At 38.6% G+C, this 144179-nt stretch overlaps 1 protein-coding gene across 1 annotated transcript; it reads left to right on the top strand.

Moving 5' to 3' along the window:
• Positions 1–64436: 64436 nt before the first annotated feature.
• LOC120515492 (voltage-dependent anion-selective channel protein 2-like) lies at positions 64437–123092 on the top strand. Its single transcript, XM_039736553.1, has 2 exons — positions 64437–64878; positions 122932–123092. Exons 1-2 carry the CDS (start codon positions 64437–64439, stop codon positions 123090–123092), a joined length of 603 nt encoding a protein of 200 aa, XP_039592487.1.
• The last annotated feature ends 21087 nt before the right edge of the window (positions 123093–144179 follow it).

Here is a 144179-nt window from a genome sequence, read left to right as displayed (position 1 = left end):
GAATGCTAGGTTGCATCTGCCGGAGATGCGTCACAGGGCAGCAGTCAATCAGCAGCAAGGAGAAATGAATAACGCACTTGGACTGGCTACTTTCACCTTCCCAAGCCGCGTTTTCCTCTACGGTTGCTTTTAGTTCTCTCTACAGTACAGTATTGCCATGAAAAAAGCCATTAAAAATTGTGGAGGATATTTGCGGTTTCCACTAACAATTATTAGTTAGGTTCTAAGGAAAAATCTGCAAACGACTGAGGCCTTAAACTATGAACCGCGACTTTGTGGCGGTCTACTGTATACCATGGAACTTGGGGTTCCCAATCAGAGTTTTTACAACAGTAAAGAACATATACAATAGCAAGGAAAGGGGTTCCAGATAGATGGAAAACGTGGTAAAAATTTGTTGGAAAGTGGATTGAAAAAATAGCCCAAAATATTGTGTTGCTTTAAAAAAAGTAGCCCAAAAACCACAACCTATGAAAGCCAATTTTTTTCCTCGCGGAAAAAAATATATGATGATCATATACTGTATATGATCATATATAGCTTCATTAAGCAAGAAAGCCACAGACCTGGCAACACTGGTGCCTGTACTACTCCTGCTGTTATTCCCTAGGGAAATGCCATAAGAAAGACCATAAAACATCCAGCACAAATAGGACTCTGTTAAACTTGACTGCTCCTCAGTCTCTTTCTAATGTACATGTATGTTGCTAACTAATTCTGTTTGAATCTCTTGCCTACCAGGATTCACCTTAACAGTTCAATAAGATATGCTAAATGGAAACACAAAAGTAAACAGGTGCTTCAGTTTGCAGCAAACAGTGGCTCATCTGTATGGAGGAGCCTTTAATCTGTTACTAGTTATACAGAGATATCTCCCAGTGCTTACTCTGATCCTACACTCCATAAGAAGCTTAACAAGCTTTATAGCACATTTGAACAACAATAAATAAAATATTAGCAGTCTCTTTCCTCCTGCCTTCCTGATGTAGTTTGGACACATCATTTCTTCGCTAAAGCCTCACTCCTCTTCTTTTCTTTATGTCAAGGAATACACTGTCTGGAAGCCGCTTGTAAGACACAACTGCAAAAATTCTGCTGGTCCCCATTGAGGCTCACCCACAGCAATTAAACACTGTCTAAGCCAGCTTACTACTTTCTTCACTGACAAGTTTAACAATTTTCTTGCATAGTGTACTGTTCAGGATTGTTTTAAATCCTCTGTTCCAATTTCCAAAAAAGAAAAATTAAGTTGCCTCAATGATTACAAGCCCATCAATCTTATATAAGTTCTAATGAAAATATTTGAACGGCTAGTTCTTACTCATTTTAAGTCTATTACTGCTCCTCATCTTGAATCACTTCATTTTGCATATAAGGCAGTGAACGATGCCATAAACATATAAAGAAACATACACCAGAATACTGATTTTAGACATCAGTTCAGCATTTAACACTATTGACCCTGAACTGCTGTTGTCTAAACTTCTACATACTGAACTCAGTTCTACTATATGACATTATATATGTCATAAACAGGATACAGTATGTTCAGAAGGGCTCCCACCTCTCAGACTGTCTCTGTATCAGCACAGGCACCTCTCAAGGCTGTGTACTTTCTGTCCCACTCTATTACCTGTACACCAATGATTGTCCACTGACTCTTTTCAGTAAAAATCAAAAACGTTTGCTAATGACACCACCATCATTGGACTAATTATTAATGAAAATTAGTCTGCATATAGAAAGGAGGTGACTCATTGGTGCATTACAAATTACCTGGTTCTCAATAACTCCTAGAGAGTGAAAATGACTTTCACATATGGCAGTTACAACCCCTTCCTCTAGAATTTAGTGATTCTGCAGTCAATTTTGGTGGAATCTTTTAAACTGGACTCAACTACCACAAACACTTACAGCTGGGACATTAACACCACTTCTATCACTAAGAAAGCTCAACAGCAAATGTATTTTTTACGCAAATTGAAGAAGAAAATACTAGTACAATTCTACTAAGCCATAACTGAAAGTGTGATCACATTCTCCATTATTGTCTGGTTTGGTTCAGCAATGGTTCTCTCCAAAAACAAATTACAGTGTGTTGTGAGTTCTGATGAGAAAATAATTGGTTGTGCTCTTCTATCTGTTGCAGACCTGAATGCATTTTGTGACAAAAACCATGTCAAAAGGGTCAGCATTAACTCATCTTGCACTGTTCCAAGAACTCCCCTCTGGTAAACGCTTTAGGCCATTTAATACTAATATATAACTAAACAGTTTATTTGCTATAGCCATTGTACTCAGAAATCAGTAATTTAGCCTGTCTTCCATGCTTATTCGAGTGTTCTCTCATATACTGTAATAATTTGTGAGTGTTAAGTGTGTGTATATGTACAGTATATAGTATGTACATGTATGTGTGTGCATTTGCATACGCACTGTACACAAATATTCTTTCACTTGCACATAATCTGCACATCCCCTTTATATTATATTTGTACTATGCAACTGTTTATAATGTATGTTCTTTAACTTATGTTATTTATGCTATCTGTATGTTGTGTTATGTTATAAGCAGCTCCAAAGCTACCAAGCTGATTCTGACATTTCAAAGTCCCAGGATTTAGCCCATAATAAAGAATTTAAAATGGTGTTATGGTACACACAGACTTTGAAAGTGTATTACATCAGAAGCAATGTGCATCAGTGTCCCACATATAATTAAGGGGATTGCTGTTGCCAGGGGTGGTGCTACAGGTGGACTTCAAGGTAGTTTTAAATAACAGTCCCACTTAGGTGAAGAAGTTAAGTTGGATGGTGGACAGACTGTAGGTTGGAAGGAACATCAAAAACGAGAAGGAAGCAATCACAACAACCATAAAGGATCAGAGAGGAAAAGAGTAATGTAGAGGTAAAAGATGTTATTGTTGGCAAGAAAGCCAGAGTACTCTATAGTTGGTGTCTTAGAGGCATTTAATGTGGCCTTATCAGCAAGAAAATTCTTTGAAGAAACATGACTAGGTCAGCACCTGGACCATCTGACACATGGACCAAACCACTGCTGTAGAAGCTGACCTGTGCAAAAATCATATAAGGTAAGTGAATTTTCCTGATAGAGGAATCACATCTCTTGAATATGTCATATGAACTGCAGAGAATGTTTAAACTATTATAAAACCAGGTCATGTTCCTTCAAAAATGGATAAAGTAAATCTATGAAGAGTCCTTATATTTGCATTGAGATGATGATATAGTTTGTCAGCCTTCCTCATAACTAATGCTAGATTTAAAGAAAGACCTGATTATGAATATTGTGTACACACTTGTCTTTACCTTATTTTCCAAGGAACAGGATGCATGAGGTACAGTTCACTATACAAACTGTTTCATAAAGGCTAGGACCTAACTTAAAGAAGACCCAGAAGAGGAAGAAACTGAAAAGACAACCTCTGGGAAGGCTAAGGGCAAAAGAATAACTGATTTAGGTGAGAAGGTTTTCTGTCTTCATTAAAAGGTAAACCAGTACACAAATGTCATTTGTGAAATCAAAGTGAGGGTAAGCTAAGTACAAAAACTGTCTAAGATAAAGCTAGATAAAAATAAAAGACAAACAAAGGAAACAGAAGTGATTATAAAAGTTAAAATAGTTCTAGAAGATTGTGTGCTAATAAGTTGTTAGGATTGAGTACACTCAAAACAGCAAATGGGTGTGAGGCCTGCAAAATGCCCACAAAACTGGGCCAGATTTTACTTGGCTCCCTAAAGACAGACCTCATCCCAGGCAGCCTGACCCCACATTTTACTGTTAGGTTTTGGTTTGTTCAGAAGGCAAAAAGGCTTAAAAAGTTCAAAATACTTTAAAAGTTCCCAGTTGTACCAAAATGTCTTTCAAAAGAAAGGAAAATTATCAAACCTTTGGCTTGAGAAACAAGTCCACAAATAATCTTTATAATAATAAATGTATTTGAATAAAAACAGCTAAAATGACAAAGGTTCAGAAGACCAAAAGATATTTTTAAAAATGCAACTTACAACAAACAAATCCTAATCTGAAATGCACTGATCTTAAAGACATAAGCAAAAATTCAAAATCCAGAAAGGGACAGTACTCATAAAGAAATGCATTTCTGTAATTTCACACAAACTAAAGACAGCAATTCAATCGACGTGTGAAATAGACTATAGTTATTTTATGTGATGCCAAGTAGTCACAAGAGAATTGTAATTTAAGATAGTATTGTTGTAGCATGTAAAAATGGAAATATTTACTTATAGGCTACTGTATGAAGTCACTCTCCAAGTTCAATGATATATTGGTAAAGCTTTACACAGTTTCACTGATATGCAAATTGCCTTGTTGTGGTGTCATGTTTATAGTCTGTGGTGTTTAATTGTGTAGCTGATGGCTTGTAAAGGGGGGAGGCACTGGTAATTAGTCAGGTATATTTGTACTGTTGCTGTCATATTTAAAGAAATGCACCACAGAAATTACAATAATTTAAATATGCATAGCCTTGCTAATAATTAACTTTATGCTCTTCATAAAATTTTAAATACCAAAGGGATTAAAGTATATTAATATATCATTAAGATATATTGCAAGTTATACTCATTTATAGTAAAATAAATTTTTGTAATGTATAAAATGATGGCACTTATCTTGGAAAATGAGCTTTTGGCCATAATTAATATAAATTAATTAAAAACAAAACACACATGGTGCTTTTAAATGCACAAGGGAGTGTGAGAACAGACCACTAAGCCATACTATTAGGCATAAGCAGTATACTAAAGCAGGAATCTGCCTTACTTTGAGAAGGTTGCAGTAAAAGCTTGTAGGCCTTGCTGACTCCGATACTGCATTAAAGTACTGCTGCTAAATTATAGGCAATTAATTACAATTATAATACAACATGAAGTAAACTGGTTCTTGAAGTATGCTACCCTGTGAGTTCAGAGATCCATTCTTTTTCATTTGAGTATTCCAGAACAACAATTTAATTTAGAAACTCAAGGGTAACATCACACTGTAGACTTTAAATGAGGCAAAAATGAACATGTGTTGAAGAAGCACCTGACATACTTCCATCTATTCAAAGGACTCCTTCCAGATATTCTGCATGATATATTTGAAGATATTGTACAAGGTGTGTTGTCACTCTACTTGAATGAGTTGACTATTTAATTTGACAGACAGAACATACATATTAAATGTTTTATATTAAAGTTCTAACAGCATAAAGGCACAGACAGTTTATAAGTCAAGCTTTTAGTTGGGCATAATAGGCGGCAAAGGCCATGAAAGCTACATTTTGTTAAGGTTGTAGACAGCCTTACTACATTGTTGGAAATCAAATTATAGCAGCCACGAATGTTTCAAAGAACACAACATTTTATCTGAACAATTTTCTTCTCCACAAGTTATGCAGTCAGAAGTTTGCAGCCAAAACAGTAATTAAAGAATATTATCCATGCTTGATTCACTTTGGACTACTGGTGTAATTATGGACTAGGCAAAGCATAGCTTAAAAAAAGAGAAAGTTAGCCTGTGATATTCACAATTTCATGAATATCTTCTCAATGTTGTAATTAAACACTAGTTTATTACAACATTGCAGCTTGACTGCTCTAACCATTTCAAATCGCACTTGTATGTAGAAAAGGAAAATATTATCCAAAACACCTGTTTAGATAAAAAGAATTATTCTCCATTGAAGTGGTATGTGGTAATTCTAGGTAAATGATCAAAATCCTGCATCTGTATGTTTTTTATAAGGCCTTTTTCCTTGCATTTTGTCCGTTTTAAGTTGTTTATAAACAGAATTACATCACACCAGTCTTAGCTTCTCTTCACTGGCTTCCCGTTTAATACAGGATTGAGTTTAACTTTTTGCTGTTTGTTTTTAACTGAGGTCCTCTGACCAAAAGTTACTGGTCATGCAGAGGTCTAGACTTACTGTAAGCTCGGAGGGGACTGTGCCTTTGCAGTAGTTGCCCCTATGTTTTGGAACAGTCTACCCTTTTATATTAGGCCAGCACTAACTTTGGTCCCTTTTAAATCCAGCACTTCTGTTGTTTTATATGTTCTCTACAAATGAAACTGACTTTACTTGACAGTTTCAAATGCACTTCTCCATTTCCAATGCTGTCCTCAAGTAAGCAATTTACATTTAGTGGAAGGAAGTCAGATGGATCATCTTTGCCGATGCCTTTGAGAGTTTTTGAAGGCCTAGTTTAGGTCCCTTAAAATGCTTTCTCTGCTCAAGACTAAAGCCATTTATTAACCAGAGCCTTTCAGAATAATACATGCCCATTAATACTGGGATACACTGGGTAGCTCTCATGTGCACATCTTCTAGTGCTGCTGTGTATTTTTTGTGTTGTGGTGGCCTGAAGTGCACATAGCTTTGCAGATGTAGACCCTGAATTGAGATTTGAGCCATAAGTATACAGCAAAGACAATCAGATCTGAAATCGATTTTTCTGATATGACTAAGTCTCAAATAACTGTGTACTCCCATTGGTGCTTCAAACCCAGACGTAAAAAATGTGTGTTGTTACCAACTGAGTTTTTCAAATTGCCATTGTAGAGTACTGGTCATTATTGAGTTTTGTTATATCATAAAATTCTTTCTCTCCATTCTACATGAAAACATGAGACTAAAAATTATTCTCAGCCACCATTACAAAGTACATGGAGTAAGTAACATATAAAATATTTTTTTTTATGTCAGCATTATGTCAATGCTTACTCAATGATGAAGAAAACATTTAAAGTGGAGCAGACCTTATTTCACGAAAAAAAAAAGTCGAACTGCTAAGCTTAAATGCTGTGTTTTCTTACAAATGCATAACTATGACTTAACTTTTATGTTGATGTAATTCAGACTTTTTTTACATTTTTATTTACCCTAAATATTTAAAATGGATAGACCATTTATGTACAGCTGCCAATCCAATGCAAGGCTACAGCAGCTGACTATATCAGAAGAATAAATACACATAATATTATGTCTAAGAATAAGTTCATATACATCAAGTCAGTTTTTGAAAGTCCCAAAAGTCCTACTGTCTACCACACTATTTGATAGCTTATTCTATGTGTATATGGTTCTTTGTGTGAAGAAAAACTTCCTTATGTTTGAGTGAAACATAAAGTTTCACAAGTTTCCCCGTGTTCTTGATGAACTCATTTTAAAATAACAGTCTCAATCCACTGCACTAATTCCATTCATAATTTTAAACACTTCACTTATCAATCTTCTTTTGCTTAAAAAGAAAAAAAGGCTGAAAAGGCTCAGCTCTTTTAATCTTTCCTCATAACTCATCCCCTGTAGCCCTGGAATCTACCTAGATGTTCTTCTCTGGACATTTCTTAGTGCTGCTATGTCCTTTTCTTATCCTGGAGACCAAAGCTGTACGCAGTACTCAAGATGAGGCCCCACCAGTGTGTTATGAAACTTGAGGTTGAGGCTTGGACTTGTACTCTACACATCATCCTATATAATGTAACCTTCTGTTAGCCTTCTTAATGTCTTCTGAACACTGCCTGACAGTTTGTAACGGCCGACCCCTTATTCCCAGCCGGCAGCTACACCTCCAAGACCTGTGGCCTGGATAATTGACTGAGAAACCTTTTCCTGTCAAGCCGTACTCCTACACAGATTAACTTTCCCCACAATCGACGGTTTGAAAAGCAAAGACAATAAGCAGAATGTAAAAGGAAACAAGAATAAATGTATTAAATGGGACAAGACACGCCACAAGACAAATGTACACTCAAATATTCCTCCACCCCAACAATCCCACAGCAAACCCGACAATATATATATATATAAATCCCCTCCCTTGTCCACGTTACATATGACACACACCACACAAACGACAAATGGCTGGCAAACGGAATGATCATGAACTTGAGTCCGGTACGTGAAATAAATGTCCTGAATACGGGTACTGATTAATGGCGATAGTAATGTTCGTATTTCCGGCGTTTGGAATAACCTCACCGTGATTCCTCGGCGGCGGCGAATGATGATTCGACCCCGGGTCTTCAGCGGTAAGCAGGTTGAAAGGCAGTCCGGATGAATGAAATACAAACTGGATGATAGCGCAATGGAATGAAACGGCAGGCAGGTTGTAATCGTGAATGCGTTATTGGTTGTTCTCCTTCTCTCTCCTCGTGCTGGTCTCTCTTTCGTCTCCTCCTCTTCTCCTTAAATAATCCGTGACGGCAGTAATTGATTAATTGATATACAGGTGTTTTCCAGGTAAGTGATTGTGAACTCCTCCCATCATCCGTCCTCCTTACGGGACAACATTAACTGATACACACAACGCAGTCAATGGGACAATGAAACGAGACACACACAGCACTGACATTTAAACACTATGTGGCACCGCTACATTCCCCCAACCTTGGACAAGGGAGGGCAAGCACGGCTTGAGGTTGGCCACATGGATGGTGTCTAACTTGGAGGCAGCGCCGATACCCCTTTGGATCTGGAAATTGACTGGACCTGTTTGTTGAATGATTTTAGCTGGACCTAACCATTTAGGCGCTAGCTTGGCGGAGAATTTTCTGCTGGCATCTGAGAGATGGTGAGCTCTAATCCAGACCAAATCACCCGGCTGGAAGTGCGCTTCCCTCCGCGGGCATTATACAGTTTGGCGTGTCTGGATGTCGAACTCACCAACCTCCCTTGGATTCTCCGCCGTAAACCCTCTACCTTAACCAAATTATTGTAACTGGTGGATTCTGGACTAGGGGTGCTGGGAAGGAGTCGGTCGAGTGGGCCCTTAAGCTGTCTGCCCAGCGCAACCAAAGCAGGCGTCTCACCTGTGGCTTCATGCACCGCGGTGTTCAGGGCAAACCGGAGCTCGGGAGCCATTTATCCCAGTCCTGATGGCGTTCACCCACATAGGAGGCGATCATGTTCTTCAGGGTCCGTTCACTCGCTCCGTCATGTTGGCCTGGGGATGGTAAGCGGTGGTGAGGTTTTTCTTCACTCCCCAGGCTGCATAAAGTTCATCCAATATGGAGCTTGTGAACTGCGGACCCGATCCGAGATGATGTTTCTTGGCACCCCCCAGCGGGTGAAGATTTCATTCTTCAGGATGGAGCATATTTTGTTAGCCCTTGCATCGGCTAACGCAAACAGCTCCACCCACTTCGAAAAATAGTCTACTACTACCATCAGGACGGTCTTCCTCGAGCTGGTGATAGGAAATGGCCCCATTAGGTCGACTCCCAAAGTCTCTCCTGGTCCATCTGCGATCGTCGATTGAAGTAATCCCGCCGGTTTACCAGGTGGGTTTTTTAGTTGTTGGCAGGTGGCACACGTCTTCACGTGGTGGCACACGTCTTTCGGACAGACGGCCACCACGCAACCCCAGAATCTTTAATAAAGTTTTTGTCCTTCCAAGGTGACCACCTAAAGGACTGTCATGGTAGTGCTTCAGAAAGTCGGGGACGAGCTCTTCCGGGACCACCAGTTGATGTTGCAGACCCCCAAGGGTGGATGGAATAGTCCTGTACAAGACCCCTTGGAGGTCCACAAAGTGTACCCGGTCAGTTCGCTGTTGCTCCAGCCCTTCCCTGATGTTCTGGCAGAATGGACTGGTAGCTTGTGCTTGGGCTAGGTCTTCAAGGCTCCCTGGCAGAGGGAGGATCATCTTTTCACCTCTGCCAAACACACCATCCCGGCGGCTCCGATACCCTAGATAGTGCATCCGCACGATGTTACCACAGCCCTTCCGGTAAGTCACCCTGAGCGTAAAATTCTGGAGGCGGAGGACCCACCTGGTCAGGCGGGAGGAGGTCTTGGTGATTGAACACCCAGGTCAGAGCGTGATGGTCGGTGTACACTTCAATTCAACCCCCTCCAAATAATGTCTCCATTTCTCCACAGCCCACACGACAGCCAAACACTCCTTCTCAGCTGTCGAGTAGTTCAGCTCAGCGCCGCGCAAAACTCGTGAGGCGCACGCGATGACATGTTCAGCCTGGTTAATTCTTTGAGTGAGCACGGCGCGAGCCCCAGGTTGCTGGCATCTGTCTGTACCTGGAAGGTGAGCTGTGGATCGGTTGGGCCAGAACGGGTGGCTCTTGTAGGTGGCTCTTTAGTCGCCGACCGCGTCCTGGCATTCTGTCGTCCACTCCCACGGGACATCTTTTTCCTAAGCTGGTTCAAGGGAGCCGCTATATCTGCCATCCGGGGAATAAACTTATGGTACCACCCCACTAACCCAAGAAAACGTTGCAACGACTTCAAATCTGTGGGCGTGGGGTACTCCCGGATGGCCAAGGTCTTTTCGGGGTCTACAGCGACCCCCCCGATGAAAGAATGTGCCCGAGGAAGCGTATGTGGGTTGAATGAAGGTACACTTCTTCGTGTTCAGCGTAAGGTGCGCTTGATGAAATCGCTGGAAAATGGTGTCTAAATCCGGAGATGTTGATTTATAGAAGGGAGTAAACAATGGCGTCATCGATGTACACGAAGCAGATCTTGCCTATCAACCCCTCAGAACCTGCTCCATGAGCCGCTGGAAAGTGGCCCCAGCATTTTTAAGCCCAAAAGGCATGACATTGAACTGGAACAGGCCTTCAGGGGTGATGACTGCCGTCTTCTTTTACTCCCTCGTCCATCGGCACCTGCCAATAGCCACTGCGGAGATCTAAGGTGCTAAATACTGCAGCTCCATGCAGTGACTCCAGGATTTCATGAACCAGGGGCATGGGATATGCGTCCAGGCTCGTCTTCTCGTTAACCCCTGTAGTCCACACAGAAACGATAGGAATTATCCGACTTCTTCACGAGGACCACAGGGGCGCAGGAGGAGGAAGATGGTTCTATTATTCCCTCGGCGAGCATCCGATCGAGGTGTTCTTTAATGACGCCTCTTCAGTGGAGAAACCCGGTAAGCTCGGTGCCTTATAGGGACTTCGTCCAAGGTGTGGACCATGTGGGTCACCCCACGGGCAACTCCTAACTTCTCCGTCCACACCTCGGCCCACTTCTTCAGCACCGGCCTCACCTCTTCAGGTTGTCCCTCCACTGGGGCTGCCGCCGAGGTGCTTGCGCGCTCCTCTCTGCTGCGTAAAACCCGATAAATTCGAGCCCAGATCTTCTTTGGATTTGTAAATGAATTCGCATATCCCTTCCCCCGGTACCGTATACCCCCTGGGACTGAGATGGATGGTCATCCTCATGGTGGCTAGAGAATCCAGCCCAAGGAGTAACGGAACTGACAGGTGCTGGTCCTCCAGGACATACGTATTCATATCCCAGGTGGTGGCGAGTACACTGTACCTCAAGGGGACTCTGCCCAGGGCCTTGTGTTCACTCCCATCCGCCAATACAAATCGGACGGACGGGCAGATGTTAATTTGTCTGTCGGTCGGCTAATCTTCTCCCACTGGCTTGAGCGGATTAAAGTATGGTGGCTCCCGGGATCCACCACCGCATCCATCTGCCACCCCGCAGCATCACTGGGACGATCAGAAGGGGCGTGCTCGCTTGCATAATGGCGAGATCGGCTTCCGACCGGCAAGGTTTGGCTCGTTGTGGTTTTAGGGGCTGGGTTTCTCGTGTACTGGCCTGAACTTTGTGCCAGTACGTCTTGAGTTTCCCCAGTCCCGTTCCACTTGGGAGCCTACCCTCACCAAGTCCTCCACCGATCCCACCACCCCCCTGAGACTCCCAGCTAACCGCGGGTTACAGGCATTAAGGACGCGGCGGACCACCTCTTCTTCAGCCATAGCCGGCCGCCACTTCAAACACAAAGCCCGGTATTCATAGGCGAAGTCCCGGATGGTTTGTGAAGGTAGTTGCACCATGGACCGCAGCTTGTCCTCCAGTTCGGTCTCGTAGTCTTCCGGAAGAAAAGCGCGAGGAAAGATCGACGAAAGGATCCCCAGTCGAAAATGGTCTTCTTGGCCGTCAGCCACCAGCTCCGCACCGGTCCCGAGAGGGATGTCCCTATCACCCCAATTAGCTCTTCCGGGGTTAGAGGGTTAACGGCCAGGTACGCCTCCCAGTCCTCCACAAAGTTCAGGACATCATCGACATTATATGGAGCCCCTAACTTGGGAAAAGACAGGCGCACCCAGGAACAAATGGCCGATTGAGGCATGCGCTCCCCTCCCGAGATACGTACGGCGTTGAATGGCGGGGCGACGGTCTTATCTTCTGGAGACACCTTTGGACTTCCCCCTGAAGAGAATCTTGCCAGCGTCGATCCGCCTCTGGAGGCACAACACGATTTCCGCCCAGGAGTTGAACTTGCTCGTTGATGTATTCTTTCATTTCCTCCTGGGAGCTGCTGATGCGAGCCCGCAAGGCTGCTTCGCTCCAGCGTACTTCGCAACCTCGCGGATCTTCTCCTCCAGCCGGGTTATTTGTTGCGCCAGATCCTCCCACAGAGGCGAGACGTCCTCCAGGCCTTCCTCTTCAGGTCCACGGTGATCTTCGAGGTACAGCGACTGCAAAGAATCCACCACCTCTCGCACCGCTGAACACGCTCTGACCGTGGCGTGCGCGCCCGCTACTCCATCATCACACCGGCGAAGCAATGGTGTCGTCCTGCTCGGCACGCCCTAAAGACATGATATTTTTGGGGAAAATTTAAAGGCAGACAGTGATCGAATTAAATAAAGATTCCTCAGAGAGGGCACCACTTATGTAACGGCCGACCCCTTATTCCCAGCCGGCAGCTACACCTCCAAGACCTGTGGCCTGGATAATTGACTGAGAAACCTTTTCCTGTCAAGCCGTACTCCTACACAGATTAACTTTCCCCACAATCGACGGTTTGAAAAGCAAAGACAATAAGCAGAATGTAAAAGGAAACAAGAATAAATGTATTAAATGGGACAAGACACGCCACAAGACAAATGTACACTCAAATATTCCTCCACCCCAACAATCCCACAGCAAACCCGACAATATATATATATATAAATCCCCTCCCTTGTCCACGTTACATATGACACACACCACACAAACGACAAATGGCTGGCAAACGGAATGATCATGAACTTGAGTCCGGCACGTGAAATAAATGTCCTGAATACGGGTACTGATTAATGGCGATAGTAATGTTCGTATTTCCGGCGTTTGGAATAACCTCACCGTGATTCCTCGGCGCGCGGCGAATGATGATTCGACCCCGGGGTCTTCAGCGGTAAGCAGGTTGAAAGGCAGTCCGGATGAATGAAATACAAACTGGATGATAGCGCAATGGAATGAAACGGCAGGCAGGTTGTAATCGTGAATGCGTTATTGGTTGTTCTCCTTCTCTCTCCTCGTGCTGGTCTCTCTTTCGTCTCCTCCTCTTCTCCTTAAATAATCCGTGACGGCAGTAATTGATTAATTGATATACAGGTGTTTTCCAGGTAAGTGATTGTGAACTCCTCCCATCATCCGTCCTCCTTTACGGGGACAACATTAACTGATACACACAACGCAGTCAATGGGACAATGAAAACGAGACACACACAGCACTGACATTTAAACACTATGTGGCACCGCTACAAGTTAATAGTGATGACTCTACTACTACTCTACTACTATGCCTCCTAAATCCTTTTCATAGGGTGTTCTTTCAATTTTCAGACCTCCCATTTTGTATTCAACTGTAGCATTCTTACTTCCTTCATGGAATACTTTACATTTACTTACATTATATCTTCACAGTAAATAATCATTTCCAATATTCATTTTTTCAAGTCATTGTACATTCTTTGATATCTTCATTGGCTTGTTAGTCCTTTATGACTAATGAATCAAGGTACTGCCTGTCAGGATTATTTGTCAAGCAGTTCCATATTTGTGTTCTTTCAAATTCATCAACCACCTCTGATGTAACACACATTGGGAGTACTCATGCTTCACAACTATATAAATATTTTATTTTGAATTGCCTACATGACTACTGTGTCTTCCTCCTGTTAGATGTGCTGGAAAAACAAGTCCGATCCATAGAGACCCCAACTCGCAGACACCTTTAGAGGTCTATGCCCCGACGGGCAGCATGAGCTGGAATTACAAAATATTAGGCAGGTAATTTTAATTTTGTAGCTGATAGTTTATACAATCTATACTACTGTACATGTTAAAGTGCTTCAACTGTATACTGGTATGGCATGTTTGGCATTTACAGTAAGACAGTAAAGCTAATTTACCTTACTTGTTCATGTATACTGTGCAGTCTCATTCCTGGTGTGTGGTAATGCTAGACCATTGTTTGGCATATTCACTGTTTCCATTGTACTGAAATCTGCTTCTCTTGTGGTTCTTCATTATCAACAGGAAAAAGATCTCATTTTACAGAAGCTCTTTACACCTCCTTTTTAACGTGGTATCATTGCACACAGTTTAGCATCGATAAATACACTACAGAGTATTTTTGTCATGAACATTGCTGCAAATACTTTGTACCTCATATTGACTCCGACTGTACCATCTTAATTGTGAAAATTAACCAGATATACCTGGAGGCAGTGCACCATTCATTTATTCTATACTTCAAAGTAAAAAAAGACTTAAAAACATACCTAACTATCCTGTTTCAATAACCTGTTCTCTCAAATAGTGTTCATGTTTTAGACTCTTTGATTAATGATGTTTTATATATTCATGAGAGGAGAGAAGTTTCATTTCATTCAGTACATATTCACTTTCAGCATTTTAACTACATTTTGGAAGGAAACAAGTTTTACTTTAATTACTGATGAAGAAATGTTTCTTCTAATTAATATAGGCATGCTATCAATTATATAGTTTTACATCTGTGTTATAGATATATAAAGAGGAGGAACTGGATCCAAACATGCATCAATCCATTTTTGAGTAGCGCAAAATCCTTCTTAAACAGTTTAATTCATATTGAATAATCTTAAATGACATAAAAATGCAATTGGTAGAATCTGGGAAAATCGTATTGCTTCCACAGATGCTTTTGCACAAGTGAGACAATATAGAATATGCAAAAGCACTGAATATTTCTTAACGTATCACTTCTTAAAGAAAAATGAATGTCTTTTAGAAATATAGTTTTTAACATGACCAATTATATATTTATTTTAGTAGCACAGAAAATGCAATACCTTTTACAAATGCAGTTTACATTTAAGTATAAATGAAAAAGAATGAGAAGAGGAGAGGAGTGAGAAAAGTCTGGGCAGAAATACATTTTACATATAACTGTTAAGTAGTGTTGTATCATGCTATGCACATACACCAAGCATGTAAAATAAGGAACATCTGAGAAAATGCACATCAGGTATTAGTCCACTATAAAAAGTATAGCTGTACATGCTGGAGAATCACGGAAAGCCTGTCAAAAGCTATGTGCTCTTACAATAGATGTAATAAGAGTCTTGACAGAGTCTATTCATGCCATTTCATACCTCATCTCATTTCTGGCTGACATTATAATTTACTTCTTGAATTAAAAAACCTGTTTTAAAGTGATATTTTAAAAAGAAAAAAAATATATAGCAGCGTGTACAAATATATTATTAAGCTCTTCATGGATATTTAGTAGCAGCTTTTAATATATTGGAAATTGTTCAGTATCTTGATAATTTCATTGTTTTGGTAGTACTGCTTTTCATTTTTTTTTACAATGTATATGTAATTCATTGTTTGTAAGTTAGCCATACATAGTATATCAATTTAATTAATCTTCTGTAGTCAAATAACAAACTGCATCACTCTTATTCTCTTGCATAATAAATTTAAACATACATTAATTGGATTAATCACTAATCCTGTGAGTAACATGCACAAAACCAACAGAAAAACACATATAAAACAGGACAGTGAAGATACCACTCACTCCATCACCATAACCTTTGATGGTGGGGTGTAAGATTTTAGACCCTTAGAGGAAATTCACACAAGCACTGGAATAAAACATGAAGGCATCCTCATCCTAATGCTGTAATGCCATTCTACAGTAAACACAATCCATATCAACTTTCTTTTTAAAATTCTATAAACCACTCCATTACATTCAGTAATTCATCTTTTGTACCCACTTCCCTAGTTTGAGGTCACAGGAGAAATTAGGCCGTCATCAACAACAGCAAGGCTAAAAGTAAATATACAAAAACTCTGATTCAGTTCTCTCAAAAATGATTTACTTTACTCAATAGTTTAGATGTATGTTACAAAAGACACAAAATTGTAAAAATTAAAATTTTGACAGTAGTATATTGTCGGTTCAAATGCAGCAACAAATACTCTGTTGGATTCTTTCCATGCTCCAAGCTATTCATTCTGTTCTGTCATTCATCCCATTATGTTTTTCTCCTTGTCTGAACACTCCACCAACAAACATAACTAGTGATCTCTGCCAGAGGTATGGTAAAGCAACCTTTTATGTTTTATTTATCATAATTAAGTTACTAATAGAAACAATCAAAACTAAGTAAGTATCAAAGTGTTGTTAAACAAAAGAGACCTATATGATGCAAATTTCTTTGTATTCTAGTATCTTCTGAGGAATTCTTTTTCAAGGTGCTTAAAATTAACAAATAATTGAAAAATCTATGTTTATTATCGTATTTTAACTGAGGTGTTCACAAGGTCAGATTTCCCAGTCAGAACACCAGAATAAGTAATTATTTTAACCTCAATGTGGCCATTTTCAGGTAGCATTAACCAACATTAACATTAAAAATATAAAAACAAATGTGGCAATTTATTTGTTAATTTGTATAACAACATAACAACTTTGACAAATATGAGGAGACCATTCAGTCAATGAAGTTAATAGCTACTAAGCTGCCCTAGTATCTCATCCTCATCAAATTAAGAAAAATCTTTCAGAAAAAAGTTTTCTGTCTTGAATAATGTCCCACAACTCTTTGTGTGAAGTGCTTCCAGGAATTTCCACTGGTGTCCTTGAGTATATGATTCACCCTTAACCTGCAAAAATGTTGTTGGATCTACTTTATCAATGCCTTTAAGAGTTTTAAATATCTGGATTAGGTCCCCACACAGTCTCTTCTGCTCAAAACTAAACAGGTTTAATGCTGTAAGTCTGTCAGAGTAGGACATGTCCTCATTTTCTGAGATGAGCTCGGTTGCTCTCATCTGCACAGCTTCAAGTGCTACTATGTCTTTCTTATACTGAGGTGACATGAATTGCACATAGTACTCTAGATGCAGTCTTACTAGAGCATTGAGCATAATGTCCCTTGGCTTAAATTCAACAATTTTTATGACATAACCTAACATTTAATTTGCCTTTAAAACTGCTTTAGTATATTGCTTAGCCGATGAAAATGTTGTGTCAGCATATACCGCTAAATCCTTTTCAAAGTTTGCTTCCTGTATGAGAGTGTCTTCCATCTTGCATTTGTAATTGATGTTCCTTTGGCCCGTATGTAGCACTTCTCACTTTTCTGCATTAAACTGCATGTTCTAGGTGTTTGCTCAGTTCTGAAGGTTGTCCAGGGGAATCATGTATAAACAGTGCGTATGCGCAAAACTGTTGCGTACTCCCATTTCCACGCTCAAATCGCGAAGTATAAAACCTAAAATTGGCATAAAGCCACGCACATTTTCATGCTAGCTAAAACCCTGGCCTACACAAGTTCTCCACTCAGTTTTGAAAACTGGTGGCACCCAGCGTTAAAGCAGTGCTACTGTTCCAGTGTGGTTTCCCTTTCTTTTTTAGATCCACATCCCTGACGCGGATTTATAAATACACTGAAATAAACCGCATATTGTATATTAGTTCAATGCATCTGATTGTAATTAACCTGTAATAATATAATGGTTTACAGAATAGTCAAACTATTCTAAATACCATAGCTGCTTTAGCGTTGTTACTCTCACTGCACTTTCTTGTTCTTCTTTCAGCTGCTCTTGTTAGGGGTTGCCACAGCGGATCATCTTTTTCCACATTACTCTCACGGCACCACTCGGAGTATTTATATCATTGTATCTGAGTGGGGAATCATAGCTCTACAGCAGCTGATTGGAAAGAGAATTATTGGTATACAGCATCAAGCATTTGCTGCCTCAGCCATGCTGTCTATTGAACTGCTCTTATATGACAAACACTTCAGAGCCTTTCCTCGCAGTTCAGAAACAGTTTCATCCCAAGAACTATAAACGTACTCAATCAGTCCATCAAGTGCTCCTTGTAGAGCACTTTGGTCTTATTAGTACAATTACCTCACTGCAAACTTGCGATATAGTTGTAATATTGCACAACCTGAGCCACTTTATAAAGTGCGTATTTACATATGATGACGATATCATTTTTAAGATGAAATGCAGCAAAATATGTTAATTATATTATACAGATAAATCTTTAACTTCATTTAAATAATATATATGGTTAATAATTAAACATGAGGACACGGTGCCGCAGCGCTAGCGAGGAGCTGGCGCTCCGTTCACGGATTGTTCTTGCCTCGCGCTGTATTCTTGCTGGGGCTGACGCGACACTGGAAGGACAGATGGACAGAATAATTAAACATGTACTAAGAAGATATTTCAGTGTTCCTTAAAAGTTTTGAAGAATCAACGTTCTAAGTTTACAGATGACTTAACGTTTATTACAGAGCTGATTGTGTGGCGATTGGGTATTTGGAAAAAGAAAAGGAAGGACAGGAATTGGGGGTTAGTATGTTTGAAAGAGACAGTACTGCTGCAATACATTATTTTATCGAAGTTCGCGCATGGCGCAGCAAGCATCTTACGTGTGGCATGAACAATCACTGTGCCATTGTGATCCCATGTTTAATAACATGCTTTAACTCCTATCATCATGAAAATTATTTTAAGTATACATCTCAGTATTTTAATTATTCAGAGACCTGTAATATCATGAATGTAATGGATTCTGTGTACAGTCAGAGGAATAGAAAGCCAGTTTAAGAAGCACATAGTGATTCACACACATGGAGCACATAGAAGTTTAAATACAAAACAAAGCATTTAACGTGCTACTTTAGTTACGATGGGATTTGAGAAACTAGTAAATTAAACGATTTTAAGATGAAGTTTATGATGTTCTATTTTATTGACAAAATAAACTACGTGATTAAAGTGGAAATTTCGAGATTAAATTTGACATTTCATGAATTTTTCCCACTGCGTGCCTTTTTTTTTTCTCTGTACCCTAATAAGCTTTGATATGACACTCAGACAGTGGGCTATGCCTCGCCTTTTCACAGCGACTTTGATATGTGACATCTTCTTTGTTATTTCGGGCACTGTGCGACTTTGTGAACTTGAGCTTTCGAGTTTCTCCAACACACTATGTCATTCAATCAACTTCCTTTTGTTTTTTATACTACTGTTTAAACTAACAAATAGTACGATTTTCTGTGCCTCCACTTGGTATTTGCTGAAATTCTTCTATTTCACAACCCGTGCTTTAGCCATTGCCTTTTCACAGAACGCTGAGCTTAAGGGCTTTTTAGATTGATTTGCATATTCAAAGATGCGTAATTCTGGGAGGAGTTTGGGGAGTGGTAGCAGGCGCGTGCACGTGCGTTACTTTTCACACTGACCAGTAGTTTTGGAGCAGAAGAACGTAGAAGTTGGCAAACGCACAGATTTATGCATCTGGATTTTTTTGTGAGTATGAACATTTCCACTTTTGTCCTTAAGCCATGTTTTAGAGTGAATTCTACGAACGGTGTTATGCATGAGGCCCCAGGTCTTTTTGAATTCATTTTGCTGCCTCCTTAATCTCTGTCATCCCTGCATTTTTCTATGAATTTCACAAGTTTATTAACTATATCAGAATCATTGTCTTTGATATAGAAAAAGTATACAGAAAAAGTAATGGTCCAAGGAAAGACCCCTGAGGGACCCCACTGAAGAGCTTACTCCATGTGGAGCATTCTTCCCTGCCAGTTAGCCAACTAGAGATCCAGTTTTTTGGATTACCTCCAATGTCTACAGCTTCTAGTTTCAGAATTAATTTTTGGTGTGGGACTGTATCAAAGGCTTTTTGAATGTCTAGGTAAGTCATATGCTTTGTTTTTGTCAATTATTCTGGTTGTTTTGATTTGTTTGACAGGACATTCCTCTCATAAACCCATGCTGGCTGCTATTTTCTCATTTACTTCTTATTATAGTTTCCAACATTTTACATGGCACAGAAGTATGACTTATTGGATTGTAATTATCAGGATCCATTTTCTCTCCCTCCTTTAAGTTTTGATTCACATCTGCAACTTTCCAATCCTCTGCTACTTCTCCTTTCTGAAGTGACTGATGAGATATGTCTAATAAGGGTTTACAGATGACGTCTTTCATTTCTTTCAATACAATTGGTACAATCCTATCAGGTCTAGCGGTTTTATTAGTCTTCAACATATTGAGGGCTTGAGGAACATCTGACTCTTCTATTTTAAAATCTATGAACTCAGCGTTTGTTTTTACTTCTGCATTATGCAGTCCATTTGTTTGTTTATTTACAAATACTTGGATGAAATATTTGTTCAGTTCATTCGCTATTGCCTTCTCATTTTCAATGATTTCTCCATTTGTGTTCCTAAGGTTCCTTAAATTCCCTTTTATCATCTTTTTACTGGAGTAGTATTGAAAAAAATGCTTGCTATTTGTCTTGGCTTCACTAGCAATTTTTATTTCAGTTTCTCTTTTGACGTTTCAAAATGCTATTTTGACCTCTTGTTTGAGTATCCCATATTTCTATATGTCAGGATTATTTGTCATTTCTTAATTTTCTTGAACAGTGATCTTTTCAGTTTTACTCTTTTAATAATGCTCCTATTTATCCAATTCAGCTGTCTTTTTCTTTTATTGCTTTCCTGAATAAACTTATTTTGAGCTTGATATGCATTGTTCCTGGTCGGAAAATACATTTGCAATATTTAAATTACTAAATATACTCATATAATATAAATCACTTTCCTTAATATTAGAGTGTGCTATATAAAGGGATTAAAATCTCTCTGCAACCAGTTTTGATAAGAAATGGTTGATTGCTCTTAACTGTGTTGAATAGTTTACAGAGTGTTGGCACTAAAAGTATTTAGCGTGAATTATGAAAGCAGAAAAATCAAACTACAGTGATCAATTTAATTTATGTATATTAAGATCAAAATTTTAAAAGCCTGATTACAGCTATAGGCATTTTACATAAATATTACTTCTTGTGGCCGACTCAGCTATCCAAATTATAAAACATTTAATGGTCAATTAATTAACCTGGAATCAAATTTGATCAATTAAAGTGTATGTAAGGTTAAAGAGGACTTTAAAAAATAAAGGAGAAATATCGCTGCATATCACACTGAATGTTTATACAGTATCTGTGCTCTTTTTCAACTTCCTTAGCCTGTTTTGTTTGAGCAATGTTTTACGTCACACTTTAGATTTTCAATATGCAGAATCTGAAAGGTTTAAATGTAAATTGGAATTAGGGAGCTAAAGTGGTTGACAGTAATAAAAAGTTATTTACTTCAATATTCAAATAAAAACAGCATTGTTTTTTATTCATTTTTTTATATACTGAAAAGCAATACGTAAAATTCTAAGAAGTGCTGTAATTGAGTTATGTTGGGAATTTAACAGGGATGTGAATAGTACAAAACAATTGGATTACCATAAACTGAACACAGAAAATGTCGAGAAAGATGCCCAAGAGACTAATGTGAGGTTACCTGTGACTATCCATGTACTGTAAGTGAGGAGACTGTTCTCTTACCTGGCTTCTCCTCATACACACCCTTATCCTGAGGCATAACTTCTGCATGAACAAATAGCCACCCAACTTTATGAAATACTGTGTTTTGGCCTTTGTACTTTGTACTATATAATCCACTCCCTCAATTGATGACCACATCCAATTTAAACTCCCAGTTGAAATTATTAATCAACAGTTACCCTCGGCAGCCATTTAGTAGGCAAAAGTTAGAAATGTTATGAATTAAGTGGACTGTGAAAAAGGCCGACTGTAATATTGACATATTTTAGTGAAACCTGTGCAAGCCATAATTCCACAAACAAAAGGGGAAATGCTGAGTCTAGTCAGCATCTGTTAATATAACAATATTGATAGCACTGGCTCATCAATTCTAACCATCCATTTTTCCAACTCTTGAGCCTGAGATAATCCTGGAGGCAAGATTCAGTTTTGGATAGATCACCACAGCACACTCCTGAACATGAGAGTCGCCGTTTCACATGAAATTCAAAAGCGAAAAGATTTGACAAAATTTGTTTTTTCCTTCCAGCTAATAAATGTATTTTCTACTTCTCATAGTGTCTATTCAGTAATTAGCAGATTAGGACATAACCTGAATGACATTAGAAAGGCCTGTCCAAATGGTTTCCTCTGGCCAATATTTTATTCTCCGTTTAAAGACAGGAAGCAATTAAAAAGCATTTTTAAAAGAGTTAAATTAAGATAACTTGAAAATTATCTCAGATGGGTTAAAATCTAAACTGCATTTTAATATGTCAGCTATCCATTTCCAACTATCTAGAAATGATTTACAGTTGTATCTAAATGTTAATATTCCATTCTGTTACAATTATATTTTAACATAATTACAGATTAATGATACTGAATTTCCAAGATAAAAATTAAGGTAATTGATACTACAGTTGAGGTATAAGCACATTATAACAAACGAATGTGTTCTACTGGCCAAAAATGCTAATTATAACATTTTCAAATCTGATGTGGTTGTTTCTGAAAGGTTGATTGAAAAATTTGTCACTTTAACGTTCTAGTGTATGGCCAGGTTATTATTTTTTGAAGCACCCCCTCCTACACAGAGATAAAACAATGAATACTTTTTATTTGTGCTACATGCAGTACTGAAAGTAACATTATTTTTCTTTTGTGTTTTGTAATATTCCTTTTTTTGACAGACAAAAAACATCTTAAAACAACTTCATTACTTTTCATGATTTTTAATTTCAGGCATGATGTCACCTTGGCCACCTTACAATGATATGTTTCTAAATTGATTTTAGCATTTTTTCAGGTTGAGATGTAAGTTGAGTTTATCTTATAATAGTTCTTTTATTCCAAACAGAGGTCTATTTTATAAATTATTGCCAATTTCAACAGAATAACAATAGGACAATTTAGTGAATTACTATAATTGAGATCTAAACTTAATAAAATTTTCTTTGGTGTATTAAATAGAAAATGTGATCATAAGCTTTTGTTTAAATATCCTATTTAGGTAACATTTTAGTATAACTACTGCAAAAATCCATTTATTACTCATTTACTCTTAAGCAAAAAGACCTTAACAAAGATTTCTTTAAGTGTTAATGATACTTAGAAAACACCAGTAAAGCGGTTATTCATCTGTGCAATGTGGCCTACTAAAATAACTTAATTTCAGAATGGTCAACGGTGGCTTACGTGAGACATATGTCTCTTGATGTAGCATACCTCGGTATAAGATGTATATGTATTCAATGCCACACTACACTGAGGTAAACAACACTGTAAATAATGTCAGTAAGTTTAATGGTAAAAATACTGTAAATGATGAAAGTAAAAAACCTTTTCTGAAAAAAGGAAAGTTACCTTATGTTCTACTGAAAATTACCTTCATATCTTAAACAATACATTTCCTTATTTTTCACAGCCAAGTTCTGTAAAATCAATATTTTTCTACCTTCAAAATATGCTACATACCATTTACTGATAAATCACAGTTACTCTGAAGAAATTGCTGCTAATTTTACACTGCAAATCTGTTAAATAGCGAAGGTACACAACTGGAAAATGTAAAACGGTCAAGCTTTGTTTCAGTAACAGGAAAGTTACGATATTTTACCATATTGTTTCTGGTGAACCGCATAGCTTTGAAGAGTAGGGAAAAAAAGCAGACTTTTGTTTCCCTGCGTGCTGAAGGTTTTTTGAGATTATGAAAGCTGATTTATGTTGGGTTGTATTCGATAAGCTGGCACACCTGTAGGACACCATACACCACAAAAACAAACTTTACTTCTCCACCAGAGACTGTGCCATAACTTCCTTAAACATTGAATTCTTTTCAATGTATTTAATTAAATGATGTATGTTTGCTGTTGGTTGTTGTTACTTTACGGATACAAACTGTGTATTGGTGTTTGATCATGACAATATTTTCTAATGGTTTATTGATTGGCATATTTATAACAATGCATGGATTTCGGGTTATGGTTAAACATTCACTTCTATCAGAAAGTGTTGTAAAGAAAAACAGTTATTTAATACAAAGTTATACCGTAGACCTAAAAATATTGCCACCTTCTTTTTTATGGTAAACCACAGCTGCCAGTACTTTACCGTAAATTCAAAATAATTTTTTTTACAGTTAACCTATTTACTGATGGTTTATTACCGTAATTAAGAATAAAATAAGACTTTGTTAAGGTCTATTTATGCATTTTTTGCAGCACCTTAACTAAAGTGTTACTTTTATTTGGTTCAACTAATTTTTTTGAATTGCTTTTATTTTGTGTTATGACCCTGTATTGAAATAAAAAGGATTTATTTAATCATGTAATCATATACTACACAGTTTTTGGTCAAACTTGTTTTTAAGTATTGAGAGTTCAAATGGCTTTTTTTCTACTGTGCATTTTCTTTTGTATAATACCTGTGAAAACTCTTCAAAATCAAAAAGCCCAAAACAGTGTTATAGCTCCATGTTTTACATTCAAGAAATGAAGACGTAAGTTAAATAAAATTGATTATTAACTTACAGCTACTGCAAACAATTCTTCCCATGGTAGCTGCATTAATAAATCCCTAATAACCCAAATAAACAAACAAGCCTGTCTTTTATCTTCTGAGCCTTTATATTTATGGCATTTTAATATTTACTAGTTTATCCTAATATCCACCCTCTTTCTTCCTAACAAGATTATCCAAAATGAAAAGGCAGCTGGAACCAATCCCAGCAATCATAAGGTGCAAGGTATTATGTCGTGCTTTTAATTAGTTTTGGACAGTAGGTGGCACTGTACAAAATGATATATAAAGAACTAGGAGAGGGATGGGAGGAGAGATCCAAGGTGGAGGGTGTGAGAAGAAGATTTTGCTGTAATAAAGAAGGTATTTGGAAATTCTAACATGTACTGATCGATAAAACAAAATTGGCAACAAGAACATCATGGACCCCATGATTATCAGAGGTGACTGTGTGCAGAAGGTGCAGACCTATAAATACCTGGATAGATACCTATCTATCTATCATTTCCAAGCAAGGATGGATGCCTCTAATGTTCCATTACCAGTTGCTTTTCTTCCCTGTCCAGTGAGCCCACGCTTCTGTTTAATATGTAGGTGAGCATATTTGAAAATTATTTGCTTGTTATTGGTGTAGATGGAGACAACTGGACAGAAGCTAGGAAACGAGTGTTGCTTCTGCACTATTTGGGCACTGAAGGACACAGACTTTTCTATACATTGCCAAATACCAGTAATACATATGCAGAGGCCGTAGCGTTGTTGAAGGTGTATTTTCTGCCCAAGTACAATGTGATTTTTGAATGCAGTAAATTTCGTAGTAGAGTCCAATGACATGATGAAACTGTGGCTCAGTATATTTCTGCATTACGAGATATTGCATCTACCTGCAACTTTAAAGATAAAACTTATGAAATGTTATGAGACCAGTTGATATAAAAGGTAGCCTGCCTACGTGTCCACAAGAAGTTATTATTTGAGCAAGATATCACTCTTGAAAAAGCCATGGTGCTTGTTTTTGTAAATTGAAGCAGCTAAAAACCAACCAGGGATCCTGGCAGCCTCTTCTCCAGCTTTGGTTGATGCAGTTCAAATCACAATGTTATCTACATGATGCCACGATGGCTAGGTCCATGTACAGCCTGGTTCTGACACTTCTTTTACCTCCAATAAGAACTGGTCGTGTTTCCGCTGTAGATCCTGGCTGCGTCAGCCATGTTCAGAAGCTGCAGGAACCTGGACATTTTTCTTGTGTATGTCACTCTTCTCATCAAGGCAGAGTTCAGGGTATTGAGATTCCAGAAACAAACCGACCTTGAAAAATTTCATGCACTGTTACAATTCAAGCAAATAATTCCAAACCGTATTCAGTGTGTCTCCTTGTAGAAACGGGCTCAACTATGTCTATTTTACCCAGTGAGTTATGTAACAGGAATTTTGGTACTTGTAATTTATCGGCACCTCCCGTACACCTGCTCTGTTTTTCCAAAACTGAACTACCTGTCTAGGATCCCTCCAAGCCTGAGTTTCATATGCAGTTGTCACGGTACTAGCTACTTTCTTCATCGTGCAAACTGGTGCTCATTTACTAGGCATGGACTTAGTTACATCTTTGAAACTGTGTATCAAAGGTAATACAGTACTTACCCCACCAGTCCCAGTGCTACAGTTATCTTCCACTCAGAGGCACAGGATGTGCAAAAGGGTTTGTGCATGACAGAAGAATCCGGCCAAAAGATCCGCCGGTGCAACAGAAATTATGTATATCTGTACAGACTGCTGTTTCTGCTGAACTGTGCTACTTGCTTGATGCAGGAATTACTGAGTCCATGGATGCTTCTCCGTGGGTATCACCGATAGTAGTCACACAAAAGAAATCTGGTGGCATATGCTTAAGGTTGTTATTGATTTTTTTCCACTGCCACATATTGAGGAACTGCTACCATCAAGTTCTCTTGCGCGAGGAGAGCAGGGACCTGACTGTATTCATAACACACTTTGACTTGTTCAGTTTTTGCGTGTCCCCTATGGGTTGGCATCAACTCCAGCCGCATTTCAAAATGTACTGTCAACACTTCTCCATCATCTTCCATCAGTTGTCCAGAATTACCTTAATGATATTAATATCTATGGATCCATGGTTAGTGAACATGATCATCACCTCTCAGCTGTTTTAGAATGCTTGGAGAAGGCAGTGCGACAATTAAACAAGGACAAGTGTCATTTCAAGCAGTAGTTCCTTTGTATGCCTTTTTTGGGGCATGTAATTTCTGTGGAGGGTATTTCGCCTGACACAGAACATGTAGGTGCCTTCCTTAATGCAACCCTTCCCACTGATGCTTCTGCTCTGCGTTCATTTTTAGGGCTAATGTCATGGTATGCAAAGTTTATAACACATTACACCACAATAGTATAACCTATGTGTTCTTGTTTATGTGCACAATCCAACTTTGACTTCACAGAGGAAGTACAGTGTAGCTTCCATAGGGTCAAGATATTAATTTTAACCAGTCCTGCGCTGGCAATTTTTAATCCTTCTTTGCCTTCATCTATAGCAGCTGATGCTTCAGACTACAGGCTGGGTGCAGTATTTACACAAATGAATGCAGATGGAACAGAGCACTTTGTTGCCTTTGCTTCTCGTACACTTTCTCAGGCTAAGAGGAAGTACTCTGTAGTGGAAAAGGAGACCTTAGTGTGTACTTGGGAAGGTGAAAAGTGGCGTACGTGTTAGTGGTGAGAAAAAATATTTAGAATTAAGATGCTTCAGCCTTTCCAAAATAACAAAAGTATTGTACTAGTAGAACTATAAGAAGTGTGTCACTTATGCAGAAAGTAAGGATGTGTTAAGCTAACCAAACAAATTGTAACCCAATACAGACACTAAGCTGTAAGAGTGTATTCTTGTAAGACAAATGTACTAAACTAACTTTTAAGGTAGCTTTTGATATTGTATAATCAATTATGTGCTGTGCATTAACCAACAGTATAACATTAATCCTTTTATAAGCTGAAAAAAGATTCTTAAATTGTAACTGCCAAATAGCCGTTGAAGTGTTGTAACCCTTATGGTGCAAAAGAATAGGGAAGCACATGTTTTGCTGAGGGTTGTCTCTGTAAAACTAGTTATAGCCTAAGTTGAATAGGGAACCTGGAATTTTGGAAATGCAGACAGCTCTTCTTGTCTAAAGTCTACCGTGTACTTCTCCTGTATTGATCTAATGTGTCATCTTAAGCTACTTGCAAAACTCTATGTGACCTCAAAATGAACTGCCATGTTTCTTTATTACTTCTTGTCATCGAACTTGAGTATAAAGGAAGATAGGCTTCCTGCTAGCAGGCTAGGCTGCCTGTGACAAACTGAGCTGTGAGGTGCTGCAGCCTCTGCCACCAAGAATAAAGAAATTGCTTTTTATTTTTAATTGGTGTCAGCCTTCTGTTGTTCTCGACTTCAGCGTCCACAGTTTGGACACTGGTTCACTTTGAAAACAGATCACCAGGTATGGCGTTATTTCAGTGCCACTATTCTGAGCGCACGTAAAAAATATTGCAAGTGCAAGTGTTGCATTTTGAGGAGAAATTTATTTTGAGCGTACAAAAGCTGAATTTGAGTGAACAAAATTCATTGCTGCGTGCAAAAAATGTATTTCAGTGTTTGCACTTATCCATATACACACACAATAGCACACCCCTCTCGCTCAGTTTTTTCATTTGCGCTTGCTCGCAATGTGTTGCTAGCGCTCACAACATTCTCTGCTGCGAGCGCTCAACTCTCTGTACACCGTTATAAGTGTGCCACAAAACCAACCAATCACAGACTTGGTTTCAAAAATTCTGATTGGCTCTTACGGTCTCCAATCAGCTCGCTAGCTACTGCATTCGGAAACAGTCCGAAATGTAGCTAAATCCAACTAAACTCAATTAAACCCCAATTTTAATGTAGCTAAATCAGCTAAACTCAATTAAACCCCAATTTATGGATAATATCTTTAATTATTTTATTTTAAAATTGGGGTTTAATTGAGTTTAGTTGATTTAGCTACATTTCGACTGTTTCCGAATGCAGCAGCTAGCAGCTGATTGGAGACCGTAAGAGCCAATCAGAATTTTGAAACCAAGTCTGTGATTGGTTGGTTTTGTGGCACACTTATAACGTGTACAGAGAGTTGAGCGCGCAGCAGAGAATGTTGTGAGCTAGCTAGCAACACATTGCGAGCAAGCGCAAATGAAAAAACTGAGCGAGAGGGGGTGCTATTGTGTGTGTGTATATGGATAAGCGCAAACACTGAAATACATTTTTTGCACGCAGCAATGAATTTTGTTCACTCAAATTCAGCTTTTGTACGCTCAAAATAAATTTCTCTTCAAAATGCAACACTTGCACTTGCAATCTTTTTACGTGCGCTCAATATTTTTTTACGTGTGCTCAGAATAGTGGCACTGAAATAACGCCATAACCAGGCCATTACATTTCTTACTACGAAAGGTATGGGAAGAGCTGGTTTGCATATTGCCCATTGGTCGGCACGTCATCTTTGCTTTAATTATGATGTGTTTTACTGCTCGGGAATGCAAAATTCAACTTGCCTATCTCGATTCCCTGTATCTGCACCTAATGTGCACTTTGAATTAGAGCTGGAGTATGTTGCCCTTCTGTCCTCAGCCATGAAGGCAGTAAGCTGTGCAGAATTTGAAGCTGCTTCTGCATCATGCCCAGAACAGAGTGCCATACGGGATCACATTCATTCCAGTTGGCCTGCAAATATTTTACTTGTACCTAATGAGCATGTACTGTGCTTTCACATACAGCACAAACTGTCTGTTAAAGATGATTTTGTGTTCAGAGGATTGGATCGGTTAGTTGTGCTGGTTAAATTGCGACAGGCAATTGTGGATCTGGCACATGAGGGTCATCAAGGAATTGTCCGTACAAAACAGAGTACTGGTGGCTGAAAATGGATGATCTTCTCACAACAACAATCTAGTCCTGTCAGCTTTGCCAATCAAATGATAAGTCTGCAAAGGTGTGTGCCGCACCATTACAACTGCCATGGCACTTTTGGCCAGAAGGGCCATGGCAGAAAGGTGCCATTGATGTGATAGGGTCCTTTAAAATAGCACCTGCAGATTTTCGCTTTGCCTTCACACTCATAGACTATTATTCAAAAAGGCCGGAAGTTGGTTTTACATCCCAAATAACTGCTTCAGCTGTAGTTGCTTTTTTAGTATCTATTTGTAGTCGCCATGGTAACCCTCAATGCTTGGTATCTGATAATGGTCCTCAGTTCACATCCTTTATGCTGTCCACATTCCTACAAGAGAGGGACATCCAGCACACTAGATCTGCTAATTATCACCCTCTGGCTAATGGGGAAATTGAAAGATTTATTCGATTGCTCAAGGAAACAGTACAAACACGTCATTTACAGCACAAGCCTTGGAAATCATCCATTATGGAATTCCTTCATATCTTTAGAGCTACACTGCATGCAACAATGGGTATTTCACTTTTTGAACTGCTTCATGTGCACAAAATGTATACTAAACTGAACGTATTGTCTTTGTCAACATTTGTTGGACTAGACAATGCAAGCATAAGACAACAAGTTGCTGCTAAATAGGATAAGATGAAGAAACACATAGTTGATAGAAGAGGAGCTTGTGTCCCATCACTGGCAAAGGGGGACACAGTGCAAGTAAAAATGCCTACCCTTGTGTCTAAAGGGTTGCCACATTACAGTAATCCCATGCCTGTACATGTCAAAATTGGAGAAAGTTGCTACGTGCTTGGCGACTGTAAAGTATGGAATGCAGCATGTTTGTCCCCGTGCACACTAGGTGTAGATTCGGCAAATGACACATTCCTCCTGCTGCTCCAATTTCAACAGTGAACCCACCTGCTTTGTTAGTCCCTGAAGGAAATGGGAAGTCCACCTTGAATGGTCGTGTATGCTGCCGTCATTTGTGGTTAATAGACTATGAGACGGGACCGTAATGCATGTCAAACAGGTCAGTCTGTTGTTTTCTTTTGTTGTTATTTTACCTTATGCCAGTAAGCTTTAAACAGGGAGCTAGATAATTAAGAAAGGGGAAGATGTTATGTTGTGTTATTTATGCTATTAATTTTGGACAGTACAACAACAATAACAACATTTATTTATATAGCACATTTTCATACAAAAAGTAGCTCTAAGTGCTTTACATAATGAAGAATAGAAAAATTAAAGACACAGTAAGAAAATAAAATGTCAACATTAATTAACATAGAATAAGAGTAAGGTCCAATGGCCAGGGTGGACAGAAAAAACAAAAAAAAACTCCAGGCGGCTGGAGAAAAAAATAAAATCTGTAGGGATTCCAGACCATTAGACTGCCCATTCCCCATCTGTACAGTAGATGGCACTGTACAAAAATGATATATAAAGAACTGGGAGAGGGATGGGAGGAGAGTTCCTAGAGGGAGAGTGTGAGATGGAGATTTTGCTGTAATAAATTTGGAAATTACAACCTGGAGATTTCTTTATGCACAGATTGACAAAATAAAAGGCAAGAACTACAGCTGAAAAAGGTGCCACTACATTGCTGGACGAGCAGAAATAGCATAAGTAAATTATAAGAAGATGGTTTGTACAGTTTCCTCTTTGTACTCCAGTTTCCTCCCACAGTCCAAAGACATGTAGGTTAGGTGCATTGGCGATCCTAAATTGTCCCTACTGTGTGCTTGGTGTTTGTGTGTGTGTGCCCTGTGGTGGGCTGGCGCCCTGCCTGGGGTTTGTTTCCTGCCTTGTGCCCTGTGTTGGCTGGGATTGGCTCCAGCAGACCCCTGTGACCCTATACTTAGGATATGGCAGGTTGGATAATGGATGGATGGTTTGTACAGTTTCTTTAAAAGCATTGATGCTATCTTCACTTTGAAAAGAAACCATTGACTGATTTTGATTACCAGTAATCATTATAAAGTATATATATTAAATACAGTAAATAAAGTTTTATTTACTGACAGTGCTATCTTTTTAAGAGTAGCTCAGGCATTGCCTGTATGGAGTTTGCATATTTGTGTGTATAAGAGTTGTTTTTTTATAGATAACTGGGCCAAGAGTGGGCTGTTATTTTATTTATAAACACTAAACTGATCTTGTATTACCTTGCACGTGTGTACATCCCATACTGGCTGATTGCTGCCTTGTGCCTAATGATACAAAGGGAGGCTCAATCTTAGGACAGATGTGTACTGATAGAAGCAAGATAAAAGAAAGAGCAGAACTTAAGTAAAACAATATAGAATTAAACAGAATTGCTGGAAAAGTATTATATACATTAGTTTTATATCAGTATATTCATAATTTTCATTATTGACATTTAAATGAGAACCAATGGAAACTATCCACATGTTAAGAATCCATGTAATTGTTTAAATTATACTACTTTAGATTCACTGGAGATATGCTTTTTTAATCAATTACAAAGTGGTTTTTCCAAGTTACATATATATATATATATATATATATATATATATATATATATATATATATATATATATATATATATATATATATACATGTACACATACACGAATATATGGTAATATATTGTAAAGATACTAACCATAGAAAATTAATATTGGTGCAATTTCTAAGCAGTGCTATCTATTGTTCTGCTTCCACCAAAACAGATTTTATTATGTTTGAATCTACATATTTTAGAAATCTTCACCACATATTTCCATTTTCTTACTACAGTTGTCTTTCCCAATGATGGCTTTTTTTCTTTTTTCTAAACCATTACGCTTAATTCCTGCACCTTCAAGCATGCATTGCTTCAGGCAGTCTCTTTTAAATATGCATGGACAGCAGATGCCAGATGAGCCAGTACCTAACATTAATCACACCTTCCCTTGAAACCGTAAAAGGCATGTCTTCAGATGATTAGCAGCATTAGTACCAGAAAACAGCATGTTTTTCTTATTCCAAATCTAGTCACAGTTTATTCTGAATTAGCATTTATTTACTCCTTTGCATCCTGTTCATCTAATAATCTGTTTACTTCACCCAGTGGCTAACCAGTCTTTATTTAAAAAGTCATGTAGATTGACTACGATTGTACTAGTGTGCAGTAGCTATTACAAAAAAAACACATTTGTTGAAATGGGATTGGTTTGGCAATAAATATGGTGAGTTTGCCCATTGAGCTGACTTCCTCAATGGTTTTGCCATGCACCTAGGGATGAAACTGGCAGCACAGTAGGTGTAAGTACTGTAATTACCTGGATTAAGGCTCTGCCAACAATTCCCATTACACAGATCTCATTAAAAGTTGGCATGTGAAACAAATATTTAATTTGTTACATAATATAAGTAAATGTATAATTGTTGCCCAGCATCATATTAAAATGGGTATTTGAAACAAGAGAGTGAATGACTTAAAAACACTACGCATGACAAAGTATTAAAAATGACCCAAATAACTTGGGAAAAATGCACCATATTTTGTTAAACAAAATGCCTAGAATTAATTAATTGATTAAAAGTATTTTTACAATATAACAAAAAGATGTATAATTTAGGTTGTTGAATATGGCAATATACTATAATAGATTCAAAGTATGGCCAAACAGTTTTAAAAAATGCATGAGTTACCCAATTTTTTCCACTCTGCTTAGAATAGAGCTATCACTGATGCCTGTTATCTTGCAGCCCTCAGGTATAAAATGGTAATGATACCACTTAACATCAGCACACATATGGAGGAAAAATGGAAATGCCAAAAGCACCTTAACTATAAAGAAAATCTAATTGAAATATTAATTTGCTGATTAATATAACATTATGTGAGGCCATTCTCTTTGTTGTTCAACAACAAAGGATTGCAAAATAAGCAACTGCCTAAGAGGTAAGAGGTTTAAAAGATTCCCATGGAGGTGTTCAGCTCTCTTTTAAATATCATTATAGTTTGTAATGTATGCATTTGCCAAGTGCTGAGATTTGACATCAATGTTTACTAATTTATCTTAGCATCAATGTTTGCTGTTAATGCGCTCTTTGATGAAAGGCATTTTGTAAATTAATCCCCAAAAAAAAAAAAAAACAAAACTATTTTTCAGATTTTTCCAACAACTAAAAAGTACCAGGTGCTGGACTTGCACTTTTTCAGTTCAAAGAAACTGAAGTGTTCCCTGTTACATTTCCTAATTATTGGTATACTAGAGGCTGTACATTAACCTTACACATCTATTTCCTATTCAGAAGCAAAATGAAGAGGCATCCTAAGATACTTTCAGAGCTACAGAAATACATAACCTTCGAATAAACAAACCAACACTGATACAGTAAAAATAATAAGAATTTCTTGCGTTTTTCAGAAATGTATTGATATCTTTTGAAATGGCTATTTTGGAACCCCTCCTCAAGGCAACGCGGCCATATCGTACATTTGTTAAACTTCAACCAACAACAAGTTGCAATTAGTTGAAGAAGGACTACTAATGGTGCAGTTCAACAATATTATGTAAATGGATGAGTCACTCAAGTATGAGCTGGGCGCCTATATAAGTGGTAAGCCTGCAAAGTCACATGTTTTTCCAACTAGTGTTGCATAAGGCAAAGAAGCCACCTCAAAGAGCTATGGAAAGAGCAGGAAATCCAGCTATTGCAGTTATCTGTGCCAACGCTTAATATACAGGGAGATTTACTCAAAAGAGGCCCAGAATATTCTGTAATAAATCGCTAGGGCAAAGCAATATGAACGAAACAAGAGGCAATGTGCTCCTCAGTATATGGAGTTTTGAAAAATCCAGCATGCCTCTGCATTGGAACGAAGTTTATTTAACCTCCATTTGCAACTTTTGGGTGCATATCGCCCATACCCCTTCACTCCGTCACTCGATTTCTCATTAGGATGGTGGTGTACAGTATTGAGCAGCATGTCTTCATGGTGCGAACCTATTGGGTCACCATTTCATTTTAGCAATGTCAGAATCAACTTAATGACCGTGAGTTAACGGAAAGTTACTTCCAGCAAGATGGAGCCACGTGTCACACATTGGCAAGGAGCATTGCAGAAATTGAGTCCTTCTTTGGCAACAGGGTAATTTCAAAGGGGCTTTGGCCACCACGGTCACTGGATCTGACACCAGCAGACTTCTTCCTTTGGGGTATGCTCGAAGGAAAAGTCTATCGGAACAAGCCTCGCATTGTGGAAGATTTGCAGGAAAACATGCAACGTAAAAATGTTGCTATTCCCCCCCGAGACACTTGCCGATACGTTCAGGAACATGGAGCGAATGTGTCTGGCAGAAAACGGAACCCTCTTCCAGCATCACATGTAATGCAATCGATTACACATACGTCAAGGTATATAGTGTATTTTTTTGGTTCAGATTGCTTCATCCTAACAGGAGATGCAACAGAATATTCAGAGCCTCTTTCGAGAGAATCTCCCTGTACAAGAGATGGGATAAAATTATATCACAAAAAATCAATTGTGATTAGTAAATCACATTACTTACACACTGACACTCTCTTGCACAGCTGGAAAAATCCTAATCCATCATGTAGCTCAATGGGCAATTGATGTGTTACACTATTCGTAAACTAGAAAAAATTCCTTTTGTTTAAATGTTTTGTGAAAGTTGTGAGTATCTATAGAGGATCTGCTGGACTGCAGCATAAACAGTCCAACTGCTGTTTTAGTTGCAGCCAACCTGGAGCTGAATTACCTGCTGGTAAATAAGAAATACAAGCAGCCACAGGAATGGTGTTAAACAAACCAGGAGTCCGTATCCAAAACTGTCAACAATCGAATAGGTAAACCGTAAGTTTTGTTGAAACAAGAATTGCTCAGTAACGTCATTAATTAGAAAACCATAGACAAAGTTGAGAAGTAGAATGCATTGAGTCATGAACCAGAACACGTAAAATACTAAAAGCACAAACACTGAAGTTATCTGAGGGATGAATCTGTAATGTCAGACGTTGCACTGAATGCCGTGCTGGATTTTTCGTGTTCTAGTAAAATATTTATAAAATACGGAAGCTACAAAATGGCTAGATGATTCCCTTGAAATTTAATTCTAAAAATATTTATAGTAGTTTACAACTAGGGTGTTGTCCCATGTTAGCCATTATGGATGTAGTGAGAAGTCAAGCAAAATAACACCTTTTATTGGCTACCTAAAAAGATTACAATATTCAAGATTTCGAGGCAACTCAGGCCCCTTCTTCAGACAAGATGTATCCATCCATCCATCCATTTTCTAACCCGCTGAATCCAAATACAGGGTCACGGGGGTCTGCTGGAGCCAATCCCAGCCAACACAGGGCACAAGGCAGGAACCAATCCTGGGCAGGGTGCCAACCCACCGCAGGACACACACAAACACACCCACACACCAAGGCCAATTTAGAATCACCAAAGGCAAGATGTAATCAACTAAATTACTAACACAGAGCACACATGTATTGACATAACTTTGAAATAAACCTTCCAAAGACCCATAACAGAGTAATGGGAAAAATGAATTTAAAACAAGGAAAAAATTGAACAGCATATCCCAATTTGGAACATTGTGGTTCCCTAAACTGTAGGTGTGGACTGTTGATTATTACGTTTTGTAGTTTCCAATATTAATGTTTACAAATATTCACATGAAATGTTATCCTTAGATTGAAGTACTTTTATAGTTATTGCAGTATGATATTTAAATCTAATATAGAAAAATAAATGAGTGTATAAGATGGCATCCATTTTAGGGTGCAAATTCAAAATCTAAAAACAAAAAAAATAATAATAACATAGAGGCTAGCTATAAGAACATAAGAAATCTGACAAATGACACCAGACCATTCAGTCTATCAGGCTTGTCTGTTCAGCTAATAACTAAACTGTCTCAATATCTCTTCCAGATTCTTTTTAAAGGTTGTCAAGGTTTCTGCTTCAACTACATGGCTTGGTAGTTTACTCTTTGTGAAACGAAGTGCTTTTTGGCTTCAGTCCTAAATTTGCTTCCCCTTAATTTCCACTGAAGTCCTTGAGTATGTGATTCATCCTTACATTAAAAGAATTGAGTTGTCTCTTGTGCAGTACAGCCCACAAAGCAATATGCATCCAGTTGCATCTCAAAACAAAGGTAGAGTGCTGCGGCCACATATCCAGTTAAACTAGAAGTCAGACTAACCACATTTCATTGTATAACTCATTTTGTTGGAGTCTAACGCTGTATCCTCTACAATCCACTGAAACTCAGAGTGGACACTCTTGCACCAGACTTCACAGGGTTAGTATGCAACTCTGGGGTTTGGACTTTAGTAGCTCAACCCTTTGGCACAGATTTCTAATTGAGTTTAAGCATTAAATACTTCATTAAATGATAAATCTTTGTAATATGACCAGACATAAATCAATTTATAAGCCCACCGCTGGAATCATCTGTGTGTCTACTTGTAAGACATCTGCTTTAAGAAGATGTTCAGTATAAAAGTGAATGGAACAAAAAAAATGTCATGGTTTATTTGTTCAATTGAGTATTAGCAGATACTTTCAAGATGGCATGACCTCTGCCTGCCTTACTAAAACTTGTACCACAGAAAGCGTATTCATTTTCTTCATAAAATTGTAGTTTAGTGTTTTGCTGCCGGTCAGTACAGCTCCTGTTATATACTGTACTTGACATAATAAGATTTCTTTTTAATTACCTCTTTTCATTTTTACCAGATAAAAAATGAAGTAAACAGTTATTTCTTAGACACTTGCTGGCATACAGTAAACAAAGTAATTTATCATCAAAACTGTTTGTCTTTATCACTAAACAATATTTTTGCTGAGGCAATAGATTCAACCACATGTTATCTGGAATTATTTATTTTCTGGGTACACACTCTTGTTGCCACTCACTGCAGCATCACAGCTAAATACTTCTGGATCTGAATCTGGCACTGGTGGACACTACCTCTGAGAAGGTTATATGTTCTCTAGTTATTTTCCTCCAATATCCCAAAGACATGTAATTTATGTTAATTCATGATTAAATCGGACCATTATGAGAGATTACGAGTATATGGGTGCCTCGAAATTGTCTGGGATCTGATTCAGTGTCAGTTCCTGCCTTGAAATAAATGCAGCTAGGATTGCTACTGGCTTCTCATGATATATGGATATGTATGACAGAAGATTTGTTTTATTTTCTCTCAATTTGTAGTTGTGTGATGAAAGAATTCTACTATGAGTAGCTTGATAGCAGTTAAGTTGGGAAAAAGTAATCAATAATAATAGGTTTTATTTATGTAGCGCCTTTCATACACTCAAGGACACTTTACAATTCAATACAAGACAGTAGAAATTACATACATGAAGAAGAATAATACTCATTGAAAAGATGTGTTTTTAACAGATGTTTGAAATTAATAATAGACTTTTCCATGTGAAGGCTGAGAGGGAGAGATTTTCAAGTTTTAGGGGCTATCACTCTGAAAGCTCTGCCACCCATAGTTATTAACCTGTATTTAGGTACACTGAGTAACTTAACGTCCGATGATCGTAATGCATGAGCAGGAGTGTAAGGAAGCAGGCAGCTCACACAGATAATGAGGGGCTAAACCATGAAGGGCTTTAAAAGTGAGAAGGATAATTTTATATTTAATCCTTGAAGAAACCAGTAACCATTGTAACTCATAGAGGGCAGGAGTGATGTGAACAGATTTTTTAGTGTGTGTAAGTAAACAAGCAGCAGAATTCTGAACATATTGTAATCTGTTGATATATTTAGTCGGGAGGCCATAAAACAAAGCATTGCAATAGTTCAGATGGGTAGTGATGAAAGTGTGAATGAGTGACTCACACTGATGTTGTGAAGATGAAAAAAGGCTGTCTGTACTATTGAGCTGATGTGTGATTGAAAAGTAAGAAGCTGATCAAAGATGACACCCAAATTACAGACTGATGCTGAGGGTTGAACCAGGATCCCATCAATGTCAATTTTTAGGCCACAAAGGATAGAGAGGACAGATTTGGTGCCAACTAATAAGATTTCTGTTTTATCAGGATTGAGTTGTAAAAAATTATCTGTCATCCAATGATTGATTTCCCGAATGCAGTCAGTGCAACAGATGAAGATGTTGCAGTTCCATCCACGCTTACATAAAGTTCTGTGTCATCTGCATAGCAGTGGAAGCTCAGACCATACCGACGGATAATCTCCTCTAATGGGAGCATATAGATGTTGAAGAATATTGGACTGAGAACAGACCCTTGAGGGATACCTTGTGTGAACGAAGCAGTGGCAGATTTGGATTCCCTAATGAAGACGTACTACTGGCGATAACTGAGGTATGATGTGAACCAAGAAAGAACAGGACCAGAGATACCAATAGCTGAAAGTCGGGACAGTAAAATGTTATGGTTAACTATATCAAACGCTGTGCTCAAGTCAAGAAGAACTAGAATAATGGTAATCCCAGAATCTGCGGTTATCAGTAAGTCATTGGCTACCTTAAGTAAAGCAGTTTCAGTGCTATGTAGGGTTCTGAATCCAGATTGAAAAGGTTCAAGCAGATTTTGTAAATTTAAATAATAATTGAGTTGAGCAGCAACAACCTTTTCTAAGATCTTAGTCATGAATGGAAGATTAGAAATTGAGTGGTAAAATTTTAGCTGTAAGGGATCTGAGCCAGGTTTTTTTAAAACTGGGATTACAGCAGCAGTTTTTAAATCACTTGGAACAACACAGGTGCGGAAACTACAGTTCATAAAGTGAGAAATGGGGGCAGAAAGTTTGTCAGTGCAAGCCTTAATCAATAAAGTAGGTGCAGGATCGAGGTGGCAGGTAGATTGATTTAATTTAGATATTACTTCACCAATATAAGTTGGTGTAGTGGGGTTAAATTTAGATAAATAAACTGTAGATTTAGAAGTATGATCAGTAGACAGAGATGTTGAATGATTAGTAAGGAAACTTTGATATATGGTCATAATGTTTGACTGAAAATAGTCTAAAAATAGGTTACAGTGCTCAAGAGAGAAATACAGATTTTTACCAGCAGGTTGATAAAGTCTGTTAACTGTATTAAAAAGAGATCTAAGGTGACAAGTATCAAAGTCAATAAGAGAGGAATAGAACTTTGAACGTGCAGTGGATAAGGCACATCTGTATTCCTTCAGGTGTTTGGTGTAAGCCAGGGCGTGAAAAGCCAGACAAGTCTTCTTCCAGCGCCTTTCCAAGCGGCGACCAGATTGTTTCATGGTACGCAATTCTGCTGTAAACCATGGAGATTTTTGGGTAGCAGGAACATTCAAGGATTTAACAGGTGCATAATGATCCAAAATTTGTGACAATGTAGAATTATATAGAGGTAAAATCTGTATAGGGCAAGACAACCCATAAACATAGTGGAGACAGGAAGCAACAACAGACATAGAGAAGAATAACTGATCAATGTTCTTGATATTACGATAGGTTATTTTTAATTTTAGACTTATTTTAGGGAGGGGATAAGTGAAGCTAAATTCAATAACGGTACCGGATATACAGACATTCTGCAGACCAGTGGAACATACAAGATCCAGCATGGGTTGAAAACCCACAATCAAGTGGATCATCTTCTGTTATTCCTCAAAAGGGTGTTTTGATCCACTCTTGAATGCAATTCTTTTTATAAACTGACATGAAAAATTTGTCTTGAATACAAATCTGGAACATTTAAGGTCCCTTTTGTGATACTATTTAATGTGAGCATTTTCTGGGGACGAGTCCACTTTGTCCCTCATCTTAAATGCATCAAACAATATGTTAATTCTGTTCTGTTGGATTTTACCCATCCCAGCATTCTTTAAACATATTGTAAGGGTGACAATCCTGTTGGTGCATTGAGGCATCTACGTTACTAACTATTAATCCCAATCAGAAGTGACTTGAGATGCATAACATACCATTCTTATACCCACTTAACACATTTTGTTAAAGTATTTTTGTGGTTTGACTGGACTAATCTATAAGACAATCTCTCTGTGGTTAGTAATATGTAGTCTTGATTAATAAGTATACATCTATTTCAAAAGTTTTATCATAATATTGGCATCATGTATGAAAATACTGCATTTAACAACAACTGTTGTGTGAATTTAATCTTTATTAAAACCATAGTTACAGGTTAACTGAGATTATTTTGTTAGTATGGTGGTTGTAATGGTGGTCCACAAATTGCAAAAAGCTCATTTAATACATGGAAGGATTGCAGTAATTCATTTCAAAAAATCTTGAACATATTTACACCAGCACTTGATGAAGTTTTCCTCAGTATTAACAATTGGACTCTTAAATATGAGGGTGATATACTTAAAAATCAGCACCAGATTGAAGGATGTAGCCAACACTGGACCATTCAGTCAAACCAGCAGGCACTTTTATTTTGTATTTGTAGCTGTACCTCCCAGAATTCCATCCTTTTTTGTTGTTAGTGTCAGAGGAAGTGTCACCAAGCAACACAACTGCATGATCCCAGCAATTTGTTCTTCTCTCAATCTATAGATGGTGGTCTGCCTCTGAGGCTATTTTCTGTATTCTCAGTCAATATTAGGATATCATGCCACATAGGCCCTTTTAGTCAGGCACAAACATCACTTCCAAGCATTGGCTTTAAATGCTTGCATTTGGCTGACAGCTTACAATATAATTTGTTTTTCCATTTTCCATTCTCTATTTTGTGCTTGAATTTTTGTCTTCTAAATTTTAAAGCAATTGAGAAGGCTGAGATCATCTCTGTGGCAGAGACCCTGTAGAAGATAAGAATTCCGAATCAAAGAAAGTGAAATAATGTCGCAATATCCTCATGCTAAAAGCTTACTAAAGCTATTAGTCTATTTCGATGACTTTAAGTCCTGTTTATCCTGTCTGTATTCCTCAACTCAGTCAAGAATTATGTGTGCCAAGACACCTGGTAAATTTTAAACTGTTTGGCAGCTTGTGCCCTGGTTATAATTATTGCTTTACAGACTTGGCATGGCTGCAGTAACCCTTTTATGCCTGACTCATCTAAACCTAACAACATAGGCAAGGACACTGAGAACAACAATCCTATAAAGCAAGTATAGTTCTGAGGTTTTATCTCAGCTTTAAGTTTGCTGAGTAGTACTGTGACCTGGACAACTCTCATTCCTCAAACGTATTTTGTGATACAATACAACTTCTAACTAAGGTCTGCGCATTGCCAATGTCAAGTGATTTGTAAGGACACCTTACTACATTTTCCTGATTCTTCAGAGGTTTCTGACCTGGAAAAGTGAAGTATACAGTAAAAACACAAAATGCATTTATCTAAATGACATTTGAGTGTTGCCTTGCGGTGGGCTGGCGCCCTGCCTGGGATTTGTTCCTGCCTTGCTCCCTGTGTTGGCTGGGATTGGCTCCAGCAGACCCCTGTGACCCTGTGTTAGGCGGGTTGGAAAAATGGTATGGTATGGTATTTGAGTGTTATATGATCTTCCTGCTTATGGCTGAAGAGTATAATATGTGTTAGGCTTTGAAACTTTGAGGAGAGTTCTAATTTGACCAAACTTTGGCCAGCGTTCCCTGCTAACATACCTAAAGATGCTGCATTTTTATGGTATGAGAATGAGACTGACCATATGTTTTTTCACATCTATCTGAAATCGACACTAAGATATTAACTACAACCTACAGTTTCTGCTCAGACATACAGGTCAGATCAGCATGTTACCGCACCCACCACATGACGAAACAGCTCGGGATCCTGGTTGGCAGCCCCCTAGGCAGACACTGAGTCCAGTCCCACCCTCCACCCTCCAGAAATGGCCTTGTTTCTGCTGCAACCAGGTGTTACGTGGGCATCCCCTTGGCCTGGTCCAGCCACTGGACCCAGTAATCTTGCCCAACACCGTCCATGCAAGCACTGAACAGAGTAGGAGTAAGAAAACACATCCCTGATGAACCCCAGAATCAACTGGGAAAAATGTTGAGGTTCGACCTCCACTCTGCACAGCACTCACAGTAGCAATGTACAGGCCAGTCATGATTTCCAGCGACCTTGAGGGGATTCTGCGAAGTCCCACGATGTCCCACAGGGCAGCTCGATCAACCGAGTCGAACACTTTACAAAAATCGATAAAGGCTACAAAGAAACTCTGCTGATATTCATGTTTGCGTTGCATGAGAACCCTTAGTGCCAGGATGTGGTCAATGGTTTCTTAGGCGTAAAACCAGACTGCTCTGGACGCTGGTAGGTGAGTTAGTGAATGCGGATTCCACTGAGGACAACCCTAGCAAAGACCTTACCCAGCACCAAGAGCAGTGTTATCCCCCTGTAGTTGCTGCAATCCAGGCTATCACAAATCCCTTTCCAAATAGGGACGACAAGTCCCAATTTCCAGTCAGTTGGGATGATGCCAGTCTCCCAAATGGAAGCAAAGATTGCTTGCAATACCAGGAGGACAGCCTTACCACCAGCCTGGAGAAGTTCACCTCGAATGCCACAGATCCCTGAAGCCTTCCTTACTCTCAGCTGGTTCACTACCTGTGCAATCTCAGTAAGATTGGGTGGTTCACAGCTAATTGGAGGGTCAGCCTCAAGAGCCTTGGACCCAGAGATATGCAACATCCTAGCTGGAGGATCAGCTTTACACAGCTGCTCAAAGTAGCCAGCCCAGCGGGTCACAACTGCAGTGTCATCTGTAAGGACCGTTCCATCAGTTGCCCTGTTTGCAACTCTCCAAGGAATAATTCAGATGTGCGTAATGTTTCGATTCCTCTGTAAGCAGGGCGTGGGTTAGTAGACAATAGATGGTGTGTCACTTGCTTACAGATTCCTTTAACAAATGCCTCCTTATCTGCCCTCAGAGCCCTTGCAGCCTTTTTTCTCAGTTCCCAGTGCAGATCAGAGTAGCCATCAAGCCTTGCACTGCGACTCCACTTGATGATATCCAGAGAGCCTTGCAAGATGAAACACCTCCTTCTTAGAACGGAAGGTCTCCCACATCAAATTAGGATCGGCAGTCACACCTAAATCCATAAATTCCTCACACAAACTGCATTCAAACTCATCAGAAACAGCCTGATCTTGGAGTCTGGTCAGGTCTAGCCTCATTTTCTTAGTAGGTGGTAACCTACTGGGCCTAAGCTGGATCTTCAGAGTAGCAACAACATATCTGTGGTCAGTATTCACAAACTTGGCACTTCTGTAGACATTGCAGTTTTGTAAGAGCCTCCAGCCTCTGCCCACAAGGATGTGATTGATCTTTTTCACTGTACCACCAGTATTGGAGTACCAAGTAAAACGATGCAGCTCAGAGGACTGGAACCAGGATCCAGCAATTAGCAGCCCCTGACCTTTTGCAAAGTCAAGGAAAATGAAGCCACTTTCAGCACAGTCACCAGACCCATGGGGACCGAGACAATCCTCATAGCCAGTCCTGTCAGTGCCAGTGGTTACACTGAAGTCACCCATGAACAGAGGAGTGTCACATTGAGAGCACCCATCAACCACTGAGTTAAGTTGTAGATAAATTGTCTCCCTCACCAAGACATCATTCACTGCAGTTGGAGTAGACAAGGCACCCAGAGAGTGCCGTAATTTGAATCTCATAATTTGCTTGTTGAAAGTAGTGACATCTTACACCATCAGAAGGAGCTGATCCGCTACAGCAACAGCTACTCTGAGTATGACAGAGATCAGAGTGAACAGACCAATAAAATGTGTACCCACCTACTGAGAGCTGCCCATTCCCAGGTCTGTGCACCTCAGAGAGTGCCACCAATGATATACAGAGTTACGCAGGTCCTCTGATAGGTGAGGAAGATGATCATCATGCTGGAGAAACAGGACGTTTCACATACCTACCCAGGTGAGCTGCCTCAAATTGGGACCCAAGTGCTGCCGTTGAGCGGGCCATATCTGGCTATTACCAGGCACTGCTCATCCCCACTTACCCAATACCAGCATCATGATAGCATCGTACTATGGAGGTGTTTCTCAGGGAACAGACAGGAAGACTGGTCAGAATTGTGGGAAATAAGAATACAGCCAAATACTGAGGTCCTTGAATAAATCCTGATCCAGAGTGCACATAGCCTCAGACGAGGATGACAATTCACCTTTCCACATGGCAATGATCCAAATCATAAAGCCGAGACAAAACTGAGTGCCTTTGACACAAGTCCCTAACTACCTGACCTTGAGTGGAGCTATCCAAATTGTTTTAACTTTGCTATTATGGGTTATTGAGTGTAGATTCATGTGAAAAAATGGCAGATTTGTCCATTTAAAATTAAATATTCAACATGATAAAGTGTGCAGTAAGTGAAAGGGTCTGATTATATCCTGAAATCACTGCATGGAGGCATAAAATTTCAGGTATGCTGAAGAATTGTAGAATATTTAGCAGGAAGATCTCTAGAATTTTTCTGAAACAATATAAACAGGTCATTTTTATTTGTTTAGAAACCTTTTGTGACTATAATATTTTTGAAAAATGTCTCAAACCTTTTGCCTTGTTTCATGAAATATAACCACACATTAAAAAATGACTAAATAAAGAGCATTTGCTGGTGAATTTTACTAAAGGTGGTATGTAAGATCATGGAACATTAAAATTGTTTACTTTTTTTGTATTTAAAACTCTTTACGATCACACAAAGAGCCAGTGCAAATTTCAACACTCTTGTTATTGGAACAAACATTTTAAAATTGCAGTTCTTTCAAATGCAGAGTGCAACATTACATCTTGCCTGAAGAAGGGGCCTCAGTTGCCTTGAAAGCTTGCATATTGTAATCTTTTTAGTTAGCCAATAAAAGGTGTCATTTTGCTTGGCTTTTCTCTAAATGCAGAGTAAAAATCTTTAACCAAAGTCAAAAAAGAAACTAGCATAGTTAAATTTTGGTTAGAGCCTTCAAAGTCAGCAGTCCATGTTTGCATAATATTCAACGTGGCAGTATCCATATTATTTCAATGAGTGGTAACAGCTATTGAAACTTATAAATGAATGTACAGCCATTAAAAAGCAACAGGAAAAACGGCAAGTCTACAATCTAGACATGACGTCAAGAGAGAGAGAGCCTCACAAACCTAGAAATAAAATTCCAGTGAGTGTGAGCCACAAAGTTGAATGAGTGTTTGCCAAGAGTTCTGTAGTGAATAAAATGTAATCGGGTTAGACAGGTATTTGGAAAGACAATTCAGCACCAGACAGAAAGCCAGCCACCCAACAGAGGAGTAATGTGGTCACAGTGTTTGGTTTGGGTCAGTTACAGCTCTCTCTACATTTTGTGTGCTGTCTTCAAAAATATTCCCTTTTTCACAGTTATTAGTACATTCACAGTTATTAGCAAAGGGTGAATTATATGTACCATTATATAATGGCATCAATGTAGTAACATTCATAATGTTAGTTCTTCAACTCCCCAGTACATAAACACTAAGTTGCAAAGGCGCAAGGACAGTTAACTTATTCATGTATGTTGGAACTGCAGGCTAACAAATGCAAGTTCAAATTGGTAGACGCTATGGAGATATTGTTGACGCTTTATATACTGTATAGAGTAACTGTATATAGGAAACGTTTTTGAGAGAATTATTTGATATTGTTGATGCATACATTGTGGTACAATGTGGATTATGCAGGAACAGAAAAAAATGATGGATATTATTTTAAGCAAGTTCTCTGGGTACTCTGGCTTCTCCTCATATTCCAATACAGATTACCTTCCATCTACAGTTAGACCAACTGATTTTTGTTGTATGTGTGTGAGTGTTGTTCTGTGACTAACTAGAACGCCATCCAGGGTTCATTCCCACATTTAACACATAACCAATGCTGACATTATAGGCTCCAGTATTCCACTACATTACATTTGGACAAACACATTCAGAAACCGAATAGAGGGATTCCTTTTAAGAATACAGTATGCTTTCAACAAATCCAAAAATGCTTCTTATACAATAAACAGAGGTATAGTGAGTTTAAGGGTTATTCAATAAAGACCACTTAAAGTTTACTGTTACAGTACGGCATAAGAAGTAATTGTATGGTGTGACACATCTGTACTTGGAAGACAACTTCAAGAATTGAGGGTTCGTGCTGCCTCCCAATGCCTCTCTGCTCCTACCCTCTGCAAATCCAGAGAATCACGGGCCAGTAATGCATGATGTCACGTCTAGTTTTTGGGCATCTGATCCCAATCTTCTTGCATTATTGACCTCATACCCGGCATGTCTGCCATCTTTCCCTAGTCTGGTCAGAGACCCTTGTCTGCTTTCTTTGAATACAACAATATACAGGGATCATCATTCGGTACCCCAACCCTTTCCTGTATTTGTGTCTCTTATTACAATGTATTTTCCAAAATAAAATATCATAAGTTTAAATGTAAAGTAATTCCTGCGGATTGATGTTAAAATTCTAAACAACCTAATAAATATGCATGGGGCTGTAAGTTATAATACAGCTGGTTAAACAGGTATAATTATGGAATTACAAACCATTTTTTTATCCATCCAAAACTGAAATAAGTGAACAATTAGACATAAATAAATGAAATATCTGTGTGTGTGTGTATATGGTGTAGTCCACTCTGCTCACACTCAACCACAGTCACTAGATGGCGCATGTATGCACTGTTACATTTTTTTGATGCTTGCATGCACCACACACTACTCATTCAAACCAAGCAGACAAACTCAGCTGTGTGATACATGCACATTGTATGTTCACATAATGAACTACCATATGTTTTCCCATGACTGGTTCCAGTCTGTCCCGCTCAATTTGTGCTACAGCTGCACTCGACCATGTTTCCATCTTGGACAAGATACAGCCTTTCCTGGCTGCAGAGGAGGGACCTTGATGTCTGCCTTGGATAATTCTTAAGAGTCAGCTGACATCTCTACAAGTTCACCAATATAGTAAAGCAGCTAGGGAGTCTTCGGGTTGTTTTTTGTCCCGAAAACCACACACAGCTAATATATAATGTCCAAAATTGTTGATAATTTAGAAAAATTCATATTATGGTTTCTTATCACATTATAAAGAACTACTACATGTTACATAAATTTGCATCTCCAAATGGCCCCAGTATGGATGAATAAGGGTATGTGCCAGTGATGGACTAACATTCTATTGAGAGTTGGGTTTTATCTTACATCCTAAAATGCAGCAACATTAACCCCACCCTCTTTTTAGGTGTAAAATGCAAAGTAGTTTTTGTTCAAATCATGTCTGTCTGTCTCTCCACATGAAATAATTTGCCTCATGGCGAGCTGATTTCAATTAATTTTGTTACATTTGTTTCTTCAAGGAAATTTGACGTGAAAGTTCAGTTTTTGCTGTGATTTTAAAAAAACAGATTATGCTTGATGCATTTTTTAAAAATTTAAAATAAATAATAGCAAATTTTCCATTTTTTTTTTTAGAATTTTGGCATTAAAAGACATTCAGCCCAAAATTGTTTGTTGGTTCTATTTGCCTAATATCTCCAAAACGACATCAAGTCAAGTTGTATTGCTACCTAAAGTCTTATCATCTATCACACTACATGTGTCTGTAACAACAACAACAGCAACAACATTTATTTATATAGCACATTTTCATACAAGAAAAAATGTAGCTCAAAGTGCTTTACAAAATGAAGAATAGAAAAATAGAAGACACAATAAAAAATAAAAATAAGTCAACATTAATTAACATAGAATAAGTAAGGTCCGATGGCCAGGGTGGACAGAAAAAAAAAAAAACTCCAGACGGCTGGAGAAAAAAAATAAATAAAATCTGCAGGGATTCCAGACCAAGAGAGCGCCCAGTCCCATCTGGGCAGATAGATTTCTGTGCAAAGATAAACATTTTAGCATTTGGTTCTACTCCTCTAATCTTTGCTCATGCCTGATTCCTTGCAGAAGAATCAACTTCTCTATTATTTTTCATATGCTGCCATTTCTTTTTTTAATACAGAGACCAAAACTGCACACTCTATTACAGAGCAGGCCATAACCAATACCTCACTTCATTTGTAATCCACACATTGAGCTACAGTACAACCCAACATCCTAATAGCCTTCATAACCACTTCTGCACCCTGTCTCAACAAAGAAAGTGAAGAAAGTATGCCCTTTTTCAAAATGAAAAACTTCAAGTTTATAACTTTAAGTTTCAAACCTCACATTTAAACTGGCAACACTTTACATTTATTTGCATTACCTTACTTTTGTTATAAAGTCTATATTTCGCCTAGGTCTACCTGTAATTATTTGGCTGCCTCTACAGTAGATTATCTGTTATTTCACCTAATTTGGTATCATCTGCAAGCTTAATCAGCTTGTTATATATATTCTTATCTAAATGTTTTAAGTATGTAAAAAAATCAGTGGCCCCAGCACTGAGAGACACCACTTTTAACATCAAATTGTAAAAAAATTCTAAAATTCTGAAAAAATGTTGCACACCCTGCTAAAACAGTTTGTTTAATGTGTTAACACAATTTTTGCATCCATTTACACACTTTACCTTGAACTTCTACCGTATATACTCGCGTTTAAGTTCTCCCGTGGATAAGCCAGGATTTGATTTTAAAGTATAATTTCTGGTATTTTATAATGACGGTCATATAAGTCAAATGCGGAAAACGCTATTGATCCAAGAGATTGATATGCTAACATGCAACTGAGAGAGTAACCACGTAGCACACTGCCTTTATTTTCTATGTATTGTGCCTTCATGACCATGCGGAAATACCCAAACTATTCGGAAGCAACGATTGCACTGTTGTATATTTTTTTGGTTCTCACACCCACATACACTTTTATCGTAAGAGCATCCCTTATCTACTATGGAGTGTTTAATCAGAAGAAAATATGAAGCTGGTTTTTAATTAAAAGTCTTTGAAGTGGCGAAAGATTTTGGTAACTGTGCTGCTGCAACAAAATTTGACGTGTCTGAGAAACTGGAGCGAGATTGAAGGAAGCAAGAAGATGTAAAAAAAAATGTAAGTGTCCCATTTTTGAACAGGCGTATAAGTCGGGGTCTGATTTTATGATTGATTTTTTGGGTTTCAATACCCAATTTATATGAGTATATATGGTAATTCTTTTACTATTACTAAACCTAATCATAGAAAACTGGCATATTCATGAAACAAGATCGCTCTTGTCTAAACCTCTTTTGACTTTTCACTGATACTCCTGTTCTAGGTATGTGTTGCTTCATCAATTTCTTAGCATTTGCTTCCATTATTTTACCTGTGCTGCATGCTAAGCTTACTGACCTGCAGCATATGGAAACAGTTTGATTACCTTACCTTGATTACAGTAAAATGCATTGTACAAATTTTACATTTTTCAAAGGTTTTTCAAATACATAATAGTATTTTAAAAATATATTCACTTCCATACATTACATTCATCATTCATGGCATGCAGTTCAGACTGTGTCCAAAACTGTATGATCATTTATGCTTTTGTTTTAATTACACCTAGTTCCGCAATGACTGTATCCTTGAATACACAAGTCACACTTTCATATACATTTTTATGATTCACTGACATTTTTATAGAATCATTTCTGGAAGCTAAGTTTAAAGGAGAAGTTTGTTGTTTTTAAAATAGAAATTATTATTTCACTGTCCTTGCATGTATTGATTTGTCCCCAAAACCTGTTTTTTAATTAAAGCATTACTTATAAACAGTGGTAAATGTGTAAGAACTAGCTGTGCTAACCATCTATGATGGGTTGAAAGCTAATCAATGTAGACCTCAGAGTTAACGTTTGCAGTGCACCATGCACTACATATGTCTCTGTTATATGACGTTTGGTATAAGATTCATAAAAGCAGTGTTGATGCTTGTTATATGCCAACTGCTGGAATGACAAATACAATGCATTTTATTAGCAAAAATGTTTGTGATGCACCATCTTTTGGAATGACAGGCAGACACACAGACATATAGCCTTTTATTTAGGTGAATAGTGCAACATATATACAATTCTTCTAACTTTAAATGAAGGCCACTTATGAGCTGAGAGTATTTATGACTGTTGACTCACATATTGAGATTCCACACATATACAAACAGGTATTAATATTGTTTTTATGAAAATATTATTTATTCTAGCGAGTCTCCACAATTTTAAAAAAAGTCTGTCTGTCCCATTCACTTCATTCCCTTGTATCTTGTTTCAGTAATGCAGTTGCAATCATAACTTTTTCTGGTGAGATATCTATTTTTCTAAGCATTTAAACAAATTAGCTCTCATTCCATACCTCTGATAATTGCAGCTATGAAGATAATGAAATATTTATCTTTGTTGTCAGGTTTTATCTATGTGAGCCAGAATGTATTCTGTGAAGAGCTGCAGAATATTGGAGACTGCCAACGTAATCACTTCAGAGATATCACGGCCACGTGCTCTTCTCCCCAAGTAGGGGACGCTCTCTCATCAGAGCAGATATGGTGGCAACGTTTGACGTTGGTATGTACCTACCTTCTATTTGGCCAGAGATACCTTTCCAACTTTTTGCATTTTTGGCAAAGAGATCACAGCTACATTCTCGCCCCAAAAGCAAAAAAATAAAACTATTGTATATCAAGAGGCCCTTGGATATGAAAGCTATCAATATAAATTCTTCTCAATACAAATTATTACATTTTTACAAATTATTTTTTAACGTTTGTCCAGTTTCACTACTACACCTGCAGAGACATATGAATATAAATTCATCTCAATACAAATTATTAAATTTTTACATTTGTTTTTATTAATTTTAAAAATTTGTCCTGTTTCACTACTACACCTGCAGAGACATAGGGGAAAGCTAATGAATGTATATTTTTACAAGTGAATTTAAAGTTACACGTTAAAAAAGGGATTCTACAAATGAAAATTGTACCCACTTAAACATTAGTCCTTTAGAGAAATACTTTTTTTTTTTTTTTAGTAATTTCTTTTTAAATTAAACCTCACCTACTTTACTTGGCAGCAATGTGGGTAAGCAATAAGAAAATCAAGTAACATTCGGTACCACGATATTACAAATATAGTAGCGTACATTCTGTATACATGCATGAAAATCTGTAGTTTAGTAATGTTTAGTAATGTTTTCTCTATGTGGCTGGGTGTAGGAATGAGTAGTCATGCAAAAATAAAAGTTGGGACACCAACTAGGTCATCATATTTAACAAACTAAAAACCTCCAAGAAAAACAACACCTGTTGGCATTTATGCTTCTTGCTCTTAGACTTAACTTAAACAAATCGGTTCGGCTGTTGGAGCAGATTCAGGGTCAGTTTGACAAGAGCTCCTTCTGGTAGGTCACTCTGGTCACAAAAGACACCTCCTTCCGGGCAGCTGGATTTCTTATACCTGGGGAACAGGAAGAGACAGAGCTAAGTGCCTTCATTGGGCAGTTTCTCAGTGCTGATGGGAGGAAAGGAGACAAGAATGGTAGCGGGTTATTACATACCTCGATCGAACTTGTGAGGAGATCCTCTACACATGTTTCTAGTGCTTGACTCTTACCTGACTGTGGATCCAGACTCTAAACTGGACAGGCAAAATATTACTTTCTAAAGATTACTAAAAAGCTACCATATATTTTTTAATCATTAGAATTACAGTTTCCTTGTATTTAGTAGTCGCAGTAAGGAGACCTGTGTTTGCTTCCCGGGTCCTCCCTGTATGGATTTGGCATGTTCTTCCCGTGTCTGCGTGGTTTTCCTCCCACAGTCCAAAGACATGCAGGTTAGGTGAATTGGCAATACTAAATTGTCCCTAGTGTGTGCTTGGTGTGTGTGTGTGTGTCCTGCGGTGCGTTGGCACCCTGCCCGGGATTTGTTCATACCTTGCACCCAGTGCGGGCTGGGATTGGCTCCAGCAGACTCCTGTGACCCTGTGTTAGGTTATAGCGGGTTGGAAAATGACTGACTGGCTGACTGTATTTAGTATTCATACTCTCAATAATTCTATTACCACTTTACTGAGTACACCTGCTTGTTATAATGTGCACAGTATGTTCCTCGGCTCAACCATGCAGCATAATATAAAGTATACACCATTCAGACATTTGACTATACCAGATTGTTGGTGCCAGACAGGAAGATTGCAGGGTGTCCTGGCAGAGTGGTAGCTCTGAGGCTAGGGATCTGCACTGGCAATCGGAAGATTGTCGGTTTGAATCTCGTAAAATGCCAAAAGTATCTCTGCTCTGTTGGGCCCTTGAGCAAGACCCTTAACCTACAATTCCTCGATCCTGGGTATTACGTTAATCTGCATCCAACCTGTAGGGAAAAACTTGGGGGTTGGTGGCAGAATTGGCACTCCAGCCACCATAAAAAAAACCTCACACTGTTCCACTCCATCTGAACTAGTGTGGTGCTGAGGTATCACCCATTGCATGGCTGCACTCGGGTCCTAATCTGGATCCTGAGTTGGTTTGTCGTGTGGTGGGTGCGGCAATGCACTGGTTTCACTTTTATCAGCTAAGAACAATATTTAGACTAAACATAGACACATGATCACCAAAACTAAATGAGTGAAGATTAGAAAAATGCATATTGATTTGACAAACCTTGACTTTTGTTGTAAAATCCAAATTGACCTATCCTGCATTATGTAATTGTTATGGGCGGGTGATGGGAAATGCTGTCTTAGTCCTCTTCATACCAAACTGAGCATTGTTGCTGAATATATATTTCACTCAATGGCCAATGTTTACCCCCTTTGGCAAATGGATAATTGCAGCAGAAGAATGTGTCATGCCACAAAGCACATAATATCTCGGGCTATTCCACAAACACAACAGTGACCTCAGTCTGCTCCACTGGCTGCATGTCTATCCAATATAACACATTTAGGATTAGGTAGGATGGAAGGTTTTCACCATGAATGTTGAGTTGAGGAATTACTTTTCGCTATTGAGTCAGCACAGATCAAAATCCTTAAGGAATATTTTCTGCACATTGTTGAATCCATGCCTCAAAGAATACAAGCTGTTCTGGAAGAAAAAGTGTTTCTTACCTCGTGTTAGATAGATATAATGAATAAAGCAGCCATTAAGAATCAAGTGTTTATTATTAATTTAAAAACATCACTGTAAAATAAGTTGTTTTGCCTTTAGTTTATTATATACACAAATATAATAAACTTACAAACAAGATTAATATCTTTCAACAAGGGATCTTAAGTTTTCAGTGTATTTTAAAAAGAGAAAAATTGCATATAGAAAGCTCCTGAAAGTGTATAAACTGAGAGTTTACTGAAGCCCTGCTTTTCCCAATGGTCATTAACATTTATATTGTTTAAATTTATAAATATTGTGAATCTATTTTCTTCTCTTCATGATCTATATTTATGGTTATTGTATGGGAAAATAGATTGGAAACAAATGAGTTAATGTTAGTTAGCCATATTCAACAACCAAGATGAAGTAAAAAAAAGCAATTGCATATGCTAATTCCAGCCCACAGCTGCAGGAATGAAGTTAAAGAGACATCACAGGTACTTATTACAATAATAGTTCTCTTCAAAAAGAATACAACAAAAAGATGTAGAATAGCCTATCAATATTTCAAGTGTGTAGTTTTTAGGGGCCCTTTTGTCTTTAAATATTACGAAGAAAGATAATCATTTCAAAAAGAAAACGTCCTCCTGATTAGATTGCTGATAGCCCTTCATTTGTCACTGTTCTTTCAAGCTACATCATGTAACAGCGGGAAACCTTGATTATTTAATTGCTTGTAAGAACTCATTAAATCTTCCTATCCATCATGGGACATATGGTAAATATCATGCAAACGTGTGTAAGTATGTATGAGGTATCAATCATTATGGTGGGCTACTGCCCAGAACTTTATGATCAATTGATGTGTGTCAAAAGAACCACTTTTAATGGTTGTTAAGATTTTCAAAAATAAGCTACATCTATACTATATTATATAAATGTTAGGACTGGTTGCACCAGGAACTTATGTGGTGCTCTGTTAGAATGTCCTGAGGTCTGTTTTGGTGACCAGTCAGTGTCAGGTGAATGAAGGATCTCTGGACCTTTACCTGTGTTTGGGGGCTTAGGGATGCAGCAAGGCCAGAGGGAGCCCTGAATGAAGGATCTAAGGCTTTGTGGGGGTGCTCCAGACCCTGCAAGTAACTCTAGGGTATGTCTCAAAAGTAGCCCTTCACTGGAGTATAAAGCTGCTCTTTGGCTGTAAGCTTAGAGTCAACAAGTGAGTTAGGCAAGGGTACAAACTGCCAGGGAGTTAATATAGCCAGAGGATGATGAGTTTGTGTGACATTTGAGACTTTATGTGAAATGCACAATCAGCTGCAGTGTTGCTCTGCCTTGCTGTAATGCATTTTTTTTTATCATTCTCTGATTTTGGCAGTGCAACTGAAATGGAAAAGAACAAATAATTTTTAACTGTAGCCATGATGGAATATGAAACTACTTTGTTTCTTTGAAATAATGCATAAATTAATATTTAATGTCATTTGTTTAATATTTTTATTAAAAGCAAAATCCATTATTAATATATAATTAAATTAAGAAGATAATGTAACATGTATTTTTCCTGCAAAATAGCCTTTCTAATAATCAGCGGTATACTCAAACATACAGAAATAATTACTGCAAAAGTGATAGCTTTCTTGTGTAATTTGTGAAAGGTGCAGTAAGAGTCAAGTCCCTGCAAACACTGAATGTGATCATAAATGCATTTGTCTTTGCATACTTCTGAAAATATCACTTCAATAAACTTTTTGTTTCTTTTCTTTAGCCACAGTTCAAGACTTCAGCCTAGCATACAACCTATAGGAAAGAGTTAAAAAGAATTTGAACACATTTTTTTTTTTGTATTTTTTAATTTCATGCTGCTACAGAGAATTTGAAATGCTAATCATGAATCACTGAAACTTCCACTGAGGAAATTTTACTTTTGGACACTGGTATGTAACGTCAAAATTATCGTACTTTTGTCTGTGGCACATATTTGATTTTGCCCTGATTCTATTTCTGCTTTGATGCCATGGTGACTTATTAAATCCCAGAACTTTACCTAACTTAGGCCACTCAACAGAAATCCATACTAATAAAAGGCAAAGCCCTCACTGACTGACTGACTCACTGACTCGAAAGCCGTGGGGGCGGAGTTTCGTGTGACATCATCACGCCTCACACGTAATTACGCAGTACGTAGAAAACCAGGAAGAGCTCCAAAAAGCACTTAAGAAAACATGCATTATATAATTAAGAAGGCAGCGAAACAATTAGAAGCGAGCGAGTGACATATAAAACCATATTCAGCGGCTCACGTGAACTGACGCAGTGCGCAGACAAAAGCAACAGTTCCAAAGAGTGCTGAACAAAAACCGAATTACACTGCTACGCTCAAATAGGTAAACCACACGCCGTGGCGCAATAGTAGAGGCTTCACCTCTAACTCCGAGGTTCAATTCCCGAGAGGGGATGCACTGAGTATGTACGCACTCATTTTTATTCATTTTAACTTCGCATCCGCTTGGTTTTAGACGTATGAAAAAATATGCGGTTAATGCAGAAAGACAGATCACCAATTGAAGCTTTATGAATAATGGATACTTTATTCGCGATCAATGATTGTTTTGGTAAAGCCATACTCAGTGTATTCATTAGATGAACGGTAAAAAAGTAAGAGCGAGGGGAGGGTAACTTATTGAGGCACGCAGGCAAAACCACAATAGCACGCAGGCTCGATGTACTGTAGTGCGCGTCAACTCGATCTGAATTGCGATCACATTGAAAAATATATCTTTTCAAGTTCTATTTAGTCCATATGTGTCAAACTCAAGGCCCACGGGCCACATCCGGCCCGGCGTAATTAAATCCGCCCGAGATCATTTTATATACTGTATTATTATTAATGGCCCGGGAGATGAAGCGCTGGTAACACAATAAACTACAGATCCCATAATGCAGCGCTTCAGCTGCCTTGCCGAACACTTACGCGTTAATCAAGTCTAGCTTATGATGCTGCAAGTTATTGCGAAGCTAGCCCACACGATGCCGAAGAGAAAAGGTGATTCTGAACATAGAGCCTTTAAAAACCGATGGGAGGCTGAGTATATGTTTACTGACATTGCCGGTAAACCCGTGTGTCTCATTTTGTGGAGCTAATGTGGCAATAATTACAGAATTTAATCTAAGACGGCACTATGAGACAAAACATCAAGATAACCTGAAAGACCTGAATGCAATGCACAAGATACAGAAAGCAGAAGAGTTAAAGAAGAATCTGACACTTCAGCAGACGCTTTTACCGTGCAAAATCACAAAGTGATTTCAAGTGAAGCTACTTTTATGGGAGACACAAATGCACCAGTGCAACTTGCCCCACTTTCCCTGTTGCCAAGTAATGTTGAACCAAGTCGGCACAACGGTGTTCCCAAATACGCACTTTGCTGATAAACTGAGCGCACTGCGCACTGAGTTCGCACGGCACTTTGGTGACTTTGAAGAACAAAAAAAGAATTTTGAGTTGTTTCACAACCCATTTGCCGTCGATGTGGAAACTGCACCTGTGCAGATTCAGATGGAGGTGATTGAGCTGCAGTGTAATGGCACACTGAAGGCAAAGTACGATACTGCACGTCCCGAACAGTTTATTCACTCCATTCCCGCACAAATGCTCCAGCTCCGTCTACATGCTCGAACCTTGTGCATGTTTGGTAGCACATATCTGTGTGAGAAGCTCTTCTCAGTGATGAAGACCAACAAAACAGCACACAGGAGTCGCCTCACTGATGAGCACCTGCAGTCCATCCTGAGAATCTCCACAACACAGAACCTCACACCAAACATAAACGAACTTGTTGCCAAAAAAAGATGCCAGGCGTCCAGCTCTGATAAAATGACATAAGAGCAAAGACAACTGAATGATTTGATTTGTTATTGCTGAAAAGAACAAATTTTATTTATATTTCCAGGTTTTGTTATGCACTATGTTCATATTTGAATTTGTATAATTTTGACAGGATATAATTTTATGGAGAGCAAAATCAATTTATTTTTTATATAAAATTACATAAGAGTAAAGAAATTTGAATGTTTGTTCTTTTAACGTTTACTTTATTTCTAACTTGTATAATTTAGACAGGATATATTTTTATGGAGAGCAAAATATTATAAGTTATTTAAGGTTTGAGTTGATTTATTCCGGAATAATATTCTGTCAACTAAATAAAAATTCCTTCTATTTAAAATTTAAATAGAACTTGAACAGAAACGATAGTTCATAATATCCACGCAGACTTGCACGTAAGAGCGGAGTCATCCGTTTTAACAAGCAGCGTATTGCACTGATACGAAATAGCCTGCCCATTTAATTATTTAGGAATGGATAAATAAATTAAGATTTTGTACAAATAATGTTTTTCATTTTTCTTCCTTCATGGATTCTGGCACCCCCAGCAACAGTTGCTCGCACCCCAAAGACTGTATATATGTATATATATATATATATATATATATATATATATATATATATATGTATATGTGTGTGTGTATATGTATGATATGTATGTATATATATGTTTATATATATATGTGTATATATGTGGATATGTATATATATATGTTTATATGTGTGTATGTATATATACTGTATGTATATATATATATATATATATACAGTATATATATATATGATAGCAACACTCATCACTCACAACAATGACAAAACAATTACATTGTCAATCATGTTACGTTATTATTAAAATGTTTCCTTTTCTTTTTCATTACTTTAACACACTACTTCTCCGCTGCGAAGTGCAGGTATTTTGCTACTTAATTAATATTCTAGACATTAAAAATGACTTGGTAATGTTAGGGTTAGGATTACTCATGTAGTATACCTACCTGCTTTCACTATTCCTTACAAAGTTTTATTTATTTTATTTATTTATTACTATTGCTTATACCTTCCAGTAGAAGTTAATTACATTAAGATCAGTATTGTTACACAATAAATGTAAATAAAGTCCAAGATGATTAAATTTTTACAATTAGTTAAAATTCCTTATTGGATTTCTGTAATGTAAAGCAGAATTTGTCCTTCATTATCAATTGATTTATAAACAATTCTCCCACCCACATCGATACCATTCTTACGCTATTAGTGGCATTAGATTTATTTTTCTGATGTTTATTCTTTAAAAGTTTATATATGCTGCATGTTATACCATATATACAGTATTTTTTTTTCTCCCAATAAAAATCACAAAACTGAACAGCTCGACATGTTCTTCAAAACAAGGTATATGCAAGCAGTTAAAGTGAAATAAATTTTGCAGCATATTAAAAAAATGCATGGCTTTCACCAAGAATGCTGCACTTGATGGTAATACAGTAAAAAACATTATCAAGTAAATAAAGGTATACACTTAGTTTTCAGTGCTTAGTTTTTTTTGTCCACTGATGCAAATTCTATCCTTTGTTAATCAAATTTTGAACATTAACTTGGTCAGCTCTTGATTCAGAAAAATGTAAAGGTAATTACACTACAGTATAAATTGATTTGAACAGACTTTACTTTAAAATTGATTTCAAACACAACTTTGCATCTTAACAATAATTTATCATTTTTACGATTAGTTAACTGCTATCTGTTTTCATCCATTGCAATTTGGTAGTAAGCCAGGTAAGCTCTTTGTAAGCTTTTATCCCAGTGTCCTGTTTTATAAAGGGCTATTGCCTAGGTCTTTAATTTAGCTAGCTAATGTTTGCTGATTTACTATACAATTATGTTAAATCATCAATAGTTCCCAGTGTTATTTTGGCCTTCGCGTACAACAGTGAATCCACAGTATACTATTAAAATCAATTATTTCTTATGGCCCTGTCCGTATCACCATAGAGGAGAGCAGTGTATTTTCAAATGTGAGAATCTGACTTCTTTTTGTGTGTTTCCATGGGGAAAAGGCATTTTCTGTATCCAGCAGATTCCATGCACACTCATAGGCACCTCAGAGGAAAGTGGACTTTTGTGAGTCAATGCCAACTACTTTGACTAATTTCTGTCCTCTGAGTTCTCTGTTCGAACAAGTGCGGCAGGTAGTGTGCTTTCATAAATCAAAAATGGAAAATTAATTTATGTGCACATTAAGTATATGCCCCATATCACCTCTGCCTCCAACACATCTTTATGATTGCAAACCTGATAATTGCCACCATAGTAGGAGAACACCTACAATGAAACACACCTTGCACAGCTAAACACAATTCCTTCATGTAATATAAATGACAGGCAAGCATATCCTGAATAGCACATGAAAATACAGAAATTGACTAATAAAAACACATGAGAAGTAATATTTATGGTATTTATATTACACATTCTCCTAGAAAATGTGTAGGTCAAAGTGCTTCCTTTACAAGATCCATCCATCCATTATCCAACCCGCTATATCCTAACTACAGGGTCATGGGGGTCTGCTGGAGCCAATCCCTGCCAACACAGGGCGCAAGGCAAGAAACAAACCCCCAGGCAGGGCACCAGCCCACTGCAGGATGCACACACACACACCAGAGACAATTTAGAATCGCCAATGCACCTAACCTGCATGTCTTTGGGAGGAAACCCACGCAAACACGGGGAGAACATGCAAACTCCACGCAGGGAGGACCCAGGAAGCAAACCCCAGTCTCCTTACTGTGAGGCAGCAGCGCTACCACTGCGCCACTGTGCCGCCCTCTTTACAAGATGTTAGCAAAAACTGTAAATTAATAAATGAATTAAAAAGTATTTAAATAAAAATAATAAAAAATTAAACACAAACATGCATTAATGTGGTTGTCTGCACTTTGTATTGACAACACTTATGTTGTAGTGATTACAATTTTTGTCTTGTTCACATATTATGTTTGCATAACCTGCAGTGATCTGAAGGTTACACTCTGGATATTACTGGACAGTTATACTAGATAGATAGATAGATACTTTATTAATCACAAGGGGAAATTCACAAGTAAAAAGTAGTAAAAAAGTAGTAAAAAGTGTCCAGGGAACAAGTCCACATAAAAGAAAGTGAAAGGAGTGATCAGTAAAATAGAGGAAAAGGTAGAAAAATTAAGTCGTACACGGAGCTGCTGGAAAGGCTGCCACTTGCGGCGGCTCCTGAGTCATATACTGAGTCATATCATTTACTAGTGGCTTGTTTAAAATATAAAGAGCTAAATCACCACAAGCAGAGGAACAGGGTGTCGGGAATCTACAGGAGAAATCAGATACACAGCTAGAGAATTTAATGAAGTTAATTTTACAAAGTTATCAACTACAGAGTAATACAGATTTTTTGGCTTCATCTCTGTATGATCTGTGTATCATAAGCTAAGCAATCTCTCTCTTTTCTATTCATAATTCCCTTGTGTTTGTTTTGTTTTTCTTTACTTTCACAGATCACAGACTGCACACAGAATTTGTCAGGGTCTTTCCCTCTACCTAAGAGAATGAGCTCCAATTTCAATTTCAATTTGTTCTCCTCATTGTTATTGTGTATTTTTGAATTTAAGGACCAGTTTGATCTTTTAAGGTACTATAACTTGCAGAATACACCCAGAACTTGAGGTTTTGTTACAGTTCATGTGATATACCAAAGGGTCTTTTATTAAGGTTCCAATCTTATTTTATGTCTTTTGTAGGATACTGAGACTAATATGTTGAACATTACGATGGGAATTTTTAAAGGTTTTTAATGGGAATGCTGTCTCATCAGGATTGCTACCCAATGAATTCAGTGTTGCAGGTATCCTTGAAGTTGAGCTAGTTGTGGAAAATGCTTGAGAACTTTATGAATTTAAGAATGTCTTCACAATCCTGTTTGGTCTACTTTATGCTCGAAACACAGACTTTCACAACGACGTGTAATACAAATTCTCAGTGATCCTGAAGATGTTCCTGCACCTTAGAAATGACTGCACTGCTAAAGCAATCTCTAAAGAAATCAGTTACTGTAATGTACATTTAATATGAATGTCTGCATCACTTTTTCAGGCATTTTCAGAGTTTTAGTATGTGTTTTTGAAACAGTTTGATCATTGTTTTCAAATTCAGAGTTAAAGTTAATTGACTTTTTTGATTTTTTTTTTAAAATGAGTTTTCAAATCTTGAATGTAAGGACTTGCATTTCCTTATTTGCTTGTGTGGTAACACCTTTGACCTGGACAGCCTGACTGTCAATATTTCATTGCTGTTATTTACATTTTCATGGTATTTCCCATGCAGATGTTTTTGACACAATTTATAATTTACAACGCCGTTCAACGTGTACTGTCATTATTCCTCTTAAGTTACTTCAGTTGTGCCAGGCATTATTTATTAGACACCATTTTGATTTTAATATATAGCATATAAAATGTGTAGTTTTCTCTTCTTTTTCATACTAGCTTTGTAGTTAGGTTGAACTAAACACATACCTAATTCTGAATTGATGAGTACCAAGCATTTAACTGGCACTATGTATATTTTGCATTTAAGCTAACATGATGAAGTTGTCACGAGGACTCAGAATAAGCAATTTAGAGAACTTTAATTAGGACAACTAATAATTTCACAAGCAAAAAGTCACTAGAAGAGTTTATGCTGTATAGATCTAACTTTTTACAGTGAGGAAAAATTATTAACCACAGTGCTATCATGTTGCTTTCTAAATGTACCTTGTATACAGTATACATGTATAAGGCACAATGTCTGCTTGTTTAATTGTTGCTTATGTCGAGCTTTGTTTTTCAAGCGAAAGACTTGAAATAGGGCACACAGGTACTTCTAACCATAAGTCTGATTTTTTGCCTACCTAATTCCACTCCCACCTGGGGGTCGAATGAGCACCATGAATTACTACAATTCAGAAATAATACCCTGATAAATTTGGGAAACATGCAGGTTGTGATAGTGGTTTAATTGTTAGCACTTTCAACTAAGAAATCATTTACTTTTTCTTTGGTCAAGCATGTCCTTTCTATTTTTATAATGTCTGACAGCCACACCAGGTTGGGCAATATTGTTTCTAGAGTTCTTTATTACAATGTGGCATTCTTTACAACAGGCGTAAAACACAAGAGTATTGTGCACATAAAATCTTCCCAGTACTAGCAATAGTTAAGTACTAAATGTAACACATTTTATGCATTTACATTTTTACCTTTATACTTTTCCACATTCTTACCCAGGCACCACAGGTTATCTCAGCTAGTTTAAATAGAGAGAAAGAGAGAGAGAGTCACATGTGAGCTCTGATAATGGTAATACTCCTCCAAACTAAGGTTTGGCACTATTGTCTAATGCCATTTCTTCTCCTCCCTCTGCAGGATGGAAGAAGCCACCTCTGACATCACTTCTGCCATGTGTCTTCCTAGACCTGCATTTCCTGCCTGGATCCCATATAAGCACTAACTGCTCCACCTCACTTCAGTCTGATCTTGGACTGTAGTCTGAAAAGACATTTGTACCACGTTATTTTTTTGTTTTGCTTTTCATAATATATGGTGATTAAAAACCTTTTCTGATTTGTTTTTGTGTCATATATATATATATATATATATATATATATATGTATATATATATATATACTATATATATATAAAATCCTAAGCCTAAAAGTGCAATGATTTTGTGCAACAATTTATTTGTGACGTTTATATGTCATGTTATTTTGTCACGCTTTAAATCAGGCTTATTTTAAAACCTACATATATATGTTTGGTGTCATTCTTTTCAGAAATTATCGAACTTTAATGTGATGTTGTTAGATTTTCAGATTCCATTTTTAAATTATAAACTAAAAATATCAAGAATTCACGTCCCGTTACACAAGACTTCGTGGCAAATGATTTAACCATGCCCGGGGCCGTAAATGAAAGACAAAGAATAGGACAGCTGCTGTACAGTATATATATATATATTGTAAGACTTTCCCTGACACCACCAGTCGGAAACCATATCTTTATAAAAGTCTCACGTTTATTATTCATCAATAATCACAGCAGTAAAGTCCCGAACACCAACACACAATGCACAAAGCAATAATCACCCCAATAAAGTCCTTTCTCTCTCAATCCTTGGCTGCCTGTCTCCTCCTGGGAGCTTTGTCCTACTCCCACTCCCGACTCTGGCCCAGATTGCTGGAAGGTGGCGCCTTTTATTCCTGCCCGGATGTGCTCCAGGTGTCTGATGACATCCTTCTGGCAGCACTTCCTGGTGTGGCGGAAGTGCTGCCCTTTGCCCTGGAAGCACTCTGGGCATCCCTGACAGGTTCCTCTGCCATCTTGCCGAATGTGGCGGAAATAACTATTTCTGAGTCCTACGAGGCTTAAGGTGCCCCCTGGCGGTGGCCACGGGTCCCAACAGGCCAGAAGCTCTTTGTTCTTCACCCGTGGTCTTCTCCTGCTCCAGTTCTTGTGACTTTCAGGTCATTTTAGGAATCCCTGCCAGGTCAGAACCCCTGTCGTCTGTGACTATATATATATATATATATATATATATATATATATATATATATATATATATATATATATATATATATATATATATTGTAAGCTGGAGGGGTGATTATTGTACCCCGAGAGGACACAGACGCCCATTGGAAAACCCCTGAAACAGAGTCTACCTTCACATTGCTCCTTCACTTCGCTCTCCAGCCCAGGAGACGAATTCAGGTAGTGACCATCCAAGGGAAAGCCGAGAAAGTGTCGGTTTGAGAACCCTGTGACATTGAATACATGGGCAAAATGGCTGTACCTCCTTCATACAGTGATCTGGGCAAATCTGCCAGGGACATCTTCAACAAAGGATATGGTTTTGGGCTGGTAAAGCTTGAAGTAAAGACAAAGTCAGCAAGTGGAGTTGAATTTGCTACATCAGGCTCATCCAACACTGACACTAACAAAGTTATTGGAAGTTTGGAAACAAAGTATAAATGGGCTGAATATGGTTTGACCTTCACAGAGAAGTGGAACACAGATAACACACTTGGAACAGAAATCACAATAGAAGATCAGATTGCAAAAGGCTTGAAGCTGAACTTTGACACTACTTTCTCACCAAATACTGGCAAGAAGAGTGGAAAAGTTAAAACTGCATACAAACGGGAATATGTCAACCTGGGCTGGGATGTTGACTTTGATTTTGCTGGCTCTGCAATTCATGATGCTGCTGTTGTTGGCTATGAAGGTAGACTCTTTTTCAGGGGTTTTCCCAGGGGCGTCTGTGTCCTCTTGAGGTGCGATCACCCCTCCAGCTTACACCCTCCCGCTCGGCTTTATTCACATTCTCGTGAATCAAGTGACTCTCTGTTCCAGGTTTAGGTTCATGTAGTTGTGATAATGCATCTGCGTTGACGTGTTCAGAACCTGGTCGATGTTTCACTGTGAAACTGTAAGGTTGTAAGCTCATGAAGCGAGAGTTTGTATCTTTCTGTCTGTACAACCATTGAAATGGAGCATGATCAGTTACCAAAGTGAAATTTCGCCCCCACAAGTAATAGCGAAGCTCTTCCACAGCCAATTGTAGAATAATTACGCTCCCTAGAAAGTAATTTCCTACTCAAATATGTGATTGGATGTTCCTCTCCATCAAAAATCTGTGACAGGACTGCGTCTATACCAAATGCACTTGCGTCCGTTTTCAAGACAAAATTCTTCGTGAAATTTGGGTTCCTTAGAACTGGATAAGAAGACAGTGTTTTTTTTAAATCGCTGAAAGAGCATTCACAGTTTTCTGTCCACAAGATAGTTCGTTTTTTTCTGCCTCTAGTGAGTTCTGTAAGAGGAGCAGCTCTATGTGCAAAATTTGGAATGAACCTTCTGTAGTAACCAGCAAGCCCCAGAAAAGCACGTACCTGTTTCTGTGTTTTTGGCCTTGGGTAAGCAAGAATTTCTTCTATTTTCCTTAATTGTGGTCTAAGTAAACCCTTGCCCATAGAATAACCTAAGTAATGAGTCGTGGACATGCCTAGTTTACATTTCTTAGGGTTAGCAGTAAGGCCAGCCTGTCTCAAGCTTTCCAGAACAGCTTGAAGCAGTTCTAAGTGTGTTTGCCAGTCATTGCTGAAAATCACAACGTCATCAAGGTATTTCCCTGAATATTCAGAATGAGGGCGCAGGATCTGAGCCATCATACGCTGAAAAGTTAGAGGTACCCCATTAAGACCAAATGGTAGTCTTCTAAATTCATAAATTCCTTCAGGAGGATGCAAATGCTGTTTTCTCACAACTGCTAGCCTCTAAAGGCACCAACAATAACCTTTTGTGAGATCTAGCGTGGAGATATAGCTTGCCTGACCCAATTTTTCCAACAGTTCATCGACACGAGGCAGCGGATAAGCATCGAATTTAGAGACCTTATTCAAGCGTCTGGAATTGATACAGAAGCGAACTGAACCGTCTTGCTTTGGAACTAATACAACCGGGCTGCACCAGTCACTTTTACTTCACGAATTACACCTAATGTCAGCTTTTTTACTGATCATGCTCCACTTCAATGGTTGTACAGACAGAAAGATACAAACTCTCGCTTCATGAGATGGTTCCTGGGCTTACAACTTTACAGTTTCACAGTGAAACATCGACCAGGTTCTGAACACGTCAACGCAGATGCATTATCACGACTACATGAACCTGAACCTGGAACAGAGAGTCGCTTGATTCACGAGAATGTGAATAAAGCTGAGGGGGAGGGTGTAAGCTGGGGGGACACAGACGACCCTGGCAAAATCCCTGAAACAGAATCTACCTTCAAATTGCTCCTTCCCTTCTCACTTGCGCTATAATGCGTAATAAAGCCATCACGCGGTACTCCGCTAACTTAAAAGCCTTGTGCTGTGCAGCGCCTGTCGGTTTTTGATATTGATTTGTTTTGCTTTCTCTCTCTCTCTCAGACTGCCCCTGCTCCTGACGCATACTCCTTTGAAGAAGAAGATATGCACGCTTACTTTTAATTGATAGACGAAACTGTCATCTCTGTCAAGGAGCAAGTTTGAAGAGACAAATGTTTGCAGTGTTTGAATAAAAATCCTAAAAATCCTTCTTGTTTCTACGACCTCCTGTGTCTCTGTGCAAATCTGTGACCCAAGCGTGACAATATATATATATATATTGTGAGGTTACTGAACTCTTTTATGACCCCCCTCAAACAGGACAGCACACCGAGGCATAACTGTGGAGGACTGCTTGTCCATTGCCGAGGCAACCACATGTTCACAGCACAGCAGCAGAGTGCAATAAAAACAACTACGAGCCGATCAACATCGCACTATATGTGCCTGTCGCCGATGGGTGATGCAAGGGATATTATTAATGCAGGGAACAGTATAACTTGGTGACTGACCTGGCCCTGACTTCCCCTTTTGCTTTGTCTGTGTATAGGAGATTGGTAGCTACACTGCAATAAATAACCATGCTGTTCCTATTTCAAGTTGAATAAACCTGGTTTTGCTAAATACTTAGACTCAGTTTCGTGTTTTGGGGTGCAAGACAGGGACTCAAGCATTACTATATACACACACACAAACACATAAATCTAAGCTTTTAGAAGTTATTGACTGCTGTTATTTTATTGTATTGCTTTACTAGATGACTGATAGCTTATAAAGTTTGAACTTTTCTATAAACTTTGAAAATAACCATTTAGGTTCAATAGGTTTTACTTCATTTGCATTTTTTCAGCTTCTATAATTTTATTCCACTAGCTATACACTTTGGTTCTTTTATTGCACTTTTATAACAAATTAATTGGGTTCATCATTGAATATCCATTTCAATGCTTAGTTTAGAAATAATCATTGAGTATTGAAGAGGTAAATACTAATCAATCACAATTAACAAAACAATTTCTTTAATTTTCTTGGAAAAGTAAAATATCCCCATATGTTTTCATGAAGCACAATGACAACATCATGTTAACTCCATTAACACCAAGATTAACCTTCTTCTTAAGAACCTGGTTTCAAGTATAACACTTTAGCTACTGCAGTCCTGTAACTGAGTTTGAGACACAGCGGTCTGTGTACACCTTTTTGTAGCTGGTAGCTCTTGAAATGTAAATAATTCACAGCTGTCTAACTAGTCTCACATGCATGTTAAAGAGCACAGGTGTCATTTCAAAGACAATTTTCTTCAATGACAACTGGTCTCCGATCTATAATAGGCACAAATAACCAGGGTTTTATCCACAGAGATATTGGAAAATGTTTCTAAATTAAACATTATGATCAGAACACCTTGCTAGTTGTCTCATTCATCAGTCTCCAAATGTGAATTAAAATAGAAATAACGGCAGATAGGAAATCTGTAACCGCCGAAGTTAAAGACCGAGATGAGCCGGGCAACAGTGCTTTTATTAAAACTAAACAGTGTCTGCAGTGCAGTGATTCAAAAAGTCAGTCAATAAATAAATGCTCCATTAAAACAAGGTGAACGTGGATGTTAAAGTCCAATAAATACATTTATGAAAATGGTTAAAACATATGGCAAGAAACAGTTCTAAGAACTCAGAGGTGCATTCTTCGCCAAACTCTACATGTCCTCTGCATACTTCAAATGGGATCCTGCAGCCAGAGCAGGTGTCCTTCTGTTAGGCAGTGTGGTGTGGTGGTTAAGGCTTTGGACTTCAAAACCTCATCTCAAGTTAAACGATCAAATCCCACCACTTATACTCTGTGACTATGAGCAAGTCACTTGACCTGCCTGTGCTCCAATTGGAAAATCAAAAGAAATAAACCAATTGTATCATAAATGTTGTATGTTGCCTTGGATAAAGGTGTCATCTAAATAAGTAAAGGCACAGCCAACCTGACACAGGCCCCTACTGCCGTGATAGGCTGCTAGTAAGACTCCACTCACTCCTCTGATTCCTGCTGCCATTCCTCAGCCTTATATGAGAGCCCTGCAGAGCAATGGATCAGTCCAGCTCCCTTGAAATGAAGTGACCCACTTCAGGTCCCTCGAGCGATGCCACACATGGTCCTTCTCAGGGCTCACTACCTGGTTGATTGTCTCCTCTCTAGTGTACACTCGCACTTCAGCTGTTTAGAGTACGTTCCATTATTGTTTTGAGTGTAAGTCGTTTTACGCTTGTCTTAAAACTTTTTCATTAAATTTGAATGCCTCAATCAACAATGCCAGTAGACAGAAACATTATGCTGAGATGTCCTTTTTTAATCTAAGAGGACAGCATACACACACACATATCAATGCTCATTTCGATGGTGTTCCTTATTGTACAGTAAAACATTCATGCTGCTGTGGGTAGTTGAAATAAACTGAAGTCACTATCAAGTTTATAGAACCACCTTGAGATCATGTGTGCTTGTGACACGGAGCATTAACTTTCTGGAAGTATCTATTTGAAAAGGGTTGACTGGGCCCATAAGGGGAGACATATGATCAACAACAATGCCTAGGTAGACAGTGGTATTCAGAGGTTGTTCAAATGGTATTAAAAGGCCTAACGTGTGCCAGGAAAACATTCACAAATCATTACAGTTCCACTAAAAAGCCTGGGGTATTGACACAAGGATCCATATAAATATGCTGTTATACGCCTTTGCAGATGAAATCAAGGTTTCTCAAGACAGGCAACATTAATCATCCAGTTTGGTAATCATGTGTCCACTGTAGTTTCATCTTTCTGTACTTAACTGGTAAGAGTAGAACCCAGCATAGCGTTCAACTGCTGCAACTTGTCCACTTCAAGGTCTGGCATATTGTGAATTCATGGATTCCCTTCTTTACACCATTCTTGTAAAGGGCTGCATTTGATTATTTATTGTGTTTCTGTTGAATGGATCCCGCTTATCTCCTCTGAACTAATTGAAAAGTGTTTTATCACTTCTAATAGGCGGAGGTTTGTTTATCATATCATTCCCCATAAACTATATATGAAAATCCAGAGAGAGACGTTTTTCTAAGATGATGGAACCAAAAACAATTTGTGCCAATAATCAAGCCAAAGTCAAAGTTGCCCTTACGACTTTGTCCATGTCATTTCTAAGTTATAAATAAAGTATAGAGTTATAAATACAGTAATGAAGATTTGCATTATTGTGTATCACAAGTTTGCTCATCATATCAAAGAGTCTGGCCTACAAGTCTGGTAGAGTAAATGTGTGAGGCAAAACATTATTACTTCTTACTCACACTAAATGTGCGGTGAGTTTGCATTTTAACTTTAAGTCATTCCAATTTACAGTAGATCCTCAAATAATGTATAATGTAACTTCTTTTGTTTTTTCCAGATAATCCTCCTTTTAGTTTTTTGAGGATATAGTACAATAAAAGCATTTGGCCACAAATTAAATGGCCAAAGAAATCTCTAGCAGTTGCCACAGGTTCTTTTATGGCACCAGAGTAATTGTCTGCCTCATTATTTATTTTTTATACCCATATTGTTGTTAAATAATGATAGTGTTGACTTTTCAGTGCTCTTGTGTCTGTAAAGGGAACCATGTGGTCCCACCTTGCTTATGAATAATATCATTAATTTGTCCCATCTCAATACATCCCTCACCATCACACATCTTGCTAAATCAAATGTCAGTCTTCAAGATGAAGTTTTTCAAAAGAGGAAAATCATATTTGAACTCATAATCTCTCTTAAACCCACTTAATGCTTTACACCGGCATTGTCCAGCATCAATGGGACCAGTTGTTCATGACAGATATTTAAAGTGAATCTGAATGAATGCATCAGATTGAAATTGAACCACAGGTTTTATGCACCATCAACTGGATCAGACATCAGTTTAGCACCCCTGCTCATTACAAGTACTTTTGTCTCATAAGCTGGTGAAGAACACTTTATAGAGGTGCGGGCAGCAGAAGGAGAATGCTTCCTATTAGTGGCCCTATGAAGTCTTAAGGAATTGCACCAGTCATCAAAAGTTTCATGCTTTAAAGAGTAGGGAAAGTAGTAAAAATAAGATATGATTTATGACATTCAGCACAAGCTGGGATTTTTTTTTAATATTTTGCTTATGTAAAAGGTAAAATGCTTAATAGATGACCAGATTTTTTCTGGTATCATTTATTTCCCTGACTTCATTAAATTAATCACATATCAGTACAGTATAATTCTTCAACATTACTTTTTGTCTGTTTGACAAACTTCAGTATTCTGCGTGCACTGGACAAAAAACAGCATGCAATTTGCCAAGTCCATGATGTAAGATATTAATGTTTTGTAAATTCTTTCATTATAAATATGTTAAAAAGTACTGCATATTGTCAGTTCAGGCTTAGTACTGACATTTGCAATATCCTGGTTAATATCCTACAAACAGTGTTCCTTTCAGGTATATTTTTTATTTAAAGCTGAACATGAGTAACCCATAAGGTAGACAGCCTTCATTTGAAAAATGTTTCAGCTGCTTACAAAGCTACACTCTGGAATATGTTTAAGATTACACGTATTTTTGTGGATAATACATTCAATAGTAAACCAGTAAGCAAGAATAACTTACTATAAACACTGAGATCCTAGGTATACACTGGAGAAAAACTTCAGCAATTGAACAGCTTGCATAATTTTGTGTTTGCACTCTGAGTGGTCTTGAGTGGACTTGGGAGCCTTCTGCATACATCAGTCCATTTGATTGCAAAATATTTGGAATGGCAGCTAATGTAGAATCAGCCAAATCATTCCAGATGGTCTTAGCCAGAACACAGTGTTGGGCAAATTTGTGGCATATGAAATTTAATGTAGCCAAATGTACCCCCTATGACAGTGATGGTGAACCATTTAGAAACCAAGTGCCCAAACTGCAATCCAAAACCCACTTATTTATCGCAAAGTGCCAACATGGCAATTTAACCTGAATACCACCTAAAACTGAACACCAGCATAACCAAGGAGCTGGTGGTGGATTTTAGGAGGCCCAGGCCCCTCATGGACCCCGTGATCATCAGAGGTGAGTGTGTGCAGAGGGTATAGACCTATAAATACCTGGGAGTGCAGCTGGATGATAAATTGGACTGAACTGACAATACTGATGCTCTGTCTGTCTATCTACTGAGCTTTTAGTTTAGAAAAGCAACTCATACATTAACATCTTTTGTCTTAAAATAAAAACATAATAACAGAGCTTTCAATGATACAAACAACTTTTTGTTGAAAGGTAAAAGTTTGCATTTGGTATGCTTTTGAACAATTAATGTGCTTTTTGCTGTTGTATGCATGCTGATAATTTGTCTAACCTTGGCTCATACTTTGTAAGCTTGAGAGCAACACATGCAGCACTCAGGTCATCTGTTAGTCTGTTTCTGGTGTCAGATTTGATTTAATTCAAAGCTGAAAACAGCTGCGCACAAGCATAAGATGTTCCAAACAAAGTAAGGAAAGCAATCTCAAGTGCCTTCATTGACTTAAGATTATTTGGCAGAGAATTCCACACTTTAAGTATTTAATTTTCATAACTAACTGTGCTGTCCTTTGTCATCCCTTCGATCCTCTCAAGTGTTTCACGCAGGTCTTCCCTATTACGCTCCGCCCCCAAAGCTTCCATTATATATTACGGGGTCGTGGATCAGGTGTGGCGATTAGCAACTCCCGGCAATAATTACAGTTGCGGACGACTCCTCACCTGTGCGCTTAAGCGAGGACTGTCCGCATCACAAAGCTCCCGGAAACCGCTCCGCCACTCTACCATAACCCCTTAGCCGCGAGTGCGGGAATTATCCGTTAAAACTGGCCTTTTCAATTTTGAGCTGTGGACCCGCTATACCACATCCCCTCCAACCCCACCACGGGAATCACAGACTCAAAAGGCTGCAGTCCGTGCCGCACCCTCAAGCAGCATGTGTGCCGCCCGCCTTACCCCAGACAGGAGAGGAAGGACGCTCCCATTGGGCTGCTGGGCAGAGGGGCGGGTGATGTGAGAAAAGTCCTCCGGCGCGGTGAAGAGGGGGAGCGGTGAGGGGAGCAGCCTGGCCCCGCATTCCTCTGGCTTTATAGTAACGAACTCTGTGCTTGGGCGATGGCGCGCGTGCCCACTGAGAGGGCTCTGAGTGCCCCCTTTGGCACGCGTACCTTAGGTTCGCCACCACTGCCCTATGAGAAGGATCCACAAGTCATGTTGGACCCATTACTATAAAAATTCAGTCAATGTGCAGAAGCTATTAAAAAGGCTGCTTGGATGGTAGGTTATATAGCATGATGTGTAGAGTACAAGTCGAGGGAGGTTAATAATACAATAGTGAGACTTCATCTGGAATACTATGTGTAGTTATGTACTCTGTATTCCAAAAAAGACATAGCAGAACCAGAAAAAGTACAAAGTAGAGTGACTAGGCTAGAATTCCAGAATGGGGAGTTATGAGCTATGAGGAAATATTAAAGGAGTTAAGCCTTTTCAGTTTAAGCAAACAGATATGAAAGGAATGAATAAAGTGGGTCCAGTCTATTGCTTTAAAATAAGAGATAGAGCTGGAATAAATAAGAGACAGAGTTGGAAACTTTTAAGGATACATTTTGCACAAATGTTAAAGTTTTTCTTCACACAAAGAACCATAGACACATGAAATAAGTTACCAAGTAGTGTGGTAGAGAGTAGGACTTTAGGGCCCTTCATAACCCAACTTGATATTACATTGGCCATATTAGGTGGATTGGATTGACAAGCTTTATTGGGCTGAATGGTCTGATTTTGTAGAAATATTACTTACTGATCATCTATACATACAGCACATACTTTCCACTTTAAAAAAACTTTTTAGAGCAGGGCTGGGCAGAAGGTAGAAACAAGCCATGGATGTCTTGCTGATCTGTCACAAGGCACAGTCACACACACAAACACACACACCTAACATTGGCTCCATTTGGAGACACCAGCTTCTTTGGAAAAATGTTGAAAACTCACACAAACAGGAAGAGACTTTATTAGCTTTACAGTGAGTGTGAAAAGGCAGACTTTTGAAGTGGTAAATCAACAACTCTAACAACTGTGCCACCTGCAATCAGCCACATTATTTAAAAAAAAAAGCTACATGGATATTTTTTATTTCCTATGTGTAAGATTTTACATTTACTCATAGTAAACCTTATTTGCTGTAAATGCGATAATGTATGCATTCTGTTGACTTTAAGGTATATGCTAATACATACCACACTCAATCATTGTCTATGTGGTGTTTCACATTTGTCTATGTGAGTTTTCTCCACAAACTCCTTTTATCTTCTCTGTTTTCAAAGATGTGAAAGTTTTAGTTTAGATGGGAAGGCTAAATTGGATCTATGAGTGAGTATATGAGAGATTAGGCCTTACTATGGACTAGCACCTTATACTCAGCGTTGCCAGGATAGGTGGTGTCCCCCTTTGACCCTGAAATGGACTAAGACAGGCATGTCAAACATGAGGCCCCCGGGCCGCATGCGGCCTGCAACAGAAATCTGTGCAGCCCGCATGACAGATCCTAGTTAGCACTGAACTTGTACAAAATGATTACTATCGTTTGTGATTGAATCATTCTGCATTTTTGGCGTTACTTATTGACTTTTCTTACTTCTGCTTTCTGACGAAAGTTCATTTTCCCATGGCATTACGGTACCGGAAACGTCATCTGCTAGTATAGCCACAAGCCTTGACCAAAGTTAATGAGCCTCAACGTCACAACTGAAGTGCTAGGTTGCAGCAGGGGTGGTCTTAGGCATGTGTAAACTGCTGCCACGCCAATATATATTGAATATAAAACAGAAAGAGAAAATAACAACACAGCTGACGGCAATGTGGCCGAAAAACATTGTGTTTCTTGTTAATTAGTATGCTGTATTTACTAATGTCGCTTGAGTTGGAGCAGTAAACTATATGTAGTATTATAACGCTCTGTTGTAATGAGAATATCATGGGCCGCCATTTGGTTTTCAAGTTATGGACACGCACATATAGAATCGTGTCATGAGCACGAGGCGGCTATGCAGTGTCCACAACAGACGAGGCCATCTGCCATGCATAAGAAACCATATTGACATTGGCGGACGAAGGGGCCACCGATTCTTTCTCTGCCCAGGGCCGCCCCTGCACAGGCTACACTGCTGGCTGGGCTGCTGAGACTGGCCACTGGGCGGAACTGACCATCACAAGTAGTAATAGTCTGCATATTTTCACATTTTTTTGCTCTAGTTCTATGTAATTTTGTGCTAGTATTCTAACAAACAGTGCAGACTACAGCTGAAGATCTGAAGTGGATACGAAAAGTTGATGAGTTGTTTATTAACATATTTTTGTGATTTTGAATTTGTAAAATTAGTGTAGATCAGATAGCTTTTTGCATATCAGCTTATTTTACAATATAAACTTTGAAGTAAACTTAGTAAAATAAAATTACATTTTTGGAGGATTTATTTTCGAACTTGAATTACTGAATAATGTATTCAGTGAGCGTTTTCGTGATTTCAGTTCACATGAACAGGACTTTGCGCTGTTCTCTTACAACGTTGAGAATGCACCTGAGAATATCCAAATGGAATTGATTGAACTGCACTCAGATTCTACTCTGAAGGTAAAATACAACAAAGTTGGTGTGCCAGACTTGTATGCTTACCTGCCACTCTCGTATGTGCAGATCCGTAAGTTGGCATCGAGAGTACTGTCTATGTTCGGAAGCACTTACCTTTGTGAGAAATTGTTTTCGTTATTGAAAGCTACCAAAACCCCTCATTGCTCAAGACTTCCTGTCGAGCACCTTTCATCCCTCATAAAAGTTGCAGCTGCACAAGATTTCAAGCCTGATATTGACGAACTGGTCACTAACAAGAGATGCCAAGTGTCAGGACAAAAGAAATAGATCTCACTCTGTAAGACTCCAATATAATATAATGAATATAACATAATAATATAAGGACCTAGCTAAGAAACTAGGATTCTAATTGTACGCTGTTGTACGGAGCTTGTATGGAAATAAATAGCTTTAAGTGTTGCATTTTTTAAAGTTTTCAGTATTGGAAAGAAAGGTACAGTAACTTTGTATAATAGTATTTGTTACAGTGTGGCCCGCTGACACACATATGACAGTCGAAGTGGCCCACCAATAGTAGTGAGTTTGACATGCCTGGACTAAGATGCTTTGAGAATGTATTGTTAAAATACATAAGAACACAGAACACAAGAAATTTGACAAATGAGAGGAGACCATTCAGGCCATAAAGCCTGTCTGTTTAGCTAGTACAATAGCTAAGCTGAGGGCGGAATGGTGGCGCAGTGGGTAGCGCTGCTGCCTCGCAGTTAGGATACCTGGGTTCACTTCCTAGGTTACCCTGCATGGAGTTTGCATGTTTTCTCCGTGTCTGCATGGGTTTTCTACAGGTGCTCCGGTTTCCTCCCACAGTCCAAAGACATGCAGGTTAGGTGCATTGGTTATCTTAAATTGTCCCTAGTGTGTGTGTGTGTGTGTGTGCGCCCTGCGGTGGGCTGGTGCCCTGCCCAGGGTTTGTTTCCTGCCTTGTGTCCTGTGTTGGCTAGGATTGGCTCCAGCAGACCCCGTGACCCTGTACTTAGAATATAGCAGGTTGGATAATGGATGGATGGAATAGCTAAGCTGTAAAATATATATAATCCCAATATACATAATGCTTGCAGTCAAGTGTTAGAATTATCCTACAAAAGATTTTACATTTACATTTATGTTTAATGAATTAGCCTTTGATCTGGTCTCAGGTCCATTGTCATTTTGTAAATAAAGGCATTGAGTGGATCGTTAGTATAAAACAGTCTTCCATATTACACAGCCAGCCAGCCAATGATCATCAGGGAGACGGCCATAATATATCTTAGATGTCTGACAGCCTTATAAAATTGCCTCTGTTGTAAAAGACATTCAACAAGTTTATGATAAAACTCGGAACAGCCCTGGAATAACTCGACTTCCATAATACAACTTTTGAGCTAGAATAACTGGCAATAATTTGCTATTAATATTCAAATAGTTTTCTTCCATAATTGCAAAAACACTTTCATTAGTTAATCAGACTGTATGAAATCCAAATTATTCAATTCTCTGTATCTTATTGTAACCAAATATCAGTATGTTGGTCTTGAGCTATGCTTTCTGAATATTTGTTTATGGCAGATTTTTGAAAGGGGAGGCAATTTGAAGCTATTGTTACACAGAACAATACCTTGAGGCAGGTGGGTACAGTGCACAGCAGTAAGACTATGGTCATAAACCCCACCCACTCTGGGTGGCAGGTGTCACTAGCATATCTAAAGTGGAGAATATTACTTTAAATCTTTTATACCTTTCTTGAAAGGTTGTTTCTTTAATAAATACCCTGTCTTTACCACACTGTATATTCTAGATTTTTGAAAAAATCTACAGGCAACCTATTATGCAACAACTGAGGAGTTTAACCTGGCACAGAATGCTTGACGTCTAGCAAGTACAACATGTTAACCTCTTACTGAAGATTATGGAATTTGCTACCATAAGGTAATTCTGTAAATGTGAAATCTCCTTTCTTTTTAGAACAGCCAATGTATTGCACTTCAGGATTTGGTGATGAAGTTCATAGGTATGAAAATAAAACTGTTTTAAAAGCAAAAAAGGAATTAGCATTATAAATTTTAGTATTTTTCGTTTTTTTTTTTGTTAAATCTGAAGAATTGCTTTCAAGTAGGCTGAAAATGATACAATTTTAAAAATAAGTATTGCTTCACTAGTTAACAGACTTTGTTAGACATTTACCTAAATATGATTACTTTTTATCAAATTAATATTTGTATCTGTCATTCCGAAATTTTTATCTATCTTCTTTCCTCCTCTCGGCCTTCATTTTAAGTGTTGTCTTTTATTGAGTACTAGCTGTACCCCGTGGCTTCGCCCACATAGTAATGAAACAGGACAAACTTTAAAAATCAATAAACATTGGCACTATATCTGATCATGTTGAGCTCTGACGGGAAAGCATTCCCCACATGGAGAGAAAAGCACATGGCCGCGATATGTCTGGCAATCAGCAGCTACCCTCTAAAACACATGGAGCTCTGATCCCTCTCTCAAAAACGTCAAATGTTACTCCTTAACAATCTGTAGATGACAATGTCTGTTGAACAAACAGGTATCGCTAGCAAAGAAGAGGCAAGGTGCACTCCAACACGTGGCAAGGCATAGACTAACTTGAACAGAGGCTGGCGAGTGAATGAGGAAGGCCCCACACCCCTGCGCTCGGTCCACAGCCACTCTGTTAAATTTACATAAATACATCAGTACTGTAATTAAACTATGGTACTTAGTGTGATGAGAGAAGTTGCAAAATTAACCGGAAAGTTCAAGCAAATAATAGAAAACAACCATATCTAAATCTGTTAAGCAATTCTCTCCTGAAAAGTGGACAAACATAAAGCAGACAGACATACAGACAGAACGCGCTTGGACAATGAAATTTTTAAAACCGTTTCTTAGTGATCACCTATGGGCCAAGGGTAACCTACATTCCACATTTCAAGTCACAAGTCCTCATGGTTCGGGAGATTTTGTGATGAGTGAGTCAGTGGGATTTGGCTTCTATATATATAGATTGAGGATATACAGTATATGCAAATCCAATGAAATTTCTGTAGATGATGAAACACATTCTCTCTTTCCAGTCAATTTCATTTTTAATCATACTATTGAACAAAAATTATCAACTAGCCAACCCGCGGCGTACCATACCCCACATAATCAGGCCGGTTTTTTAATGATTTTTAAGCACAGGCAGAAAATTAACATTTGAAAAATCGGTAATGTAATAAATTAGCAAGAAAAGCAACATTGTAACAATGCACGGAACAAACCAACACACAATCATCCGTGACTGAAAACTGGCGGATCGCCATCGCGCCTTCTCCTACCAGACGAAGGGATGAGGGTGCACGGCGCTCAGTCGCGGAGTGTGTAACAGGATGAGAGGAGGACATCCATTCAGCTCCCTCCATCATGCTAGTCTGCTGATTTCTTGTTCAGTATGCACTGCCCACTCATGTGCCCACCTCCAACTCGTCACTTGATTCATTGTCGTCTTTACACAGTCCAGATGCACCTGTGACTCAGGTAGAAGTTTCATTGCTCTGTGTGGTTTTGGCTGCCTTTCTATATATAATCCACCAAGACACCCGACCACGGTAATAGCAAGGTGGGAGGGGGGTTTGTACAAAGGGTAGGGACGTAACCAGTGGAAGCTTATGAGTCGCACTTAGTGGGAATTCCACAGTTTGCAGCCCGAATGGGGTTCAACGGCTTACCCACGCCTCTCTGTGCCGGGTAGACACACGCTCAATGGAAAGACACGGTTGTCTAAAACGGGTTGGTGTGAGAATACAACAGTAAGTGAATGAAAAGATGGAACTCTGGAGAGAGCAAAATACAACACAATAGTGAACCCGCGGCATAACAAACGCCGCATAATTATTTATTGATGGTTGAACACTTCTGGAAAGACACAGTTGTCTAAAAAGGGAGGGTTTGAGGATACAACAGAAAGTGAATGAAAAGATGGACTCTGGAGAGAGCAACATATAATTGTCCGTGAGTGAAGAAGACGCATATTTGTTGCGGATGCGAATTGCTGTATGTAGCGTGTAAAACAGTTTGCCATGGTGCACGCGGTTGTGTGTCATAACCGAAAACTCGGTTTTTAAAGATTGCTTACTTCATTGTGTTTTAACCTCAGTTGTAAAGGATTGTTTTAAGGATCCCATGGGATACCCCTCGCAAACCGTTTTACACGCTGCATATGGCGACTCACCTCCTCGAGAAACATGCCTCTATGAACAGTCAACGTGGCTCGGAGGTACATGAGGCCTCTACGAAAGACGAATATAAATGACGTCGTTCTTTCTATGTTGTCGCATCCGAATTGGTGGGTGTGGCTCTGCGACTTGTCGTCGTATTCAATGGTCTTGGAGTTGGTGGGCGTGGCTCCACCCTACGTGCACCATAGGTGTCTTACTTGTTGGCGGCTTAGTGAATGCACGCCCCTTCCGGTGTGTTTTCCATGGGTGTCTTGCCTTAGTGAATTATATATATAGATGTTCATCAGTCCTTTGGGCTAATAGATATTAGGCTTAGTATGTTAGTTATAGCATTTAATATCTAAAAGTAAGACTCACCAACATTGACTTCAAGCATTTTGCCACAGATTGCCATAATACTTTGTAGAGTAAAATACCACCGAATCTTACTTGCTAACCTTATTATAGGTTTTAACCTGAAATGGAAGCTTTTAGAGAACTGAAATAATTTGAGCATTTTACTAATTCTTTTTAAACTAAACTGAGTACTATGCTCAAAACACACCAAAAAATTGTATTATAATATTGGTCTACTGAAAACTTCTTTTAGGAGCTCTTAGAAAATTAAAAACACAATCAGAATTTATCAAAAAACAACAGTACTATATGCTATCAACCATAGTTTAAATTTTAAAGCACTGCATATTAGAAGAGTATCTGTGAAACATACAGTTAAACAAGTAAGTTAAAGGGCACATGCAAAAAGTGCTGACAGTGCCAACATCCATTTTGAGATGAAAAATATGGAGTACTGCTAACCATTTTAGGCAACATAATGATGAGTACAGGCAGGAGTCCACTTCATCCATGTGAAAGAATGTCCTTTTGTTAATCACAGGAAATAATGACATATCTTATAACATGTACATGTGTCTATTAACCCATAATAATTTAAGAGTAATAAAATACATTACTTGTGTTAATTGCTGAGGTAGATTTTTTTAAGTGCAAGATAAAAATAAAGTCATTTCGTAAAAAAATTATTTTTATTAAACACAATTTCAGCTGTTCTTTATCCAAAGAGTTTGTTTATATTAAAAGAAAAAGCTGTCAAAAATGTCCAGGGAATGAAGACTGTTCCCTGTCATCATTGAGGAAATTGGAATACTTTCAACAGACAGTACATGTTGTAAACCTGGCTACAATCCCTGAGATTCCATACAGATTGCAAAAGCTAATTATAATCTAATAACAGGCAGACAGTCTGTCTCAATATTATTACAGGAAGAGTTTGTTAAATTAATAGCTCATCATTGCTCTTGAAATCATTCATTTTACATATTGTTCTAATGATTCTAATTCTGTCATTAAATCTTAATAAGATGACATGAACTTAAAGGAATGCTGTCAATTTGCTGATTCTTTGAAAATGAAAGATAATTTAGCTCATCTTGTTTCCCTATTACTTCTATGGGGACTGAACATTGTTAGCCTGAAGGTCTACTAACTCTCACAATTACTGCATCAGTATCAGTTTGCTTTAATTTCAGTTAAATGTGGCAAACGTGTAAATCATTTTGTTTCATAACTTTACCACATTAATTAAACCTTCTTCCAATAATATCCCATATAGATTTTACCCCCTTTTAAGCATATCTGCTGAAGGTTTTTCACTTCAACTACAGAAATTTTATTTTACTGTTAAAAAAATTACATTTTTCTAAAATCAAATTTGTGTACGATCTAAAACATTTTTATCTGATTATTGCAGGACACTGCACTTATTTCTTCCTTGTAAGCTTCTATTGGTATTAATATTCTTTCCAGGCATTCTGAACTACTATTTTGGTAAATATTTCATATTGTAATCTAATGTGTATGTTTCAGATTATTTGGAACACACTTCAGATTATTTGAAAAGTTTGTAATAATTTACATAACCTATAAAACGTCTGTTATCTTTGTGTTTGTTTTCATTCACATACTGTATAAGTAACAACTGTAAATACATTTTACAAAAAAATAAGGGAAAGTTATAGTCTCTATTGTGCTGTAACTGTTTACAAATTTCCAGGTAACAGACACTGTAGATAGATAGATAGATAGATAGATAGATAGATAGATAGATAGATAGATAGATAGATAGATAGATAGATAGATAGATAGATAGATAGAAAGAGGGTGGCATGGTGGCGCAGTGGTAGCGCTGCTGCCTTGCAGTTAGGAGACTCGGGTTCACTTCCCAGGTCTTACCTGCGTGGAGTTTGCATGTGCTCCGGTTTCCTCCCATAGTCCAAAAACATGGTGGATTGGTGATCCTAAATTGTCCCTGGTGTGTTTGTGTGTGTGCCCTGCCCAGGGTTTGTTTACTGCCTTGTGCCCTGAGTTGGCTGGGATTGGCTCCAGCAGACCCCTATGACCCTGTAGTTAGGATATAGCGGGATAGATAGAAATTTTATTATTACTGAAGGAAACTGCAGGGTTATAGCAGCAGACAAAAAAGGCAAAAACGTACATATCACAAAAATTGCAATATTCTTAAGTATGCAAGAAAGGTACATATTACACCTATAGCAAGAATTATCTATAAGTAGATTAACAAAGTGTAGGTATTTGCTAAGTGTAAAGTGATTTGAATTGCATGTACTTATAACTTACAAATTTACAGTACTGGATAGTACTATTTAAATGTCTTTGCCTAATAAAAAGTCAGTTAGACCAACTAGATAATTAAGTACCATTCAGCACCCAGCAAACCACACCACCTTGGCCGAGGAATGATTCATTATAGTGTCTGATGGCTCAGGGTAGAAACAACCTTGGAGCAATGCAATTGTCTCAGCCTATGACTAAATGTGCTCCTTTCTTTAGCCAAAACCTCATGCAAGGGGTGTGAGTTGTTGTCCATGATAATAAACAGCTTCCTGAGTGACCTATATTATATAACAAGATTGAATTAGTTCTTTTAATCTGTTTATTAAGTCTGCTGGCTTTACCTATACCAATGAGATCCCCTCAGCATATTATCACAAAGAAAACTTCACTGGCCATAACAGACTGGTATAAAACATGTAAGCATGTCCTGCATACACCAAACAACCTCAACCTTCTCAGGAAATAGAATTGACTCTGACCCTTCTTGTACACAGCCTCTGTGTTGGTACCTCCACTCAAGCGTGTTGTTCAGATGTGCTCGAGGTATTTGTATGTCCTTACCATCCCTTCACCATCAATGAAAACTGGAGGCAGAGTGGGCTTGACCCTCTTGAATTCTACAATTATCCCCTTTATATTACTGATGTTGAGCTGTAGGTGGTTAATGCTGCACCATTTAACAAAGTCCATCATTAATGGTCTGTAGTGCTCAACTGCACGCCACTGATACACCTACCTATGGCCGTATCATTAGAGAATTTCTGCAGATGCCATGATGCAGTATTGTATCTAAAGTCTGAGGATTATGGGGTAAACAGGCATAGCCAGCACAGTTTCTTGTGGAATCCCATTCTGTTTGTACATTACACAAATTGTTTATTTTAGGTAGAGATATTCCGTAAGATTGAAAATCTAAATAAAGATTGAAAACCAAGAGTCGTCAAAATCAGTAATATTTACATCAGTGGAGTACTGTATCTGCACCTGAGGATCTGGGTCGATCAAAATAATTGCAAATTCCAAGACATCATCTTGGAAGTCTCAGGCTCAAGTAATGAGAGTAATATGCCAGCTAAGAAGAACAAATGAAAAAGTGGAAAAAATTGACATCTTCTTTTCAAAATGCTCAAAGAATGGGAAAGCTTTGCCAAATGATGTCGACACCACCAAGGCACAAGAAGGTGCTGAGCAAAGGCGGCTCCCACAGAAGGTAGGAATCATGAAACTCTGTATTCACATCATCAATACAAAGGATCTCATCAATTAGTGTCCAGCAACCGTAACTTTACCAAATATTTCATAATCAAAGGTATCTTAAATAATCTATATATATAATTCACTAAGGGCACACAAGATGCACACAAGACAGAGAGCACATGCAAGACAGAGAGCCATGCCTGCCAACTCACAGAGCCCCGCCCGCCAACTCTAACAGAGCCCCGCCCACCAACTGTAAAACCAAGGGATGCTATGGGATACGCACGACAGGGCCAGGCCTGCCAACTCACAGAGCCCTGCCCGCCAACTCTAAGGCCATGAGATACGCCGACAGAGCCCTGCCCGCCAACTCTAACCCTCCTCCCGTGTCATGGGATATGCACAACAGAGCCCCGCCCACCAACTGTAACCCTCATCCCGCGTCTACTGTTCACTTTTCATTCTTTTTTTCGCTTCCGGCTGCTTTTCTATATAGATGATTGACCAAGTCGCCTGACCATGGGGTATGCACGAAAGAGCCCCAACCGCCCACTCTAACCCTCCTTCCACGTCATGGGGAATGCACAACAGAGCCCCGCCCGCCATTCACTAAGGGCGCGCAAGATGCACGAAAGACAGACAGCACGCCTGCCAACTTACAGAGCTTCGCCCACCAACTCTAACAGAGCCCTGCCTGCCAACTGTAAGACCATGGGATACCATGAGATATTCATGACAGGGCCAGGCCCGCCAACTCCTCTGATGGCCAATAAAGAGCATTGCAAGAAGTACATACTGCAGTAGGTAGGCCAATGTTATGTTCTTAGACGGGGATGATAGTATCTTCTTGAAAAGCAGCGTAAAACTGAATGCAATGACTGTGCATGGGGTTTGCGAGTTAACACTGAAAGGAATTGGAATGAGTTTTTAAGTGCTTCTTGAGCGCACAAGTTGTTTTGAAGCATTGCTGGCAATGTTCCCATTGCATAATTCGATCAGTGGAGTGTGTGTTTAAATGTGCTTTGAGATATTTCTGGAGTGTGAAGGTTTCTGAGCAAATGTTGCATTGAAATTCCGGTGTGAAATGCATCTCTGTAATGGCACTAGACTTTCTGTTACCAGCATTCACCGAAATGTACTGTGTAAGTGCAAGACTATCACATCTGCTACCTCACAAACTGTCCTTATTCCCTGGATTTCCCTGACCCCATCAGATTCAAATTTGCCTTTTACTTTTACACGCAGACAATTTCCTGTTAGATTGGTGTTTGCAATGACATTTAATAAGGCACAGGGCCAAACTTTCAAAAAGATATGCCTGTATCTGCCAAAACCTGTTTTCAGTCATGGACAATTGTATGTTGCTCTCTCCAGAGTTCCATCTTTTCATTCACTGACAGTTGTATCCTCAAACCCTCCCCATTTGGACAACTGTGTATTTCAGGAAGTGTTCACACATCAATAAATAATTATGCGGCGTATGCCATGCCGCGGGTTGGCTAGTTATGTTATATTAAAATTACAAATCCAGCAAATATACCTTTTTATTGTATTTAGTTTTTGTCTGAAAATTCTTGATTGGTATTCTACCAGTTACAAACAAATAAGAATAATATACTTTTAATTTTATTAAGGTTCTCTATACAATCTCTTTTATAAATACTGAACAGTTTCCAAATACAAAAGTGTTTTGCACAGTAAGCAAAGATCTAAAGGATTAAGACAGAAAGCTCTGTAATTAAAAGAATAGACATAATATTTTCCTGCATGCTATTTTCAAGAGCCCTCTCAGTACCTTTCTTTCCAATAACTATTGTGTTTTTATTACATCTTTAAAGGTTTATTTTAACAGTAAATTCTAAGCTGAAAGCACAACATTCTATTAAATTGAATTAAATATATTGAAACTAATTGAAATATGAAGTAGGGGTGCTATTTAGAAGAAGCCAATTTGTGAAGATATTCTTACACTGTGACTCATTAAACCCACCGGCTTGTTTCCAGTGGGGTGCAGCCCAAAAAGGCTGAGATTAGCACAAGCAAAACATCAGGTAATGCAGCTTTATAAAATTTTAATTTTGCATAGGTGACATATTATGCAAAAGAGTGGAGAGCAGATTTGGTCCTGGAGGCTCATAATGGCTGCAGGTTTTATTTGCTGCCAATTAATTAATTCTTGCAAAGAAATTCCTTGCTTAATTAAATTCACTATTTACCTAGCTTTGCATTAAAACGTATCTGGCAATGTCAGATGGGCTTTTCAAGGAAATATCAGCACAGATGTGTGCGTTGTATTTGAGCATCCTGAAATATCTAGTTTGTGTTCAGACTTTTCAGTTTTACATTGATTACATCATTAGAAATTGAATGACATACCAGGAATGTGGTCAGTACTTTATGAACAGCCAACTGCATTGAAAAAGTATAGCATCTTTGACATTTTCAACACTGGAAGATACCGCTTAACAGATAATTTATGATCACTCTCAACATAAGAAATATTATGGATATTATTAGTTTATTTTGCGTAGATCTAATCTATGCATGACAATAATAAGCAAACAAACTGTTTCCACATTCTTGATAGGCCATATATTTTAGTTTGGAATAGGATAGTATGCATATTTTTCCGTATAGTCAATTACACATTGGTACTTTTATGGTTTTAACTGAGAAGCTACGAATATTTTCCGAAAAGTCTACATCAATTGATCAATTTCCTTAATCCATATTGTGTTTTACAACAACAGTCACAAACAGATATCAGGTATAAATGGGACCCAGGGCTACTTCCAGCATATGTTAATAACCAGATGAAACAAGATGGGGGGATTCTTACTTGGTGAACATATACACCCAGAGAATTCAGAAAAAGGACAAAATTAGTGAAAATGATCTGTTTATGGAATAAAACACACATGAAGAAGGACACAAAAGTATAAATAAAAAGGTCAGACACACAACCATGTTGTTAAGCTGTGCTTCTGTTTATGGGTCCTGAGCCTGTATCTAACCTGGAGGAATGGTTTGTTGAATTACCAGCCTCAAAGTATAACAGAGCACTTCCTTTATCTGCCTCCTTACAATACTCTTTCCATAACCAGCACTCCTTTAGGCATTAACTTCTCACAATACAGAGATCTGACCAGGACCAATGATGGCTCTATAAATTCCCAGGGACACAAAGCCACTGTACCTTTAGGTGGCCTATGAGATAACATCGACTGTGAGCCATCTGTATGACAGACTCTATAACCTCTCTGCGACAATGCACTTCCACTGAACCGGCTGGAGGAACATATCTGACCACCAGTTAGTTCCAGCATGGGTAACAATGACCTTTTTCTTTCTATTTGGGAGCTGATCTTTATGTGTTCTGGCCGTGGCCAATCTCCAAAGATAGTTTAGTTCAAGTTTACTGTTAAGTGCACAACTGTCAGTATACAGTACCAACTGCTAATAAGAAAAGAACACAATCAACACAGCTTTATACACTGAGGATATACTATACACTGTACTGGATCCATATATTATATACTGTTAAACTGTACTAAATTGTTTTCCTCTCTCTGTTACTGAAGCATCAAGTGTTAGTCAATGCTGGTAGCAACACGTGGCTTCTAGCTGGTGGAAACTGTATAAACACCCTTGACCCCATAGGAAAGCCATTCACCTAATTTTATGAATATTAGATACTCATAAATATCAAATAATTGATTGTTAGTAATGAGCATCATGATTTGTGCAGAAACTGAATTTCCAGTGAAATTATAGGTTTCACTTCAAAAAAAAAATTTGCTGAAACAAATTGTGTTTGGCTTTGCAGAAAAATTTGTCACATTGATCCAAGAAGAACATTGCTTATCTCTATCTTTAAAAATTTACATGTATTCTTTCTTCATGTATGCATGTCATTTAGTATTTAAATAAAGATCTCAAGTAACAAATCAATTAAATTTCTATCACATGCAGACATTATGTTGAGCCACCAAACGGGTTCTGCTAGTATGATCCCCATGTTGCCAATTATGATGACTGTTTTGATGATCGTAATCCAGAAGATTCGTCATAATCTTATAAAAATGAAGCAGCATGTCACATTTTAAAGAACACACACACACAGTGCTCCTCTGTGGTGATGTGAATGAGGGGCATAAAGAAAATAGATTTTACCAGGGTGTGATAGATTATACGCACTATTCACCTGCAGACATGAACACAGGTAAACATGTAAGTGTGAACAAGAGTTTATGGAGCAATATTCCTTGTTTTATCCTCCAAATAAAAAAAACATAAAACTCTTAAAGAGTTTTGTAAATTAAAATATTGCCTGCAAAATGAGTTTTAGTGTCATTTTCATGAAACTGCATGTGAATTGAAAGCGGTAGGCTTCGTTCATCACTATTGATAGTCCTTTACAGCTTGAACTATAGAGACCCTTTGGTTTCATTGTTGACAGAGCAAACACGATTTTGAGAATTACTGAGAAACTTGCAGTGTAAGACAGCCACAAAATAGATCAAATCTAATCAAACTAAAAGCTGGTCATTGTCTTTATAACATAGATGAACTAGAGTATCCACAAAACAGACACAAAATGGAACAGCTGAAACTGTGCTTTTCATTTTTCTTTGTTAGTTCTCACATATTTTCATTATCTTTACCTTACACTCACGTCTAATACTAGACTGTGCACCTCTTCAATAGAAAGCTGTATGACCACTGAACCCACAGAATCACGTAATTTACTGAAAGCTACCTAGAATCTAAAGAAAAACTTTTTTTTTTGCAACCGAAATGAAAAAAAAAACAACAAAAACTGTGCAATATAGAAAAGAAAAGAAACATTTGTAAATAAAGTTTGGTAGTTGACCTATATGGCGTTAACTATAAGTGTGACTCATGCTCAGAATTCTACTTTAATACAGTTTTGCCCGGGCCAGTCTTGGAGCAACGTTTAATAGTCAGCTTTGTACGATAATGCTGTTCTACTGTGATCTAATGGATTAAATCCGCCTTTTACTGTAAAAATTCATGAATATTTCTGTGTTTTGTCATTCTAAGGTAATTCATCAATATTCATGAGTGGGCAGAACCTTTGACCAAAACTCAATGGTGTGAAAACGAGAAGCGGTAAAGACACTTTTAGAATAAACAAGTGATAGTAATGACAATGTGAATTGGTCATCAGAAACTGACGTGTACAGTCATCCCTCACCTATCACGGGTGTTACGTTCCAGAACCCCCCGCAAAAGGTGAAAATCCGCAAAGTAAAAACTATATGTTTATATGGTTATTTTTATTTATTTTAAGCCCTTATAAACTCTCCCACACTCTTATAAACATTTCCGGCACAGTTATACAGCATAAACCCCTTGTATTCTCTTAGATATTAGATAAGATTTGTTGAAATTTTGTATGTAAACAGACTGTTTATATACAGTAAAACCTAAATATTATAGATAAGATATCGAGCATCTCCGATATCACATATGTTACATGTTATGTTACAGCCATTACGATAGACAGGCCACCAGCAATAAATACTTACAATGCAAGAAAATGCACAAAAGTTAACTCTTTACACAGCGAAACACATTGATGCTGAATGAGCGAAATGAATCGGAATCGAATTTGGCGCTCCATCGCTGAGCCAATCAGCACACAGGAACTTAACTGCGTGCTCTGATTGGGTAGCCAATTGCGTCCTTTGTATGAAATCAACTGGGAAAATCAACTGAGGAAGCATGTACCAGAAGTAAAAAGTATATATTTATATATGCTTACATATAAAATCTGTGATAAAGTGAAGCCATCAAAGTCGAAGTGCAATATAATGAGGGATTACTGTATAGTGAAAATGAATCATAGACAACTGTATAAGTAAGCTACCATGATATGCCTGGTACATCCGATTGCCTGAAGGTTCACCAAGCTGCAAGTAGGTACATGGCAAGAAGGTAAAATTACTGTGATCAAATAGGAAAGACAAGAAGGATATTATCCCCCTAAGCATTGCAACATAAAAAATGTATAAGTAAAGTGTGCAAAGAAGCAATCTTTGACTGTCCTGATTGTTAACATTGGTGACTGTTTCAAAGCATATGCCATGAAGGATATCTACTAAATCTGCATTAGTACTGTAGCGGACACTAGACATTCCTTTCCTATTGTATTTATTTAGATGTTTTGATATTTACATGTCTCTGTTAAACATAACATTTTTTCTTGTTGAAAAAAATTCAATGTCTTTGACTTGCTGCACAGAGGGGTAAACATAAGGCTAAGGAAGTTATAGGGGCCAACACTGTGTGCATGAATACGAAAAACAAATACAGAAAGAATATCACAGATGCTTTTCTTTTGTGGAAGGAGACCAAACTATTGAGGTGTAATGCATTTATATTTATATATTTGTATTTTGTATACTATTTATGCATTATTTTTATTATCTAATTTTAATTTGTTTTTCTTTGCATGAAACTACTTCATTGAAATCTTGTAAAGTACTTTGAGCTACACAGTTTGCATAAAATAGTGCTATAGAGAAGATGTTGTTGTTGTTCTTGTTAATGAAGAATAAGGAGGGTGCTAAGTTTGGTCTTTTTGAGCAAACTGATGGTCTAATTTGATAGTTGTAAGGATTTGGAAAATTGAGCATGTCATGGAGAATGGTCAGTGCCAGGCATTGCAATGAGTACTAGAGAAGAAGCAGGGCATGAGAGAGAAAGCGAGAGAGATAAAGTGTCAAAGGAGTCTTATTTAAAAAGTAGGTCAAGGGGTAATTAGTTGAGGGCTTTCTATGCCCAAGCAACAACACAGGCTGGTAACAAAAATTACTGACACACACCTAATACAGACTATACAGATGAAACATTATGTGTCTCTAACCTCTTTTTTTCAGCACGAGAGTAGTCCTTACATATTTTTTTACTTTCACAGATACACGTGGATCCAGCTCCAAAAGATTACCTGTAACAAATTTAAATAGTATAGAGAATATACAGTATTAATGAGCTACGACTCTTACTGTAAGGGGACATGGGTTCGCTTCCCGGGTCCTCCCTGCGTGGCGTTTACATGTTCTCCCCATGTCTTCTGTGGGTTTCCTTCAGGTGCTCCTGTTTCCTCCCACAGTCCAAAGACATGCAGGTTAGGTGCATTGGCGATCCTAAATTGTCCCTAGTGTGTGCTTGGCATGTGTGTGTGTGGGCTTGTGCCCTGCCTGGGATTTGTTTCTGCCTTGCGCCCTGTGCTGGCTGGGATTGGCTCCAGCAGACCCCCGTGACCCTATGTTAGGGTATAGCGGGATGGATAATGACTGACTCTTACTGTAAATTCAAAGTTACTGCTTATCGTCTTGTATATAAATAATTCATGCAAAAAATGTCAGGAACATGCAAGGTACAGTTTTATAGGGTAGGTCTTCTGGAATAGACTACTGAGACATGTAGTTGAAACCTTGACAGCCTTTAAGAATTATCTGCATGGTATATTGAGAGAGAGTTGTCATTCAATGATTTACAGCTTTTTGTTCTTGCTGGAGTCCAGTTGATGCCATCTGGCTCAGGTTTTTTGCAGAGGGGCTTCTGGAGAGAAATTAGCGCAACTCTGATATACACCTTATTATCAGATGATGTCCAGACAGATCCTGATGCAAGCGGGAGTTCAGTCACTTAGTTTGGAATGCAAGAAGGGTTTCTGTGCAGCTGGATGCCTGCATCCCTGTTTGTTTGCCATATGTTTATCTTAATTTGTATCTTTGTGTTTGTTCAAAATGTAATTTGTCGAATTTGTATTTTAGCTGAAACCTTGCTATAGCTCAGACTATACAAAAATAAAGTGAGTTGGCTTGACCTCATACTGATCAGCCTAGCAGAGAAGCAGAAAATTAATGACTTTGCCTACTGAGCTAAGGTAAGTTTATCTTTAGTAAGCTACAACATCTCTGCACCACTCAAGGCAACAGGTTAATATATCATAATCAGTGCAAAGTTTCCACTTAATCCTTCAGTAGATTTGAAAGAAAACTGCAGTTAGCATTCAAGTTTTTTCTACTCTCTAAAACACATACTGTATTGTTGTATTTAAAGGATACATGGTTTAAATAATCCAATTTGCACTGGTCATGTAATACCTTCATTTTCTCTAACTTTATTACCTTGTCTTGTTATCACTGAACCCTTTGTGCTGGAATAGCTTGTGAAGATGGAATAGTCTAAATGGTCAATTGAATGAATGTTTTGTACTAACCCCCTGCAGATTTTTAATGACTTTTACTGTTTTTTTTTCTGCATAGACATTTCGAAGAATGAACAAAAAAGGCTGTCAGTATGACATTTCCAAAAATGGCACACTGCAAAAAGAAAACTTCAAAGGGCCTTTGTTGCTTTTTGGCTGAAACAGCCATTTTCCTTTTTGTGGCAGCAAGCACAAAAGCTAATTGTAAAAGTAGTTACAATTCAAAACAGTTATTTATTGCAAACATAGGGGCTAATTTGTCTCTGTGATGGTTGCAGCTAATCTTTGATATTTTCTTTACTCTTGCACCTGCTCTCAATGAGATTATATTTCAGTCTCTCTGTTTCTGGCTAACATTGTAATTAAATTTCAATACTTCACTAGCCTACTAGGGATATCACTCACATGTAATATTAATTGATCACAAATGTAGTGCATGCTTTTTAGAAATAATTACAAAGATGTATATCTTGCCAAATATTTATTGTTTTCAGGAATATTTTTGGTAACATGTATCATTAGGTTTGTCCTAATTTTAGAGCCCAGTTATCTCATGATGGTGCTGGGATTTACTGAATGCTGAACCAGGGAATAAAGAGAGAAAAAGATCCTTTAAAATCCAAGCAATGAAATGCTGGCATTGTTCAAATGAATTCATTCACTGTCCTCTAGCCAATGACAGAAAAATGCTGTTAATTTGCAGAACTAGTACTTCCAACTTAATATATAGGAGTGGACACACTGCTGAGGTAAAACATAACTGACACATATGAAAGAAAAACTGCAGGACTATTCAATTACAAATTCATTTGGGACAGATTTTCAAACCAAAAAATTTAGCTGGGCCAGACATTTTAAGCGGCCAGTAAGCAGGAGATTAAGAACAATTTTAAAACCAGCACACTTGGAGGATGCTTCTGGGCCACATGTGGCCTGCAGGCTGCCAGATTTTAAGGTATTCAGTTAATCGGCAAATCATTGCACAGATACAAATAAAAAAAACTGCAGAATTGTCTAAATGTGGACAAAACTAAGCAACAAAACAAATAGATGTAAATTAAATATAAGTGCACTAAATGGTTGGATTACATCAGGATTATTACAATTATTTATGATTTGGAAACCCTGCAGGGAAGAGGCAGCAGTGGATAGGTAGGCATCTTGAAGCTGGAGTATAAATCAGTCTTCCATGTGACTGCTTAAATTTCCTCCTTGTGACTGCATGCGCAAAAGCAAATTGTAAAAGTAGTTACAATGAAAAGCAGCTATTTATTGCAAACATTGCCTCTAATTTGCTGACATTGACTGTTGCAGGTTGCACTAACCAAACAACTTTCAATGTCAAGGAGAAGCTGGCAGACAGAAAGGTGCAAAAAGTACTGTAGTTGACCCATGAGTGAACAGGCCAGCTTCATGGTCAAACAGAAATGTGGCAGCTTCATTTATAGTAAGAGGGCATTTTCACAGGAATGCACTAGCATAAAGGGCATCAAGTCTATTGATTTTTACCTGAACAGTCGAACATAACTTGGCTGCTACTGGTTTAATGTATACGGTAGCCTCATTAGCAAGGAGTCTCAGGTCAGAAGACACTCAGAAGAGGCGTAACTTTATATTTTCAGTCTTTTCCAAGCATTATAACTGTTACATAGCTAAGACCTGAATTCAATATCTAGAGCAGGGGTCTCCATCACATCTCTCGCAAGCTACCAGTAGCTCGCAACCCTTTCCAAGTAGGCTCGCCAAAGGGTTAATGAATCCTACATAAATTTGAAAACTTGATTAGTCAAATTAGGGTTGGGGGTTCTTTCCAAAAAATCATATCATGATCCTTTTAACACAAAATCACAATCCACAATCTGAATTGCTCTCAATGTGGCATACACTTAAGAGAATATCCGGATTCAAACTCATCAAGACCTAAGTTGAATTCAATTGTTCTCTTGTTCGCTAGCTAAACGGGGTTAAGGAAAACGCCTCAAAGCTGGAGAGTGAGTGAAGAAGGCCCCTCCCCCGGCCCTCTGCGTGTTTCTTGGATTCGCACAAATAAATCGGTACCGCAAATGAACTATGATACATAGTGAAATGAGAGAAGTCGCAAAATCAACCGGAATGTTCAAGCCAATTAAAGTCTCAACATCATTCTCAGCCTATCTGGAGCTTAGTATAGCCAGATAACTATAAGAATCTTCACCAAGCAGCTCTGAAAATGTCTGCTTTGTTTGGGTCTACATACCTCTGTGAGTCTGCCTTTTCTGAGATGAATGTCATGAAATCAAAGTTCAAAACAAGACTGACAGATGAATATTTAAATGACTCCATAAGAGTGAACCTAAGTGGCTACACTCAACCTTACACATCTCTTGTTGACTCCATGCAGTGCCAGTCATCTGACTAACTAAAAACACATCACACATGCAACTGGACAAGTGAATAAAGTGAAACAGTGACATGTAACAAAATGACAACTGAATAAGTCATCTCTGTGTATTTGTAATTGTATTGTTTTGTTTTGACAGCATTCATGTTTTAATTCAATAGTGTGAGACACACTAGAAAATGCATACAGACATACAAAATGCAATTGCAGGTGAACTAAATATTTTTTGTGATGTTTTAATGCAAAATGTGAGCTGTGGACACCAACATTTTGTTAATGTTCAGGCAAAACAAGCTTATTCAGTTTGTTTGGGTTGAAATAAGCTATGAGAATAAACGTTAAGAAACATGAGTAGCTCTCAGCCATTTTTATTTTGTAAAAGTAGCTCTCAGGGGAAAAAAGGTTGGAGACCCCTGCTCTAGAGTATACTGGGCTTATGCTCTCATAAAACATACGTTCTCATAAAGTCTGGTTACATAGTTCAATGTTTACATTAAATCTACTTTCTTGCTTTTTCATTAGTCTGATAGATAGATAGATAGATAGATAGATAGATAGATAGATAGATAGATAGATAGATAGATAGATAGATAGATAGATAGATAGATAGATCTAGGCTCTTTAAATAAATTAAAATGTAGGTAGATAAATAAATACATACATAGTGGACACTAGAGGACGCTGTTGCCCCGTGAAACCAAACAGACATATGTTCAGGACACACGTTTAAAAGCACCAAGCAGAATTTTAGTTCTTTTCTTTTCTTAAATATAGTGCCCCAAAGCACCACAATCACCACAATTTACAATAATCAATAATCAGAATAATACAATTCTCATCCCAGCAGCTCTGTCACCCTCCCATCTCCGGCTCTCTTGCTGGGTCTCAACCAGTCTTTTAAATATTCCTTGACCCGAAGTGCTCTTCCTCTTCTTCCAGGTCAAATGACAAATCATCAGTTCTTAAGCAGCCCGGAAGTACTGAGGGCTTCCGTCCTCCTGACTCAAGTTCTTCCGGGTTGTAGGGGAAGTATGAGTCCCCAGGTCCTTTATGAGTCCCTCTGGCGGGACCCACGGCACCTAACTGGGCTGAGAAAAATGAACTCCATGTCCCAGGATGTTCTGAGGGAATTCAGGATACAGCTACCGTCCAGGGGAGCTGCCATCTAGTGTTCTGCTGGAGGCAGTGTCCTGTAAAAGCTGCCTTCCTCCATTTTTCCAGTTCAGGGACGTCCCAGCCGGATTAAGCTGCCAGCCGTCTATCACAACATACATACATACATACATACATACTGTAAGAAGGATGCTATATAGCGCCCGACCCAACACAGATTGACACGGAGAGCATGGGTAAAATAAATAAACTATTTATTTTTCTTCAGCTTGAGAGCACGTCTTCCCCATAATCTCTCCGATCACAACACATTCCCAAGCACTAAACACAACACCAAAACACTCCTTTCTCTTCCACCACCACTCCTCCACAGCTTTGTCCTCCTTCTTCTCAACTCTGGCCACTGAGTGGTGGTCGCTGGTTCCCTTTTATCAGGCACCTAGAAGTGCTCCGGGTGGTTGATTGACGACATCCGGCTGCACTTCCGGGTAAGGTGAAACCAGTGCCCAAAAGAAGCCAGTCGCTCCTTTTGCAGCACCCCCTGGCGGCGCCTGTAGAACCCCATAGAGCTGTACAGAATTCCAACCCCCATGAAGCTCTGGGGAAGTCCGAGGCACCGCTGCAACCCAGGGAGGCTGCCATCTAGCGTCTAGGGGGAGATACTGGACTTCCCACCCTTGTCCCCCTGGCAGATGTGGTGAAGGGGCGTCCCAGCCAGGCATGGGCCCCGGTATTCCATCACAAAAAAAAAAAATTTAATGGAAAAAAAAAAACTTCTGACTTGGCAGTCAAAGTCGCAGTATGGCATAATGCAGGTATTGCTTGATGGTATAAAAGAGCCCCAGTTGCCTTTCTTGACACAGTTTTGCTAAATAATTCTTTAAGTTTTAGTGTGTCAGAGAGAGGATGTGTAGCACTGTCTGTAATGGCACTCAGTATAATTCTGTTCTCTTTCTACTTTCAGGGGTCCAGAGTCTGACAAATTTCTTCTGAATGATTCGTTGGTTGAAAGTCCTCAGTCTAGTGCAGGGCTATTCAATTACAAATTCAGTTGGGCCAGATTGTCAAACCTACAAAAGCTCGTAATTTCAAATTTATTGAAAAACATAAGGTTTATTCATTGTTTCTCTTTTAACTTTGGTCAGTTTGCAGAGCAAAAGGTGCATAAAAAAAGAGCTGAATTAACAGTCTGAGGTAGCCCCTATTTTTCCACTTACAAAAGTGACCTAGGCTACATATCTGACCTAGAGTGCATAAAACAAAATAGTGAAGCATTAGAAATTCAACTTGCACACATTTGACCCAGGAACATCTCAAAATGCACAGTATTCACAACTATAACAACACTGAGGGAACATATTTTAAATCACCAATTAGGCATGCCTCTGTTTCCCACATTATATTGATGTATTGTAGGCTACAGTTACCCTGCTGACTTAGTGGGAGAAGTGACATTTTTGTTTTGAAGAGAGCAGAAGTTGTCAATGCAATTCGAAGGCATTGGTGGAGAGTATGGTCATCAGGGAGCAAGAGAGTTGCTTTTATGGAGTTCATGTGTGAAAAACTTGACTCACATGTATATGTTGATCCAAACATACTTGACGATCGCTACTTTCTTAATGTTACTGATGTGCGTTGACATCAGTCCAAAACATTGCAGGCCCGTTAGTGGAAAGCTCCTGTGCCATGGTTACAGATGACTGCATGTCAACAAAGTGTGAATTTCCCTCGTCAATGGAAGGGACCTCTTTGCCTTTCTTGACACAGTTTTGCTAAATAATTCTTTAAGTTTTAGTGTGTCAGAGAGAGGATGTGTAGCACTGTCTGTAATGGCACTCAGTATAATTCTGTTCTCTTCTACTACTTTCAGGGGGTCCAGAGTGAAGCATTTCTTGACAAATTTCTTCTGAATGATTCGTTGGTTGAAAGTCCTCAGTCTAGTGTATCAGAGAGATAGTGTGAAGCATTGTTCATAATGGCACACAGTTTTTTTTTTAATTCTGTCTTTCACTACTACCTCCAGGAGGTCTAAAGTGTGTCCAATAACTGAGCGTGCCATTTTAATTAGCATGTTAATTTGATGGGTCCCTCTTTTAATGATGTTACCAGTCCGGCACACCAGAGTGTAGAAAATGGCACTGGCTGTAATGGAGTTGTAGAAAATGTGAATGATGTCACTTCCCACCTTAAAGGAACATAGTCTCCTGAGGAAAAAGAGTCTGCTCTGCCCTTTAATATGTAATAATAATAATAATGGTTCATTACATTTATATAGTTCCTTTATGTTTCAAGACCAGTCCAACTTGTTATTAACGTGGTCCCCAAGTACTTCTAAGAGTGGACCACCTCTAAATTCACTCCATAAATAATGATAGAGGTTCTTTGGTTCAGTGAAAGTCAATAACCAAGTCCTTGGTTTTGCTGATGTTAAGTTGCAGACAATTTGTTTTCCACCAATAAACAAAGTCCTCCACCTGACTCCTATACTGTATTCTGTTTCATCTACCTTATCAATATACCCAATAAGTCTATAATCACCTGAGAATTTCTTAAAGTGACATGACTATGTGTTATAGTTATAGTCTGAGGTGTAGAGAGTAAAGAGAAAAGGAGGCAGGACTGTTTTTTGTGGTGATACAGTGTTGCTCACATTCCCATCAGAGACACAGCCATTGAACCTCACAAACTGTGATCTGCCCAACAGATAGTCCATTATACAGGACACTATAGGTTCATCCACCTGCATTCCTCTGAGTTTATCCTTTAACAGGGATGGCTGGATGGTAGTGAAGGCACTGGAGAAATAAAAAAAAAACATAATACTCACAGGTACTGCCATTGTCCATGTGAGAATAAGCCTCGTGAAGCAGATAGATAATTGCATGTTCCATTCCAAACTTTGTCCAATAGACAAACTACATGTAGATCCAGGTGGTTTAACACAAGAGGATTCATAAAATCCCAGTATGGCTTTACTGGTTGTATGCTACATTAAGAAAAGGCCTAACTATATATGCTGTACTTTTGTTTAGGTTAACATATTTTTTTTTAAATGCATGAGATATAGGTAAACCAGATTTGTATATTTGGTTTCAGACTTTCACAATTTTTCAAAATATTTTTTTTCTTTTTACCTGGTGAGCTGTTATTAATTAAATTAGTTAAAATCTTAATCCTAGTCAGATAAACAGATTTGTGAGAAGGAGTCTCAAACATGGTGAGGCCTCCAAAACTAGCCTGTCCACAACAAACTCTTTCCAATTCATCCAACCCCTTACTGCAACCAGAAAACTGCGGCATTTATAGACCCCAAAAAGGGAAATAAACACTTTTAAAGTTCAGATATAGACTGTAAGTCCCAAGATATATTTTTTATGATGTCATGGCATTTTTTGTCACTGGGACTACGCAGGAAGTCTGTCACAATTGTGACAACCATTGCAGATTAAGATAATGAGTGAATTTGGTGCTGAAGAACCCCAAATTGTTGTCTGGTACACACCCATGGCACCTTCACCTGATTAGCCAAGACAGATAGACTGGGAAAGGGAGGAGAGATCCAAGCATCAGGAAAGGACTCTGTGAAGAAAAGTGACCAAGTAAATGGTGAAGTGCTAAATTTCCCATAAAACACAAAAAAACTAACTGTATTAGATAGTTCCCTTATTGGAGAGTGGAACTCAAATCCATATAAGTTCCTTAGCCTACTGGCTGCATCCAAATTTCCCTCCACCCTCTGATTACCAATATGTTTGTAGTCGCTAATCTTCTTTGACCTATACCACATCATCTTCACCCTGCTCAGCTGCAGCTAATATTTTAGGTTTCCCTTGAAGTCCTTTTCCCCTCTTGGAGTTGCTTTTTCAGCTCTTTGTCTCCACATCTGAAGGCTGTCTTTTCTTGCGCACTAGTAATCCATGGTTTGTTAGTGGGGAGATAGCACACTGTCATTGTGCTAATTATATTATCCACACGTTGTGCATAACTTGGTGACTAAAGTTTGAATAAATGTTTGGCAAGTGTCTATGTTGCATTGGACTTGGAACATCTATAGGGTTGGTTCCTGCTTAGTGCCCAATGTTGTTAGGTTAGGCCTACATGATCCTGTACATAGATTAACCAGAATTACAGAATGGATGGGTTTTTGGAAGTTGATGACTGGATTTAGGACACACTATGGTGATTTGGGAAAAGATAATAACAAAACTTTTTATTTTTGAAATGCATTCCTTAATCTTTTCCAAGGAAATCCATCCATCCATCCATTTTCTAACCCGCTGAATCCGAATACAGGGTCACGGAGGTCTGCTGGAACCAATCCTGGGCAGGGTGCCAACCCATCGCAGGACACACACAAACACACCCACACACCAAGCACACACGAGGGCCAATATAGAATCGCCAATCCACCTAACCTGCATGTCTTTGGACTGTGGGAGGAAACCCACACAGACATAGGAGAACATGCAAACCACGCAGGGAGGACCCGGAAGTGAACCCGGTCTCCTAACTGCGATGCAGCAGCGCTACCACTGCGCCACCGTGCCGCCCTCCAAGAAAATCATTACACACAATGCATTGTTAAACTTTCGTTTGGAGCCTAGAAAGCACACTAACAACTACTGGCTGCAGATTTGTGAAAGTCAACACTGTCAGTGCCATCCATTGTGACTTGGATGACTGCCAAATTAAACAGCTATAGGGTGGGAGGGTGAGGGGCTTATTTAGCAAAAAATCAAACACTTCAAGTGAAAATGTCGGTAGTGGGAATGGGTAGTGACAGGGAGTGCAAATCATTAAGTGATCATCTTAGTGTCATCTCAAAATTAATCAACCATCAACTCACCCTCTGCTCTAGACAATGGTCAATAGCAGCAGAGTATTCCTGGAGTTCAGGTGACTGCCTTCTAAGACCAAGAAAATTCATTATAGCTGATCAAAAATAGTCAGAAATAAACAGTTAAATGTGTCACTAGTGATGAAGACATCTAGCCTTGACTGAAACTAATGTACACTATGTTACAAAATAAAGCCTAAATCTGATGTAGAGAATTCCTAAGGATAAGTTCATTATTTTTCAAGTCAAAGTTATTCATTCACAAAAGTGGTATATATGCATTTACTGCATGAAATTGTGTTTTGAAATTAAGTGTTTTCTATAAACTTTTAAAAATCCATAGCCTGCTCTGGTATTTTAGAAAGGAAGCCACGGAGAATGGGGCACCACTGAAAGATAAAATCCTAAAAATGAAAATGCCTGCTGTGTTTCTGAGACATGCTTGTGACGACAAAAGGGATCTTTATTTTCAACTATATATGTAAAACTATGTGATTTTTATTTTCATTCTGTAATAAAATGTTAAATTAAAAATATTTACAAGCAGTAATGACTTAATGGTCTATATGTGTGGTATATTATATGTACCTTAAATGTATAAATACAACAAAATGTGTGATTAAATTAAAATAAAATCCACAATTTCTTAATGTATTTAGAAATTATTAGGGTTAGTTCACCAACTACTGCATGGGAGCTTATCCCTTTTCCCGGTTGGCTACACTTTCTGATGGATTTAGGTTTTATTCACTGTTTAAAAATAGTGTTAATCTTCTATCAATTATTAACAGTGCAAATTAATCAGCCTTCAAGAAGAATGGGTTATTCTGCCCCAAAATGCACTCAATGTTTTGATAATTCTCCCTAATCTAGTTAAAGAAAATGCTATAAAAAAGAATATAATGAATTATGTACTCTGCTAAAACCATGTTTTATACTTTAAAAGCATAGCCCATATTTATGTATTCTCTTTGTAAAGGATCTGCAGTTGTTGAGTGAATAATGCTTATTTGTACATGTGAGCAAAGCAGAAGTTCTTTTAGTGAATGGACTTTATGCAGATAAGAAAGAATTTCCGGCCACTGTAAATTCAAAAAGTCAGGTTCAATCTGGTAAAGGTTAAGGGACTATTATGAACCCAAGGTTTTCTTTTATTAGCATTGTTTCACTATCCAACAATTGCTTCCTTCAGTTATGAAATATCACAAAAAGGTTTAAAGATTTGTTTATCCTGTTCAATGATAAATAAACTTTCTGGCCTCAGAGTACAATTTAATCTCCATAGCATAACTGATGCAAATTGAGCAGAAAGAATAAGAAAGAAATGTGTTCATATATTATTATTCAATGCTTCAAAGTTTAGAAGACATTTAAACATTCCTAAATGCTATGAGTTACTTAACTCCTTTGAATTTCAGTTCATCTTCCTATATATCCTGTTTATAAATACATTTATTCAATAACAGAGAGTGGGGAACCATAGCATCTCTTGGCAAAAGTTACACACCCATGCATACAATCTCATTAGTTACACACCCATGCATACAATCTCATTCTCACATGTGTCAATTTAAAGTCACCAACTAAAATAACCTACACATGTTATACAGATACAGGGAGAATGTGCAAACACCGCACAGAAACAACCAGACTCAAAATTGAATTCATGACACTGGAGCTACAGAACATAACCATTGTGTGATCTCCTGAACTACAAATATTTGAAATTTTTGGTTACAAGATATAAGATCACATAACCAAATTTGTTATTTTTTGTTAGCACTTTACTTTTTTAAGATATCAAATTTTATTACCATTACAGCAACAGAAACACTATACATTTCTAAATAACAATAACATCAATGATAAAATCCCAACCTATTCGGTGCCTACCTACATTTATCCCATACACCTGAAGTCATCAAATTCACACTTCAAAACACTAGTTGTTATTTTTTAATGACCACTGTTGTTTGTATTGTGCAACTAGTGTGATTAGTTTGTGGGAGACATGCAAGTATGAATCTCTTTATACTTTTTATAAATGAAAATAAAGTTGAACATGATATAGCAGTTGTTCAGATGTGTGAAGAAAACATGCAGCCAACCAGCAGCCAGAAGAAAGTCAAGTTTGAGAATCTTCAGAACACAACATCCAGGCACCCAAATGACACTGAGTGAATATGAAGACCACTCATCTAACATCCAGTATCTCATAAGCAGAAATTAAAGGAACATCTTCTTAGACTAGGCAAAGAAACCATCTAGCTCATATGTGCACTGAAGTGTGTGCACTGACAGGTTCTAAATGTGGATGGTCACAGCCAGGCTAGATTTTCAGGACTTTGTTTATGAGCTTTCTTTTCAGTAATTTCTTTCTTCAGTTTAGATTTTTAGTCTAATTTGTAACTACAGTGTCTGTGTGCAAAAAATACAAAAATTGATACTGCTGGAAAATTAATGTTTACTTATTCATCCACCAAAACTGTTTTGTTGGACAAGGTAAACCTCATACTGTATATGCATTTCTTTAATTAGGAAATATTCTAAATGTTATACCTACTTGCATTTTAACAGAATATTTTCATCCTTTCATATTTTTACCAAATGTGTTTAAATATAATTTTTAACATATTTGAATATGTGTTATTGTACTTTTACTGCTGTTGAGTTTGAACACATTCATCAAGGAGATAATTATCAACAAGAATGTACACATTTGACTTTTATAATATAGCCGCCTACTGATTTCATTTAAAATAAGTAAGTAAATCCAATAAATAAATAAATAAATGCTATAGGTGGGAGAATGGCTGCCTGGCAGTAAATCTAATATTCAGTGTTTAGTTGGATGTTTCAATTAGGGTAGTAGGGCAGAAATTTGATGCATTTCTACATGCTGCAGGGGTCACATAGTGAGAACATTGCTGGAGGCTGTTGACTGCAATACTGACTACATCAACATCTGTATGGACATTGTAGTTCCAGTAAGAACAGTATGCTGCTATACTAACAACAGACTATGGATTACAAGTGACATCAAGGGCCTTTTGAGCCAGAAGAAAAGGGCTTTTAAAGGTGGTGATTAGCATGAGCGCAAGCACATGCAGAAGGAAGCAGATAAGCAGTGAACTGAGGAGACTTTGTGCCAGCAAAGCAGCGGGTCCAGATGGAGTATCGCCATGACTGCTGAAGGCCTGTGCGTTGGAGCTGGGGAATCCTCTACAGTGCATCTTCAACCTGTGCCTGGAACAGGGGAGAGTCCTGAGGCTTTGGAAAACATCTTGCATCACCCCAGTCCCAAAGGTATCACGTCCTAGTGAGCTGAACGACTTCCGGCCTGTCACTCTGACGTCACATGTGATGAAGACCATGGAGCGGCTGCTGCTTCACCATCTGAGGCCACAGGTCCCTCCACGCCCTTGACCCTCTGCAGTTCACATACCAGGAGAAGGTGGCTGCGGAGGATGCCATCATCTATATGCTACACCGATCCCTCTCTCACTTGGACAGAGACAGTGGCGCAGTAAGACTTATGTTTCTGGACTTCTCTAGTGCCTTCAACACCATCCAACCTCTGCTCCTTAGGGACAAGCTGACAGAGATGGGAGTAGATTCATTCCTGGTGGCATGGATCGTGGACTAACTTAAAAACAGACCTCAGTATGTGCGTCTCGGGAACTGCAGGTCTGACATTGTGGTCAACAATACAGGAGCAACACAGGGACTGTACTTTCTCTGGCCGTGTTCAGCCTATATACAGTACATTGGACTTCCAATACAACTCGGAGTCCTGCCACGTGCAAAGGTTTGCAGATGACACTGTTATCGTGGGCTGCAGGATGAGGAGTATAGGAAACTAATCAAGGACTTTGTTAAATGGTGTGACTCAAACCACCTACAACTGAACACCAGCAAAACCAAGGAGCTGGTGGTGGATTTTAGGAGACCCAGACCCCTCATGAACCCCATGATTATCAGTGTACAGAGGGTGCAGACCTATAAATACCTGGGAGTGCAGCTGAATGATAAACTGGCCTGGACTTAATATACTGATGCTCTGTGTAAGAAAGGACAAAGCCGACTAAACACCTTTAGAAGGCCGGCGTCCTTCAAAATCTGCAATTTGATGCTGCAGATGTTTTATCAGACAGTTGTGGTGAGCGCCCTCTTCTACACGGTGGTGTGCTGGGGAGGCAGCATAAAGAAGAGGGATGCCTCACGTCTAGACAAACTGGTGAAGAAGGCAGGCTCTACTGTAGACACAGAGCTGGACAGTTTGACTTCCGTGGCAGAGCAACGGGAACTGAGCAGGCTCCTGTCAATACAAGAAAATCCATTGCATCCACTGAACAGGATCATCTCCAGACAGAGGAGCAGCTTCAGCGACAGACTGCTTTCACTGTCCTGCTCCACTGACAGACTGATGATATCATTCCTCCCCCACACTATGCGACTCGTATATTCCACCCTTGGTTAAACATTAACATTATACAAAATTATTGTCCTTCTGTTATACCTTCATTGTTAACATTCTTTAATTTAATATTGTTCTTTATCAGTATGCTGCTGCTGGAGTATGTGAATATACCCTTGGGATTAATAAAGTATCTATCTATCTATCTATCTATCTATCTATCTATCTATCTATCTATCTATCTATCTATCTATCTATCTATCTATCTATCTATCTATCTATCTATCTATCTATCTATCTATCTATCTATCTATTCTTGTTGGCATTGATTTTCAGTTTTCAGTTTGTGATGTCAAAACAGCACTGCAATGTATGGATATTTTGGATAATCCACATATACTATATTGGATATATACAGTAGTTCTTTTATTAAGGATTTAGTTTTTGAAATTAGTAGTCCTGCACATTTCAATGGACATGTTGGTGAAGGGAACAGAGGGAATGAGGAGGTGATGGGTAGGTATGGTGTCAAGGAGAGGAATTAAGAAGGTCAGATGATAGTGAATTTTGCAAAAAGGATTGACATGGCTGTGGTGAATATGTATTTTAAGAGGGAGGAACATAGGGTTACATTCAAGAGTGGAAGCATATGCACATATGTAGACTATATCCTGTGCAGCAGGGTCAATCTGAAGATGGTTGAAGACTGCAAAGTGGTAGCAGGGGAAAGTGTAGTTAGGCAGCATAGGATGGTGGTCTGTAGGATGACGTTGGAGATCAAGAAGAGGAGGAGAGTGAAGGCAGAGCCAAGGACCAAATGGTGGAAGTTGAAAAAGGAAGACTACAAGGTTGAGTTCTGGGAGGAGGTAATTCGGGCAGTGGGTGGAAATGAAGAGTTACCAGATAGATGGTCAGCTACAGCAGATGTAGTAAGGGTGACAGCAAGAAGGGTACTTGGCGTGACATCTGGACATAGGAAGGAGGGAAAGAAAAACTGGAGTTTGAATGGGGAAGTACAGGAAAGTATACCGAGGAAGACATTCTAGAAGAAGTGGGATAGTCAGAGAGATGCAGAAAGTAGACAACAGTACAAATAGATAAGGCGTTAAGTAAGGAAAGAGGTGGCAAAGGCGTATGATGAGCTGTATGAGAGATTGGACACCTAGGAGGGAGAAAAGAACCTGTACCAATTACCTAGACAGAGGGATGTGCAGCAGGTTAGGGTGATAAAGGATAAAGATGGAAATGAATTCATAAGCTTAGATGGAAAGAGTACTTTCAGAGACTGATGAATGAATGAAAGAGAGAGAGAGAAAGTTGGATGATGTGGCAATAGTGAATCAGGAAGTGCAATGCATTAGCAAGGAGGAAGTGAGGACAGGTATGAAGAGGATGAAGAATGGAAAGGCTGTTTGTCCAGACAACATAGCTATGGAAGCATGGAGGTGTTTAGGAGAGATGGCAGAGGAGTATCTAACCAGATTGTTTAATACAATCTTGGAAAGTGAGAGGATGCCTGAGGAGTGGAAAAAAAGTGTACTGGTACCGATTTTTAAGAATAAGGGGGATGTTCAGGACTGCAGTAACTACAGGGGGATAAAATTGATGAGCCACAGCATGAAGTTATAGGAAACAGTAGTGGAAGCTAGGTTAAGAAGGGAGGTGATGATTAGTGAGCAGCAGTATGGTTTCATGCCAGGAAAGAGCACCACAGATGTGATGTTTGTGCTGAGGGTGTTAATGGAGAAGTATAGAGAAGGCCAGAAGGAGTTGCTATTGCGTCTTTGTAGACTTGGAGAAATCATATAACAGGGTGCTTTGAAGAGGAGTTGTGGTACTGTATGAGGAAGTTGGGAGTGGCAGAGAAGTTTGTAAGAGTTGTACAGGACATGTACAAGGGAAGTAGTGTGACAGTGGTGAGGTCTGCGGTAGATGTGACAGATGCATTCAATGTGGAGGTGTTATTACATCAGGGATTGGCTCTGAGCCCTTACTTATTTGCAGTGGTGATGGAAAGGTCAACAGACAAAATTAGACAGGAGTTCCTGTGGACTATGATGTTTGCTGATTACATTGTGACCTGTAGGTAGCTTAGGGAGCAGGTTGAGGAGACCCTGCAGAGGTGAAGATATGCTCTGAGGAGAAGAGAAACATAGGTCAGTATGAACAAGACAGAATATTTATGTGTAATTGAGATTGAGGTCAGAGAAATGGTGATGCAGGGAGTAGAGTTGGCGAAGGTGGATGAGTTTAAATACTTGGGATCAACAATTCAGGGTAACAGGGATTGTGTTAGACAGGTGAAAAAGAGAATGCAGGCAGGGTGGAATGGGTGGAGAAGAGTGTCAGGAGTAATTTGTCACAGATAGGTATCAGCAAAAGTGATAGGGAAGGTCTACAGGACAGCAGTGACACCAGCTATGTTATATAGGTTTAAGACAGTGGCACTGACTAAAAAACAGGAGACAGAGCTGGAGGTGGCAGAGGTAATCCTGTTTAGATTTGCATTGGGTGTGACGAGGATGGACGTGATTAGAAATGAGTACATTAGAGGGCCAGCTCAGGTTGGACGGTTTGGAGACACAGCTAGAGAGGTGAGATTGCGTTGGTTTGGAAATGTGCAGAGATGCTGAGTATATTGGGAAAAGCATGCTAAGTAAAGAGCTGCCAAGCAAGAGGAAAAGAGGAAAGCCTAAGAAAAGTTGTATGGATATGGTGAGAGAGGATATGCAGGAGATGGGTGTAACAGAACAAGATGCAAAGGACAGGAAAAGATGGAAAAAGATGATCCGCTGTGGCAACCCCTAACGGGAGCAGCCAAAAGAAGCAGAAGAGTAGTCCCACACTCATTCTTTGTGCCAGTAATATTTCTGATTATATTGCCAACTTAGACTGAAAGTAGTTTAATTTTCTGTACTCACTGTATGAAGCATCTGAGTGTATCCTCCCTATTCAATCTCCATCTAAACATTTAATGTTTTATATGAGACTATGCTCAGATCATAAGAACATATGTAAGATTATGTTGTCATATGGCAATATATACTACAGATTCAGAAAATATTCAGACTCCTTCACTTTTTCACATTTTGTTTTGCTGCGTACTTATGCGAAAATTATTTAAATTCATTCCAACATAAAGGAAACTGAATACCTCAAAACGATAAAGTAAAAACAGGATTTTAGACTTTTTTAATTGTTAAAGATAAAAACTGATAAATCACACTGACACAAGTGTTCAGACTCTTTCCTCAAGCTTGAAGTTGAAGCCCCTTTGACAACAATTACTGTACAACCTGGAGCCTCTGTGGGAATAACACAACAAACTTTGACCACCTGAGATTTTTCTCTTTAGATCATCTGAAGCTCTGTCAGGCTAGATGGAGACCATTGGTGGACATCTATTTTCAGGTCTTTCCAGAGACCTTCGATTGAGTTCGAATTCTGGGCTCTGGCCGGGGATTTTAAGGAAATTCTCAGAGTTGTTCCTGTTGTCTGTATTGTCTTTGTTTTGTGCTTAGGGTCAGTGTTTTGATGGAAGATGCACTGTCGATTCACTCTGAAGGTCAGAGTGCTTTGGAGCAGTTTTTTATTAAGGATATCTAAGTATTTTTCTCCATTCAGCTTTCCCTCAACCCTTTCTAATCTCTCAGCCACTTCCCCTAAAAAACACCCTAGAGCATGATTCTGCTCCAACCATGCTTCACCAATGAAATGGTTTTGCATGGGTAATGATCAATGCCTGGTTTCCTCCAGACATAAATGATAATCTTGGTTTCATCAGACCAGAGGTACTTGTTTGTCGCAGTGTAAGAGTCCTTTAGGTGGCTTTTTGCAAACTTCAAGCAGGCTCGTATGTATCCTTTACTGAGTAAATGTTTCTGTCTGTCCACTCTGTCATAACGCCCACATTGGCAGAGTGTTGCAGTGATGGTTGTCCTACTGGAAGTTTCTCCCACCTTTCTTACCAAGGCTCTTCTCTCCAGATTGCTCAGTTTAGCCAGACAGCCAGTTCTAGAAAGAGTTATGCTTGTTCCAGACATCTTCCATTTAAGAATTATGAAGGCAACTATGCTCTTGGAAACCTTCAGTGGTGCAGGATTTTTTTGTAGCATTCCTCATATCTATGCCTTGATACAATCCTGCCCCTAAAATCTGCATCCTCACAAAGGAGGTTGGAAGAGAAGAAAGATTAGGCTTCTGTGTAACTCTTATCTCCTTTCCACATGTACCTTTTATGTCAGACCCTGGAAGAGACACTTTGCTCACACTTGTGACTAATGCTGCTTTGCTCATCCTTTGTGTTCCCTGTCTCAGTCAAGCAGACTTTGTCTCTGTTGCTCACAACATTTCAAGAGTTACACCCGGCTCGGTATCTTTCTTTTTCCTCCAAATTTCTTTATTGCATTGTTTCCTCATAAGTTAATATGCATCTAAATGATGCTTTTTTCCATTACCACAAGAAACCATATGAAACTATGCAAAGCAGTTATTCCTGTTTTTTTCGCACTCATTTTTTTCAGACTTTCCTGGAACCAACAGTTCATTTTCTTACTGCACTCGATTCCTGCTCTGTATGTGTCATTTTTGATGGGGAAGCCTTGATGAAACTTTTGTGATATCATGTCAGTGTCACATAAAAGTCATTTTGCTTCAAATGGAAAAACTGCATTTTCACAGCTGATGAAGACTATGCCACTTGTTAACGTGTCTTCACTTTTGACATTATATAAATGAAAACACTCTATAAACGTTTATACAGTTAGACAAATCCTTCTTTTAAGGTTTAAATCTTCTTTACTTTAAAGAGCATATTGACACATAACTTCTGGAACATACATTACAATCACAACTTTATACAAATTTCATGGATAAATAAAACTATAGTTCAAGGTATTGCCATTTACTCCACAGTTTAGAATCTCTGTATCTAAAACTATCTGCTAGAAAGGGATGGCATCGTCTGTCTTTTAGTGTGGAATTTCCTAGAGCTGATAAGTTATTCACAATCCAGCGTTTTTGTTTATTACTTGATCAAAAAAAGCTTGCCAACTATTACTGTTACCACCCCTTATCTCTTTTTGTCTCGTTATTTTGCTATGGCCTATAGTGTCAAGCCTGCAGGTCTATGACCAAGCTACTGTTCCTGTCTGTGGAATGAGAAATCAGTGTGATTGGGAACTTCAGAATTCCATACAATGCCATCAGTCTGTAAAGTTGTGTAGTTCTACACAGGCGTATTAATCAAAGTGGTCCCTAAAGCAGACCTTAATTTTCACCATTGATGCTGTTTTGTTCTCTTCCACTGTCAACGAAATATTTGGTACCTGGGACCTATTTTAATATGACTTTGTTTATATTATAACCAAATATATTTGCTCCTAAGTATTTTAATTATCTTGATATGTCTGCTTAAGCTTTTAAAAATTGTCCAGCTGGCCTTACTCCCTTTTCCATTTGGTTTCTTGCACGCATAAAAGATCAACCTTCCTTCTCTCCATCACTTCAGCTAACTCTCTCACCTTACCAGTCACACTGGTAAATGTAAAAAGCAATTCTAAGATGTTCTTTCAATACGTCAGCAATAAGAGAACAGCCACAAATGAGTTGAGGCAAATTAAGAACTGGAATAAGAAAAAAAATCACAGAAGTTGCAGCAGCTAATATAATATTTTAATATTTTCCATGAGACTTTACATGTAAAGAAATAAAAGCTAGTTTTATAAAAACGCTCCCACATGTTCAGTGTGAGTACCTGCCTAAACTGTCTAACTTCTAAAGTGTAAACTTCCGTAGTGTGAAAAATAAACAAATACTTGTTAAAACAATAGTGCTCAATGTATGAAAAGTACAAAAATAATGCACAAAAGTACCAAGAATACATTATTTTACAGATGCAACAAATGGAATAGTTTTATCCTGGAAGAACATAACTCCTACCTCTGAAATGAGTGAGATTTTTATGCATCTGTTTACTGAGTGGAGTAATCATTAATCGAACAACTGCTAAAGCTGATGTCATATTATCTGACTTCTAGCCGTGAAGTATGTCAGATTTGAGGACTGTAGTTGCTGATCTCATTGTTGAACAGTGTCAGTTTAAACTTTACCAGTACAGCCATACTCATCTTTTTTTGTGACAGCCCATAACCTGGTACCTGATGAAGCCAGCACTGTACAAAGAGTTATCAGGTTCCATTCTGTTTTAGTATGTAAAACACAAGTTATCAGAAAGACAAGCTTTTATTTTGTTTGCATGGTTCAAAACATGTGTGTTTCTTATACTTTGTGGCTTGGATAAAATTTAAACCTGTTTGATTTTATCAGAGTGAGTTGCAGACTAGTTGGAGTGAATCGCGGGGTATGTCACACTAGGTGATCGGATTCACGGGAGGATGCTGCTGACTGCCTCAACTTATTGAGGTTATGTAAAGGAAGAGTATGACTAAAAATCACTGGAAACGTCACATAATGAGACATAGCCTTAACTCAGTAGGTATCAGGCTTCATGTTTCTAATGTCTATAAGCTGTTGCACGGAGTTTATCGGGCAAACTTAGTTTGGAGATGGTTCACCAAAGGAAAAACATAATGTCTGTCTTAAAATTCCATATTCCCTTCAATTCAGTTCAATCAATTGATTTCTGTGCAGTGTTTTTCATTAAGTATAGGGTCAGAGCAGTTTCACACACATGCAGCAATAATGCAATGACAACATAATAACACCATGAATCATTAATACAGTATATATTGTCACACACGTGTGACTGGGAGCGAGCTGAGTGGACCAAGTGGAGGTAATTACCTGCCAGGCCAGGGGGTGGTGGGGTGCTCAAACCTACTTCTGTTATCATTACAGGCCAAATGTGAGAAAACCTGCCTGATTTAACATCACTTCTGGTTCCAGCGCCCAGACAAATGTCACTTCCAGTTCTGACGCACAGACTCACGTCACTTCCGGTTCTGGGCAGATGACATCACTTCTGGTTCACTGCATATAAAACCACCATTTTCCAAAACCTCATCACTTCAGTCCTGGAACTCAACCTGATAACAACAACTTGTTCTCTTTAAACCTTTTGCAGCCAGGGACAATATATGGGTGGCTGCCCGAAACCTTTCCAGTGTTTTGCGACTCATTCTTTTACAACATTAATCAATCAATCAATCAATCAATCAACATTTATTTATATAGCACATATTCATACCATTAAAATGTAGCTCAAAGTGCGTTACAAAATGAATAGAAAAATAGAAGACACAATAAAAATAAACATAAGTCAACATTAATTAACATAGAATAAGTAAGGTCCGAAGGCCAGGGTGGACAGAAAAACAAAAAAACTGCAAAAGCTGGAGAAAAAATAAAATCTGTAGGGGTTCCAGACCACGAGACCGCCCAGTCCCCTCTGGGCAATCTACCTAACATAAGTCAAACAGTCCTCTTTGTATTTAGGGTTTTCATGGAAGGACCTGATGATGATGGTCACGTAGACTTCTGGCTTTCAAGCCACACATAAGGTTGAACACACATTAAATCAAAACAAATTTCAATCTGATTAATATTAAATTATGACAATATAAGTCCATCATTGTTATTAAAGAGATACCTATAGCTGATAAAGGGAAAAAATCTCCAGCTAACTGTATTCCTAGAAAAAATAAACATCTGCTTGTTAATGATCAGTTTTCACAGACTAAGTCAGACAAAGCCACAGTTGTGGCCACTCAAAATTCCCTCAGGCATTCAACAATACAAGTACATGTTCTAATATAATGATCATATCCATGCATCCCTGGATTACACTGTCTCTGTGTCAAGTCACATGGACCAGGAAAGTATAACCTTTGTAGCACATTTCAAAGGCTGTGATGGCTGTTTTATTTCATTGACAGGAAATTGTGAATAAATGATCTCTGTGGAAGTTCTACAAACAGAAATCCAATACTGCCAGTTCTCAATTTGGAGTACTTTAGCAGTAACATTATTTTATAAAGCCTGCTTAACCTTTAAAAAATGTATTTGGATTAAATGTTACCATGTTCTGGGTTGGAAATCAGTAAAAGCATCATAAATTCTGTTCAGGATGAAACTTTGTGACTTTGTCTACATTTCCCCCAATTAAAAACAGTAAAAAAGGTAAACATCCCCTAATCAATACAGCTTCTAAAATATATTTACCTTGCCACATCTTTTCAATCAGTTTTGACCTACCATTGGTGTTTATGGATTTTCCACTGAAGTTAACTAGGTAGCATGTTTGTTCACAACTCATAAAAACATTTTAAATTGAATTGTTGTAAAAGTTAAGATCATCATTACTGCAAGTTATGATGGTCAATCAATATAAAATAGGTTTTGGGGTGGAAAAATGTGATATCCAGCACACCTAAACAGGTTTGTCAGAATCAGGTCATGGGGTATAAACAGACTATATTGGAAGAACCAACCCTAGGTGAACTCTAGTCCATTGAAGGCTTGAAGTTTAGCTATATTTGAGTGTTATATTTAACACAGAACTATTCTCCAGTCTGCACTAAGAGCTGTTTTCTCCAGTTTTTTGAAAAGGGGAGAATTAAGTTAGATCATCACTATGGAGTCAATGGAGGCTCTGATCGGGGTGCTCGACAGACTGAGCGAGGAGTCTGAGTGTCTGGGCTTGCGAGTGTCCTGGATAAAAACCAAGATCCAGGCCTTTAATGACTTCTTGGGCACAGCCATCAGCAGTGTGTCTGTTTGCGGAGACAGAGTTGACCTTGTCGAGAGGTTTACTTACCTTGGCAGTGACATTCAAGTCTCTGGTGACTCTTCCTATGAAGTCAGTAGATGGATTGGGAGAGCATAAGGGTTCGTGAGGTCGCTGGAAAGGGGTGTGTGGCACTCCCAATATCTATGCAAAAGGACGAAGGTCCAAGTCTTTAGAGTCCTGGTGCTTCCTATCTTGCTATACGGGTGCAAGACATGAGCACTATCCAGTGACCTGAGACGAAGAGTGGACTCCTTTGGTGCTGTGTCTCTCTGGAAAATCCTTGGGTACAGATGGTTTGACTTTATGTCGAATGAGCAGTTGCTCATAGAGTCCCGAATGAGGCACATTACCTGCCTTGTGAGGGAGTGTCAGTTATGGCACTACAGTCATGTGTCTCGTTTTCCCGAGGGTGATCCAGCTGGTAAGATCCTCATTGTTGGGGACCCGAGTGGCTGGACCAGGCCAAGGGGGTCACCCATGTAACATCTGGATGCGGCAGATAGAGGGTCATTTCCGGAGGTTGGGACTGGACCACTTGTCTGCCTGGGGGGTTGCCAACGAGGATCCCAAGTTGTTTCATTGTGTAGTGGGTGTGACAACGCACTGTACCAGTGCATGCTCCTCAACTTGACTTGACTTGATCACTATGTAGGACACTATAACGGTAAAGTGATTGCTAGTTTATTATTATGCTTATACATATCACTATTATTTGTTTTTTACTTTAACTACATTTTTTATTTGTCCTTGTGCAACATTTGCTCTAGAGACCATGGGCCATGGAATTATTGGGATCACCCAGGCCTCAGGTTACTTTATCTTAATATTAGTAATAAGCCAGCAATTCAAGCAAAATTTTATTTGTTTCACTTTGCAAAAAGAATCGGTGATTCTACATGACCAGTTCCATTCTGGTGCATCATCCTACTACACATGAAGTTTGAATTGGAAGACCACAAGGAGAGTTTTTAGCAACTACTTCCTAACACAGTTACGTTCTCTCTCTGAACTGCAGCAACTCTTCTGGTGAGTTTTGCAATTGCAAAATAGCATGAGAAACAAACTTTAGTGTTACTTTTGCAAAATTGTGTACAATGGTAAACTTGGCTCTTCTGCTCATCACTACCTATTATATTTTGTAATGTTATATTTTACATACACTGCGACTCTCACTAGGAAAAGCTGTTTCAGAAAGTGAGAAGAGATATTTTTCATAACCGAGATAGATTCGGCCATCGTACATAGATAGTTCAAAGATAGTACATAGACTGTGCTTGTTGGTCTTGCAGGCTAATAGGAATGTCATTGAACTGTGTACATGAGATAATAACTCTGAAATAAATTGAGGGCATTATTTTTTTATTAAAGCAATGCCTTATATTTTAAAAAAGCCAGAACCATTGCATATATAACTGCATTGCAAGTTTGCAGTACCAACCAATACTTAATGTTAAGCTCATTTTGTGGTATGTTTTGTATGCATGCATTACAAGAAAGCTACTAATGAAATGAAAAAAAAAAATAAAACTAAATGCAACAAATGCAAAATGGCCAAGTCAAAACAAAACAGAATGAAGTATATTTTTTCAGTAATGCATATCAAGTCACTTTTTTTCAGAAGAGAACGCAAAAAGAAGAGAGAGATTGACTGACGACACCAAGCTTAAGAGAGTAAAAGTGATAACCAAGCGGTAACCTTGACTGTTTCTTATTGCTAAACATTTATTTAGATCCATTTTTAGATCAAGTTTTAGAGTTTGATGCCCATATGGCATCATAATGTGTAGCAATTTTCAATGAGCTTTGAATAAACTATCTTTGAATCATCTTAATAATATTACTGAATACTACTACATGCAATCTCTGGGAGACATCATAACCACCAGTACCACCTACTGTAGAACATTTCCATGGTCCATGCCAGAGATCATTACCTTTGTAAACTGTCTTCAATGAAGTTGTGAAAATAAATTAATTTCAAATTTTAATCTGTTCATTCATGACTTAGACCTTGGCTACACTCTAGAGATTCTAGATTTTTACTTATTTATTATCTTAAAAAATTAATTAACTTATAAATAAACTTTAAAAAGGTAAATAAAACTGTACCAGATAAATCAGGTTTCATGAACAAGGGGCATCAATAAACAAATGCTATGAAATTGGGTGTAACAAGTAAACTGAAATGTGTTTTATATTAATTAGAACAGATCTGTATTCTATTACATTCTTGTTTGTCATGATGCCAGAGAGTGGTGACATGTGGCATGCTGGTTTATGTGCAAGTAAGAATTCCACTGATCTCTGTACATGTGAAAATAAAGGACTGAAGGTTGTCTGAAGACAGTCAAACAAAACTTTCCCGCTGAATAGTACAAGTAGTACTTGTAGGACCTGTACAGGGCGATTCAAAATGAAAGAAATTTCAAAAATTTATTTCAAACAAACTGTGTAAGACAGAAACACTGAAACCATTAAGCAGCGGTGGTGACCACTATGCTACCCTGCCATCCTTCCAGGGTAATAATACGTATGTTACAATATCAATATTAAAAAAAAAAAATCATATTAATATGTAGTCGTTGCAGTAGATGCAGCATTTTCATGGGTAATATTGTCCTCTAACATTAACAGAACCCTAATCACACAATATACAATATAAACATCATGCACTCTATAGATGGCAAAAAGGCGATGATCCTATTATATTAGCTATCGTGGGGAAAACAACATGCCAAATTCACATAATTTCTAAACCTGCTTTCTACAATTTGGAATGAACAACAAATTAGGGGCATAGTGAATTAAACAATTCTGCTGTAAATTAATCACGTACAGCAGTATGTCAGTGAACAGCAAGACTTGCATGTTACGTGACTGAATTGTGCATGTAGAAATCTTGTTTGCAAAGCAAACACGTGAACAAACCAAACTGTACTCTATTAAATAATACAGTAAAGCTAATTTATGAGTATAACACTCATCATTCAAAATAAAAATATTGTTCTCTGTGTTATGTTAGAAAGGTTCTCTTATTTCAGGTGCTCACTAAAATCTTTTACTCATTTTTTTTTTACCATACTACTTACACTGTCAAACAAGACGTTCTTTTGTAACCTTTTAAAAAATATGTTTGCTTTTACTGTATACTACTTTTATGCCCGCTATGTGTCTATGTGGAGAAAGCAAAATTTGAATCATATAATTAAGTACAATTACAGGCTAATTTAAATTTTTGTTTTCTTGGCTGCTGTTACAGTTAAAAGTTGTGGCGGAGCAAAAAAAACCTGTTTAGAACTTTGTGACATATTTTCAGTTTCAGTTCATTTGTCAGAGTTCTGCTCTGAAAAATAAATATCTTCTTCAGGCTTTGAACTCTTCTCATTGACTTTCTCTCTGTTAATGGGAATACAAAGTACTTGATGCAATATACAAAAGATTTCAAGCATCTTTCTAAGACAAGTATTAATACAGTTTGAATATACATGTTCCTGAATAAGGTGCAGTGCCCTATTCAATGTGTACATTTTTACACGCTATCCAGATCCTTGTTATCGTAGATGCAAATAGCTGAAATATTTCATATTAAATAATTCATATGTGGAGTATTAGATAAATTTAGTTTTTAAGCAGCCTACACAGAATTGCTTTATCTGATTTTTGAAGATGCCCCCATTGCCATAGCCTGTAAATCATTACATGCACAAGCATCCTGACATTTGTACCAAACAGTTTGTGATGAACTACATTATTACAGTGACAAGCTTATTTACTTTTAAGAAGGTGCAAGTTATTAGTTTTTGGGATTAAGCTGCAATTACATTGACTCCACCATGTGCATTAGTTTTAATTCCATTTTCTTACAGCGATATTCTTGAATAAACAGTTATCTTTTGCACCTTTTTTAATTTTTATTTGTCATGGTAAATTCAGATAGTTTTCGAGAACATTATAACTGAAAAGAAAAAAGAAAGTGTGAATGAACAGTTCTTCAGGGTGGCAATATATACAGCAATAGATCACAAAAATTAAATAAAATGCTTACGTTTCAGCAACACTTGGGAGCGTTCATCATTCTCTGGAACAATAAGATGACAACTTTGCTTTTCTTTTGGACTAGAATTCCTAGAGACCTGTAAGGGTAGGCATTTGTGGTAGGTTGGAGGCAGCCTCGATAGCATTCTTCCTGTTCAAAGTTCTCTCGGATACAAAGTGTGCAATTATCCATCCATTATTCAACCCACTATATCCTAACTACAGGGTCACGGGGGTCTGCTGGAGCCAATCCCAGCCAACACAGGGCACAAGGTAGGTAACAAACCCTGGACAGGGCGCCAGCCCACCACAGTCCTAGTGTTAAATTAAATATTACCAAAAATCATTTGTTTAATTAGAGCAGCCCGGGGAACGAAACACATACTATTTTAGGACCACCTTTCTTTCCATCTTTGAATTTGCCTCATGTATTAGTTTTGATACCTCAATTTCTTTTATATATTGCTTTATGAACACCCCTCTGTCTGCTAATAATGATTTTGCATTTCCCTTTGGTTCCTACCTTTTCCCATTATCAATTAAATTTCCAAATAAGACTTCATTGTGTAACAAAAACAAATCATCGTCACCTCTCAGCAGTCCTATTAGAACACTAAGATAACAAAAGATGTGTGCTGCCATCTTAAATAGGTAGATAATATGTTATGTAACTAACATATTAAGGACTCATCTTGTTCTAATGTTATACTGACATAATTGTGGTGCACATCTGGGTTAATCTGATGGTTATTAAAATAAAGATGCTATCTTGATAGATAGATAGATAGATAGATAGATAGATAGATAGATAGATAGATAGATAGATAGATAGATAGATAGATAGATAGATAGATTTTATTTGTTCCAAGTGGAAATTTAGCTTTTACAGAAGCTTAAACAAATACAGAAATATTATAACAAACAACAACCACCCTCCTCAAACACATGCAAGAATGACAAAATGACAAAACTTCTCACTTGACTAATGATAAAAAAGCAGTAACCGTGAGAGATAATTAGGACATATTGTCTTTGGTATCTCTGAGCCCCAGTAGCATTTTTTCATACTCTTCTGCTGAATAATTCTTTGAATAAAGATACTCAGTGCCAGCGTGTCCTGAACAGGATGTGTACGTTTGTTCATAATGGCCATCAGTTTTGTCTTTATTCTCTCCTCTGCTACTACTTACAGCAAATCAAGAATCCATCCCATAACTAAACCTGCCCTAGTGATGTGACCGGCCCAGCTCACCACAGTGTAGAGAATCAACCAAGTTCTACCACTAAGTTCTAGAACATGTAAAGAAACAAAGTCTCCTAATAAAATAGCATAACAGGAGGAGACAGTATCCTTTGAAAATACAATAAAATAACAAACAATATGCCTTTGATGGTCTTACTACACAAAAGTATAAACCCTCTTGGGTACCTGTACCATGACTAGATTACCATCCAATATAATTAAACTAACATTGAAACTTAGTCCCACTTTCTAACCCTTTTGCCCTCACTCATACTGGTCTTCTCGGCTAGTTGAGCCATTCTTATCACTCCTTTTTCGACTCCAGAGTAGCTATTAAGATTGAACTGGGAGTTCTTCTGATGTCATGCTAACATAACCACGATGCACTTCTGGGTCAGAATGAAGGTTATCAAAGTACAGAGGCTGTCTTGTTAGAGCTCCCCCAAGCAGCTCTAGTTTCTATGCTAACAGAACTGCCCATTTGAACTACATTTCCCTGGCATCCCTACAAGAGTCTACAGTACATCATTCTTTAATTGTGTATGCTACTTATTATCTGGGAGAAGTGTTTTTTTTATTAAAACATGTTCTTGACAGTCAACTATTATAAGGTAAACCTGTCCTTGAAATGTACCAGTCGATGTTCTGCGTGGGGTAATAACCAGGTAATATGCCTACTGGCATCCCGTACAGGATATGAGATGCACTGCCATTTCCAACATAACCATACTTTCCTTAACAATGCACAGAATGTATATTTTTTTTATTATTTTGTGAGTTTACTTTGCTTATGTCTTAATTTATATCATTTGAATTTATGTTACATTTCTTTTTTATGCCATATTTGTTATTACTGGATAGCATTCTGGGTTCATAAGTGAAAGTTTTCTTAAGAAGAACCAATTTAATTGAACTAAATTGGAAATGAAAATTAATTGCATTTTAATGTGGTAGTGAATAGAGCATGACAAATTACTTGTCAAGGAAAAGAAGTGGCAGAATAAAAAATGTGAAGGTGCTTAATGGAGAAGGGGCCTCCTAGACAAAGACCTGTATTACAGTGTTGGAAGAGATCACACCATCAGAGAAAAAGCCTCATTAAAATTGAAAGGGGAGATATGTGCCGAGTTCGAGGGTCTGGAAACTGAATGAGGAGAATGCAAGAATTAAACTTGCCAAGATATTTATTGGTAGCAAGACAGAGTCAGGGTTTAGAGGCATATGGAGTAAGTGGCAAAAGTGAGCACTCAATCCAACTCAAATCTTTTTGGAAATGTTATAGGCTTTAAACTGAGTGCAGTTTTTTGTAAAATGATTTTGGGGTAATGGATAGTTCCAACAGATTGGAAAAGAACAGACAAGTATATTTATATTCAAGTTAGTTTTCTTGTCAAGCAAACAAGTGAGTTGAATTAATCTTTGAAATTGATTGAGACAGTGCTAGAAATAAACCAAAATTCAGAATATAATTTGATTTCATGCTGAGGAAAAAATGTAGAAAAAACATTATGGAAAAGTAAAAGGAAACTCTGGAAAAGAAGCACTGTAGGGTGCCAATAGAAGTAATGAGATGTGCATTGAGAAAGCTAGGTGTGGATAGCTGGTTTCTGCATTGATATTGATGTATGAAAATGCACAGATAGTGGTGAGGGCAGCATATGGGAAGAATGAAAGTTTAGAGGTGAAAATGAGGCTTCAATAAAGATTTCTTCTGAGTACTTTGCTATTTGTAATGGAGGTATTGATGACTAAAGAGATACGTTAGAGAGAAGCATGGAAGTTTCAAGAATAATGCAATGGATTTGAAAAAGAAAACACCAACATGGAAAGTTAGTATGGAATTGTAAGATCTGAAGATGAAAGCAGGACAGATAAAGGTGAATGTCGAATTTAAAAGACTAGGAGACATGAAAGGTAAAAGTGAGTTTATTGCCATTGCGATTGCAAGGCAAAGGTTTTTAGAGGAAATCTTTTTACTTGGTAGATTGTTGAAAATGGGTTTATTAAATCACATTGTCAGTCAGTCATCATCCGGCCCACTATATCCTAACACAGGGGCATAGGGGGTCTGCTGGAGCCAATCCCAGCCAACACAGGGCACAAGGCAGGAACAAACCCCCGGGCAGGGTGCCAGCCCACCGCAGTAAATCACATTGTTTACTTGTTAAAAGTGAATGAATTGGAAGACAGATGGCGAGGTAAATGTAAGTTAGTTATGTACAGTGAAGTTGTTTTAGGGAAAGTAATGAGGTTTTGCTTCTTAAGTACAGTAATATATTTAGTGCAGAAGCAGTCTGCAGGTGTAAGCTCAACAGTGCTTACATGGAAGCTGACCTCAATTCTGACTTCTGAAGGAAACAGGCTAGCTGGTATTGGAAGGAAAAATTTATGCAAGGTGTATGATGAGTTGCAATATGGCTACTAAAGGTGGAAAACAAAGTCAGAAGGACCGAAATGGCAATATTAAATGGAAGGATAGAGTGTCAGTAAAAGAGAGGAAAAGAAGCACATAGTTAAGCAACATAATTTGTTTAGAAGTAGTCATTTGGTGAAAAGTAAAGGTTTGGTCAGGTAGGGATAATGGTGAAGAACAACTACAGGAAAGATCGACCTTGGAATAGGACCGGATGAGCGGCAGAGATAAAGGCCTAAGTAGGCATGCTTAGGGTTACTTTCTTTAAGGATGCCTAAGCAACAAAATAGGAAAATGGAACTGGTCAACCTGGGCAAACATTACAAATGTTTATTATACTAGACTGTGAGTATGGGTGTATGTTATTGTGTCAATTGATCATCTAGATGTTTTCATTTTTTTATAATCAGTCTTTACTCATGCCACATAAGTTTAAATGAGCATTGTCCTGTTAATTTTAAATTTCTTATTGTTCATAATCACTATTTTCTACATTTATGTCTGTAGCTGTATTTATTGTAAGGTTTTGTTGCATTGTAAAACTCATTTTAAACATGTAGTATTTAATGTGTGAAAAGAAAATATTCTAAAAATATCATACTCTCTTTTATTTACTTTTAATGATGTGCCCACTTGACCTGCTATTCCATATGCCAATGAATCTTTTTGAGGCTTTATAATATTCAAGAGATTGCACATTAAATTTTGAGCTTGATTGTTCACCATTACAACCATTCATTCATTATTTTCAAAACTAGTGATTCCAATACATGCAGCACAGTGGCACAGTAGTTAGGACTGGTGCCTCATAAATTCAACATTTTGTTCTCGCCACGTCTGTCTGGACACTTGGGCTTTCCTCTTACATTCCTAAATGCATGTAAGCTAAACAACTGGATATTCGATAAAAGCCCTGTGTGTGTATGTGAGTGGGCACTCCAATGGACTGGTGCCCAATACATAACTGGTTCCTGCCCTGTGCCCAGTGCTACATATACTGTATAGACTCTCTCCACACCACCACCCTCTATTGGATTAACCTGAGGTTGAGAATGTTATATTTGCATGTTATTCTATTATAAGATCACAGAGAGTTTGAGTCTGTACCAGTACCATGAATGTTTGCCCAGTCTATTACAGGGCAAATAATCATACAGAAATAATTTACAATCACCATATTGGAAAAAAGGAAATGCCCTTTGAAAAATGGAGCACTAGCTGCTGCACTACCAAACAACCTGACATAATGCTTAAACATATTATCCATTTTACAGATTTATAGGGTTGCATATACAGAGTACACTGAAATTCTTACTTGCATGTGGTAACCAACATGTAACACCCTGTCACTCTCCGGCACCATGAGTAGAGCTACCTCACCTCAATACGTCCATTATAACAAATATTATCATTACTTATTACTTAGCTGATGCCTTTATCCACAGTGACCTACAACATTTGAGATACAATTGGTTACACTTCATTTGATTTTGTAGTTGGAGCAGAGGCAGGTGAGGTGGCTTGCTCATGGTCATGCAGTGTCAGTAGCTGGATTTGATCCCACAGCTTTAACTGTTGTCTCATGCTGCAAAAAATGTATTGTTAAAAGAAATTTGGAATAATCAATGTTTAACATTAGCATAAGGTAAGGTAAGGTAAGGTTTCCATATTTGCCATTTGTGCATAAAACCAACAGTCAAAGCACATTGGAATTCTTGTGCAGAGCTCTTTCGGAGTCATCATAGTAAACATTTAAAAAAAAAATAAACGATAAGACAATATAATACATAATATGAATTATACCAACACTATACAAAAAGGTGGTAATATCTAGATGAAAAAAATGTATACAATTATATTGCAGATATTGAATAGTTAAAATATTTTACATTAATCACTCGTCATTTGCATGACAAGTGAAGTGAAGTAGTGAGGGATTATTTCACATGTTCAGTAATTTTGTTTTGCCATCAGTCTAACTATGACGGGAAAAAAGCTATTGAAAAACATTATTCTGTGAGTGATGATGCTGTCTGCTCTGCTGTGTCTCAAATTGTACGTACAGTTTTTCTGTCTGAGCAGTGAGTGAGCTGGATGGAATAAATCCCTGATAATTCCCTCTGCTTTTTTACGACGTGCATACATAGAGTCCATGGAAGGAAATTTTGTCCTTATGATCCTCTCCACAGTCTTTATGACTCTTTGCAAAGTCTTCCTCTCTGCCTGTGTGGTGTTCCCATACCAGACAGTGATGCCTGCGGTGAAAATGGTCTCTATCGGTCCTCTATAGGCCTGGGTGAGAGGGCGGTGGTTCAGGCCGGCTTTCCTGTTCAGCCTAATGAAATAAAGCCTTTGCTGGGCTTTTTTCACTGTGGCTGTGGTGTTAAGAGTCCAGCTCAGGTCTGATGTAACCTGCAGTCCCAGGAATCTATGGCTGTCAGCCCTCTCCACCTCAGTCCCTTTGATAATCAGAGGCTGTAGAGGGAGAGGATTCTTCCTAAAGTCCAATATTAATTATTTGGTCTTGTCTGTGTTGAGGATAAGGTCATTCTTCTCTCCATATCCATGAACGTTGTTTACCAGGGTCCTGTACCCTGACTCGCCAACCCTCCCCACCCTCATGAGCCCCAGGATGGTGGTATCATCAGCGTATTTAATGACAATGGTGTTGTCCTGGGTGGAGACACAGTCATAAGTGTACAGGGTGAAAAGTTTGGGGCTGAGGCAACAGCCCTGTGGGGATTCTGTGCTGACTGTGAGCTCAGCAGACACCTGTCCTCCCATTCTCACCACCTATGGTCTATCTATCAGGAAATCCAGAATCCAGTTACAGGTGGGAGTTGGGACGTCAAGGTCTGTCAGCTTCTTGATCAGTTTGCCCCGGCGAATGGTACTGAAAGCAGAACTGTAGTCCAGGAAGAGCATCCTGGCATACGTCCTGCTCCTTTCCAGGTGTTGCACAGTGTGGTGTACAGCTATTGCTACTGCATCATCCACTGATTGATTGGGGCGATAGGCAAACTGTAGGGGGTCAACAGTGTCCAGGACCATACGGTTAATGTACTTCCTTTTTACATTTACCTATAAAACTAATCCTATACAACATATGAGGTAAGACACAAAAATAACTGGATTGATAAAAAAAAAAAATATCTATTGATGAATTACAGCATTCTAAACATTGTCACCTTCTGCCTACGTCCCCCTCCCGATCTCTGCTCTGCTCCATATCTATCTTCCATTGATTGAAACAGCGCTGGAAGTCTTCCTGCTTGAGGCTCTTCAACAGGCTTGCCGTTTTTGTCTTCACGTCATCCATTGAAGAAAAATGTGTTCCCTTTAGGTCACTTTTGATTTTCGGGGACAAGTAAAAATCACAAGGAGCTAAATCGGGTGAATAGGTAAAATGATTGAGGACAGGAATGTTTTTGTCAGTCAAAAACCGCTTTACGGAAAAAGGGAAAATTTGTGAAAAATTAATATTGATTCGTTGTTCGATTTTTTCACCTGTCATTATTGCAGCAACTTGTGTAGCGATTGTTGTGCAAATACTGACTGGGATATTCACAGGAAATACATAGCCGATCAGCGGTTTGAGAGGGCATGTAGGATGGGATATAGTTCTCTGATTCACATCCGGCCGACCTCAAGATAGTTTTCCAGGAAAGCTCCACCTCATATATATTGCATATAATCATAAATAAGGAAATTAGTATTTTAATACACTTTTATTTACCTCAAATAAAAGAAATATTTTAAATTTGCATTAAAAAATGTTCATTCACTGAAAAATGAAGTTAAAACTTTAAGCTTTACTTATAAAGAAACACACGGTGCATAAGGCTGACTGTCATTTACATAGTCAAGACATTAGATGCACCAAATGTAAATCTTGCATGTTTATTTTCTGCTGTGCACTCATTTATTGACCTACATGCAACACCATTTTTAATATGAGAAAACAGAAAAATATATATTTACACAAGCTTGTAGCCAAATTTCCTTTCCACAAATATACCAATGCCCAATTATTCATCTATTGCCACAACCAAAATCCAAGTTTTTTCTTAAATCAACAGTCCATCATATAAGCATGTCTATATTTTAGATTTTACTCTTTTTTAGGATTGCAGAGACACCAAACCTATCTTGATAGCAACAGATGCAACCTTTGAACCAGTCCGGGATTTATAAATCAGTCCATTACTGAGCACCTTCACGTGCACACTGCAGATTAATATTCAGTTGCAAATCAACCTTATGGGGTTATATTGTGTTGTAAGAAGGAAGCCTAAGTCACTTTAGAATCTGCACAGGATGGAAAAAGAGCAAGGGATATTATACCAATTTACAAAGAAGTCATTCTAGTGCCGAAACAAACCATTCTCCAAATCTATGAGAGAACAATAACATTCTCAGTGCATCTAACATTGTTTCAAATTTTAAAAATTGTATTTGTTATCTTTCCTTATACAGCATGTATTTGGTCATGGAAGCTATGAAGGCATTAAAAAAGTGATATGCTTTACAATTTTGTCACATGTTAAACTGCGCCTACTTTAAAGATTGTTGAAATTGCTAACTAGTGGTCAGAAACGTACACTTTAATGTACAACATAAGAGCATTTATTAGGTAATTGTGTAAAATTAACACTACCACCCAGCAAACATTATGCAAAAGGTGCTGCTGTGACTTTGTAAATTTAACATCTTTAACCTTAAAAGATCAAACTCTAATTGAATTTCATATATGTTGTACTCTGGGTTACAAGAGAAACAAAGCTTTTGTCACTGCAGTGTGTCAGGTAATGATTGTAATAAATACTTGTCCATAGATTAAACCCTCAACCAGTTCAGATCTCAAGAGAATAAGAAAAAAAAATAGTAACAAGTTACACCATAGGACGAAAAGAAACAGGGGCTTTAATTGCTTTATGCACTCTGTAATTGAAGACAGCCTGCTTCGTAAGCGCACACTGCCACAAGGAGTGTGACTCCACTTGGCCCTGCCTAATTAATCCTGTGATACAAACCTTCTGGCTTCAATTTTCACATTTCTGTCTCTTTTTAGAGGTGATAATAAAACTGGAAATGTATGTTGGTTACTGTATGACTCTAACTGTGCCAGATGCACACAAATAAAAACCATATGGAAAAAGACATTCTATCTTCACATTCAGGTGGATCTTTCTTGTGAGGAATTACAAGGAATTCTAACTGGTGTTTTGTGGTAAAAAAAATGGAGAGCAAAACAAATGCAGTGATAGATTGTCAAATTGAATGAAATCTGTTGGTTGTTTATTGATTTTCTTTTTCTTAATCTTTATGAAAACAATGTAGCTGGATAAAGATAAAAAAGATGCAAAGGATTTTACAAAAGGACCTTTATGGTGTAAAATTGTCTAGTTTCAAAATATATTTCTTTTACTGCAGTAACAGAGGTACTAAAACCAACATATATAACAGCCACAACATCTTATGAAACAAATAAAAGCAATATATAATTGTGTTGCAAGGCAACATTTTAACAGAGAATGAGTAGTGATGTAAATGTCAAAGGATGCAAATGCATTTATCAATATACAGGTTTCACATTTCTGTCAATAAACAATTATAACTGATAATAAACAGTCTTTTGATGTTCCTGACAAGAAACAGAAGGGCCTGCTGTGAGTGTCTTAGCTCTTCTAAATAAATAAATAATTTAGGCAACAAAAAGAAAGCAGGCAGTGTGAAGCCTGATAGATCAGCTAAAGAGATGCACATTTCTATTCATGTTTGTATAGACGCATTATTTAAAATGTATTTGTCTGCTGTAAACCATGCTAAAATATGTTAACAGCTTAAATATCACTATGATTCTCTCCTTCTTTCAACCGTTGCTACATCGACTGTTTGTCAGGGCAAAGGTCAGGATAAATAGTGTTTGAAAGTTGATTGTTTTCTTGAAGCCTAAAGAAAAGCTTAGATTAATTACAGGCCTTTAATATTCATTCCATTTTCTTTTAAAACTGAAGAGCCGTAGAAAGCAATCATCAATAGATTTTAATTATAGTTTTTAAGGTAAAGAAATAGTGAACTAGTAATCACTGTTCAATTCTTACTGCTTATTAATTTTCTTTTATTTTTAATGGGTAAGTTTTTGATTATAGTCACTTATAAAGTAACAAATGGAAGGACAGAAGGATGTCTGTCAAATGTGTCAGATACAGTTTCCCATCATAGTAAAACGGGCATAAAACACTGTTACTAAGCACAAAACAAGTGATGGGGACCTGAAGATGTGTCAAGCACTTGTTGGTTTTAAAGCACTCTACAATATCAAACAATATTTTGTACTTATGAAGTGCATAAGACTGAGTATAGTAGTCAGATGAAGAAGTTTTTTTCTTGGTGCAAAGAGAATTGTCTACATCTTCACATCAGCAAAACTATGAAACAGGTTATCAACTTTTGCCACAACAAAGAGGTCACTATTCAAGGAGTGAATGTAGAAGTGGTTCACTCCTACAAGTACTTGGTGGTCCACATTTATGACAGGTTGGACTAGTCTTAGAACACAGAGCAACTATCTAAGAAAGAGCAGAGCAGACTCTACTGTATTTTCTTAGTTGACTGTGTTCCTTTAATATTGGAAGTAACATCCTTCACATCTTTTACAACATCTTCTACAACTCTGTAATGGTGATTTTCAATGTTGTGGTGTGCTGGGCTTGGTAACATCACTTCAAGAGAGGCCCATTGAATGAACAGGCTAAATAAGAGGGCAGGCTCAGTTGCACTCTAGATGCCCTGCAGGTAGTAGCAAAGGAAAATACTAAAACAAAACTGAGTGCCATTATGAGCAATGCTTCACATCCTCTCTTTGACACACTGACATTGAGGAATTTCAGCCAATGAATCATTCAGCAAAAGTGTGTCAAGAAACGTGACTGGGGCTCCTTTATACAAACAGCAATATGTCTGCATAATGCCTCACTTTGACATTTTAAATCATTATGGTTTGTGACCAGATCTATTTAGATGACCTGCTGATTCATGCCAGAGACTTTGACCAGGCGGTAGCCGGGTTGCGGTTAAACCCTGAGAAATGCAATCTTCTCGCCCGACAGACTCAGTTTCTAGGGCACGTAATCAGCGAGTGGGGTGGCTACAGACCCGCAAGGTGACTGCCGTGAGCAACTGGCCCCACCAGCCAATATCACTGAACTGCGGAGCTTTTGGGTTTAGCCTCCTACTACCAAGATTCAGAAAAACTTTGCGACCATTGCCAGCCCTTTGCACCGACTAACGAGTAAGGGCCAACAGTTTGGGTGGACGGAGGATTGCACAGCCGCCTTCCAACAGTTAAAGGCTGCCCTCGCCAGCGCCGTCCTGGCGCACCCTGACCCCAACCAACCTTTTGTGGTGGACACTGACGCTAGCAATGTGGGGATTGGGGCCGTGCTCTCACAGAAGGGGGAGGCTGGAGAAAGAGTGATAGCTTATTACAGCTGCAGCCTCAGTCGACCGGAGAGGAATTACTGTGTCACTCGGCGGGAACTGTTGGCAGTGATCCTAGCGGCACGGCACTTTCGGCCCTACCTATTGGGCACTAGGTTCACACTGCGGACTGACCATGCTAGCCTCACCTGGATGTTGAATTTCAGGCAACCAGAGGGCCAGGTGGCAAGGTGGATGGAGATTCTACAAGAATATGACTTTGAGATACAGCACCGACCGGGACGGCAGCATGCCAACGCTGATGCCCTCACCAGGCGCCCATGCCTCAGCAATGAATGTCGATATTGCCGCCGACAGGAAGAAAGGGGCTGGGGCCATCGGCCGCATCCGCAAGGATAGATGACACTGTTGGAGGAGGGGAGCCGCACACTATTGACCAATTGAGGCAGTTACAGGCAACGCATCAAGCACTAGAAAAGGTAAAGGGCTGGTTGGAGACACAAGAACGCCCCGACTGGCAAACCGTGTCGCCACAGGGGCCTGAACTCAAAATACTCCACTCTCAGTTGGGCAACTTGGAGTTGCACGATGGCGTAATCTACAGGCGGTGGCACGCACCGGGAGGAATTGACCGCTACAACTACTGGTTCCCCAGGCTTTGCGCCGAGGTCCTCCGATGGGTCCACGGAGCGGCTGGATCCGGACATTACGGAACGCTAAGACAGTGCGCCGACACGGCAGCGGTTTTATTGGCCCGGTGTCGGCAAGACGCAGAGCTACACGCCCACTGCTGTGACGCCTGCACTGCACAAAAGGACCTGGTCAACGCTCTCACGCCGCCATTGCAACGATACCTGGTCGGGCACCCATGGAGAGAATTGGCGTGGACATACTGGGTCCTTTTCCTGTAACGGAAGCCGGAAATCGCTACGCTTTGGTAGCAATGGACTACTTTACCAAATATGCAGTTCGGATCAGAGTGCCCCACAGCTGCCCAAAAACTCGTGGATGAAATGTTCACTCGATTTGGAGTTCCGGACGAGCTCCACAGCGATCAGGGGCGGAACTTTGAGAGCCGTTTGTTCAGAGAGGTGTGTCAGCGACTGGGGGTGAAAAAGACCCGGACCACCCCTTCACCCACAAAGTGATGGATTGGTCGAGCGATTTAATCGCACCCTGGCCACTCAACTGGCAATTCTGACCAGTCAACACCAGCGGACTGGGACCAACATCTGCCTTTGGTCCTATGGGCATATCGGACAGCAGTGCAGGAGTCGAGCCAATGCACGCCAGCGGGGCTGATGTTTGGAAGGGAACTTCGCACGCCGGTGGATTTAGTGTTTGGCTCACCCCCTGAGCCTGAGATTATTGGTGGGCCCGAAATGGATTATTTTAGACGGCTATGGACACCGTTCATCGACTGGCCAGGGAGGCCCTGGAGGGAGCTGGAGCACGCCAAAACGGGCTTATGACTCGGGCTCATGGCCCGACGCTGAAGCCAGGGACAAAGTGTGGGTATTTTGCCCGCAACGGAAACGGGATTGTCCCCAAAACTAGCCCACCATTGGCAAGGACCGGAGAAATATTGGACAAAATATCGGAGGTATATGCACAAGGATAGCACCATACCACCCACTGGCCCCAGAGCAACAACAACTCGAAAATATAAGCGGTTCTCCAACCTCCACCCCGCACCGAGTCAGACAGTGACAGGACTGAGCCCGACATAGCGTGTCCGTCGACGGCCAGGACATTTACGTGATTTTATCTGTGATGAGTAGGGTTGTGGGGACACTAACCCTCTTAGGAGGGGCTGTGTAACAACCCGGCAGCAATAGTGACGCCTCATGGGTAATTTATGTAAATAGTTTGGGAAATTATGGGTAATTTATAAAAATATTGTAGAATTTACGTATTGTCATTTGTGTTGTAAATAATGGTGTGTTTGTATTTAATTGGTTGGGTGGGTTTGGGTTATCGCCGTCCGGGGTTATTTATTTTGTAAAAGTACCAATTTATTGAAATGTGTCTTCGTGCTTGACCTTGGCAATGGCCGCACAATAATGTTGAGCTTTTGTTTCTGACTATCTTCTGTAATAAAAAGATGTTATCTAAGCAAACTACCGAGACACTCGGAGTCGTGCGTGTATGGGGCACGAGTGTTCTCTTTCTTAAAGAGCTGGGTGCAGTTGCGTGCATGACGCTGGCAAGCCGCTAGCCGACAGCTTCGAGAGGTGCACGGCAGAGTTCGCTCGAAATCTTAAAAGACTCTCCACGGGTCGCTATATATATATATATATATATATATATATAGTGCATCCGGAAAGTATTCACAGCGCATCACTTTTTCCATATTTTGTTATGTTACAGCCTTACTCAAAAATGGATTAAATACATTTTTTTCCTCAGAATTCTACACACAACACCCCATAATAACAACATGAAAAAAGTTTACTTGAGATTTTTGCAAATTTATTAAAAATAAAAAAATTGAGAAAGCACATGTGCATAAGTATTCACAGCCTTTGCCATGAAGCTCAAAATTGAGCTCAGGTGCATCCTGTTTCCCCCGATCATCCTTGAGATGTTTCTGCTGCTTAATTGGAGTCCACCTGTGGTAAATTCAGTTGATTGGACATGATTTGGAAAGGCACACACCTCTCTATATAAGGTCCCACAGTTTATAGTTCATGTCAGAGCACAAACCAAGCATGAAGTCAAAGGAATTGTCTGTAGACCTCTGAGACAGGATAGTCTTGAGGCACAAATCTGGGGAAGGTTACAGAAAAAATTCTGCTGCTTTGAAGGTCCCAGTGAGCACAGTGGCCTCCATCATCCATAAGTGAGAGAAGTTCGAAACTACCAGGACTCTTCCTAGAGCTGGCCAGCTATCTAAACTGAGCGATCGGGGAAGAAGGGCCTTAGTCAGGGAGGTGACCAAGAACCCGATGGTCACTCTGTCAGAGCTCCAGAGGTCCTCTGTGGAGAGAGGAGAACCTTCCAGAAGGACACCATCTCTGCAGCAATCCACCAATCAGACCTGTATGGTAGAGTGGCCAGACGGAAGCCACTCCTTAGTAAAAGGCACATGGCAGCCCGTCTGGAGTTTGCCAAAAGGCACCTGAAGGACTCTCAGACAATGAGAAACAAAATTCTCTGGTCTGATGAGACAAAGATTGAACTCTTTGGTGTGAATGTCACGTGTCACTTTTGGAGGAAACCAGGCACTGCTCATCACCAGGCCAATACCATCCCTACAGTGAAGCATGGTGGTGGCAGCATCATGCTGTGGGGATGTTTTTCAGCAGCAGGAACTGGGAGACTAGTCAGGATAAAGGGAAAGATGACTGCAGCAACGTACAGAGACATCCTGGATGAAAACCTGCTCCAGAGCGCTCTTGACCTCAGACTGGGGTGACGGTTCATCTTTCAGCAGGACAACAACCCTAAGCACACAGCCAAGATATCAAAGGAGTGGCTTCAGGACAACTCTGTGAATGTCCTTGAGTGGCCCAGCCAGAGCCCAGACTTGAATCCGATTGAACATTTTTGGAGAGATCTTAAAATGGCTGTGCACTGACGCTTCCCATCCAACCTGATAGAGCTTGAGAGGTGCTGCAAAGAGGAATGGGTGAAACTGGCCAAGGATAGGTGTGCCAAGCTTGTGGCATCATATTCAAAAAGACTTGAGTCTGTAATTGCTGCCAAAGGTACATCAACAAACTATTGAGCAAAGGCTGTGTATACTTATGTACATGTAAATTCTCAGTTTTTTTATTTTTAATAAATTTGCAAAAACCTCAAGTAAACTTTTTCACATTGTCATTATGGGGTGTTGTGTGTAGAATTCTGAGGAAAAAAATGAATTTAATCCATTTTGGAATAAGGCTGTAACATAACAAAATATGGAAAAAGTGATGTGCTGTGAATACTTTCCGGATGCACTATATATATATATATATAGTCTCATTAGATGGATGAGGTCTCCAGGACTCTAAAAATATCCAAACCTAATTATGTCATATCATCTACTGTTAAACCGTACTTCTAAAATTTTCATTATTATGCTGTATTAAGGAATTGTTCTGTTCTGTGTTTTGTATTGTATTGACCCCCTACTTTTGACACCCACTGCACGCCCAACCTACCTGGAAAGGGGTCTCTCTTTGAACTGCCTTTCCCGAGGTTTCTTCCATTTTTCCCTACAAGGTTTTTGGGAGTTTTTCCTTGTCTTCTCAGAGAGTCAAGGCTGGGGGGCTGTCAAAAGGCAGGGCCTGTTAAAGCCCATTGCGGCACTTCCTGTGTGATTTTGGGCTATACAAAAATAAACTGTATTGTATATATATATATATCTACTGTAGATAGATAGGTTTATCTACCTATTTATGTCTTTTTATTGAAAGAGCTTTTGTATAAAGCCAAATTTCTTGCAGGGGACAAATAATGTTCTGTCTATCAATATGAATCAGGGGCGGCACGTGGTGCAGTGGTAGCGCTGCTGCCTCGCAGTTAGGAGTCCTGGGTTCGCTTCCCGGGTCCTCCCTGCGTGGAGTTTGCATGTTCTCCCCGTGTCTGCATGGGTTTCCTCCGGGCGCTCCGGTTTCCTCCCACAATCCAAAGACATGCAGGTTAGGTGGATTGGCGATTCTAAATTGGCCCTAGTGTGTGCTTGGTGTGTGGGTGTGTTTGTGTGTGTCCTGCGGTGGGTTGGCACCCTGCCCAGGATTGGTTCCTGCCTTGTGCCCTGTGTTGGCTGGGATTGGCTCCAGCAGACCCCCGTGACCCTGTATTCGGATTCAGCGGGTTAGAAAATGGATGGATGGATGAATATGAATCAGGAAATGAATACCAATTGCAGGGAGATTATCAGGAATAAACTACCAGAGTCATGTAGCTGAAGGCGAAACCTTCATAATTATTTAACAGTACTTACATAAAAAACCCACCAGCTATAACAAGCTAAGGGAAACAGAAAGACAGCACCATGGACAAAGTCAGAGAGTGGCATATTTAAATGAAAGCGCTCCATCACACCAATCTCTGGAATTTTTATCCAAAGATTGATAATTGAAAAAAGGGAATCTGCAAAAAATCAATTAAGTTATTGGTTATTTTGTTTTATGATGTTTGCATTTACTTTTCATTATAGATTTTTTTTGTATTGTAACTGTCTTTTTTTAAAGCTTTGTTTTATATTTATTGTTAAAATGATCAGGTATACATATATTCAGAGGTGGAGAAAGTAGGTTTACAGTTGTGGGTACATGGGTGAGGCTGGCAATTTCAGTACTTATAGAATTCTACCAAATTGCACTGTGCCATTGTGGCATTCTTTTGAGTTTATAAAGTTAATAAAGCTATTGTAATAATCACAACCTGCATGTCTTTTTCCATCTGAACAACTGTAAACCTACATTTGCCCACCCCTCTGTATGTATGTATAACAAAAATTGGCGTTTTAAAATGTTATTGTATTATTCAGTTTATATTTTTTACCTTATGGTATATCTTGTTTGCTGTGCAGATGATGTAAATTAAGAGTAATTAGTTACTTATTGGGCAGCACAGTGGCGCTGCTGCCTCACAGTTAGGAGACCCGGCGTAACTCCGCCTCCCACAGGCATCGAGCAGAAGTCTATTATAGTATATGGACGAAAAAATAGGTTCCAGTTATGACCATTACGTGTAGAATTTCGAAATGAAACCTGCCCAACTTTTGTAAGTAAGCTGTAAGGAATGAGCCTGCCAAATTTCAGCCTTCTACCTACACGGGAAGTTGGAGAATTAGTGATGAGTGAGTGAGTGAGTGAGTGAGTGAGTGAGTGAGTGAGTGAGTGAGTGAGTGAGTGAGTGAGTGAGTGAGGGCTTTGCCTTTTATTAGTATAGATGAAAGGAATTAATATGGTGGCTTCCAGATGTTATTTTTAAAGTCTTCAACATGGGGACACAGATAATAATAATAATAATAATAATACATTTTATTTATTTGTAGGCACCTTTCTAAACACTCAAGGACACTGAACAATAGACAAAACACAGATTATAAACAAAAGTAAAATACAAAAGTTAAAATCAGACAGAGCAATTGTAATCAAAGAGAAAAAGCAGTCTTAATCAAATGAGTTTTAAGTTTAAATTTGAAAAGTGAAAATGATTCAATATTTCTAAGCTCATGTGGAAGTCAGTTCCAAAGCTGGGGAGCAGAGCAACTGAATGCTCTGCTCCAAATAGTGGTAAGATTTTAAGCTGAACAAACTGAGTGTGGCCTGAGAGGTAGGATCTGAACCAATCTAGTGGAGTGTGGGTAATGGGTTCACCGACAAAAGCGCGATAGACATATGCACCCCGACAAAACCGCGACAGACAAATGAGTGGCAACAAACCCACTAACTGGTTTTCGACAAATGCGCACCGACAAAATCGCCACGACAAAATCGTGAGAGAGGCCAAGAGAGTGGGACACGTACGTGCGCATTATGTACACATTATGTGCTAGGTTATAACTGTTATAACTGCTGATGGCATGCCACGAACAAATAACTCAGTTGAGGGTTGGCATAACGCACCGTATACAAAGCGGAATTACCAGCAGTCAGTCAGGCAGCCAGCAATTCTAAATACGCTCAACTATCAAGACGTCTTGCTCCAATTCTCCCTACATATGCAGGGCGTGATCTTAAGGACTATCTGCATGCCGTGCTGATGGCATGCCACGTCTCATAATATTGACTTATAAAATAATCATTATTATATATGCTTTAAACTTGTAATTCATATTTAATGAAACTTTCGCGATTTTGTCTGCACAATTTTGAGCAGTCTTGGAGCAGAGGAGTGGAGGCGGCGAAGAGAGGCACTAAGGAAAGAGGCCTGGACTTTGGGGTGATTGGTGCTGAGCACTGGAGTGTGCACTCTTATTTGTAAATAATAGTTTGTAAATAAACGTGTGCTGGGTGACAAAATGATGTCCACCTGTCTGTGTCTGGGGCTCATTCCACAATAACCACTATTTTTTCAAGAATTTTGGAAATGAAGGGTAGATTAGAAATAGTACGAAAATTACTTAAATTAGTCAGATCAGCGCCAGGTTTTTTCAGTATTGGGGTTATAGCAGCAGTTTTAAAAGATGAAGGAACAGTACCAGTAGTGAGAGAAGAGTATATTATAGCAGAGTTAAGGGGGACCAGAGAGGGGAGGCAGGCTTTGACTAGAACTGTAGGGAGGAGGTCCAGTTGACAGGTGGATGGCTTAGACTTACAGACAAATGAGAAAGTAGGAAGCTGAAGAGAAGAAAATGAGTGAGTTGGTGGGTGAAATTCAAATGAAGTACTGGAGGAATCCATACAGAGAGACTGATGAATCTTCTGGATTTTTTCATTAAAAAAAGACATAAGGGAATTACAACATTCAGTTGAGTAAAGGTGAGAAGGTAAAGAATCCAGGGGTTGTGTGATATTGTTAAGTATTGAAAACAATAGCTTGGTGTTTTACATCATTAGAAGAAATAATAAGAGTATAATAGTTAGATTTAGTTTGGGTAATACAGTCCTTGTAATACAGTATATGGTTTTTGTCCAGTTTTTTTATATAATCGTTCAAGTTGTCGGCCTTTGGGTTTCAAAAGCCGAAGTTCAGTCGTGAACCAGGGAGCAGAAAAGGAGAAAGAAACAGATCTAGTTTTTAATGGAGTGACAGAGTTAAGAATACCATTAAGTCCAGTGTTATAGTGTGAGACCAGTTCTTCAGGAGTGGATAAATCATCAATGTCTATAAGGGAATCAATACTATAGGAAAGAGAGTCCAAGTTAATATTCTTAATATTATGGAAAGACATGAGACGGTAAAGCTTAGTGTTGGAAAGTACAAGTTTAACATTGAATAAAATAAACAAGTGATCAGTTATGGGGAGTTCATCCGCAGTACAATCAAGCGGGGTAACTCCAGAACAGCAAATCAAGTCCAAGATATGTCCTTTGGAATGAGTGGGAACATCAATATGCTGCTGGAATCCAAAACTCTTAAGGCAGGATGTAAAGTCTCTAGTAATAGGGACATTGATATTATCCATATGTATATTGAAATCCCACAGAAGTATTATGTTTGATGAAACAGTAGATAAGTGTGTAAGGAAAACAACAAAGTAATTGAGAAAGTCATTGTTTGGTTTAGGGGGCCGTTAAATAGTTGCAATAATAGTAGGAATAGGTCCATTTAATTGACATACAAGAGATTCAAAAGAACTGAAGGCCGGAACAGAAAATGTCAAGAATTTCCATTTCTTGTGATACTGTACATTAACACGAGAGTTCCACCTCGGCCAGAGCCACAGGTTTGAGAGATGTAAACAAACCCCGGGGAAGTGGATTCGTTAAGTTGGTAAAAGTCATGGGGTTGTTGCCGTGTCTCAGTTAGACAGAAAAAGTCAAACTTACGATCAGTGAGGAGATCGTGGATGACAGGCCCCTTGCTCGTGAGTGAGCGTATGTTCAGCAAACCAAAGTTAACAATGGCGTTATCACATTTAGCAATGGTGTTAGCTGACCAGGCTAGGCTGGCTAACACACTGTGGCCAGCGACTCTGCCTAAATTACGTGGGGGATGTCAAGAACTGGACCAGATAGAGTTTATTATTTTTGAACTGTCAGTTTGGATACTCCGGCGGGACCCCTGGTGGATGTATCTCCGAAGGGGGAGGAATAATATGTCTGGTTGGAGACATAGGCCAGTCAGCGGAGGCTCGGACAGGTGAAAGTGGAGTCGGAGTAGCTCAGCAGCTGAGTATTGAAGAAGGCCCACTGCAGGTTGGATAGCAAGTGACAGAAGGGACCAAACAAACATGAATCAAATACATATCATACCGGTCCACAGGTTAAGCGAAGATGCAGACAACTCAGATGTCGGGGGAATAAAGCCAGGTAAGTCTCAAGGCAGGGATAGGCTGAAAAATAGTCCACACACAGCTAAATCAGCAGTTAAGCTAGAAATCAGTCTAGCTTTAAATGATTGAAAAATAAAACTCAACGAATAAATCTGCCAGAAATGAAAATGAAAACAGCTGCTTAGTCCATTAGATTGTAAGTTAATCGTAAGGTTAAGTTAAAAAAAGAAAAAAATAGTTTAAAAGTTACCAGAGAGCAGCGGCGATCGGTCACACCAGCATTCGCTTAACCGGAATATGCCTATAGGTTTATAAGGGTAGATTTCCCATAAAGAATAGTATTTGTTTTCTTCACACAGAGAATCATAAATACATGAAGTAAATTACCAAGCAGAGTGATAGAGAGTAGGACTTTAGGGATTTTCAAAAGCCATCTTGATGTAATTTTGGAAAAATTAAGATTGGAAAGTGCTGAATGGTCTGTTTTACTCAAAACTGTTCTAATGTTATAAAGTGACACAGTAAACAAAATTCAAATGTTCTTGGTTCCACTCAAATTTTTGTTCCATGTTTATAATAAGTTTATAGAGAGATGAAGCAGCTATGGTACAATCACTAAGGTTATTTATTTGCAGGGTTAGTTTATAGCTAGTAAAGTAACACATACAGTATAACTTAAGGTTGAAGAGGAGTGCCCTGTGAAAAACCTTGAAGACAGAGGGAAAATTTATAAGCTCCAGACATAAAGGTAAAAGGTATAGGAAATAAACACATATTTTCCATTTTGCTCACCTTGTTGTGAATGCATCCTTATACACTTTCTCGCAGTGTTTGTCTGTACACCACAGGTGGATTTTATTCTGTGTAGAATTGGCATGGGAAAATAAAATTATGTCTTTATACACATAAAAATGTACAGCTGGGATATCAAAGTTGTCTTTAAAAAGGACCTGTTCTTGGTTATTTTTGTTTTCTTCTCATTTTTCATAAATTAAACTGGTCCCTTGCTTCTATACAATTCCAAAGACAATTTGCAAAGAGTGAAGAAATGTGGTTGTAACTTCAATTTACACCCATGAATGCTCATCGTCACTCAGTTTTTTTTAATATGTAATTTCCTAAGAAAGAGAAAAATCTTAATTGACTATCAGTTTATTGTTGTTTATTTATTACAGTGCAATTTTTGGGGACTGGAGTGAAATGGAAGATGGAACTTAAAATGAACTCAAATGTAGATTCAAAGGCATCAGTCCTGGGTCAGTCTACATTGGTAGAGCCCCCATTCCTGACATCTGCCAACAAAAAGAAACTTTCCAATAATACTTATAAAGTATGATATGGACATTCCTATCACTGTACTTATAAAGTACCATTGTAAAGACCATTTTCAACAATGAAAATGTGATCAGACTTGTAGAACTGAAAATCAGACAAATTGCAGTATTTATCAACAAATAAAATATCTAGTCATATAATTCCCTTTTTAATTTACACATTCTGACAATAAAATGAATTCTATTTATAAGTAAAAAATTGTGAAAATTATTTCTAATCCACAACAAAAAATCTTTTACTGAAAAGACTTGCTCTCTTTCGTCACCCAGAATTGTCTGCTGTTGTTATCACTGCAATCTTCTTCTTTCAGCTGCAACTGTTAGGGGTCGCCACATCAGATCATCTTGTTCGATATCTTCCTGTCTTCTACATCTTGCTCAGTCACACCCATCACCTGCATGTCCTCTCTCACTACATCCATAAATCTTCTCTTAGGCATTCCTCTTTTCCTTTTGCCTGGCAGCTCTATTTTTAACATCCTTTTCCAAATTTACCCAGCATCTCTCTTCTGCACATGTCCAAACCAACGCAATCTCACCTCCCTGACTTTGTCTCTGATTTGTCCAACCTGAGCCAACCCTCTAATGTAATCATTTCTAATTCTGTCCATCCTCGTCACACCCAATGCAAATCTTAGCATCTTTAACTCTGCCAACTCCAGCTCTGTCTCCTGTTTTCTGGTCAGTGCCACCATCTGTAACCCATATAACATAGCTGGTCTCATAACCGTCCTGTAGATCTTCCCTTTCACTCTTGCTGATAACCGTCTGTCACAAATTACACCTGACACTCTTCTCCACCCACTGTGAATTTCCCCTTGGGATTAATAAAGTATCTATCTGTCTATCTATCTATCTATCTATCTATCTATCTATCTATCTATCTATCTATCTATCTATCTATCTATCTATCTATCTATCTATCTATCTATCTATCTATCTATCTATCTATCCTGCCAGCACTCTCTCCTTCACCTCTCTTCCACAATCCCTGTTACTCTGTACTGTTGATCCCAAGTATTTAAATTCATTCACCCTTGCCAACTCTACTCCCTGCATCCTCACCATTCCACTGACCTCCCTTTCATTTACACACATGGATTCTGTCTTGTTCCTACTGACCTTCATTCCTCTCCTCTCTAGAGCATATCTCCACCTTTCCAGGGTCTCCTGAACCTGCTCCCACCTCTTGCTACAGATCACAATGTCATCAGCAAACATCATAGTCCTGTCTAATCTCATCTGTCAACCTGTCCATCACCATTGCAAACAAGAAAGGGCTCAGAGCCAGTCCCTGATGTAATCCGATCTCCACGTTGAACGCATCCGTCACTCCTACCGCAGATCTCACCACTGTCACTCTTCCCTTGTACATATCCTGTACAATTCTTACATACTTCTCTGCCACTCCCGACTTCCTCATACAATACCACAACTCCTCTCGAGGCACCCTGTCATATGCTTTCTCCAGGTCCACAAAGACATAATGCAATTCCTTATGGTCTTCTCTATACTTCTCCATCAACACCCTCAGAGCAAACATCACATCTGTGGTGTTCTTTATTGGCATGAAAGCATACTGTTACTCACTAATTATTCATCACCTCACTTCTTAACCTAGCTTCCACTACTCTTTCCCATAACTTCATGCTGTGGCTCATCAATTTTATCCCCCTGTAGTTACTACAGCTCTGCATATCCCCCTTATTCTTAAAAATCAGTACCAGTACACTTCTTCTCCACTCCATGGGCATCCTCTCACTTTCAAGATTCCATTAAACAATTCGGTTAAAAACTCCACTGCAATCTCTCCTAAACACCTCCATGCTTCCACAGGTATGTCATCTGGACCAACGGCCTTTCCATATTTCAACCTGTCCATAGTTGTTCTTACTTCCTCCTTGCTAATCCGTTGCACTTCCTAATTAGAACACTCTAGACGAGAACAGGCCATTCACCCCAACAAAGCTCGCCAGTCCTATCCACTTATTTCTTCCAAAAAAACATCAAGTCGAGTTTTGAAAGTCCCTAACGTCTTACTGTCTACCACACTACTTGGTAGCTTATTCCAAGTGTCTATCGTTCTTTGTGTAAAAAAAAACTTTCTAATGTTTGTGCGAAATTTACCCTTAACAAGTTTCCAACTGTGTCTCTATGTTCTTGATGAACTCATTTTAAAATAACAGTCTTGATCCACTGTACTGATTGACTTCATAATTTTAAACACTTCAATCATGTCACCTCATAATCTTCTTTTGTTTAAACTGTAAAGGCTCAGCTCTTCTAATCTTTCCTCATAATTCAACCCCTGTAGCCATGGAATCAGCCTAGTCGCTCTTCTCTGGACCTTTTCTAGTGCTGCTATGTCCTTTTTTGAAGCCTGGAAACCAAAACTGCACACAGTACTCAAGATGAGGCCTCACCAGTGCATTATAAAGATTGAGCATAACCTCCTTGGACTTTTACTCTACACATCGTGTTATATAACCTAACATTCTGTTAGCCTTCTTAATGGCTACTGAACACTGTTGGGAAGTTGATTGCTCAGAGTCCACTATGACTCCTAAATCCTTCTCATAAGGTGTACTTACGATTTTCCGACGGCCCATTGTGTATTCAAACCTAACCTTTTTTGTTTCTATGTGTAATACTTTACATTTACTGACATTAAATTTCATCTACCACAATTCTGAACAAGCCTATACGCTCTCCAAGTTCTTCTGTAATGATATAACGGATTCCAAATTATCTGCTAATCCACCTATCTTAACCAGCTTGTTACTTATATTTCTATCTAAATCATTTATATATATTAAAAAGAGCAGCGGCACTAGCAATGACCCCTGTAGAGCACCACTCTTAACATCGGCCCATTCTGAAGAGGTTCCTCGCACCATCACCCTCTGCTTCCTGAGCCAATTCTGCACCCATCTAAAAACATCATTCTGAACTCCCACTTCTTTTAATTTGATGCCCAACCTCTCATGTGGCACCTTATTAAATGCTTTCTGAAAGTCAAGATAAATAATATCATAAGCTCAACTTTGATCGCATCCTTTTGTTGCCTCCTCATAGAATTCCAGCATGTTAGTAAAACACAACCTCCCTCTTCTGAACCCATGCTGACCGTTCAGTATAACTCCTGTCCTTGCCCATTGTTGCTCAATCTTATCCTCAATAATTACTTCCATTAATTTTCCTGTGATGCATGTTAAGCTTACTGGCCTATAGTTGCTTGGATCAGCCCTGTCACCCTTTTTATATAATGGGATGATATTTGCCATTTTCCAGTCCTTCGGAATCTCTCCAGTGCACAATGACTTCCTAAAAATATGTGTCAAAGGTTTATATATGCACTCACTAGCCTCCTTAAGAACTCGAGGATAAATATTCCTCATCACTATATCCACATCATCCAACCTTCTCTCTCTCTCATTCTCTTCATTCATCACCCTCTCGAAGTACTCTTTCCATCTTTTCAACACACCCTCCTCGCTTGTGAGTATATTTCCATCTTTATCCTTTATTACCCTAATCTTTCCCAGCTCGGTCCCTCTGTCTAGCCAATCGGTACAGGTCCTTTTCTCCCTCCTTAGTGTCCAGCCTCTCATACAACTCATCATATGCCTTTTCTTTAGCCTTTGCCACCTGTCTCTTCACCTTGTGCCTTATCTCCTTGTACTCTTGTCTACATCTCTCTGACTATTCCATTTCTTTACCATACTCTTCCTCTGTATACTCTCCTGTACCCCATTCCACCACCAGCTTTCGGTATCCTTCTTCCTCTATCCAGATGTCACACCAAGGACCCTTCTTGCTGCCACCCTTACTACATCTGCTGTAGTTGCCCAACTGTCTGGTAACTCTTCATTGCCACCCAGTACCTGTCTCACTACCTCCCTAAACTCAACCTTGCAGTCTTCCTTTTTCAACTTCCACCATTTGATCCTTGGCTCTGCCCTCACTCTCCTCCTCTTCTTGATCTCCAACATCCTCCTACAGACCAAAATCCTATTCTGTCTAACTCCACTCTCTCCTGCCACCACTTTGCAGTCTTTAATCTCTTTCAGATGGACTGTTCTGCATAAGATATATTCTACCTGTGTGCATCTTCCTCCACTCTTGTACATCACCCTATGTTCATCCCTCTTCTTAAAATATGTATTCACCACAGCCATGCCCAACCTTTCACAAAATCCACTATCGTCTGACCTTCTTCATTCTTCTCCTTGACACCAATACCTACCTATCACCTCCTCATCTCCTCTGTTCCATTCACCAACATGTCCATTGAAATCCGCTCCAATCACCACTTTCTGTCCCTTGGGTACACTGTCCATCACTTCATCCAACTCACTCCAGCAATCCTCTTCCTCATCCATCACACACCCAACTTGTGGGGCATATGCACTAACAATATTCATCATCACACCTCCAATTTCCAGTTTCATTATCATCACTCTGTTTGACACTCTTTTTACTTCCAAAACACACTTGACACACTGTTCCTTCAGAATAACATTTACCCCAATTTCTCCTCCCATCCACACCATGATAGAATAATTTGAATTCACCTCTGATTCACCTGGCCTTACTCTGCTTCCATTTAGCCTCTTGCATGCACAATATATCAACTTCCTTCTCTCCATCATATCGGTTAACTCTCTCCCCTTACCAGTCATACTGCCAGCATTCAAAGTTCCTACCCTCAGTTCCACTCTCTTTACCTTCTTCCTCTCCTCCTTCCTCTGGACACATCTCCCCCCTCTTCTTCTCCTTCTTTGGACAACAGTAGCCCAATTTCTACCAGCAACCTGTTAGCTAACGGTACTGGTGGGGGTCATTGTTAACCCTGGACTTGTTATCAGTGCTTTAACATCCAACAAATACAACTTCATATGTTTAAAAAGAAAATATGTTTTTTTCAAATGCTGATAATGTTGAGTATCCATTCAGCCCTTTTTATTTTCAACAGGCAGTGTTTAGTTTCTAAAATAGTGTGCTTGATGGGAACAATATGCATGTATAGGTGCCTGGTAAGTACATATAGTCCCAGAAATGTTTTTTGTAGAATAGCTATTTCTGTTGGTAATTTAACTTGATTACTGTTGCTCACTTATTACAACAATGATAAAATGTACTGTGTGAGTGAGCATACGATCAGTCGACTGACAGGTGCTACAGGCAGCTAAATTACATTATATTTCTACAGCTCTGTGTCTATAACATATCTGGCTGATGGTTTAATTGTGCTGCATGTATGTACAGTGTATTGTACATTTTTAAGGTGCTAATGGTTGCTTGTTGACACTTTTATAAAAATACAGAGCAAATATAACTCTTTTCTTTTTAAAGAATAAATAAAAAGGTAAAATATACATAATTACATTAATTCATCCATGATCTCACCCAGCTTATTCAGAGAAGGATTCCAGTATAGCTGAAGTTTAGACCAGCAAGCACTTGGCGCAAGAAAGGAGCAATCTTTGGATTGGGCAAACACATATACACACTTAAACATATCAGGGGCCAATTTAAATTTAATTTAATTTAAATCTACCCCTTCTCTGTAAAAGTCTAAATATACAAACATTTAAACAAACATACTTCTAGTGCTTAATTGCAAACAGTTTCAATTTATTATGAGAAAACCATAAACACATAATGTAGGAAGGAGGACTCCAAACGGATAGTGAGAGGCCCAGGATTTACCTGGTGATGTATGATGAAGCAGCATTAACCACTCAGATACAATGTAAATAAAAATGTACTGTAATTTACTAATGTTAATGAACAAAACAATGACACTGCAGGTAACACTGTTTTATAAAAAAATAC

The sequence above is a fragment of the Polypterus senegalus genome, chromosome 15, assembly GCF_016835505.1.
Source record: "Polypterus senegalus isolate Bchr_013 chromosome 15, ASM1683550v1, whole genome shotgun sequence".
NCBI lineage: Eukaryota > Metazoa > Chordata > Cladistia > Polypteriformes > Polypteridae > Polypterus > Polypterus senegalus.
Note: the sequence above shows the minus strand (reverse complement) of the source record. Positions and strands in the feature narration are given on the sequence as shown.

Excerpts from the sequence above, each read along its gene's own strand:
- LOC120515492 (XM_039736553.1), top strand. The coding sequence starts at position 64,437 with ATGGCTGTACCTCCTTCATACAGTGATCTGGGCAAATCTGCCAGGGAC. Across the intron at positions 64,879-122,931 it reads TGCTGTTGTTGGCTATGAAG|ACAGTGATGCCTGCGGTGAA; the intron begins GTAGACTCTTTT and ends TTCCCATACCAG.